This window comes from Coregonus clupeaformis, chromosome 9 (genome assembly GCF_020615455.1).
Source record: "Coregonus clupeaformis isolate EN_2021a chromosome 9, ASM2061545v1, whole genome shotgun sequence".
Classification (NCBI taxonomy): domain Eukaryota; kingdom Metazoa; phylum Chordata; class Actinopteri; order Salmoniformes; family Salmonidae; genus Coregonus; species Coregonus clupeaformis.
In genome coordinates, this window is record NC_059200.1 from 29119907 (window position 1) to 29239637 (window position 119731).

The 119731-nt window shown below is 44.8% G+C and overlaps 3 protein-coding genes across 6 annotated transcripts; 2 read left to right on the plus strand and 1 right to left on the minus strand.

Annotated features, from left to right (window-relative positions):
- Nucleotides 1-2459: 2459 nt before the first annotated feature.
- On the minus strand, nt 2460-33442 carry LOC121573790 (glutathione hydrolase 1 proenzyme). The gene is made up of 13 exons (XM_041886082.1): nt 33362-33442; nt 14250-14420; nt 13499-13629; nt 13244-13333; nt 10922-11114; nt 10573-10733; nt 10294-10443; nt 4258-4394; nt 3675-3862; nt 3449-3576; nt 3211-3326; nt 2984-3097; nt 2460-2849 (listed from the first exon to the last, which is right to left on the minus strand). Exons 2-13 carry the CDS (start codon nt 14414-14416, stop codon nt 2703-2705), a joined length of 1722 nt encoding a protein of 573 aa, XP_041742016.1. The 5' UTR covers nt 14417-14420; nt 33362-33442; the 3' UTR covers nt 2460-2702.
- Nucleotides 33443-35052: 1610 nt separating this feature from the next.
- On the plus strand, nt 35053-77404 carry LOC121574385 (leucine-rich repeat-containing protein 75B-like; the record flags this gene model as incomplete). The annotated part of the gene is made up of 4 exons (XM_041887004.2): nt 35053-35616; nt 43806-43934; nt 45622-45734; nt 76912-77404. Coding segments are annotated over exons 1-4 (1020 nt in total), but the record flags the coding sequence as incomplete, so codon positions are not given.
- Nucleotides 77405-95778: 18374 nt separating this feature from the next.
- On the plus strand, nt 95779-117463 carry LOC121573791 (E3 ubiquitin-protein ligase RNF34). Of its 4 annotated transcripts, none has more exons than XM_041886085.2 (9): nt 95779-95906; nt 96108-96143; nt 106254-106502; nt 109189-109701; nt 113447-113512; nt 113714-113915; nt 114131-114166; nt 114412-114453; nt 115165-117463. In XM_041886085.2, exons 3-9 carry the CDS (start codon nt 106299-106301, stop codon nt 115347-115349), a joined length of 1248 nt encoding a protein of 415 aa, XP_041742019.1. In that variant the 5' UTR covers nt 95779-95906; nt 96108-96143; nt 106254-106298; the 3' UTR covers nt 115350-117463. The 4 variants fall into 4 exon arrangements, with proteins under 4 accessions (XP_041742019.1, XP_041742017.1, XP_041742021.1 ...); XM_041886083.2 differs by having other exon boundaries at nt 106284-106502; XM_041886087.2 differs by lacking the exon at nt 114412-114453 and having other exon boundaries at nt 106284-106502.
- Nucleotides 117464-119731: the final 2268 nt, after the last annotated feature.

The following is a 119731-nucleotide window of genomic DNA, read 5'->3' on the forward strand; positions in this document are numbered from 1 at the left end:
TTGCTGGAGGGTCATGTCAGGATGAGCCTGCAGGAAGGGTACCACATGAGGGAGGAGGATGTCTTCCCTGTAACGCACAGCGTTGAGATTGCCTGCAATGACAACAAGCTCAGTCCGATGATGCTGTGACACACCGCCCCAGACCATGACGGACCCTCCACCTCCAAATCGATCCCGCTCCAGAGTACAGGCCTCAGTGTAACGCTCATTCTTTCGATGATAAACGCGAAACCGACCATCACCCCTGGTGAGACAAAACCGTGACTCGTCAGTGAAGAGCACTTTTTGCCAGTCCTGTCTGGTCCAGCGACGGTGGGTTTGTGCCCATAGGCGACGTTGTTGCCGGTGATGTCTGGTGAGGACATCCCCAAACCATCACACCACCACCACCATGCTTGACCTTTGGTATGATGTTCTTACTGTGGAATGCAGTGTTTGGTTTTCACCAGGCACAATGAGACCCATCTCGTCCAAAAAGTTGACTCAAGTTTGCCAAAAAGCACCTGGATGATCATCAAGACTCTTGGAAGAACGTTCTATGGACAGATGATTCAAAAGTATAACTTTTTGGACGACATGGTTCCAGTAATGCCTGGTGAAAACCAAACACTGCATTCCACAGTAAGAACATCATACCAAAGGTCAAGCATGGTGGTGGTGGTGTGATGGTTTGGGGATGCTTTGCTGCCTGAGGACCTGGACGACTTGCCTTAATAGAAGGAACCATGAATTCTGCTCTGTATCAGAGAATTCTACAGGAGAATGTCAGACCATCCGTCTGTGAGCTGAAGCTGAAGCGCAGCTGGGTCATGCAGCAAGACAATGATCCGAAACACACAATCAAGTTTTGGAATGGCCTAGTCAAAGTCCAGACCTAATTACAATTGAGATGTTGTGGCAGGACTTGAAACGAGCAGTTCATGCTTGAAAACCCACACGTCACTGAGTTAAAGCAGTTCTGCATGGAAGAGTGGGCCAAAATTCCTCCACAGCGACGTGAGAGACTGATCAACAACTACAGGAAGCATTTGGTTGGAGTCATTGCAGCTAAAGGTGGCACAACCAGTTATTGAGTGTAAGGGGGCAATTACTTTTTCACACAGGGGAATTGGGTGTTGCATAACTTTGTTTATGAAATAAATATGTAATTGTTGTGTTATTTGTTCACGTATGTTCCCTTTCTCTAATATTAGGTTTTGGTTGAAGATCTGATAACATTCAGTATCACAAATATGAAAAAGTAGAGAAAATTAGAAAGGGGGCAAATACTTTTTCGTAGCACTGTAGCTCTGCAGCACATGCTTTTCCTGCTGTGACATTTTGCCTTTTACAGTAGGTTCATTCATCCCCACACACAAGTTGCCCATTGACCACCATGTACTATGTCCAAAACCTGATGCCAAAGACAAGACACAGGTTAAATATTTTCTAACAGACATTGTCCCTTTTTGCTATATTTGGTCAAAGAGTATATGCTCTATGTTACGCATTCACTATACCCCTGAGTGGCACTGAGAATAGTTAGAATTTTGCTTTACATATGTTTTCATGTTATCCTCTATGCTGTTATGACATAATTTCCTAACATATTTTGTGGAATATAAATTAAGTTTTCATGTTTACTGTCCAAAAAACATGGATCAAGTAAATACATTTTTGTGGAATTTTTTTTATGGAACACTCAGCCTTACATGATACAAGATTATCATCAATGGTATTTTTGACAAACATAAATTAACAAATGGCAAAACAAACAATTCCTATTCTGACCGACAATCCATGAAAGATTGCAATGAAAGAAAAACATTAATATAGAGATGGCACTGTTACTTTGAATATTAAATATTGAGATGGTACAGACAGTACCGAATAATAATCAAATTAAAGCGTAGTGGAGGAGAACTGTGGAGAATGAATAGCTCTATCTCAGTATCTGGATATCAGACTGAGGTACTTGGTCATCAAAGACAGGATAAGAGAGTAGTTTCTCTCCACTTTGTTATGACACCAATGAGGGGAGAAAGGTGGACCTGGTTTACCAGAGAGGATTAAGGTCATAGGTTGTAGGTCATTGCCGAGATGAGGAGAGGAATGTGTGTGTGTTTCTGTTGGTTTGTAATATAGTCTGTAGAGGTGGCTTTCATCTGAATTGGAAGCCTAATCAGCCAGCCTGTCTGTGGAAGCAGGGGTGTGTTTATGGGTCTCAGTATGTAATAAACTGGGGTGTCTGTATGGGTCTCAGTTTGAGGGAGCAGGTAGTGATGGGGGAAAAAATCAATGCAGTTACATATCGCAATATTATTTTGGACGATATTATATTGATACTTTGACTCCAAGTATTGATATGTACAAAATTAGGTAGCTTTAGCTAGCGCTAGTCGGCTGTACCTGCGCCAAAACTCTGGTATTTTTCATCCTATAGCCTGTTCTCCATCTTCTTTTTAAATAGTGAGCCAACATGTTTTCAGTACTTTTATTTTCATGACTGATTTAAACAAATTTTCTCATGCTCTCTTTTGTCTCTGCAGCAGACATAGTGAGCAATATGTTTGGAACATCAAATCGCAATAAAATCACAGTATCGAATTGCAATAAATATAGAATTGTGAGAATCGTAATACATATCATAAGTATCGTGATATATCGTTATTGTGAGGTCCCTGGCAATTCCCAGCCATAGTAGCAGGGTAGTGTGGTTGGTCTCAGTACCCAGCGGCATAGCCCCATTTCCTGGGGTCAGATTCAGCATGGAGCCGGTCCCCCTGGCGCACCACCGCCTGAACCACAGCCCCTGTGGCTTTCAGGAACTCTGTCTCATGGTTCTTCAAGGCCAGACCAGCCATCACCCTCTGTAAGGAAAGCATATAGAACACTGTGAAACTCCTGTCCAAATAGGCATTCCGCTTCACTAGCATGATAACCAGCCATGATCTTGATACACTGTAGGGCATGTGTATTGACTATCGTCAGTCATCTATCCCACCTCGTCAAACCCGGGCTCTCCCAGTGTGGTGTTGGGACTCAGCTGGTTGTGGATTCTGGGATCTGCCACAGCTTTCTTCAGGTCGTAGTTAAAGAACAGTGCATTGAGAATCACCTGCAGAACGAACCGACAACAATTCAGTCACAGACGACTACTTGGTAAAATGCAAAGAAAGTATTAAAGAGTATTTGCACACAGCAATGAAAGGGCATGGTAACCTGGCTCACCGTGGCAATTGCAGTGGTGATCTTTGTTCCTCCTGAGCCCCCCACCACCATCTTGACTTCCTTGCTCCCCTTGTCAAAGAGAATGGCTGGACACATAGAGGACAAGGGCCTCTTACCTGGAGGGAGACAATTAGGGAGTTAGGTCCATCCATATCCACCATCAAGTACCAATTTCTGGTTAACCGAGCCGGCTGATGCACTGAAAACTTTGGTGTCTATAGTCAGATGAACCCTTTACCTGGTCTGATGAAGTTGTTTGGTGAAGGAGGCACTCCAAAGCCATTAGTGATGAGGGGGGAGCTGAAGTCATCCATCTCATTGTTGAGGAGGATTCCTGTAGAACGCGACATGACTTTGGAGCCAAAACTAGGCAGGAAAAAGAATAGAAAGATAATGACGACAGGTGAATAATGAGGACTACCTCCAGTTAATTTTTGTAATCAAAACTGGGACTTGATTCTTACAAATGGTTGATGGTGCTGGTGGCTGCCACTGCACTCCCGTCCTCTGCCATCACAGACAGATGTGCTGTCCCGTGGTTCTCGGGGACAAAGTACTCCGGCTCATAGTAGTTCATGTGATGGGTGGTATCGTCTGTAATCTTCTGACGGAGTGCATCGGCAAAGTAATCTGAGGTCATGTTGTGGATGAACTGAAGAGGAGTGGGGACAGGAGAATGAGGCTCTGCCATTCAAATGATTGCCCATTCATGGAAACAACCATACAGAACAGTGTAGAATGATGAAGATGGACTGGTTTGCATTTACTGAAATTTCAACATAGCAGCTTTACAAATACTGTCTCTGGGCTGACTGAAGTCCATTTCAATCAATAGTCTAATCAACTCTCTTATATGAGCATATCCATATTTACTCTGTCTCCAATGAACATGAACATGATGTTCCAACACATACTAGGACCATTGATTGAATATGATTAGTAAGTGACTGATTGGAGTAAATTCTTGAAAGAGTAAACATCCAGTAGAGACATCCTATTAGAGAACTATTCAATATTAGCTCTGGGAAAGACGGGGATGAGACTTACATCAGAGATGGAGAGGAATTGTGGATCACCCAGCATGCTTCGCTTGGCATAGGCGAATCGGAAGGCCTCGACCATGCGGTGGTACGTGAGGATCTTCTTCTCAGTGCTGGAGACACTGTCTGAGGTGAAGTTGTATCCTGCATGGGAGAAAACATGGTAATCAGTTCAACCATAACCATTGCTGCTGCCATGTTGTGTTGCTACCATGTTGTTGTCATGAGTTGCTCCCATGCTATGTTGTTGTCTTAGGTCTCTCTTTATGTAGTGTTGTGGTGTCTCTCTTTTCGTGATGTGTGTTTTCTCCTGTATTGTTATTTTTAATCCCAGCCCCCGTCCCCGCAGGAGGCATTTTGCCTTTTGGTAGGCCGTCATTGTAAATAATCGAGTCCGAGATGCAAGGAGATATGAATAATCTGCCAATCGACTGTTTTAGTTCCCAGTGGGTGGGTGGGGTGGACCAGAACACAGATATGCTCCACTACAGTGGATAGTGGAGAGGTTCCGAGTCCGGAACTCATGCAAGTGGGGCGGCACGGGTTAATTCAAGGAGGAGCGTAACATAGACGTAAGACCAACTGCTGCCTCTACTGTGGTGAGCTGGGAATGACATTCCACTTGTCTAGCGTCGCACTGCCCGGCTCTGGGTGTGGGAGGACTTTAGCGAGCCAGTCAACTTAGTACTGCAGACCCCGGCCACTCCTGAATTAGGAATCAGAGCTTTAGGTATAACGCTTGATAGTGCGGCAGTGTTGGTAGTTGGTGGAACAGCTGGGGCTTCCGTGATCAATTGTCGGAAGCCATTAAGCGACCACTCTGAACGGCAGTAGTCTGCACGTATCACGATGAGGACTGAACCGGTTAAGATACGGTTGTCAGGGAATCATTCTGAGATGATTTCATTTTTCATTCTGCCGTCTTCCCATGTTCCTCTGGTCCTTGGATACCCTGGTTGAAGGGAACACAATCCCACGTCGATTGGGGACGGGCAAGGTAACGGCTGGAGCCTGGATTGTCATGCTAACTGTTCAAGACTGCCTGCCCCATTCGGTTCCCAGTCAGGTGATTGAGGCTAAACCTCCAGATTTGTCCCTGGTTTCCGAGAGATATCACGATTTGGGGAGGTTTTCAGTAAGCAGAAGGCTCTGTCACTCCCTCCCCACCCGACCATAAGGATTGTGCCATCAACCTGGTCCCTGGAGCTGTCTACCCCAAGGAAGGTACAGTAGTCTCCCGACCTGAACGTGAGGCGTTGTTGAGACCTACATCAAGGAGTCCCTAGCTGCTGGTCTCGTTCGTCCCTCGTCATCACCCCTGGGGCAGGATTCTTCTTTGTGGGTAAGAAGGATGGCTCTCTTCGACCATGTATTGACTATCGGGGGTTGAATGACATCACGGTCGAAGAACGAAGTATCCCCTGCCCTTGATGAGTTCTGCCTTCGACTCCTTACAGGGTGCTACGGTGTTCACCAAGTTAGACTCCACGCACGTCGTATCACCTGGTCCGGATCAGAGAGGGGACGAGTAGTTGACGGGTTTCAATACACCGATGGGGCACTTCCGAGTATCAGGTGATGCCGTTTGGACTGACCAATGCTCCAGCGGTATTCCAGAGTATGGTGAACCACGCCCTGAGAGATATGATCGGGTCTCTTCGGTGGTTTGTTTACCTGGATGACATTCTGATCTTCTCGAAGGAACCTCACCGACCACGTCCAGCATGTCCCGCAGGTTCTGCAGCGATTGTTGGAGAATCGCCTGTTCGTGAAGGCCGAGTAAGGAGTTTCACGCCACACAACATCCTTTCTCGGGTACATCATCTCCAGGGAGAGATTATGTGACCAGGAGAAGGTTAGAGGGTTCTGGAATGGGTCCAGCCTGCGAGATTGCAGCTCCAGAGATTTTTGGGGTTTAATTTCTACACGCAGATTCATCCGGGATTACAGCCGTGTGGCCGCTCCATTAACTGCCTTGACTTCCAGCATCAGGACCTTCAAGTGAACTGAGGCGGATCGAAGCTTTCTGGATTTGAAGAGGCGATTCACCAACGCACGATTCTCTCAACCGGACACGCCCGCCGTTCTTGTTGAAGTGACGCGCCTGATGTGGGAGTTGGCGCCATCCTGTCGAGCGATGCTCCACGGACAGCAAACTCCATCCCTCGCGCCTACTACTCGTCGCCTTCACTCTGCGGAGAGGATACGATGGGTAATCGGAGCTCGTGGAAACTTACCTTGGAGGAGTGCCACTGGTTGGAGGCGGAGCAAACGTTGGTATTGTCTGGACTGACCACAAGAATCTTGCTTACGCGGTAATCGGGTAAACGCCTTAACTCCCGTGAGGCCAGGTGGGCGTTGTTCTTGGACGTCATTTGTCCTGGTTGCCGACTTGGTCTAAGAACGGACACGGACGCCTTGTCCCGATGTTCTCCAAGACGGAGGAGAGTGGGTCCAAGACCGAGACTATTCTCCCCGGAACTGCGTCGTGGGAGCAGTCATGTGGAAGATTGAGGAGGAGGTGCTGGCGGCCTTCGGACTCAGCCCGGTCCCGGTAACGGTCCACCCGGTCGGTTGTTTGTGCCTGAGCCGGTTCGTCCTGCTGTTCTCAAGTGGTCCGACGCCACGTAAGATGGCTTGTCGCCCCGAGCGTGGCTCGGACTATGGCGTTTCTTCGCAGACGTCTTGGTGGCTCGCCGAGATACTCGGGGTTTGGTTGCTGCCTGTCAGTGTTGTGCGCAGAATAAGAGTACCAATCGGCCCAGCTCTGGACTACTTCACCCCCTTCCCTATTCCCGGCGTCCATGGTCGATCTGGCCCTGGACTTACGGGTTGCCCGCTGAGGGGGAACACGGTCGTTCTGACTATCGTGGATGATTCAGCAAGTTCGCCCCACTTTGTGCCGATTGCCAAGCTTCCTCTGCCTCGGAGACGTCCGAGATCCTGGTTAGGAGGTTTTCAGGGTCCACGGTTTGCCCAGTGATATCGTTCCGACCGTGGCCCCTCAGTTTACCTCTGCTGTCTGGAAGTCCTTCTGTTCGGCCATTGGAGCTACAGTCAGTCTCAATCTGGGTTTCACCCCCAATCCAATGGTCAGGCGGAGAGCCAACCAGAAGATGGAATCCGCTACGCTGTCTGGTCTCTTCCAACCCCACCTCCTGGGCCTCTCAGTTGCCTTGGGGTTGAGTATGCGCCACAATACTCTCCCTACATCTGCCACTGACAGTCCCTCCAGTGCCTGTATGGCTACCAACCTCCCTGTTCCCCTTCTCAGGGAGAAGGAGCTCTCTCAGTGCCTTCTGTTCAGGCCCATATCGTGTTGCCACCGGACCTGGCATCGGGCCAGAAAGGCAACTCCTTAGAGGTTCGGACCGGTATCAGCCCAGGCGAATCTGCCGGATCCCCCTCCCACCTATACATCGGAGATAGGGGTTTGGGTTGGGCTGGGCCACGGGATCTTCCGAGGACTGAGTCTAGGGAAGTTGTTACCGAGGTTCATTGGTCCGTTTGTGGTGGAGAAGGTGATCATACCAGTGGCAGACGACTCAAACTACCGAGACGCTCAGAGTCCATCCCAACTCTCATGTCTCCTGCCTCAAGCCTGTCCTCCTCAGTCCTCTGTTGCCTCCTCCGCCTCCTCCTCCTCCTCTCGGATGATCGGAGGTGGTCCTGCCTACACGGTGCGGCGGATCATGGATTCCCGACAGGGCCGGGTCAGGTATCTCGTGGACTGGGAGGGGTATGGTCCTGAGGAGAGGAGTTGGATCTGCGGCACAGGTCCTAGATCCGGATCTCTCAGGGACTCTACCGCCTCCATCCTGGCGCCCGGGAGTCCGCCCGGTGGCGTTCGTCGGAGTGGGGTACTGTAACGATCCCGGGGTCTGAGTCGGGTCCTGTCTGGTGACGAGTGTTTCTGGTCGTAGCTTCTGTTTCCGAGGGTTCGGGAACGCTTCCGGGAGCGCGCTTGTTTCTCGCACCTGCTTCCCATCAGCAATCGGCACACCTGGGCCTAATCATCACCCCTTCTTGGGGTCTGGCCCAACATCCAGTTCCTGCCGGATCGTTAGCCATGAACAGTATGTTTTGCCGGCGTATCAGCCTCAGTACTAGAGTTAGTTTTGTTGTTTTGTTGCACCCTGTTGACCTGCCTGGTACTTCACCTCCGCGTTGTGTTCTCCCCACAGTCACTCGTCCGGAACCTCTACCCAACCTCTGCCTGGTTCGGCGGCTGCTCGAGCCATCACCGGGTCAACCACACTCCTACTACTCCTCCACGCCGCTCCCTGTTCCCCTGATTATTTCCTTCACCCTTGGTTCAGTAAATAAACACTCACCTTTTTGACACCACTTACCTTGTCCTGGTCTGCTTCTGGGTTCTGGCTTCAACTGAGACAAAGAATTTGTTCTTAACTGACTTGCCTAGTTAAATAAAGGTTAAATAAAACATAAATAAATGAATAGCCTGCATCCCTACATTTATTAAACAATAATACAGTACATTTAATTTGATCACGTCAATATACACTTTGATTCGGTGAAGTGGACATTGAAAAGGTTTTACCCAGATAAAAGCTCAATATAACATTTCTGTTCATTCTGTATCCCTGTCCCAGTCTATCAGTGTTATAACTGTTTTAGTTCACAGCCATAGAGGAGGAGAAGACGGGAGAAAGGAAAGGAAACTAAAACCAAATGGAAAAATGTGATGAATTTCAGCTGACAGGCAGTAGCAGAAGTCATGGTGAACCGTCAGGATGAAGGGCATGAGCGGGCCCTGGCATGCCAGTAGCAGAAGTCATGGTGAACCGTCAGGATGAAGGGCTTGAGCGGGCCCTGGCATGCCAGTAGCAGAAGTCATGGTGAACCGTCAGGATGAAGGGCTTGAGCGGGCCCTGGCATGCCAGTAGCAGAAGTCATGCTGAACCGTCAGGATGAAGGGCTTGAGCGGGCCCTGGCATGCCAGTAGCAGAAGTCATGCTGAACCGTCAGGATGAAGGGCTTGAGCGGGCCCTGGCCTGCCAGTAGCAGAAGTCATGGTGAACCGTCAGGATGAAGGGCTTGAGCGGGCCCTGGCATGCCAGTAGCAGAAGTCATGATGAAGCGCTTGAGCGGGCCCTGGCATGCCAGTAGCAGAAGTCATGGTGAACCGTCAGGATGAAGGGCGTGAGCGGGCCCTGGCATGCCAGTAGCAGAAGTCATGGTGAACCGTCAGGATGAAGGGCTTGAGCGGGCCCTGGCATGCCAGTAGCAGAAGTCATGCTGAACCGTCAGGATGAAGGGCTTGAGCGGGCCCTGGCATGCCAGTGTTAAGTGATTCCCCCGCCACTCATCTGTGTCCAATTAGAGGTAAATTGGTCAGATTAGAGTTTGCGGTAGAGACAGGGGGCCACAGGAAGAGTAGGTTCAGGCAGTTTAATTACTCTGGAATAAGGTTTTCTTATATAGCCACTGTACTGGGCACCAGCAGAGAGAGGACATCTATGGACTATATATCCAATAGACCCTGCATGAATGTGGAGCTGAAACAGAGCTGGGGGATGATTGGCCCTCCTGTAGCTCAGTTGGTAGAGCATGGCGCTTGCAACGCAAGGGTTGTGGGTTCATTTCCCACGGGGGGCCAGTATGAAAAATGTATGCGCTCACTAATTGTAAGCCGCTCTGAATAAGAGCATCTGCTAAATGACTAAAATGTCAATTGGATCACTAATGAGAAGAGGAGATTTATTTCTACACCCCAATTACTGATCAGTCAGCAGCACCACCACAAACATAAGGTGGTTATCTATCTTAATTTGCATGGTCAAGAGGTCTATATGTGTATGGTGCATACAGGATGAGATAGACCAGGGCTGCTACAATGTAAATGAACAGCATCATTTTCCTACGTGAACAGTGCTTACGGAGCATCAGGCCTGCAGAGCAGAGCGCCACGGAAAACAATTATCTTTGGTCCTTATACACTTATAATGTAGCACAGGCTGTCCAAATGTGACCCACAGTTTGATCTTGAATACAACTCTGTGTCATCAGGCTGAAGGCTTACCATCCAGGATGTTGAGTATGAGGGACAGGACAGGGCCACTGGCAGGGGCGTTGGGTACAAACATGGTGTACTCCCCCACACTAGCATTAAGAGGATTCTCATCCAAAAAAGGCTTGTATTTCTTTAGGTCATCCAGTGTGATGATACCATCTGAAACACATACCGGTAAACAGACAATAAGATACTGTTTCTGTAACACGTACAGTCAGCAGACCCTGAATGAAATTCTATCAAAATTGCAGTTTGTTGATATTTGGTAGATATAAGGGAGAAACCAACCTGCAGCCTGAATGTCCCTCACAAGGTTCTCTGCCAGCGGGCCTTCGTAAAAAGCATTAGGCCCCTCATTTGCTATTATTTCATAGGTGTCAGCGAGTTTAGTAAAGGTGATGGTGTCGTTTTCCTTCAGGATGGCACCGTTTTTGTCACAAAACACCTCACTGAAAGAAAGACCAAAAACAGAGATGTAATGTCAGAGACAACATATGAGACACTGAGCTCTCATGTTTGGGTATAAGGGCATAAATCATAAAGGCATAAATCATCAACAGGGGAGGTACAGTATCTTCTTATTTGAAAACTTGACCCTCTGTACAGTAACTCAGATCGCCATTGTGGTCATTCTCACCATAAAGCCATGTCACGGGTGATGGTTTGCCTGTTCTTGGAGATAGCGGTGGCCAATGCCCTGCCCAAAGGAAAGCCTTTCCGTGCCAACTGAATTGCAGGCTGGAATAGCTCTCTCCATGGCAATTTTCCATGGCGTTTGTATGCCATCTCATACCCACGGATCTCCCCTGGTATGGCGATGGACAACCCTCCTGCCAAACGTTACACGTAATGTAATGTAACAGATTGTGAAAGGGTATATTGGAAGATGATAGGTTTGAGTGCAGCTTTTGATCTTCTCTAATGTACTACTCCTAATGTACTACTCTTCATTCCTGTTCCCAAGAACTCTAAGGCTACCTGCCACAATGACTACCGCCCTGTAGCACTCACATCTGTAATCATGAAGTGCTTTGAAAGGCTGGTTATGGCACACATCAACTCCATCATCCCAGACACCCTAGACCCACTCCAATTTCCATACCACCCCAACAGATCCATAGGCGATGCAATCTCAATTGCACTCCACACTGCCCTCACCCACCTACAGTAGACAAAAGGAATACCTATGTGAGAATGCTGTTCATTGACTACAGCTCAGCGTTCAACACAATAGTCCCCTCCAAGCTCGTCACCAAGCTCGGGACCCCGGAACCCTGGGACTGAACACCTCCCACTGCAACTGGATCCTGGACTTTCTGACGGGCCAACCCCAGGTGGTGAGGGTAGGCAACACCTTGCCACACTGACCCTCAACAGGGGGGCCCCACAGGGGTGTGTGCTTAGACCCCTCCTATACTCCCTGTTCACCCACGACTGCGTGGCCACCCACGACTCCAACACAATCATCAAGTTTGCTGACAACACGACAGTGGTAGGCCTGATCACTGGCGACGATGAGACAGCCTACAGGGAGGAGGTCAGTGACCTGGCAGCGTGGTGCCAAGACAACAACCTCAACATCAGCAAGACCAAGGAGTTTATCGTGGACTACAGGAAAGGGGGGGCGAGCATGCCCCCATCCACATCGACGGGGCTGCAGTGGAGCGGGTCGAGACCTTCAAGTTCCTTGGTGTCCAAAACACTAAGAACTTAAAATGGTCCACACACACGCACACAGTCATGAAGAATGCACGACAGCGCCTCCTTCCCCTCAGGAGGTTGAAAAGATTTGGCATAGGACCTCAAATCCTCAGAAAGTTCTACAAAACGTTCTACAGCGTTACCATTGAGAGCATCTTGACTGCATTACTGCCTGGTATGGACTCTATGCACTCTCACAGGACTCTACACACTCACACTCACACTAACACTCCAACACACACACACTTCATTGGCTCACACACACATAACACACACATTCATACTAACACTACACTCACGCACGCACACACACTCACATACAATCATCATATAAGCTGCTACTACTCCGTTTATCATATCCTGATGTCTAGTCACCTTACCCCTATACATACAGTATCTACCCCTGCCACTCCAGTATCCCTGCACATTGTAAATATGGTATTGGAACTGAACCTGTATAAAGCTTCTTACTTTCTCATGTTCTTCTTATTTCTATTTCTCATGTGTTTTTGTTCTACACTGAACAGAAATATAAACGCAACATGTAAAGTGTTGGTCCCATGTTTCATGAGCTGAAATAAAACATCCTAGAAATGTTTCTTAGGCACAAAAAGCTTAATTCTCTCAAATGTTGTACACAAACTTGTTTATATCCGTGAGTGAGCATTTCTCGTTTGCCAAGATAATCCATCCACCTGACAGGTGTGGCATATCAAGCTGCTGTTTAAACAGCATGATCATTATACCGTTGCACCTTGTGCTTGGGACAATAAAAGGTCCCTTTAAAATGTGCAGTTTTGTCACACAACACAATGTCTCAAGTTTTGAGGGAGCATGCAATTTGCATGCGGACTGCCCACCAGAGCTGTTGCCAGAAAATGTAATGTTCATTTCTCTACCATAAGCCTCCAACGTCATTTTAAAATAATTTGTCATTACATCTATCCGGCCTCACAACTGCAGACCACGTGTAACCACGCCAGCCCAGGACCTCCACATCCGGCTTCTTCAGCTGTGGAATCGTCTGAGGGGGGAGGGGTGCTGAGGAGTATTTCTGTCTGTAATAAAGCCCTTTTGTAGGGAAAAACTCATTCTGATTGGCTGGTCCTGGCTCCCCAGTGGGCCATTTCACCGTACTAGTGCATGTGACAATAAAACTTGAAACTCTTATCGCAGTATCTTTTGACTATTGCAAGGCCATCTGTCATTGTAAACATACATCTTTCAACCTTTTGTTAGGTAACTGGTAAAACATTACCATTCTTGGCTAACTCTGTGCTATTCCCAAACATGTCCTCTGTTGCGTTGGCGGGAGCCGTCTCTCTGGAATCAATGGTCTCTACCTTTCCTGTGAAGGAAGACAGAATCATCATTACATCACACCAAGTTACAATGGAGTGAGCTATTACATTTCCTGTTTTTAGTTCAGTTATGCCAGTCAATGTTGGATTTGTTGACATCATTAAAGATACACGGTATAGGTTTAAGTCAAGGATTAGGGCTCAGACTCTACCAGTTGTGGCATTATAGATGGTGAAGAAGAGACCTCCTCCAATGCCCATGCTGTGGGCGTTCACCAGCCCCACACACAGCAAGGCAGCAATAGATGCATCCACTGCAGAGCCCCCTTTCTGCAACATGTCTCTGAGATTTATAGTGGACACACAAACACACGCTCTGTAAGGACATACGCTGGGAGATGAGAAGCAAGTACAGGGAGTGAACATTTAATATAAACAGACATGAAACAAAACACGGACAGCGTCTGGACAGGGGAAACATAACGACATTAATGCTGACACGGGGATCACAACTGAGGAACAGACAGATATAGGGGAGGTAATCAAACAGTGATGAAGTCCAGGTGAGTCCAATGAAGCGCAGATGCGCGTAACGATGGTGACAGGTGTGCGTAACGATGGGCAGCCTGGCGCCCTCGAGCACCAGGGAGGGGGAGCTGGAGCAGGTGTGACGCGCAGACAAAAGTTTGTATTCAGTGGCCCTGATTTGCATAAACAAGCGCTAGTTTGTGAAGAAACAGCAGGCAGTTTACACAGACAGAATTAATTTGAAATGGTGGATGAACATACATAAACTCAGAAGCAGGAGCATATTTGTATGTTCAGACAGGGATCTTTGTATTGTATATGAATGTCTCCAACAACATTTCAATGAGTAATTTCATTGGTGTGCAAACGTTTGAGACTAGTACTGTATGTACATGCACAGTATGTTTGTGTTTGTGTGTGAGAGAGAATTCTAACCTGCCGATTTCTGAGCATGGGCCAGCATCGGCTGCCACGGCAGCCCTTGAGTAGGAATGGTCATTCGAGGACGCCCTGCTCCCCAAACCAAAGAACACTCCCACAAAAGTGCTCACCGCTGCCACCAGCAGCACCACCAGACCCACCACTATGGATTTATGGACCATCTTTCTGTCAGGGAAACACAGGACATCATATTAGATTCAATTTCAATTGAAGGGAGTTAGACAAGTATAAACACACAGAAACACATGAGCAAAGACGAAAGAAAGAGAGAGGAATCATTTTGCAAACATGTGCATCATAATTATGAAATGTGAGTTGTCACTAAGTTCTCTAACATTCTGTTCAGATATAAAACCATGCCATTACAACTCACCTCACTTAACAGTGTGTCCTCCTAACCTTATATAGAGAGTAAACTCGATAGTAATCCTTTCAGTATATCAACCCAACAAGATACACTTTCCTCCTAACTAGTTTATTTTGTTGAAATCTGAGACTGGTTTTATACAGGCATCCCAACTCTGATTCCTGTACCCAATTATTGGCAAAAGAGCTGCTCTGGGTCAGAATACCAATTATTGGTGAAAGATCAGAATTTGGCTGCCTGTGTAAACGCACCCTTAGAGGTCAACCTACTAAAACATGTAACAACAACATGCCTATTGATTACTAATACCAGTCAGCAAAACATTTCCTAATAACACTTTGATTCTTACCTTGGAGTAACGCAAATAGCAAGCTTTGACATGCTGCGATAAGAAAGTGAAATATGTATACTGTACAGTCACACAGATGTGCCATTGATGAGAGGGTAGTGTCCGCATTTTGAAAAGGGGATCTGCATGCTGTTGTTGTTTTTTATCTAATCTAGCTGGTTGAATATTTAAATTCAGATAAGAGCCTTTTGATATCCCTAATGAGAATGTTCCACTGCTTGCACCGTACACGCTTAGAAAAAAAGGTTCCAAAAGGGTTCTTTGACTGTCCCTTTTTGGTTCCAGGTAGAACACTTTTGGGTTCCATGTAGAACCCCTCTGTGGAAAGAGTTCTACATGGAACCCAAAAGGATTCTACCTGGAACCAAAAGGGTTCTACCTTGAAGCAAAAAGGGTTCTTCAAAGGGTTTTCCTATGGAGACAGCCGAAGAACTCTTTAGGTTCTAGATAGCACCCTGTTTCTCTAAAAGTGTATTGTACAGATATTGGACATACAGTACTGTAACTACAATTGTATAGAGCAGCAATTACTTACTTTATTTTAGCAATCTTTACTTAAGTATCTGAAACCATCTCCAAATAAATTTCCTGATATTCCATAAGTCAAAATCTACGAGAGGCCAGCTCTGTGAGAGTGTGATTTGAATGAGTCAGGCGCAGGAGGGTAAATCACCGAATACAGAGTTTATTCCGTGGGAAACAGTTATGCTGGATAGCGTCAACAAGATACGCTATCCAGGCACACAGGGAACAATAGCCCCGGAAATATCGCGCGCCAAAACCAGTCATCTACCGCAGGAGCCTCGGTCTGGCTCTGGTGCCACGGTGCCAGAACCGGTTGGTAACCTAAAACACATTGGAATGGCGTTAGGTTAGTAGAGGAGTGGCGGAGAGAGTTCTGGGCATATTCTGCCCATGGCAAGAACACCGAACACTCCCCTGGCCGGTCCTGGCAGTAGGACCGCAGGAACCTACCCACATCCTGATTTACCCGTTCCACCTGCCCATTAAACTCGGGGTGGAACCCAGAGGTCAGGCTGACCGAGACCCCCAGACGTTCCATGAACGCCCTCCAGACTTTGGATGTGAACTGGAGACCTCGGTCAGACACTATATCCTCTGGTACCTAGTATTGCCGGAAGACGTGTGTAAACAGGGCCTCCACAGTTTGCAGGGCCGTTGGGAGACCGGGCACAGGAAGGAGGCGGCAGGCCTTTGAAACGCGGTCCACAACGACCAGGACGGTGGTGTTACCTTGGGAGAGGGGAAGATCAGTCAGGAAATCAGCACTTAGATGAGACCATTGCCGTTGTGGAATTGGTAAAGGTTGTAACTTACCCGCTAGGATGTGCCTTACTCTGGGCGCACACCGAGCAGGAGGAGACATATACCCTCACGTCCTTAGCCAAGGTAGGCCAACAGTACTTTCCGGTCAGGCAGCGCACTGTACGACCGATACCTGGGTGACCAGAGGAGGGTGACGTGTGTGCCCAGTAGATCAGACGATCACGGATAAGAGCAGGCACGTACCGCAGCCCAGCTGGACACTGAGGTGGAGATGGATTTGTGCGTAATGCCTGCTCTATATCCACGTCCATCGCCCATACTACCGGCGCCACAATGCAGGAAGCCGGGAGTATGGGGGTGTTGTCTCTGGGCCTCTCCTCTGTGTAATACAGCCGTGACAATGCATCTGCCTTCACGTTCTTCGTACCCGGGATGTATGACAGTGAAAAATCGAACCGGGTGACGAATAGGGCCCACCTGGCCTGGCAAGGATTCAGCCTCCTCGCTGCCCAGATGTACTCCAGGTTACGGTGGTCCGTCCAGACGAGGAAAGGGTGTTTCGCCCCTTCGAGCCAATGCCTCCACACGGTTAAAGCTCGGACAACAGCCAACAGCTCCCGATCACCAACGTCGTAGTTCTGCTCCGCCGGGCTGAGCTTCTTAGAGAAGAAGGCACAGGGGCGGAGCTTGGGTGGCGTGCCCGAGCGTTGAGATAGGACAACGCCTATCCCTACCTCGGACGCATCCACCTCCACTACGAACGGTAGTTATGTCAGCCTCAGCAGACCAGCGGAGCCGGCACGGCCCACCCTTCAACAGAGATGTAATGGGAGCTGCGACCTTGCCAAAGCCCCGGAAAAACCTCTGATAGTAGTTGGCGAAGCCCAGAATGCGCTGCACCTCCTTGACCGTGGTGGGAGTCGGCCAATTACGTACGGCTGAAATGAGATCCCCCTCCATCTCCAAAACCTGAGGTGGTAATGTGGTATCCGAGGAAGGAGACGGACTGCTGGGAAAACATACACTTCTCCGCCTTGGCATAAAGGTCATTTTCCAACAGTCGGGCTAGCACTTTGCGAACCAGAGACACATGCTCAGCGCGCGTAGCGAAATACAACAGAATGTAATCGATGTAGACCACTACACCGTGACCAAGCATGTCACGAAACACCTCGTTCAGAAAGGACTGGAAGACAGATGGAGCATTCATCAAACCGTAGGGCATCACCAGGTATTCATAATGCCCCGTGGTTGTGCTGAATGCTGTCTTCCACTCAACCCCCTCTCGAACACGCACCAGGTTGTACGCACTCCTGAGATCTAATTTGGTGAAGAAGCGCGCCCCATGCATTGACTCGATCACTGACAGAATGAGCGGGAGAGGATAACAAAATCTTACCGTCTCCTTGTTCAGTGGTCGATAATCCATGCAAGGGCGCAGACCACCGACTTTCTTCTTCACAAAGAAGAAACTCAAGGAGGCAGGTGAAGTGGAGGGATGTATATAGCCCTGGTGCAGGGACTCGGCGACGTATGTTTCCATAGCCGCCGTTTCAGCCTGCGACAGGGGGTACACATGACTCCTGGGAGCTACAGCATCTACCCGGAGGTTTATGGCGCAATCCCCCACCCAATGAGGTGGTAACTTGGTAGCCTGCGTTTTAGAGAATGCCTGCGCCAAATCGAGGTATCCGGGGGGAATGCACACGGTGGAGGTACTGTCTGGACTTCCCACCGTGGTTGCACCAACGGAAACACTTAGACACCTACCCTGACACTCTTGCGACCACCCCGTGAGAACCCTCTGTGGCCATGAGAAGGTGGGGTTGTGGAGTGCTAACCAAGGGAGACCTAATACCACAGGGAAAGCAGGAGACTCAATAATATAAAAAGTGACCTGCTCACAATGAGTCTCCTGGGTAGTCATGGTGACTGGTGCAGTAACCTCCTTAACAAACCCTGACCCTAATGGTCGACTATCAAGTGCTCTGATGGGGAGTGGAATGGATAGGGGAACCAATTAAATGCCTAGCCGGTGTGAGAATGCCCTGTCCATAAAGTTCCCAGCTGCGCCTGAATCGACTAGCGCCTTACACTGGGGAACTACCATGTGATCGGGAAAGTAGATGGGTAGGGTTCAGTGCGCAGCAGAGGGCTCTGAACGAGTGTGGGTGTTCGATACCTGGGGTGATGCGAGAGTGCCCTGCCTGCCGCCTCCAGACCCAAAAGATCGCTGATGACAACGTGTGGTGTACTGTCCCTTTGTGCCACCAGTGTGACACTGTCGCTGTCGTCCTCCACTCTCTCGGATGGCGGTTCCACCCAGCTCCATCGGCTCGGGATCCGAGTCGGCCCGGGGTGGGAATGGGCAGACCCCTTCCAGGACGTCCTCTGGCTGCCAGCAGGTTGTCCAAACGAATGGCCATGTCCACCAGTTGCGCGAAGGACAACATGGTGTCCCGGCAGGCTAGCTCCCGTTGGACGTCCTCCCACAGATGGCACCGGAAATGGTCGATAAGGGCCCGCTCATTCCACCCGGACCCCGCTGCCAGAGTCCGAAACTCCAAAGCAAAGTCCTGCGCGGTCCTCGTCCCCAGCCTCAGGTGGACCAGCCACTCGCCCGCCTCTCGACCTTCGGGCGGGTGATCGAAGACCGCCCGAAAGAGGCCAGCGAACTCCCCGTAGTTCTCCAACGCGGCTCCTCCTTCGTTCCACACCGCGTTGGCCCACTCCAGGGCTTTCCCCGAGAGGCAGGAGACGAGGGCGGACACCTTCTCCCACTCCGGCCTGATGCTGGAGAAATAGAGCTCCAGTTGGAGGAGGAATCCTTGGCAGAGCGCCGCCGTCCCATCAAACTCCTGTGGTCGGGATATCTGGATCCCTCCGGGTGCTGGGGTGTGGGTAGCTGGATCCGGTTGACCAGCTGGTCTCGACAGATCGGGTCCTCTCCAGGCGTTGGCTGTTCTTAACATGATGTAGTTGTAGATATTCCATATGAGGTCCAGATGTACATAAACTATAAGGTGAAATATAAATAAGGGACAGTTCGAAATTTACTGGGGGTTGTCATTTTTTTTGCTTTGGGGAGGGTTGTGTGTTTTTTTATTGGGCACAGGGAAGGGTAATGTTTTTTTTCCCTGGTTTACATTTGCCCTTCTGACAGGTTTTACTATAGAATTTGTTCCATCCTAGCCATATTTCCTCATCTGGAAGCATGTGCCACCCCTATATCAAGGTGTTTTTGTACTTCCCTTATGAACTACACTTCCACACGCTAACTACACCACAGGTCAATATACACTGAGTGTACAAAACATTAAGAACACCTGCTCTTTCAAGGACATAGACTGACCAGGTAAATCCAGGTGAAAGCTATCATCCCTTATTGATGTCACTTGTTAAATCCACATCAATCAGTGTATATGAAGGGGAGGAGACAGGTTAAAGAAGGATTTCTAAGCCTTGAGACAACTGAGACATGGATTGTGTGTGTGCCATTCAGAGGGTGAATAGGCAAAACGAAATATTTAAGTGCCTTTGAACGGGGTATGGTAGTAGGTGCCAGGCGCATCGGTTTGTGTCAAGAACTGCAACGCTGCTGGGTTTTTCACAATCAACAGTTTCCTGTGTGTATCAAGAATGGTCCACCACCCAAAGGACATCCAGCCAACTTGAGACAACTGTGAGAAGCATTTGAGTCAACATGGGCCAGCATCCCTGTGGAAAGCTTTCGACATCTTGTAGAGTCCATGCCTCGACGAATTGAGGCTGTTCTGAGGGCTCCTGTAAGTTGCTCTGGATAAGAGGTCCTCTGTAGCTCAGCTGGTAGAGCATGGCGCTTGTAACGCCAGGGTAGTGGGTTCGATCCCCGGGACCACCCATACACAAAAATGTATGCACGTATGACTTTGGATAAAAGCGTCTGCTAAATGGCATATTATTATTATTATTGCTAAATTACAAAATGTAGTGGTAGGTGGATCGTTTGTCCAGCTCTGCAATAGACTAAATAGCATCATACCACACATAAAATCTTTGGTATCACTTTACTTGACACCCAGCGTCATAACACGTTATGACACGGTCATAACCATGTTATAATATGTCATAACAGCTGACATTACTTGTCATAACCTGTCATAATATGGTCATAACACTGTCATGACACATATATTTAGACCTGTGACATATATTGCATTATTTTATGGATGGTTATGACACCTACATAAGAGTGTCAAACCCACAAAACCTACCATGGTAGTTATTTTAGAGCTCGTTATGACACCTACAACTGAACAAAAGTGTTGGTTCCTTGTTTCATGAGCTGAAATAAAAGATCCCAGAAATGTTCCATACGCACAAAAAGCTTATTTCTCTCAAATGTTGTGCACAAATCTGTTTACATCCCTGTTAGTGAGCATTTCTCCTTTGCCAAGATAATCCATCCACCTGACAGGTGTGGCATATCAAGAAGCTGATTAAACAGCATGATCATTACACAGGTGCACCTTGTGCTGGGGACAATAAAAGGCCACTCTAAAATGTGCAGTTTTGTCACAAAACACAATGCCACAGATGTCTCAAGTTTTGAGGGAGCATGCAATTGGCATGCTGACTACAGGAATGTCCACCAGAGCTGTTGCCAGAGAATTTAATGTTCATTTCTCTACAATAAGCTGCCTCCTACGTTGTTTTAGAGAATTTGGCAGTACGTTCAACAGGCCTCACAACCGCAGACCACGTGTATGGCGTCATGTGGGTGAGCGGTTTGTTGATGTCAACATTGTGAACAGAGTGCCCCATGGTGGCGGTGGGGTTATGGTATGGGCAGGCATAAGCTACGAACAACGAACCCAATTGCATTTTATCGATGGCAATTTGAATGCACAGAGATACCGTGACGAGATCCTGAGGCCCATTGTTGTGCCATTCAACCGCCGCCATCACTTCATGTTTCAGCATGATAATGCACGGCCCCATGTCACAAGGATCTGTACACAATTCCTGGAAGCTGAAAATGTCCCAGTTCTTCCATGACCTGCATACTCACCAGACATGTTTGGGATGCTCTGGATCGATGTGTACGACAGCGTGTTCCAGTTTCCACCAATATCCAGCAACTTGGCACAGCCATTGAAGAGGAGTGGGACAACATTCCACAGGCCACAATCAACAGCCTGATCAACTCTATGCGAAGGACATGTGTCGCGGTGCTTGAGGCAGATGGTGGTCACACCAGATACTGACCGGTTTTCTGATCCACGCCCCTACCTTTTTAAGGTATCTGTGACCACTAGTTGCATATCTGTATTCCCAGTCATGTGAAATCCATAGATTAGGGCCTAAATAATTTATTTAAATCGACAGATTTCCTTATATGATCTGTAACTCAGTAAAATCTTTGAAATTGTTGTATGTTGTGTTCATATTTGTGTTCGGTAAGAGTGCCAAAACCCACAAAACCTACCACACAAGGCAAAACATTCCATTACACCATAGCCTACTTGTCAAAAGTATGTTTATGGTTGTAGTCAAAGCTCATCACTAAGCTAAGGACCCTGGGACTAAACACCTCCCTCTGCAACTGGATCCTGGACTTCCTGATGGGCCGCCCCCAGTTGGTAAGGGTAGGTAACAACACATCCGCCACACTGATCCTCAACACGGGGGCCCCTCAGTGGTGCGTGCTTAGTCCCCTCCTGTACTCCCTGTTCTCTCATGACTGCATGGCCAAGCACGAATCCAACACCATCATTAAGTTTGCCGATGACACAACAGTGGTAGGCCTGATCACCAACAACAACGAGACAGCCTGTAGGGAGGAGGTCAGAGACCTGGCCGTGTGGTGCCAGGACAACAAGCTCTCCCTCAACGTGCTCAAGACAAAGGAGATGATTGTGGACTACAGGAAAAAGAAGAGGACCGAGCACGCCCCCATTCTCATCGACGGGCTGTAGTGGAGCAGGTTGAGAGCTTCAAGTTCCTTGGTGTCCACATCACCAACAAACTAACATGGTCCAAGCACACCAAGACAGTCGTGAAGAGGGCATGACAAAACCCATTCCCCCTCAGGAGACTGAAAAGATTTGGCATGGGTCCTCAGATCCTCAAAAGGCTCTACAGCTGCACAATCGAGAGCGTCCTGACTGGTTGCATCACTGCCTGGTATGGCAACTGCTTGGCCTCCGACCGCAAGTCACTACAGAGGGTAGTGCGTACGGCCCAGTACATCAATGGGGCCAAGCTTCCTGCCATCCAGGACCTCTATACCAGGCGGCGTCAGAGGAATGCCCTAAAAATTGTCAAAGACTCCAGCCACCCTAGTCATAGACTGTTCTCTCTGCTACCGCATGGCAAGCGGTACCGGAGCGCCAAGTCTAGGTCCAAGAGGCTTCTAAACAGCTTCTGCCCCCAAGCCATAAGACTCCTGAACATCTCATCAAATGGCTACCCAGACTATTTGCATCCCCCCCGTTGCTGCTACTCTCTGTTTATTATCTATGCATAGTCACTTTAATAACTCTGCCTACATATACATATTACCTAAATTACCTCGACTAACCGGTGCCCCAGCACATTGACTCGTATTCTGATCTACAATGAACAAAAATATAAACGCAACACGTAAATTATGCACAAAAAGCTTATTTCTCTCAATTTATTTGCACAAATTTGTCTTGGGAATGGGCAAATTTGTGTAAAAAATTGAGAGAAATAAGCTTTTTGTGCGTATGGAAATATTCTGGGAACTTTTATTTCAGCTGATGAAACATGGGACCAACAATTTACGTGTTGCGTTTATATTTTTGTTCATTGTAGATCAAAAACAAATAATCGTGTTTGAAGAACATTGGTCAGCAGCACTTTTGAATTGAGAATGAAAACTTCTCTATTGATTTATATACACTACCGGTCAAAAGTTTTAGAACACCTACTCATTCAAGGGTTTTTCTTTATTTTTACTATTTTGATGAAGACATCAAAACTATGAAATAACACATATTGAATCATGTAGTAACCAAAAAAGTGTTAAACATATCATAATATATTTTATATTTGAGATTCTTCATATAGCTACCCTTTGCCTTGATGACAGCTTGGCATTCTCTCAACCAGCTTCACCTGAAATGCTTTTCCAACAGTCTTGAAGGAGTTCCCACATATGCTGAGCTTTTCCTTCACTCTGCGGTCCAACTCATCCCAAATCATCTCAATTTGGTTGAGGTCTGGGGATTGTGGAGGCCAGGTCATTTGATGCAGCACTCCATCACTCTCCTTTTTTGGTAAAATAGCCTGGAGATGTGTTGGGTCATTTTCCTGTTGAAAAACAAATGATAGTCCCACTAAGCCCTAAACAGATGGGATGGTGTATCGCTGCAGAATGCTGTGGTAGCCATGCTAGTTAAGTGTGCCTCGAATTCTAAATATATCACAAACAGTGTCACCAGCAAAGCACCCCCACACCATAACACCTCCTCCTCCATGCTTTACGGTGGGAAATACACATGCAGAGATAATCCGTTCACCCACACCGTGTCGAACAAAGACACAGCGGTTGGAACCCAAAATCTCCAATTTGGACTCCGGACCAAAGGACTCTTTTCCACGGTCTAATGTCCATTGCTCGTGTTTCTTTGCCCAGGCAAGTCTCTTCTTCTTATTGGTGTCCTTTAGTAGTGGTTTCTTTGCGACAATTCGACCATGAAGGTCTGATTCACACGGTCTCCTCTGAACAGTTGATGTTGAGATGTGTCTGTTACTTGAACTCTGTAAAGCATTTATTTGGGCTGCAATTTCTGAGGCTGGTAACTCTAATGAACTTATCCTCTGCAGCAGAGGTAACTCTGGGTCTTCCATTGCTGTGGCGGTCCTCATGAGAGTCAGTTTCATCATAGCGCTTGATGGTTTTTGCGACTGAACTTGAAGAAACTTTAAAAGTTCTTGAAATGTTCTGTATTGACTGACCTTCATGTTTTAAAGTAATGATGGACTGTCGTTTCTCTTTGCTTATTTGAGCTGTTCTTGCCATAATATGGACTTCTTCTTTTACCAAATAGGGCTATCTTCTGTATACCCCCCTACCTTGTCACAACTGATTGGCTGAAACGCTTTAAGAAGGAAATCAATTCCACAAATTAACTTTTAAGAAGGCACCTGTTAATTGAAATGCATTCCAGGTGACTACCTCATGAAGCTGGTTGAGAGAATGCCAAGAGTGTGCAAAGCTGTCATCAAGACAAAGGGTGGCTATTTGAAGAATCTCAAATATAAAATATATTTTGATTTGTTTAACACTTTTTTGGTTACTACATGATTCCATATGTGTTATTTACATGTAGCTCAGTTGGTAGAGCATGGCGCTTGCAACGCCAGGGTTGTGGGTTCGTTTTCCCATGGGGGGCCAGTATGAAAATGTATGCACTCACTAACTGTAAGTCGCTCTGGATAAGAGCGTCTACTAAAATGTAAATTTCATAGTTTTGATGTCTTCACTATTATTCTACAATGTAGAAAATAGTAAAAATAAAGGAAAACCCTTGAATGAGTAGGTGTTCTAAAACTTTTGACCGGTAGTGTATATCTTTTTCTTTTTCTATCCTTTAAATCAGGAGCATTTGATAAGCAACATGCGATAAGCATTTTTCTTAATTTTTAATTTTTAGAAGCAACATGTGATAAGCAACCTTTATGGCTCATGTCTGTGATGAACACAGAGCAGATTTTATACTTTAACAACAACAGTCTATCAAAATGATATGCTCTTTATCACTGAATTAACACCCCATTGTGTTAACACCCCCGGTGTGTCACATTCATCAGTAGATCCCAGCACCAGGTATAGGTGAGTTAGTGTTACAGGAGGGGGGCGCAGTTCCAGAGCGACCCACTAGGTGTCATCCTCCGACAACCTTAGGCACGTTATTTTGTATCCTGGCTTCGGGACCATCAGTAAAGTTCCTTGTTTCACCATCTCTGCCTACTGCCTACTGTCTAACCTGCACCACACCTGGGTCACACCTCACACAACCCTTACAGAAAACTGAGCCACTATGGACCCAGCGGAGGCAGCAGAGTATCATAGCGCATTGACAATGCAGGGAGCCATGCTGAACCAGCATGACCGCAGCCTGCAGCAGATCACCGAGAATCTCCGCCAGCTGACGATCGCCGTGCAGAGCCGGGTGGACACCCAACCAGCACCGGCAGCCGGCATAGCGGAAGCCACGGCAGCAGTGTCTCCAGTCTCACCTGCGACATTGCGGGAACCCGCCTACCACCTCCAGAGAGGTACGATGGACGTCCAGAGGACTGCAGGGAATTCCTCACCCAGTGTTTCCTAATATTCAGCCTACAACCCTCCTCCTTCCCGACGGAGCAGGGCCGGGTGGCCTACATTATCACTCTGTTGACGGGTCGAGCCCTTTCCTGGGCTACCATGGAGTGGGAGAGCCAAACTCCGGCGTGCTCCAATTCCTACCTATTCACCCGGGAGCTACGCAAGGTGTTCGACACCTCTCGGGTGGTGTTGGGGCACGAGGCCGGGAGTGTGACCGTTTGGTGGCGGACAACTCTGTGGAGTTCCGGACCCGGGCTCGAGAGGCAGGATAGGAGGAGGCCGCCATGGTCGTCCTTTACGCTCAGGGGCTATCGGAGGGGATGAAGGACGAACTCTCCTTCAGGGAGCTACCTGAGCGACTGGACGGCCTCGTCGACCTCTCGGTGCGGGTAGTCAATCAGCGACGTGAGAGAGCGTACGAGAGAGGCATGACGCCGGAGAAGCCGGGAAACAGGAGGGATTGCTAGTACCGGGAGGGGTGCTAGCGAGCCGGAACCGAAACCCCAACTCCAGAGACTCCCAGACTTTTCTCGCCATCAGGGTTCAGTGGGCCCGCGCTGCGTGTCGGGCGCATATACTGGTGGATTCTGGGGCCACAAGAAACCTGATGGATGCGGGGCTGGCCCAAGGGTGGAGTGTTCCGTTACTCTCCCTCTCCGAGCCGGTTCCGGTCATGGGCCTGGACGGCCGGCCGTTGGGGTCGGAATTTCATCACCCGGCGCACTGTTCCCGTGCATGTCCGGGTGGTGGGGGGGGCTATGGGAGGATATCCAGTTTTTCATTGTGGACTCTCCGAAGTGTCCCCTCGTCCTCGGGCACCCCTGGCTGGTCGCCCACAAACCCCGGATAGACTGGTCCACAGGGCTGCTCATCCTGGAGGGAGGCGCCGCCCCTGTCCTGTTCCGGTCTCCACCGACCACTCATCAGTCCAAACCACCATCCCAGACCATCTACCAGTCCTCACCTCTTTCCCAGGTCCTCAAAACCTCCTACCACCCTAGCGGCGGTTGCCACCGGGAGGACGGCGGCTACAGACTCCATCACCGGCCCAGACCTGGCAGGCGTTCTCCGGGAGTATTGGGATCTGGGGGAGGTGTTTAATAAGAGGCGTGCCAAGGGTCTACCTCCTCATAGGCCATACGACTGTGCTATCGATCTCCTGCCGGGCACCATGCCCACACGTGGGCGATTGTTTTCCTTGTCCCGGCCGGAGACGCTGGCCATGAGGGAGTATATCGACGAGGCACTCGTCGAGGGTCACATCCGTCCCTCTACCTCGCCCGTGGGTGTGGGCTTCTTCTTCGTGGGGAAAAAGGACAGTGGGCGCTCAACGACATCACGGTTAAGAACCGCTACCCACTCCCGGGTCTTCACCAAGCTGGACTTACGTAATGCCTACAACCTGGTGAGGATTCGGGAGGGAGACGAGTGGAAGATGGCATTTAACACACCCAGTGGGCATTACGAGTACCAAGTCATGCCGTTTGGTCTAGCCAACGCGTCTGCCGTGTTCCAGGCGTTGGTCAATGACGTGCTCCGGGACCTCCTTGACTACAGCATCTTCGTGCATTTGGATGATATCCTCATATTTTCGAAGGACATGAGTGAACACCAGCAGCACGTTCGGCAGGTCCTCCAACGCCTTCTCCATCACCAGCTCTACGTCAAGGCGGAGAAGTGTGTGTTCCACACTGAGACAGTCTCCTTCCTGGGGTTCATTGTCACCCAGGTGGACCTACGGATGGACCCAGCCAAGGTCAGCGCGGTACTGGATTGGCTCCAGCCCTCATCCTTCAAGCAACTACAATGGTTTTTAGGGTTCGCTAATTTTTATAGGCGATTCCTTTTCAATTTTAGCTCTCTAGCCGCTGCCCTGACAGCCCTCACCCAGACGAGCGTACGCTCCTTCGCCTGGACCCCGGAAGCGGGGAACGCATTTGATATGTTGAAGCAGCGCTTTACATCGGCCCCGGTCCTCGGGCATCCTGATCCGTCCCTGCCTTTCATTGTGGAGGTGGATGCTTCAGACGTTGCGGTGGGAGAAATCCTGTCCCAGCAGTTCCTCACGGACGGTAAGACTCACCCCTGCGTGTTTTTCTCCTGTCGGCTGTCCCCGGTGGAGTGGAATTACGACGTGGGGAACCGTGTATTGCTAGTGGTCAAGCTCAGCCTGGGGGAGTCGAGACATTGGCTAGAGGGGGCCGCCCATCCATTTGTCGTATGGACTGACCACAAGAACTTAGCCTACATTCAGCGGGCCAAGAGGCTCAACTCATGCCAGGCCAGGTGGGCGTTGTTCTTCACCAGGTTCCCGTTCACCATCTCATACTGTCCTGGGTCGAAGAACACCAAGCCTGACGCGCTCTCCCGGCAGTTCGACCCCGTGGACCTGGTCTAGAAGGACGACCCCATTGTCCCCAACGCCCTGATTGCTGCCCCAGTTTCGTGGGGAATCGATAGGCTGGTCAGAGCAGCGCTACGGCGGGAGCCCGATCCGGGCGGAGGTCCATCGGGGAGAATGTACGTACCCAAGGCTGCGCGCTCGCGACTGCTTCAGTGGGCGCATGCGTCCGACCTCACCAGCCATCCGGGGAGCGCCAGGATGTGGGAGTTCCTGCGTAAGAGGTTCTGGTGGCCATCTGCTGAGGGGGATACGCGCACCTTCGTGGCTGCTTGCCCGGTGTGCACGCGCATGAAGAGCTCACGTCAGCCCACGGCAGGGCTGCTCTGACCCCTGCCTATCCCCATTTCCGCCCTACCCCCCTCTGATGGATACACAGTCATCCTGGTCGTTGTGGACCGGTTCTCGAAGGTTGCCCACTTCATTCCCCTTCCCAAACTCCCGTCGGCCAGGGAGACAGCGAAGTTGGTGGTGCAGTACGTTTTCTGGGTCCATGGCCTTCTCCAAGATGTGGTGTCAGATCGGGGCCCTTAGTTCACCTCCAGGTTCTGGGAGGCGTTCGCCACCTGCCTCGGCGCCTCCGTCAGATTGTCTTCCGGCTTCCATCCCCAGTCGAACAGGCAGATGGAGCGCATCAACCAGGATCTGGAGGGGGTGCTGAGGTGCTACGCCTCCAGCAACCCAGCTACGTGGAGTCAGCCACTGGCGTGGGTGGAGTACGCCCACAACACCCTTCTCTGCTCTGCTCGTCCACCAGCCTGTCCCCCTTCCAGTGCCAATACGGGTACCCCCCCCCCTATTCCCCAAGCAAGAGGAGGAGGCGGTGGTCCCGTCAGTCCAGGCCCACATCAGTCGCTGTCGCCGCACCTGGAGGCAGGTACGGGCGGCACTTAAGCGGGCCTCGTCAGGTCTCAACATCAGACCAACCGCAGGCGTCGCCCAGCCCCGGTCTTTCACTCGGGACAGAGGGTGTGGCTATCCGCGCGGGATCTTCCCCTCCGAGTTCAGGAAGCTGTCCCCCCGGTTCGTCGGGCCATTCAGAGTGGTCCGGCGAGTCAACCCAGTGGCCTACCACCTGCAACTTCCCACCATCATGTGGGTGCATCCCACATTCCATGTGTCCCTCCTCAAGCCCGTCGCCACCTGTCCCCTGGCTCCCCTTCCTCATCCTGTTCCCCCGCTGTGCCTCGTAGGAGGGCAGCTGGCTTTTACTGTGGACCGGATCCTGGACTGCCGGTGGGTGGGGAGGGGTCTCCAATTTCTGGTGGACTGGGAGGGTTATGGGCCGGAGGTCCTGGATGACATTCTGGACCCAGGGCTGATAACAACATTCCGTCGCATCCACCCGGAGGCCCCGAGGTGAACGGCTGGGGTCGTTCGTTGGTGGGGGGGGGGACACTTTTACAGGAGGGGGTTGCAGTTCCGGAGCGACCCACTAGGTGTCATCCTCCAACAACCTTAGGCACCTCCTCACTCACAGTCGGGACTAATCATCTTCCTATTGGTGTCACCTGTGTCTATCTGATTCACCTGTGTATTTATGCCCTCACTTCCCTGTGTTCCCTTGCTCAGTTTTCTCTGCTAGTTTCACTATGCCAAGCAGTACTAATCAGTGTCTGATCGCGGGACGTATGGACAGGTACGTGAGAAGTGTTCTCCCTGTTTATTTATTATTTCAGTCATAGTTAGTATTTCATATTTTTGGCTGTCTTTTTGAGACTTATTTGCTCCGCCTTTCTTTTTTGTGTAAAGTCCGTTATTTTGTATTCTGGCTTCGGGACCATCAGTAAAGTTCCTTGTTTCACCATCTCTGCCTACTGCAACTGGGTCACACCTCACACCAACCCTTACAAGTTAGTGTTAAATGTTGAATGATAAATTCACATACAGACACATCTCACTTATGGTCCTACTAGCCAATTTAGGAAGGCAGCTACCCGTTCTGGCTGACTATAACTGTCTCACCATTGCACATGCTCACAACTCACATGCACAACCCCTGTAGTTAAAGATTGCCATCTACAATGCCTTACATAACGTAGTAACGCATTACGTTTTCACACATCTTTTTTTACAAATGGCATATCATAAGCTACTAATTATCCATCATTACAAGGAGATGATGATGATGAACCATCATCCACCTTGATATGCAGAATTTTGGCAAGCACTGACTGGCACTATTAAATATTCTGTTAACTAAGGGGCCTAGCCTGAACCATGAAAAACCGCCCCAGACCATTGTTCCTCCTCCACCAAACTTTACAGTTGGCACTATGCATTCGGGCAGGTAGTGTTCTCCTGTCATCAACCAAACCCAGATCATTTGAAGGGGTGTCCACATACTTTTGTGTGTATACAGTGGGGAGAACAAGTATTTGATACACTTCCGATTTTGCAGGTTTTCCTACTTACAAAGCATGTAGAGGTCTGTAATTTTTATCATAGGTACACTTCAACTGTGAGAGACGGAATCTAAAACAAAATTCCAGAAAATCACATTTTATGATTTTTAAGTAATTAATTTGCATTTTATTGCATGAAATAAGTATTTGATACATCAGAAAAGCAGAACTTAATATTTGGTACAGAAACCTTTGTTTGCAATTACAGAGATCATACGTTTCCTGTAGGTCTTGACCAGGTTTGCACACACTGCAGCAGGGATTTTGGCCCACTCCTCCATACAGACCTTCTCCAGATCCTTCAGGTTTCGGGGCTGTCGCTGGGCAATACGGACATTCAGCTCCCTCCAAAGATTTTCTATTGGGTTCAGGTCTGGAGACTGGCTAGGCCACTCCAGGACCTTACATTTACATTTACATTTAAGTCATTTAGTAGACGCTCTTATCCAGAGCGACTTACAAATTGGTGCATTCACCCTATAGCCAGTGGGATAACCACTTTACAAGAATAGTTTTTTTTTAAGTTTTTTTATTTTTATTTTTTTGGGGGGGGGGTTGGGGGGGTAGAAGGATTACTTCATCCTATCCCAGGTATTCCTTAAAGAGGTGGGGTTTCAAATGTCTCCGGAAGGTGGTGAGTGACTCTGCTGTCCTGGCGTCGTGAGGGAGCTTGTTCCACCATTGGGGTGCCAGAGCAGCGAACAGTTTTGACTGGGCTGAGCGGGAACTATGCTTCCGCAGAGGAAGGGGAGCCAGCAGGCCAGAGGTGGATGAACGCAATGCCCTCGTTTGGGTGTAGGGACTGATCAGAGCCTGAAGGTACGGAGGTGCCGTTCCCCTCACTGCTCCATAGGCAAGCACCATGGTCTTGTAACGGATGCGAGCTTCAACTGGAAGCCAGTGGAGTGTGCGGAGGAGGGGGGTGACGTGAAGATGACCTTGAGATGCTTCTTACGGAGCCACTCCTTAGTTGCCCTGGCTATGTGTTTCGGGTCGTTGTCATGCTGGAAGACCCAGCCACGACCCATCTTCAATGCTCTTACTGAGGGAAGGAGGTTGTTAGCCAAGATCTCGCGATACATGGCCCCATCCATCCTCCCCTCAATACGGTGCAGTCGTCCTGTCCCCTTTGTAGAAAAGCATCCCCAAAGAATTATGTTTCCTCCTCCATGCTTCACGGTTGGGATGGTGTTCTTGGGGTTGTACTCATCCTTCTTCTTCCTCCAAACATGGCGAGTGGAGTTTAGACCAAAAAGCTCTATTTTTGTCTCATCAGACCACATGACCTTCTCCCATTCCTCCTCTGGATCATCCAGATGGTCATTGGCAAACTTCAGACGGGCCTGGACATGCGCTGGCTTGAGCAGGGGGACCTTGCATGCGCTGCAGGATTTTAATCCATGACGGCGTAGTGTGTTACTAATGGTTTTCTTTGAGACTGTGGTCCCAGCTCTCTTCAGGTCATTGACCAGGTCCTGCCGTGTAGTTCTGGGCTGATCCCTCACCTTCCTCATGATCATTGATGCCCCACGAGGTGAGATCTTGCATGGAGCCCCAGACCGAGGGTGATTGACCGTCATCTTGAACTTCTTCCATTTTCTAATAATTGCGCCAACAGTTGTTGCCTTCTCACCAAGCTGCTTGCCTATTGTCCTGTAGCCCATCCCAGCCTTGTGCAGGTCTACAATTTTATCCCTGATGTCCTTACACAGCTCTCTGGTCTTGGCCATTGTGGAGAGGTTGGAGTCTGTTTGTTTGAGTGTGTGGACAGGTGTCTTTTATACAGGTAACGAGTTCAAACAGGTGCAGTTAATACAGGTAATGAGTGGAGAACAGGAGGGCTTCTTAAAGAAAAACTAACAGCTCTGTGAGAGCCAGAATTCTTACTGGTTGGTAGGTGATCAAATACTTATGTCATGCAATAAAATGCAAATTAATTACTTAAAAATCATACAATGTGATTTTCTGGATTTTTGTTTTAGATTCCGTCTCTCACAGTTGAAGTGTACCTATGATAAAAATTACAGACCTCTACATGATTTGTAAGTAGGGAAACCTGCAAAATCGGCAGTGTATCAAATACTTGTTCTCCCCACTGTATATAGTGTATATTGACACTGAATACTTTGACTTGACTGTTCCCCAATAGCAGAGATACCGCTTCTTTGTTACAAAGCATTTTTGTTTTGCCTGCATCAAACCCTACCTCACTGCAGAACTGTAGCTACAGTATATGTGAGCCCACTGTACTCAGAATCACCTCTATTCGGCAAGTACATTTACACATAACCATAATTTGCCGTAGTGAGAACGTGCTGCCAGCAATAGACAACATACAAACAGAATACAGACACAAGTTCACATAGACATCATACAGAATGTATAATATCAGAACAGTAAGCATAAAACATAAAACTCTGATGCAGCACATCCCTCTCTGTGAAGCAGGTTGATCTCCCATCCCCTTTTTGGTCTTAATTTAAGGTTAGCGTTAGGCATTAGGGTTAGCAGTGTGGTTAAAGTTAGAGTTAAGGTAAGGGTTAGGTTTAAATTCAGATTTTATGACTTTGTGGCTGTGCCAGCTAGTGACCACTGCAGAGCTGCCTCCAGAACAAGATTCATGACAAAAAACGCTAACCTTCCACTGTGAAGCTTGTCCTGCCTGCGGCCAACAAAATTAAACCAGCAACACAAAAGACTGGAATTTCTCAGCAAGATAATACCTCCTCCCTTCAGTGCTATGTATTTACTGCCATGCAAATTCCTCAGCCTGTCAAAGCAACAGCCTTCAATGCATGTAACATCTCTGAACACTTCATTTTGCTTACGCAGCACAGGTGCAGTTCATGAAAATACACAAACCATTCAGACTGAATTATTCCCTGTCCTCACACTTTATAGCATAATTTTCTTTTAGCTATCCATCACCTAACTAGTAAAAGATCACATCCTCCTCTTACCTTGGTGTCTCTCAGGCCTCTGGAACAGACTGGTTGACAGTGGGTTTGTCACAGTCCTCTGAGTAAGTTGAGCAGTACATTGCACCATGTAGGTAATTGCTCTCAATGTGTAACTATTACAAGGACGTTCAACTTTAACCTACACCTCCATAAAAGCACCTGATTGGTGTTATTCTGGAAACAGGAACAGAAGTAGGTAGCCTAGCAGTTAAGAGCGTTGGGCAGGTAACTGAAAAGTAGCTGGTTTGAATCCCGAGTCGACTAGGTGAAAAATCTGTCGCTGTGCCCTTCATCAAGGCACTTAATTAACCCTAACTGCTCCTGTAAGTCGCTCTGGATAAGAGCGTCTACAAAAATGTATGAACAGAGGAGCACATTCAGAAAACATTAACATAAAACCCACCTCTCTTAGAGGGAAATAATTGACAAATTAACACCAACAGAAAACCATCTATGATGTTCTTTTGTTGCACCAGAGACTGGATGTCTAAACAATGGAATAAATTATATCTTTATTAACAAATAGACTGCTATTGTAGTATTAACTGCATTAAACAATGAACTGGCATGACTCCAGGGTAGAAAAACGTGATTTTAAGTGGCACATTTTTTGGAGCAGGGCTGGGGTCAATTCGAAGTGAAGGCAGTCAATTCAGGAAGTAGACTTAAATAAGAATAAGAATAAATACAAAAATTCATCGATTTTCAATGAGGAGTAGAAGCTATATATTTCAAAAGTTTTTCCATTTTTTATTTTTTATAAAATCACTTCCTGAATTGACCACCTTCGATTGAATTGACCCCAGCCATGAAGTGTAGTAGATCTATATTCTCTGCTAGGAACATCACAGATGGATTAGTTTGACTTTTTTCAAATGTAATGTTTAACTTCAAAGAGTGCAACAATGGTTAAAATTGTATAAATGTTTAACACACCTATATTGCTGAGTTTTTTCATTATAGAATGACAAAACATCACCTCATTTCACACCAGACTTTCAGTAGGCTCTTTCTTGACATGTAGAAAATAAAATACAGCAACTCCATCATGTATTTTATGAGTTGGTTTATAATTCCTTTTACATTTAATTACCAGTGGTCAGTTCCATTCTTTTATTTTTTTACATACTTTTTACATACTTGCAGGTAGTCTCGTTCCCAGCCTGATTCATAGTTCATAATACACATGCATTTATATTATTTAAGTATAGAATACTCTGCAATACTCTGATGGCTAAAGGTGAGAGAGAGAGCGAGAGAGAGAGTCAGAAAAATACATTTAAAAAATGAAAACCTGAATGAATCCATATTTTCTACATAGATTGTGATATGTGATATGATAATTACTATGATAATTGACAAACTGTGTACAAAATGTATTAGCATTAAATCAGCCCTCTCAAATAGAAAGTTAAACCGTCACGAGCTGCTAAACAACATAACTGGCCTTGGACGGTCACCTATATCAAGAGAAAGTATGAAAAAAATAAAATAAATGTATGCACTCACTAACTGTAAATCGCCCTGGATAAGAGCGTCTGCTAAATGACGTAAATTTAAATGTAAAGTATTCGCACGACCATGATCTATGCAGCGCGGATTCTTATTGGACGCAAAGACCACGAGCTCCACGTGATGTTGTAGTAGGCTACACTGACTGCACGAGCTCTGTTGGGCAGTGCATGGTTATAACGGCAAGACGCTGGAAATTATTTGAATACGAATAGAAAGCTATGCAATACTGCTGGTGTAATCCTCAAAATTTAATCTAATAGAGAATATAGTAATTTATCAATCTCTGCTCATATTTTCTCCCTTTGTTTTCATACTGTTAAGAGAAAAAATAGATGCGTGCGTTACTCAATATCCAAGTTTAGGCTACTGTGTAACTGTTATGGCTACATTCTGTCAGGTACATGTACATAGTGTCAAGGAGCCGTTGTTCAACTGAAACATAATTCTGTGAAGTAATGGGTTCTAAATTGACCAGGCAAAGTAGTCTGGACCAAATAGAAACCACATTTTCCAAGAAGAGACGCCAGCGGCATGACAGCTCCGGAGAAGCTGAGCGAAGTGGAGGCGGGGAATTCTTGTTTACATCCCTGATGCTGAAGTCAGACAAGCTCCCAGGGATGCTGCGGAAAAGCAACCACAGCCCCTATGTGAGACGGGTGGCATGGATCAGGGAAATACAGAAGCTTCTTCGAGAACAGAAACAAGAACAGGCAGTCGAGGTGCTCAAATTGCTAAGAAAGGTAAGAGAGCATGTTTAACATTGAATAATAGTTTACTTCTCCTCAACTTCATAAGATGTGTCCGTCCGTAAGTTACCTGGTGCACCTGCAGAATTTGATGCTGTTTGATCAGCAGTAGCCACAGGTTGTCACTCAAGTCAGCCTGATCAATCACTAGAAATGTACTGGTAAAAATGCTGCATCTACTATTCGTATTAGATTATTATGTATGTGTACGCTACTGTAGGTTTGTTTGTAATTTAGGCTGGGTTTCTTCATATTTTGGGGTTTCCCCTTTAAAATGATTTACTGTATGTCACAGTCTCTTTAAATGTTTTTGTTCATTTAATTGTCAACCTTCATTTAGGGTCTTAGCTATATACACTACATGACCAAAAGTATGCCTAGGCCTAGCCCGAACCATGAAAAACAGCCCCAGACCATTATTCCTCCTCCACAAAACTTTACATTTGGAACTATGCATTGGGGCAGGTAGCATTCTCATGGCATCCGCCAAACCCAGATTTGTCCGTCGGACTGCCAGATTGGTGAAGCACAACTCATCACTCCGGAGAACGCGTTTCCACTGCTCCAGAGTCCAATGGCGGCGAGCTTTACACCATTCCAGCCGACGCTTGGCATTGCGCATGGTGATTTTAGGCTTGTGTGCGGCTTCTCGGCCATGGAAACCCATTTCATGAAGCTCACGGCGAACAGTTCTTGTGCTGACGTTGCTTTCAGAGACAGTTTGGAACTCGGTAGTGAGTGTTGCAACCGAGGACAGACGATTTTTACGCGCTACGAGCTTCAGCACTTGTGTGGCCTACCACTTCGCAGCTGAGCCGTTGTTGCTCCTAGACGTTTCCACTTCACAATAACAACACTTACAGTTGACCGGGGCAGCTCTAGCAGGGTAGAAATTTGACTAACTGACTTGTTGGAAAGGTGGCATCCTATGACGGTGCCACGTTGGAAGTCACAGAGCTCTTCAGTAAGGCCATTCTACTGGCAATGTTTGTCTATGGAGATTGCATGGCTGTGTCCTCGATTTTATACACCTGTCAGCAACGGGTGTGGCTGAAATAGCCGAATCCACTAATTTGAAGGGGTGTCCACATACTTTTGTATCTATAGTGTAGTTTAGTTCATGGTACAATTATTCAGTGGCTTGCCCCTTACATAATCACAGATCAAAAGTGTCTGCTGTGTCAGATTGTCTGCCTTGTCTGGCTCAGGTATGTATGGTAACACCATCACTGCTGTAGAGATGTAGGTCCTCAGGCTCTTCCTGGAATATCACAGATCAGACAGGTGACAAAAGTAGACTGAAATAGAGTATATAGAGTGCACTTCCCTACAGGCAACCACTGAGTATGTTAAACGAAAGGCCAATTTTCTATTCCTTCGATGTCATTCCCGTGGACACAGAAATGCAATGTTTTCCTACATTCCACAGTTCTACATAGTGTACATGAAATGTGTCCACATATTTATCCTGCCATGCTGGATGGTGCTTGTGAATTGCACACAAATTAGTGAACTATCTGAGCCACGTGCCACTCATCAAATTTAAGCAGCAGCAAAAGGCATAACCTTGCACTGCTCTGCTTCCCTGTGGTGAAGAAGGCGCAACAGCTCAGGAGGCTGAAGAAATTCAGCTCAGCCCATAAGACCCTCACAAACTTTTACAGATGCACTATTGAGAGCATCCTGTCGGACTGTATCACCGCATGATACGGTAACTGCACCGTCCGCTACCGCAGGGCTCTCCAGAGGGTGATGCGGTATGCCCATCGCATCACCGGGGGGCACACTGCCTGCCTTCTATGACATCTACAGCACCCAGTGTCACAGGAAGGCCAAGAAGATCATCAAGGACCTCAGCCACCTGAGCCACGGCCTGCTCACCCCGCTATCATCCAGAAGGCAAGGTCAGTACAGGTGCATCAAAGCTGGGACCGAGAGACTGAAAAACTGCTTCTATCTCAAGGCCATCAGACTGTTAAATAGCCATCACTAGCCGGCCTCCACCCAGTACCCTGCCCTGAACTTAGTCACTGTCACTAGCCGGCTACCACCCGGTTGCTCAACCCTGCACCTTAGAGGCTGCTGCCCTATGTACATAGACATGGAACACTGGTCACTTTATTAAACTGACCAGTGTTCCATTATTAATGTTTACATACTACTTTGACCCATTTCATATGTATATACTGTATTCTAGTCAAGGCCATCCTATTCAACTATTGCTGTACATAAACAATTATATCCTACGTTTTCTTCAGATATACTATACTGAACAAAAATATAAACGCAACATGCAACAATTTAACGATTTTACTGAGTTACAGTTCATATAAGGCAGCCAGGCCAACTCCATGGGGAGCCAGGCCCAGTCAATCAGAATGAGTTTTTCCCCACAAAAGGGCTTTATTACAGACAGAAATACTCCTCATGCTGTTTAATCAGCTTCTTGATATGCCACACCTGTCAGGTGGATGGATTATCTTGGCAAAGGAGAATGCTCACTAACAGGGATGTAAACAAATTTGTGCACAACATTTGAGAGAAATAAGCTTTTTGTGCGTATGGAACATTTCAGGAATTTTTTTTTTCAGCTCATGAAACAAGGGACCAACACTTTACATGTTGCGTTTATATTATTGTTCAGTGTACAGTGAGGGGAAAAAGGTATTTGATCCCCTGCTGATTTTGTACATTTTCCCACTGACAAAGAAATGATCCGTCTATAATTTTAATGGTAGGTTTATTTGAACAGTGAGAGACAGAATAACAACAAAAAAATCCAGAAAAACGCATGTCAAAGTTGTTATAAATTGATTTGCATTTTAATCAGAAAGATTTCTGGCTCCCATGTGTCGTTTATACAGGTAATGAGCTGAGATTAGGAGCACACTCTTAAAGGAAGTGCTCCTAATCTCAGTTTGTTACCTGTATAAAAGACACCTGTCCACAGAAGCAATCAATCAATCATATTCCAAACTCTCCACCATGGCCAAGACCAAAGAGCTCTCCAAGGATGTCAGGGACAAGATTATAGACCTACACAAGGCTGGAATGGGCTACAAGACCATCGCCAAGCAGCTTGGTGAGAAGGTGACAACAGTTGGTGCGATTATTCGCAAATGGAAGAAACACAAAATAACTGTCAAACTCCCTCGGCCTGGGGCTCCATGCAAGATCTCACCTCGTGGAGTTGCAATGATCATGAGAACGGTCAGGAATCAGCCCAGAACTACACGGGAGGATCTTGTCAATGATCTCAAGGCAGCTGGGACCATAGTCACCAGGAAAACAATTGGTAACACACTACGCCGTGAAGGACTGAAATCCTGCAGCGCCCGCAAGGTCCCCCTGCTCAAGAAAGCACATATACAGTGGGGAGAACAAGTATTTGATACACTGCCGATTTTGCAGGTTTTCCTACTAACAAAGCATGTAGAGGTCTGTAATTTTTATCATAGGTACACTTCAACTGTGAGAGACGGAATCTAAAACAAAAATCCAGAAAATCACATTGTATGATTTTTAAGTAATTAATTTGCATTTTATTGCATGACATAAGTATTTGATCACCTACCAACCAGTAAGAATTCTGGCTCTCACAGACCTGTTAGTTTTTCTTTAAGAAGCCCTCCTGTTCTCCACTCATTACCTGTATTAACTGCATCTGTTTGAACTCGTTACCTGTATAAAAGACACCTGTCCACACACTCAATCAAACAGACTCCAACCTCTCCACAATGGCCAAGACCAGAGAGCTGTGTAAGGACATCAGGGATAAAATTGTAGACCTGCACAAGGCTGGGATGGGCTACATGACAATAGGCAAACAGCTTGGTAAGAAGGCAACAACTGTTGGCGCAATTATTAGAAAATGGAAGAAGTTCAAGATGACGGTCAATCAACCTCGGTCTGGGGCTCCATGCAAGATCTCACCTCATGGGGCATCAATGATCATGAGGAAGGTGAGGGATCAGCCCAGAACTACACGGCAGGACCTGGTCAATGACCTGAAGAGAGCTGGGACCACAGTCTCAAAGAAAACCATTAGTAACACACTACGCCGTCATGGATTCAAATCCTGCAGCGCATGCAAGGTCCCCCTGCTCAAGCCAGCGCATGTCCAGGCCCGTCTGAAGTTTGCCAATGACCATCTGGATGATCCAGAGGAGGAATGGGAGAAGGTCATGTGGTCTGATGAGACAAAAATAGAGCTTTTTGGTCTAAACTCCACTCGCCGTGTTTGGAGGAAGAAGAAGGATGAGTACAACCCCAAGAACACCATCCCAACCGTGAAGCATGGAGGTGGAAACATCATTCTTTGGGGATGCTTTTCTGCAAAGGGGACAGGACGACTGCACCGTATTGAGGGGAGGATGGATGGGGCATGTATCGCGAGATCTTGGCCAACAACCTCCTTCCCTCAGTAAGAGCATTGAAGATGGGTCGTGGCTGGCTCTTCCAGCATGACAACGACCCGAAACACACAGCCAGGGCAACTAAGGAGTGGCTCTGTAAAAAGCATCTCAAGGTCCTGGAGTGGCCTAGCCAGTCTCCAGACCTGAAATTAATAGAAAATCTTTGGAGGGAGCTGAAAGTCCGTAATGCCCAGCGACAGCCCCGAAACCTGAAGGATCTGGAGAAGGTCTGAATGGAGGAGTGGGACAAAATCCCTGCTGCAGTGTGTGCAAACCTGGTCAAGACCTACAGGAAATGTATGATCTCTGTAATTGCAAACAAAGGTTTCTGTACCAAATATTATGTTCTGCTTTTCTGATGTATCAAATACTTATGTCATGCAAATGAATTACTTAAAAATCATACAATGTGATTTTCTGGAATTTTGTTTTAGATTTCGTCTCTCACAGTTGAAGTGTACCTATGATAAAAATTACAGACCTCTACATGCTTTGTAAGTAGGAAAACCTGCAAAATTGGCAGTGTATCAAATACTTGTTCTCCCCACTGTACATGCCCGTCTGAAGTTTGCCAATTAATATCTGAATGATTCAGAGGAGAACTGGGTGAAAGTGTTGTGGTCAGATGAGACCAAAATTGAGCTCTTTGGCATCAACTCAACTCGCCGTGTTTGGAGGAGGAGGAATGCTGCCTATGACCCCAAGAACACCATCCCCACCGTCAAACATGAAGGTGGGAACATTATGCTTTGGGGGTGTTTTTCTGCTAAGGTGACAGGACAACTTCACTGCATCAAAGGGACGATGGACGGGGCCATGTACCGTCAAATCTTGGGTGAGAACCTCCTTCCCTCAGCCAGGGCATTGAAAATGGGTCGTGGATGGGTATTCCAGCATGACAATGACCCAAAACACACGGCCAAGGTAACAAAGCATATTAAGGTCCTGGAGTGGCCTAGCCAGTCTCCAGACCTTAATCCCATAGAAAATCTGTGGAGGGAGCTGAAGATTCGAGTTGCCAAACGTCAGCCTCGAAACCTTAATGACTTGGAGAAGATCTGCCAAGAGGAGTGGGACAAAATCCCTCCTGAGATGTGTGCAAACCTGGTGGTCAACTACAAGAAACGTCTGACCTCTGTAATTGCCAACAAGGGTTTTGCCACCAAGTACTAAGTCATGTTTTGCAGAGGGGTCAAATACTTATTTCCCTCATTAAAATGCAAATCAATTTTTTACCATTTTTGACATACGTTTTTCTGGATTTTTGTGTGGTTATTCTGTCTCTCACTGTTCAAATAAACCTACCATTAAAATTATAGACTGATCATGTCGTTGTCAGTGGGCAAACGTACAAAATCAGCAGGGGATCTAATACTTTTTTCCCTCACTATATATCGACTCACACACTCTTAGAAAAGAAGGCGCTATCTAGAACCTAAAAGGGTACTTCGGCTGTCCCCATAGGAGAACCCTTTGAATAACTATTTTTGGTTCTGAGTAGAACCCTTTTGGTTCCAGGTAGAACCCTTTACACAAAGGGTTCTACATGAACCCAAAATAGTTCTACCTTGAACCAAAAAGGGTTATCCTATGGGGACAGCCGAAGAACCCTTTTGGAATCCTTTTTTCTAAGGGTGCACCGTTCCACTGAGCCGCTTTAACAACAGAGGTGGTACTTGTAGCTCTCCTGTTTTTCCTCAGTGTGTGGAAAAGCTGCTTTTTCTTTCGGGGAAGGCTGGATTTGGAGTTAATCTCCTTGAGCTGTTGGATGGTGGTGGGGCATGCCTGATGCCTCCTTCACAGCACAGCACACAGGAAGTTATTACACAGAGGAGATGCACAGAGGAAGCAATGAGACCAATCTCCCTTCTGGGCTATTAACGTTAATTACTTTGGATTCTTCTCTATGTTCGTCAGTAAACAAGGAATCAGCAAGCAAGCATTAAGCTTAAAAGCATAAACACTGAATATGTTTAGTGATGTGTGAAAGCAAATACTAAAGTGTCTTGGAGGTTATAATAGGCTAACATTACCTTTGTAATGAGACTTTCCAAAAACTACTTTTGGTATTTGTTTCATTAGTTCATTGTTGATATAGTCCCTAAATGTTTTGCATGTCAGCAATCAAGTTTTCAAGATATATAACTTTCAAAATACGGAAATACAGCAGGTATGCAATATTATACAAAATTGGTCATAGTTAAACTACTTGATGATTTACCACATTTTTTACATACTAATCATAAAATGATCCACAATCTAGGCCTATCTCTATGCTGTTGTTTGAGACTTGTTTACTGTATTCTGTTGTGGTATATTTCCCTGTCATAAAGGGAGAGCTGGAGAATGGCCCGGAGTCAGGGAATCCCAGAGAGCTCTAGTGTAATACATAAGCCAGAAAGCTGGAGGAGAAAGTGCTGATGGTAGTTTTTCTCAGAGCTTTCACTGTAGGCGTCAGTGCTTAGCCTTTCAGACTGTAGGGTCTGCTTAACATAGGAGTCCTCAGCCTCCTCCTATACAGCATCTTTACACCAGCTTACATGTATAGCCCTAGCCTGCTACTACCTTCACATTGCATGGAGTCCAGCAAGTATACAGACCTACAGCAGCTTTGCTCATACCTTGATATCATATAACCCCATATGTGACTTAGAACACATTTAGTAAACCAAGTCCTGAAACAAATTAGTTATAAGAGGAGGAGAATGTTGTTTTGTCCTCCTCTGCTCTACTCCGCCTTAACCTTTCATTGTGGTGGATGTTTTGTTTTTGAGCCTTTCCGTCACGTCTTGCCTGCGGTTTCAGCTCATTTGTTTCAGGGATTGCTGTGTGTGTTTGGTTGATGTCATCCTCCTCGATATGGGAGGTTGGTGAGGGCTGCGTCGAAGGCCTTTTGATGTGTGTCAAAGTGTTAGGTTTCAAACTCGGGCTCACGATGACATCAATCCCTCCTCACCAGCAGCAGCCCTCAGAGCATTACCGGAAGTTGCAGCTTCCTTTGCCTCAATCTATTTACACTGCTGGTGTCACTGCAAATAGCAGCAGCCCTGCAGATGATACTAGAAAGAACAACCTCTGGGGGTGTTTTCTCATTCCTCGTTTTTATTAAACCCGTCTACACATCACACACGCCTGCCATTTTAATTCCAGAGAAGATGGTAGGGAGCGGAAGTGCTGTAGACTTGAACCATTTCTCTCTAAGTGCCTGCGTGGTGTTTTTAGACGTCTTTCTTGGATAGCTCTGGAGTGTGTTCAGTGTGGTGTGTGTAAAGACCCAGGGCTTTTAGGGATGGAAGTGTCCTAAGGCACATTACTGCTGCGTTGGGTCTGCAAAGTCACTGTCCCTAGAATGCATGTAATGCAATAGAACGTAATTTTACTGTTAGGGGTGAATGAGGGCACAGCACATCACTTTAGTTGTTGTGTGTCTGTTAAAATGTCATTTTGGGAGAAATTGTCCTGCTTTAACCCCCCATACCCCTCATCCCACACCCCAGCCTATCCTGTGCCTTGTCCCATGTGGCACTCTTACTGTAAAATCCTCTCAGCTTGATAAATGAACATCATGAGGAAAGTGGATGATGAAAGGATTATGCAAATACATTGACAATCTGTTACCATTAAGCAGTCCACATCATGTCACTTGAATACTTAATGACGCATGACTTGCACTTAAATAATATAGAAATTCACCCCTTGTTGGACCTTGGAATGATTGAAAAGAAACACCAATGATATATTATTCTCTCCTGCTCTGTATTCCTACAGGACTTGGGACTCCAGGGAACATCCCTCAATGATATCCTCTATAAGAATACAGCCTTTCTCAACCTGGTGGATCCAATCTCCCATGAGCTCTTGCTCAGCCTGGCCAAAGACATGCAGTGTCCAAAGAGGGTAAGCCCATCGTAATGTCTGACTGTTGATCTGTCTGTTTGTCCATCTGTCTGTTTGTCTCAACCACCTCAGCCGTGCTGTTGTCAGGGAACATTAAATGAGATCAGGCACAGAAAATAGAACGTTTAGGAATCCACGGCTGCAAGGGTCAATTCAAGAGCAAATAGATGATGGTCGGTCTCTTAGAAATATGACTGCTAGGCCATTTGGTTTGTTTCCAGCCTTCTAACTGCTGCCATCAATCATACAGTTGTTATGATTAGGCGTGTGTGTGTGCATACGTGTTCAATCCTGGGGTGCTGGAGACATGGGGCACCTATTTATAACTAATGACCAGAAGTAGGTAAGTCACAGTGTGGTGTCATTACTACAACCGTCAAAGTACAATCCAATGTCTGGGACTGTCATTCCAATGTCAACAACAACTCATCACAATGTGAAGAACCAGTCTCAGTGCTTCAAAATGCATCACAACACAATACTTTTATTGTGCGTTCAACCATAGTACTGTGTTTTTAGATCTCAAGAGCCCTGTGGTGGCTACAGCCTATGCATATTCTGAATCGTGTTTGAATTTGATTCCATGTTGACAATGCCCCAATTCACATCAACGAGAAAAACATGTTATTTCCAGATTATAGTCAAGGCCTTTTCTAAGAATACTTCCATTCAGTGAACCCTTTTCCCACAAAGATGAAACATAACAAAGACTGTAATAGTGTTCTTACTGACATCCCATTGCCTGATAAGAAACGCTGGAAGGTTTGAAGTGTATGAGGCATGTTTGTGCCACACAGAGTGGGAGGAGTGGGAATGGTTAATAGCCTGAGGTAAATTGCCCCTGTCTTTTTTCTATTTCGCTGCATTGCTTCTTTCTTGTTGTTGTGTTGTACAATTAATTAGATTTACCCTGCTCTGCTTAACCCAATCCTTTTAAAGTCTTTGGGGAAGGGGGGGTGGAGAGGGAGAAAGAGCAATGGAGCAAGAGCTGGAGCGAGACCAAGGAGAGAGGGACTGACAGAGATGCTAAAGCATATTTTTATGTATAACCATGTTGGATGGACAAGGGAGAAGACCCTTGAGATAATGTGGTGAAAGCAGCCAAATGGTTGGATTGTTTGTAGTGGGATAAGTGAAGGGGATCAGACAATTATTATTATATATTATTATAAATAACCTTCACCTTTTAAACCATCACTACACAGCTCAATGTGACATAATAGGGGTTGCAAGGCCATAAGTGAAACAGTGGTCCATTGAAATATGTTTATCCAAGATGTTCTGCCTTGGGCTTCTAAAATGTATCAATTAATTCTTAGGTGTCACAAGGTTGCCTGTTGTGCTAATTGTGGTTAAAGGTAAATTCCACCCAAAAACTATATTTTGATATTTGTTTCATTAGTGCATTGTTGACATAGTCCCAAAATGTTTTGCTTGTCAGCAGTCAAGTTTTCAAGATATGTAACTTTCAAAATACAGAAATGATCCCGTATGATGCATGTTGCATCATATGATGCAAAACGCAGGGGTCAAATTCCATTGTTCATGATGTCAGAAAGGAAAATAGGCCTATTTTCATTACATTTATTCAGTTCAGAAAGTCAACTAGAGCAGTCTCTTTGATTGTTCCTCTATTTGAAAGCCAGACACTTTAAGCCCTTAGTGTTTGTGTATGTGTATATTACAGGAGACAGACACCCTGAAGTCGTCCGACAAGATCTGCAGACAGCTGATATTCCACCTGACCCCTCACTCCAAGTGGATGAGACAGAGCCTGCCCAGGAGGAAGTCGCAGGCCTGGTGAGTCCGTCCGTCTGTCCATCTGTCGCTGACACATCCACCAACTGGGACAGCTACTGCCATAACACCACCGCAAACAAATAAACAGCTAACAGCAAACTGACATCAGAGCAGTGATACAGTACGCACGGCCCCAAAACCTACTTAAGCCCACTAACATCTCTGAAACAGGACAGTCTCGTGTTTAGTGAGTGTGTGTTAGAGATTAGTCACTCCTGATGTTGGGCACTTTACTGTACAATACCAGCAAGGATTTAATGTGTTAGATAATTACACAGCAGCACCAGCTTCCACCAAGTGTACTTCGTTATTGTCTTGGGTAGGGTTGCGAAGCTACCGGTAATTTACCAAAGTTACTGCAATCTTCAGTAATTATGGTAATTAGCAGAAAATCTATGGCAATCTATCGTAATTTTGGTAATTTATACTTGAATAACTTAAAACATATATATTAATATATAGTATTCATTCATTATATCTGTGTCCATATTGTCCATGAGTTTCTAGTAGATAGACCACATGGTTCAAGAGAAAATAGCCTAATTAATGAAAAAATCATTAATCAACAATGCCATTATTTTCAATTAACTCTGCAACTCTTCCAACTATTGACTGTGTTTAAAACTGCCACTAGTTTGACGCCAAAACTTTGACAACAAATACATACTGACATAGTAAAATACGTGTTTAAAAAAATATTTATAAAGGATCATTCATGCTGAAACTCTCATATTAAACATCAACGGTATTCACTAAGTTGATGGTTTATATTTAGGATAATGTTTTTTAATTTTTTTTGTCATTTAGCAGACGCTCTTATCCAGAGCGACTTACAGGAGCAATTAGGGTTAAGTGCCTTGCTCAAGGGCACATCGACAGATTTTTCACCTAGTCGGCTCGGGGATTAGAACCAGCAACATTTCAGTTACTGGCACAACGCTCTTAACCACTAAGCTACCTGCCGCCCAGCTTTGTCATTCAATTTGTTCTTTTAAAATCATCTTATTTAATTATTTCATACATTTTACATGTGATAAGGCCACACAGAGGGCCAGCGATTATTACAGACACCTGTGATAATCTGAAGTACCCAAAAGGGCCACAAGATGTATTGTGATAGATTACATAAAATCCTTGAAATTCTGGTAGTTTACTGGTAAACTTAGAAAGTGTCCAGTAATATACCCTCCCTTTGCAACCCTAGTCTTGGGGTCCTATAATATAGGCCTGTGTAGTAGCCTATTGTGTAGGGCAGTATATCATGTTTACTTGGTGCAGAATACGTTTCTATGGGAGTGTACTGTAGTGTAGTTGTTCCACGCCCCACTGCACAGCTTGACAACGGTCATGGTACTGTAGATCTATCTAACCGATGAATAAATGAACAGATCAATCCTAATAAATAACAGAAAGAGATCGGTTTTAATGAGAAAAACATCAGACAGATCCAGCTCGGGTGCTAAAATGGTGCCGACAGAGGGCGCCTCAAGCTCTGATAAAACATTGCAGGTTTCAGTTTTTTTTCTTAATAATTTTGTTTTGTGCATTACTGCATACACCCGGGTAGAACTATTGGAATACAAATCGCTGAGTACTCACCATCCACCCAACCTCCCCGAATTCCCTGAGACTGCAAAACAATGGACTAGCATCTTCGGCGAGGCGCCGAGCGGCTTGGGAGTCCTACCGGAGAGTAGGAAGCGAAAATACAGACGGAGAGGCAGACGTGGCGGGGTCTTAGTGAGATTAAGACGTCCTCCATTACCGAACATACTACTCGCCAATGTTCAATCATTAATGAACAAACAAAATGAGCGAGGATCTCCTTCCAGAGGGACATCAAATCCTGCAACATTCGGATTATATGCAACCAGCGGGTTTTACAGTTTTCCGAGCGGATCGGAAGCGGGCTCGCTCTGTCAAGAGTAAAGGTGGTGGGCTCTGCTTTATGACAAACAACACATGGCGATGGGGGAAACATACAGGAACTTGCAAGCTTCTGCTCCCCCAACTTGGAATACTTGGTCATCAAATGTTGCCCTTTTACCTTCCGAGAGAGTTCTCAGGGATTATCGCCATGGCTGTGTACATCCCGCCCCAAGCCGACACCAAAAAGGCTCTCAAAGATCTTCATTGGACCCTGAACAAACTGGAGATCGCATTCCCGGAGCAGCATTCGTTGTTGCAGGGACTTTAACTAAAGGAATTTGAGAACCGTGCTCCCAAATTATTACTAACACATCGACTGTCTAAATCGCGGAAATTCTACTCTTGACCACTGCTACATGCCTTTTCGGCACGGGTATAAGGCCCTCTCCCATCCTCTTTTCGGATGACTCCATCTCCATCTTACTTCTCCCTGCCTACAAACAAAGACTTGAGGGAAGTTCCGGTGGTCAGGTCTGTACAGCATTGGTCCGACCAATCAGAATTCCGCTCCAAGACTGTTTTATCACGTGAACTGGAATATGTTCCCGGGTCGCCTCTGGAGATGACGTCAATGAATATGCGGCTCAGTCACCGGATTCATAAAAAAATGCATAGATGACGTGATACTGATAGTACCTTTCAAAACGAACCCACTTCAAAAACCGTGGATTGATAGCAGCCTTGTAGGAAAACTGAAAGAGAGAGAAGCTGCTTTTAAATAGTACAAATATGACGTACGCAGATAGATCAATATGGTGAAACACAAGTATAGGAACAAAGTGGAGGAGCAATTCAGCGGGTCGGACACAAGGCATATGTGTCAGAGGCTCCTAACATTCACGGATTACAAAAAGAAAGCCAGCCACATCACAATCACCAACACCACCCTACCGGGCGAGCTAAACACCTTTTTCTCAAGATTCGAGCACAAGGACCCTGAGCTGCCGAGGAGAGCCCCTGATGACAACGTGGGCTACACACTCACAGTCTCCACTGAGGACGTATGTAAGTCATTCAAACGTGGTAACCCTCGCAAGGCTGCCGGCCCAGACGGCATCCCTAGCTGTGCCCTCAGAGCATGTGCAGAACAGCTGGCTGTTGTGTTCTCTGACATTTTTAATCTCTCCTTAGCTCAGGCCGCTATACCCATCTGCTTCAAGATCAAATCAAATCAAATGTTATTGTCCACTATCATCCCCGTGCCCAAGAAAAGGAGAGTAACTGAACTGAATGACTACCGACCAGTAGCACTCACTTGCGTCATCATGAAGTGCTTTGAGAGGCTAGTCAAAGACCATATCACCTCCTCCCTCCCTAACACACTAGACCCTCTCCAATTAACCTGCCCTGACAGATCCTCGGATGACCCAATTGCCATTGCGCTGCACATTGCCCTTACCCACCTGGACAAAAGGAATGCATATGTGAGGATACTGTTCATCGACTACAGCTTGGCCTTCAATTCCATAGTGCCCTATAAGCTCATTACAAAGCTCACGGCCTAGGGTCTCCTCCCTATGCAATTGGGTCCTGGACTTCCTAACGGGCCGCTCCCAGGTGGTGAAGGTAGGCAACATTACCTCCTCGACACTGATTCTCAACACAGGGGCCCACAAGGATGCGTCATCAGTCCCCTCCTGTATTCCCTGTATACCCACGACTGCGTGGCCTCACACAGTTCCAACTTCATCATGAAGTTCGCTGACGACATGACAGTCGTAGGCCTGATTACCAACAACGACGAGACAGCCTACAGGGAGAAGGTAGGCACTCTGACAGCGTGGTGCCAAGTAAACAACCTCTCCCTCAACGTTAGCAAAACAAAGGAGCCGAATGTGGACTTCAGGAGGAACCAGGCTGGACACGCCCCCATCCTCATCAACGGGGCCACGGTGGAGACGGTCAATAACTTCAAATTCCTCGGCGTACACATCTCAGAGAAGCTGAAAGGGTCTAACCACACAGACACCGTAGAGAAGAAGGCACGACAGCAACTCTTCGACCTCAGGATGCTGAAAAAATGTGTCCTGTCCCCGAGGCCCTCAGTGTTCTACAGGAGCAACATCGAGAGCATACTGTCGGGCTGCATCACAGCCTGGTACGGCAACTCCACTGCCGCGGACCGTAAGGCGCTACAGAGGGTGATAAGTGCAGCCGAACGCACCATTGGGGGCACACTGCCTGCCCTACAGGACACCTACAACACCAGGTGTCGCAGCCATGCCATGCCCTGTTCTCCCCGCTTCAATCACTCAGACGCGGGCAGTACAGGAGCATCATGGCAAAAACTGAAAGACTGGCCAATAGTTTCTACCCTCAGACCATCAGGCTGCTGAATAGCCACCACTAGTCAGCTACCTACTCCACCCTCCCCCATGCTACTCCCCCTATGGACATGTATTTATTAATCACTGCTACAGTTATGATGTGTATATATAGTGCTATTTCTATTGTTGTTTTTTATTACCATTTTCATTATTTTATTTCACTTAGTGCTGCATGTTGGAGCTCGAAGCATAAGATTTTCACTGTACCCTGCAATCACACCTGCAACCCTGTACAGTGGCACCCCCCTTGGCATTTTTCCTATTTTGTTGCCTTACAACCTGGCATTTATTTTTTGGGAGGGTTTTATCATTTGATTTACACAACATGCCTACCACTTTATATTTATTATTGTGAAACAAACAAGAAATAAGACAAAAAAACTGAAAACTTGAGCGTGCATAGCTATTCACCCCCTCAAAGTCAATACTTTGTAGAGCCACCTTTTGCAGCAATTACAGCTGCAAGTCTCTTTGGGTATGTCTCTATAAGCTTGGCACATCTAGCCACTGGGATTTCTGCCCATTCTTCAAGGCAAAACTGCTCCAACTCCTTCAAGTTGGATGGATTCTGCTGGTGTACAGCAATCTTTAAGTCATACCACAGATTCTCAATTGGATTGAGGTCTGGGATTTGAGTAGGCTTTAGCAGTATGCTTAGGGTCATTGTCCTGCTGGAAGGTGAACCTTCATCCCAGTCTCAAATCTCTGGAAGACTGAAACAGGTTTCCCTCAAGAATTTCCCTGTATTTAGCGCCATCCATCATTACTTCAATTCTGACCAGTTTCTCAGTCCCTGCCGATGGAAAAACATTCCCACAGCATGATGCTGCCACCACCATGCTTCACTGTGGGGATGGTGTTCTCGGGGTGATGAGAGGTGTTGGGTTTGCGCCAGACATAGCGTTTTCCTTGATGGCAAAAAAGCTCAATTTTAGTCTAATCTGACCAGAGTACCTTCTTCCATATGTTTGGGGAGTCTCCCACATGCCTTTTGGCAAACACCAAACGTGTTTGCTTATTTTTTTCTTGAAGCAATGTCTTTTTTCTGGCCACTCTTCCGTAAAGCCCTGCTCTGTGGAGTGTACGGCTTAAAGTGGTCCTATGGACAGATACTGCAATCTCCGCTGTGGAGCTTTGCAGCTCCTTCAGGGTTATCTTTGGTATCTTTGTTGCCTCTCTGATTAATGCCCTCCTTGCCTGGTCCGTGAGTTTTGGGAGGCGGCCCTCTCTTTGCAGGTTTGTTGTGGTGCCATATTCTTTCCATTTTTTTAAATAATGGATTTAATGGTGCTCCGTGGGATGTTCAAAGTTTCGGATATTTTTTTATAACCCAACCCTGATCTGTACTTCTCCACAACTTTGTCCCTGACCTGTTTGGAGAGCTCCTTGGTCTTCAGGATGCCGCTTGCTTGGTGGTGCCCCTTGCTTAGTGGTGTTGCAGACTCTGGGGCCTTTCAGAACAGGTGTGTATATATACTGAGATCATGTGACAGATCAGGTGACACTTAGATTGCACACAGGTGGACTTTATTTAAATAATTATGTGACTTCTGAAGGTAATTGGTTGCACCAGATCTTATTTAGGGGCTTCATAGCAAAGGGGGTGAATACATATGCATCCACCACTTTTCCGTTATTTATTTTTTTGAATTCTTTTAAGCAAGTTATTTTTTTCATTCCACTTCACCAATTTGGACTATTTTGTGTATGTCCATTACATGAAATGCAAATACAAATCCATTTAAATTACAGGTTGTAATGCAACAAAATAGGAAAAACGCCTGTACGTGTGACTATTAAACACTTGGAATCTGAATCTGAAACGCTGTGTAAACAATAGACAGAACCGCATATGCTCTCCAGCTGTAATTGCCAAGCAGGTGCATTTGAGGGGAAGAAAACACTGCATATTACGGAGAAAACATTCTAATTATCATCATGTTTCCTTCTCCCTGAGCAATTAACCTAGTTTGTGAGATATTTGACCGCCTCAGTCGAACCGTCAAGCCTCTCTCCTTGTTGCAATGTCTCTCAGAATAAGACTCAATAATAACAAGGCTGGCTCTCCCACTGTGTTCATTAGCAGACTGCTCTGGCAGCAGGCTCCTCGCTGTAAATCGTCCATCTTCTCACAGCCTTCACCCTAACTACCCAGGCAGACTCACTTCCCATAGCCTCCATCCTAACTACCCAGGCAGACTCACTTCTCATAGCCTCCACACTAACTACCCAGCCAGGCAGCCTCAGCCATACTGCGCTGGAACCCTGTCAACATCATTTGTATTGAAATAAATTTCACGGCTTACTGAAAAAGTACAGAAGATTTTGGAAGAGGTTATGCTGTGAATACTGGTAGCATTTAGGGCACAATTCAGAGAGAGAGAGAGAGAGAGAGAGAGAGAGAGAGACAGAGACAGAGAGAGACTCCCATATCTACTTGCTCAAATACCACAGTGTGCCATCACAGCAGAAACATTTGTGACCTCTTGCCACAAGAAAATAACAAACACCACTGTATTATACAACCCATATTTATGTTAATTTTTCCCCCATTTCTACTTTAACTATTTGCACATTGTTAAGAAACATCAAGTGTAATATATTATAAAAAATAAAGCAAACAAAAATGCACCAAATTCTTTATTAATCTTCAACATAGAAATGCTACCAAAAACAATTTACTGAAACTGGTTACATATCACGGAGTCACCCATGATTCACCAAATGTGGTCCTCTGTAGCTCAGCTGATAGAGCACGGTGCTTGTAACGCCAAGGTAGTGGGTTCGATCCCCGGGATCACCCATACACAAAAAATTAAAATAAAATGTAAGTCGCTTTGGATAAAAGCGTCTGCTAAATGGCATATTATTATTATTAAATGATATTTTGAAGGAGGAAACAAAGTACTTTACTTTAAGTTCGTGTTTTTGTTTCAGTCGCCTCCATCTCCTCTAACTGAAGCTAATTGTAGAGATTTTTTTTCTATTGATAATGTAAAATTAACAGCCATACAGAAAGACTCATGTGAAGGTGAAATTACAGAGGAGGAACTTCTGGATGCAATTAAAGACTTTAAGTCCGGGAAAAATCCAGGGTTGGATGGCATACCAGTCGAGGTATACCAAACCTTTTTTGATATACTCAGAGGACCATTACTAGCATGTTTTAACCACTCCTATATAAATGGTAGATTATCACACACTCAAGAAGGTCTAATTTCATTATTACTGAAACAGGATACAAGTGGAAAATATAAAGATCCAGTCCATTAAAAAAAATTGGAGGCCCCTTACACTTTAGTGTTGTGATGTAAAATTCTAGCAAAATGTATAGTGCATAGAATTAAAAAGGTATTGTCGGACATTTTTTATTCTAATCAGACAGGTTTTTTACATGGACGATACATTGGAGATAATATAAGGCAAGTACTGGAAACAATAGAACACTATGAAAAATCTGGGAAACCAGGCATGCTATTCATAGCAGACTTTGAAAAGGCATTTGATAAAGTACGACTGAGGTTTATATATAAATGCCTGGAGCATTTCAATTTTGTAGAATCTCTTTATAAAATGGGTTAAAATCATGTATAGTAACCCTAGGTGTAAAATAGTATATAATGGCTATTTCTCAGAAAGTTTTAAACTGTCAAGAGGAGTGAAACAAGGTTGTCCACTATCGGCATATCTATTTATTATGGCCATCGAAATGCTAGCTATTAAAATCAGATCCAACAATAATAATATCAAGGGATTAGAAATCCAGGGCTTAAAAACAAAGGTGTCATTCATTTTCTAACCTCTCTGGATTACAACCAAATTATGATAAATGTACTATATTACATATTGGATCACTAAAAAATACAATTTTTACATTACCAAGTAGTTCACCAATAAAATGGTCTGATGGTGATGTTGATATACTCGGAATACATATCCCAAATGAAATAAATGATCTCACTCCAATACATTTTAATGGAAAGTCAGCAAAAATAGATAACATCTTGCTACCATGCACCTGGGGCGGCAGGTAGCTTAGTGGGTAAGAGCGTTGTGCCAGTAACCGAAAGGTCGCTGGTTCTAATCCCCGAGCCGACTAGGTGAAAAGTCTGTCGATGTGCCCTTAAGCAAGGCACTTAACCCTAAATGCTCCTGTAAGTCGCTCTGGATAAGAGCATCTGCTAAATGACTAAAATGTAAATGTAAATACCTGTCAATTTGTGGAAAAATCACCCTGATTAACTCTTTAGTATTATCCCAGTTTACCTATTTGCTTATGGTCTTGCCTATGCCTAGCGAACAGTTTTTTAAAGTAAATGAGAAAAAAATATTCCATTTTATTTGGAACGGCAAGCCAGACAAAATTAAACGGGCCTATTTACAGTGGGGGAAAAAAAGTATTTAGTCAGCCACCAATTGTGCAAGTTCTCCCACTTAAAAAGATGAGAGAGGCCTGTAATTTTCATCATAGGTACACGTCAACTATGACAGACAAATTGAGGAAGGAAAAATCCAGAAAATCACATTGTAGGATTTTTAATGAATTTATTTGCAAATTATGGTGGAAAATAAGTATTTGGTCACCTACAAACAAGCAAGATTTCTGGCTCTCACAGACCTGTAACTTATTCTTTAAGAGGCTCCTCTGTCCTCCACTCGTTACCTGTATTAATGGCACCTGTTTGAACTTGTATCAGTATAAAAGACACCTGTCCACAACCTCAAACAGTCACACTCCAAACTCCACTATGGCCAAGACCAAAGAGCTGTCAAAGGACACCAGAAACAAAATTGTAGACCTGCACCAGGCTGGGAAGACTGAATCTGCAATAGGTAAGCAGCTTGGTTTGAAGAAATCAACTGTGGGAGCAATTATTAGGAAATGGAAGACATACAAGACCACTGATAATCTCCCTCGATCTGGGGCTCCACGCAAGATCTCACACGTGGGGTCAAAATGATCACAAGAACGGTGAGCAAAAATCCCCGAACCACAAGGGGGGACCTAGTGAATGACCTGCAGAGAGCTGGGACCAAAGTAACAAAGCCTACCATCAGTAACACACTACGCCGCCAGGGACTCAAATCCTGCAGTGTCAGACGTGTCCCCCTGCTTAAGCCAGTATATGTCCAGGCCCGTCTGAAGTTTGCTAGAGTGCATTTGGATGATCCAGAAGAGGATTGGGAGAATGTCATATGGTCAGATGAAACCAAAATAGAACTTTTTTGGTAAAAACTCAACTCGTCGTGTTTGGAGGACAAAGAATGCTGAGTTGCATCCAAAGAACACCATACCTACTGTGAAGCATGGGGGGTGGAAACATCATGCTTTGGGGCTGTTTTTCTGCAAAGGGACCAGGACGACTGATCCGTGTAAAGGAAAGAATGAATGGGGCCATGTATCGTGAGATTTTGAGTGAAAACCTCCTTCCATCAGCAAGGGCATTGAAGATGAAACGTGGCTGGGTCTTTCAGCATGACAATGATCCCAAACATACCGCCCGGGCAACGAAGGAGTGGCTTCGTAAGAAGCATTTCAAGGTCCTGGAGTGGCCTAGAAAGTCTGTGTTGCCCAGCGACAGCCCCAAAACATCACTGCTCTAGAGGAGATCTGCATGGAGGAATGGGCCAAAATACCAGCAACAGTGTGTGAAAACCTTGTGAAGACTTACAGAAAACTTTGACCTGTGTCATTGCCAACAAAGGGTATATAACAAAGTATTGAGAAACTTTTGTTATTGACCAAATACTTATTTTCCACCATAATTTGCAAATAAATTCATTAAAAATCCTACAATGTGATTTTCTGGATTTTATTTCCTCAATTTGTCTGTCATAGTTGACGTGTACCTATGATGAAAATTACAGGCTTCTCTCATCTTTTTAAGAGGGAGAACTTGCACAATTGGTGGCTGACTAAATACTTTTTTCCCCCACTGTATATAATGAATATTAATTAGGAGGACAGAAATTATTAAATATTAAAGCATTAGACCTATTACTAAAAGCTTCAGTCATACAAAAATTATACTTAAATCCGAACTGGTTCTCTAGCAAATTAGTAAGATTGTCTCAACCAATGTTCAAGAATAGCCTTTTTCCCTTTATTCAGATTACAACCTCTCACTTTCAGTTATTTGAAAAAGAAATAATCTCCCAAATATCACTATTTCTAAAACAAGCCATACAAAGTTGGTTGCAATTTCAATTTAATCTTCCGGAAACGACAGAACAAATATTGCATCAAATATTGTGGTTAAATTCAATTATACTAATTGATTAAAAAAAACATTATTAAAAAATAAAAAATTATGTAAAGGTATAATCTTCGTAAACGATATCGTCGGTAGGACTGGTGCAGCTAACAAAAACATATGGAAATGTCTGCTCTACCCAAAATTACAACCAAATAATTGCAGCATTACCGCAAAAATGGACGAGGAAATTGGAAGGGGGGAAAAGTAAGGAACTTGTCTGTCGGCCCTGCATTAAAGAACATAATTGGTTAAAGAAAATTGTGATAAATAAAAAAGTATACCAGTTTCATTGAAGGACCAAAGGATTGACAGCCTTCCCATATAGATAGCAAAATAGTTGTGAAGAGATTTTTGACGTACCGATTCCATGGCATAGTGTTTATGAACTGATACGCAAAACGACGCCGGATTCAAAACTTACAGTTTTTCTATTTAAATTATTATACAAAATTCTTGCTACCAATATAATGTTATTTATATTTGGGATACAATCTTCCCAGCTCTGCAGATTTTGCTGCGAAGAGACAGAATCATTAAATCATTTGTTTTGGTACTGTCCATTTGTAGCTATATTTGCGAGGGGAAAAAAACATATGGGGGATTGGAAGTGATGCAGACAATTACATTGATGGAAGTTACAATCTCTCTGCAATATTAAAGCTGATCTACCCCTAAATATATATATATATATATATATATATATATATATATATATATATATATATATATATATATATATATATATATAATATATATATTTAAAAATAAAAAATAAATATTTAAAAATAAACAAAATATTTGCACATTGTTACAACACTGTATATATACATAATATGACATTTGAAATGTCTTTATTCTTTTGGAACTTCTGAGTGTAATGTTTACTGTTAATTTGTATTGTTTATTTCACTTTTGTGTACTATCTACTTCACTTGCTTTGGCAATGTTAACATATGTTTCCCATGCCAATAAAGCCCTTAAATTGAAATTGAATTGAGAGAGAAGGAGAACGAGAAAGAGGGAGAGAGGGAGGGAGCGAAGAGAGAGGGAGGGAAAGAAAGAGAGAGGGAGGGAGAGTGGGGGGGCGCACTGCAGGGCTACCCATTAGAAGCCCTGTGTTTCATTAATTCCTCCCGCCTAGTCTTACAGTAAGTAGGTTACAGCTATAGGCCGGTTCTCTCATTTATAGGAAAGAAAATGTGTATTACTTGTACAATAGCATGCTTTCCAGTGACAGAAAGTGTAATTATTATCAAGGAAGAGATGGAATGTAATCCATTGTATTCATTTCAGAACTCATGTATAAATGAAACCCATACCTTGCTTTATTACTTGTCAGCTCAGTCCTAGAACAGTGTGTAAGGTGCAGAGCCATTTTGTCCTGAATTGTTCGGAATCGTGTCCCAGTAGAGATCAAAGTCTATTTAATTTGTGTCTACAATAGCATGTTATCTAGCTCAATAATATCTAGCTCAATAAAAACAGGAAGAAGCGCTGACTGCAGCCAATCAAGGGCCATATTCAGTGCCTAGCGTAAGACAACATTCCCCAGGTATAATAAAATCCACTCATGCATTGCACAGTACTTAATTTGATCACTCTTTTGTTGCTGATCATTTTCCTGCACAGCAGGAAATGTAAACTTGTAGTGTATTTGAGTTTTGAAAAGGCTTCTAAAGTTTGTACTTTCCAATTTGACATTTTAGACTTGATTTGCCCTAACGAAAAATGTATCAACCCCTACAAAAATGTCCATTAATTATAATCCACATAAAAATTCACATTTCCTGTTGCTGCAGGATTATTTCCCTTCTGTAGCAAACTGGCTCAAATTAAGATCCTACCTCTGTAGCTGATGAGGGTTTGAAAGTTAGAAATTAATTATGTCAATGGATGTGAGTTAAATTCTCTTTACTGTTCAGGGCAGCCCAATAGAAAGCATTATCAACTTGAGGTGTATGGTGAAAAGAGTAAGATACTGGCTTTGTGTGCTTTATGGCTGTTGGGCTGTTAGCACAGGTCTTATCAGCTGTAGGTTTGGGTGTGGGTGTGCATTGTTGGGAAGGGCCCGTAAGTAAGCATTTCACAGTTAGTTTCACCTGTTGTTTGCGAAGCATGTGACAAATAAAATGTGATTTGATTGAATATAATATACCCACTCTGACTCCATCTGTCTGCTACACGTGAAGCTGTCCACCTGGGGCACTGATATCTGACCCAGACCAGATGCAGGCTAGCGGGCTACAGGCAGTGGCGTACCACATTGTCCAAAACATGGTTGACCAACTCCCTGACCAAAATGGCTGACCTTTATCCCATCATAAGAAGGTTCATGTACATTCTAGTATTCTAATGTGGCTACAGGGTCAGATGATTAGGTTACATATAGTACTAATCATTTGACAGGCTGTTTATCACTGGCACACTTTCAGTACACACACATCTATGGACACACACTCCTACACATCTACACACTGGCTGTGACATGGTAAAAGGTTTATCCAAGGCAGATGGAGCAGGTAGGCTTTCAGTCAACTCAGCACGTGTCAGGCCCCGTTTAATTGACTGGCAATGTCACACTGATCCAAAGGTGTGAAACAGATACCGCCAAGGTTATTAGGGTGGCAGGTAGCCTAGCGGTTAGAGCGTTGGGCCAGTAACCAAAAAGGCACCGGTTGGTATAACCGAGCCGACAAGGTGAAAAATCTGTTGATGTGTCCTTGAGCAAGGCACTAACCCTAATTTGCTCCAGGAGCGCCGTACTAGTATGGCTGACCCTATAGAACAACACATTTTGCTGCACCTATCCATTGAACGTGGCAATAAAACATATTATTTTTCATCAAGCATGCAGTATTGTATACAACTTGACATTGGTTTACTCAGGCAGTTCAGGTTAATTAGCTACCCTGCTCCAGAGCACAACAGTGTTCTGTCATGTTATCACTACCATTACCTGTTGTATCACTACCATAGTTCAGTGACTCTACACCAAAGTGGTTCATGATACTGAAGCACTTCTCACTCATTCATTTATTGACATCGCTCCTATGCCTGTTGCTCCAGTGTCAGCTGTTTGTGTCACGCCCTGGCTCTGGGGACACTTGTATGTTGAGCCAGGGTGTGCATTTCATTTGTTTATCTAGTATGTGTATTTCTATGTTGGCCTGAGTGGCTCCCAATCAGAGGCAACGAGTGTCAGCTGTCGTTGGTTGTCTCTGATTGGGAGCCATATTTAAACTGTCTGTTTCCCATTTGTGTTTGTGGGATCTTGTTTCAAGTCTGTTTATGTTAGACCGTGAACTGTCACGTATCGTTTGTTGTTTTGATTGTGTCTCTAATTAAAGAGTATGTTTGCCTGCAACGCTGCGCCTTGGTCCTCTGTTCCCGACGATCGTGACAGAAGATCCCACCAAGACTGGACCAAGCAGCAAGTCCAGGAGCCAGCGCCTGAGAGATCTCTAGCGGATCTCCTTCGCCTCCTCGACTGGGTCAAGCCATGTGAGGAAGAGAGGGGCTTGACGTGGAGGCAGAAGGGCGAAAGGCTGGCGAGGAGCATGGAGACCTGGTCCATGGGTAGGAGTGAAGCCCATACATTTTTTAGGGGGGGGCTAACGCCGTGGACGACGGGGCAGCAGGAGGCCGCCAGGTTACGGGAGTCACTGGTCACCAGGGGGAAGGAGGATGTAGAGGCACGGCGAGAGGTACTGGCGTGTGTTGCCAGTCCGGTCCGGCCTGTTCCTGATCCCCACGTAGGGCCAGTGGTGTGTGTTCCCAGTACGGTCCGGCCTGTTCCTGCCACTCGCACCAAGTCAGTGGTGCGCTCGTCAGCCCGGCACGGCCCGTTCCTGCTCCCCGCACCAAGTCAGTGGTGCGTCAGCCGGCCGCCCGCTCTGCTCCCGCACGCCGCTCGTTCCTGCTCCCCGCACCAAGTCAGTGGTGCGCGTTCGTCACCCGGTCCGGCCCATTCCTGCTCCCCGCACCAAGTCAGTGGTGCGTTTCGTCAGCCCAGCTCGGCCCGTTCCTGCTCCCCGCACCAAGTCAGTGGTGCGCTTCGTCAGCCCGGCACGGCCCGTTCCTGCTCCCCGCACCAAGTCAGTGGTGCGCTTCGTCAGCCCGGTCCGGCCCGCTCCTGCTCCCCGCACCAAGTCAGTGGTGCGTTTCGCCAGCCCGGCGCGGCCCGCTCCTGCTCCCCACACCAAGCCAGTGGTGTGCGTCGTCAGTCCGGCACGGCCCGTGCCTGTTCCACCGGTGGCTGGTCCGGCACCGGTCAGATGCTTCACGCCGGAGCTAGAGCAATCCGCTCCACCAGTGTGCAGTCCAGCTCCGGCCAGCGGGGCCAGACCGGACCAGGGGTACTTTGGGGGTTGGAGAGGGAGCGGGGATCAGGCCCGGAGCCGGATCCGCCGCCTAAGCGGAGTGCCCACCCGGTCCCTCCCCTGTGGTGGTTGGTGGGCGCGGTCGGAGTCCGCGCCTTTAGGGGGGGGTACTGTCACGCCCTGGCTCTGGGGACACTTGTATGTTGAGCCAGGGTGTGCATTTCATTTGTTTATCTAGTATGTGTATTTCTATGTTGGCCTGAGTGGCTCCCAATCAGAGGCAACGAGTGTCAGCTGTCGTTGGTTGTCTCTGATTGGGAGCCATATTTAAACTGTCTGTTTCCCATTTGTGTTTGTGGGATCTTGTTTCAAGTCTGTTTATGTTAGACCGTGAACTGTCACGTATCGTTTGTTGTTTTGATCGTGTCTCTAATTAAAGAGTATGTTTGCCTGCAACGCTGCGCCTTGGTCCTCTGTTCCCGACGATCGTGACAGTTTGAATGTGTTTGACCTATTTCCAGAGAGACTCGGCAGGCATCCCTTGATGTCGTTATACAGAAAGGTCACGACAGCTCTGACTCAGCTCTCCTGACCCTTTAATAACCTGAGAGACATGCTCAAGGTGAGGGAAAGGAGCTGAAATACGGAAACAACACGTGGGAGGAAGATAGAAATCTAAATAGAGTTCCTTTTTGCACTGAATTTTTAGAGCAGAGTGAAATGCTTACTCAGAATACAGTAGAATACGAACATGAAATTAAAGAGTTGAGCTGATTTGAAGGAAATCTCAAAAGAAGTCAGAGTGATATGTCATTGTAAGTACCTTATCTGTGAACATTGCCTCACATTGTCTATCCCCTAACCATTTTATTGAGTATAATTTCCTCTCATATATTAAGTACAAGTAGTTTTGGCTTTTTGTGTACTTTACTAAGGGTTACAGAGGGAGGGTATATTACTGGAAACGTTTAAAGTGTACCAGTAAACTACGATCATTTTGGTATCTTTCAATGATTTTATGTAATCTATCACAAGACATCTAGTGGCCCTTTTGAGTACTCCAGATTATCACAGGTGTCTGTAATCATCTCTGGCCTTCTGTGTGGCCTTATCACAGGTAGAAAATATGAAATAATGAAATAAGATGATTTTAAAATAAAACATAGAATGACAAAGCTGTAAGACATTATCCTAAATATAACCCATCAATTTAGTGAATACCATTGGTGTTTAATATGAGGGTTTCAGCATAAATTATCCTCTCTTTTTTTTTACACACTTTAATTTATTTTACTATGTATGTATTTATTTGTTGTCAATGTTTTGGTGTCAAACTGATGGCAGTTGTGAACACCGTCAATAGTTGGAATAGTTGCAGAGTTAATTGAAAATGATGCCATTGTTGATTAGATGCTTTTTTCATTAATTAGGCTATTTTCTCTTGAACCATATGGTCAATCTACTAGAAACTCATGGACACAGATATAATAAATTAATCCTGTATATCCCTCAAACACAACTCTGGACCTCGAAGCCAGCGCCACTGCATTATTTCATTGTTGCCCTCTAATCAGGGACTGATTCAGACCTGGGACAACAGGTGGGTGCAATTCATTATCAGGTAGAACAGAGAACCAGCAGGCTCTGGACCTCGTAGGGTAAGAGTTGAATATCCCTGCATATGAATACATTTTTTAAAAAAGTTATTAAAGTATAAATTAGCAAAATTACGATAGATTGCCATATATTTTCTGTTATCAAAATTACTGATGATTCTGGTAACTTTGGTAAATTACCGGTAGTTTTTTAACCCTAACTTTACTTAATCCAGTCCATCGCTCTTCTTTCTGACCTCCACCTTGTAAAGAGATTTAAGGACACATCCAGGATCCTTATCCATAATTCATCAAAGAGCATTTCTGTTACTGCCTGATCTGACACTGTCTCCCTTTGGAATGCTATATTTTAATGTTGGTTTCATAACCGTGCCTTGACATACCATTGCAGATGGGGCGCAGTCTTCCATGATACAAACCCTTTTCCATGCATTCTGCAGCACAATTATTTTCTCTTAAGAATCCAGTTTGTGGTATTGAATAAAATCATTGCATGCAGATACACACACACACACACACACACTGTTGTATACATACACCATATATCACAGGAGGTTGGTGGCACCTTAATTGGGGAGGACAGGCTCGTGGTATTGACTGGAGCGGAATCAGTGGAATGGTATCAAATACATCAAACACATGATTTCCAGGTGTTTGATGCCATTCCATTTGCTCCGTTCCGGCCATTATTATGAGCTGTTCTCCCCTCAGCAACCTCCTGTGATATACAGTGCATTCGGAAAGTATTCAGACCCCTTGACTTTTTCCACATTTTGTTACGTTACAGCCTTATTCCAAAATGGATTAAATTGTTTTTTTTCCTCGTCAATCTACACACAATACCCCATAATGACAAAGCAAAAACAGTTTTTTTTTTTTTTATGTTTGCAAATCTATTAAAAATAAAAAACTGAAGTGTCACATTTACATAAGTATTCAGACCCTTTACTCAGTACTTTGTTGAAGCAACTTTAGCAGCGATTACAGACTCGAGTCTTCATAGGTATGACGCTACAAGCTTGGCACACCTGTATTTGGGGAGTTTCTCCCATTCTTCTCAGCAGATCCTCTCAAGCTCTGTCAGGTTGGATGGGGAACGTCGCTGCACAGCTATTTTCAGGTCTCTCCAGAGATGTTCGATCGGGTTCAAGTCCGGGCTCTGGCTGGGCCACTCAAGGACATTCAGAGAGTTTTCCCGAAGCCACTCCTGCGTTGTCTTGGCTGTGTGCTTATGGTCGTTGTCCTGTTGGAAGGTGAATCTTTGCCCCAGTCTGAGGTCCTGAGCACTCTGTAGCAAGTTTTCGTCAAGGATCACTCTGTACTTTGCTCCGTTCATCTTTCCCTCGATCCTAACTAGTCTCCCAGTCCCTGCCGCTGAAAAACATCCCCACAGCATGATGCTGCCACCACCATGCTTCACTGTAGGGATGGTGCCAGGTTTCCTCCAGACGTGTCGCTTGGCATTCAGGCCAGAGTTCAATCTTAGTTTCATCAGACCATAGAATCTTGTTTCTCATGGTCTGAGAGTCCTTTAGGTGCCTTTTGGCAAACTCCAAGCAGGCTGTCATGTGCCTTTTACTGAGGATGGGCTTCCGTCTGGCCACTCTACCATTAAGGCCTGATTGGTGGAGTGCTGCAGAGATGGTTGTCCTTCAGGAAGGTTCTCCCATCTCCATAGAGGAACTCTGGAGCTCTGTCAGAGTGACCATCGGGTTCTTGGTCACCTCCCTGACCGAGGCCCTTCTCCCCCTATTGCTCAGTTTGCCTGGGCGACCAGCTCTAGGAAGAGTCTTAGTGGTTCCAAACTTTTTCCATTTAAGAATGATGGAGGCCACTGTGTTCTTGGGGACCTTCAATGCTGCAGAAAGGTTTTGGTGCCCTTCCCCAGATCTGTGCCTCGACACAATCCTGTCTCTGAGCTCTACGGACAATTCCTTTGACCTCATGGCTTGGTTTTTGCTCTGACATGCACTGTCAACTGTGGGACCTTATATAGACAGGTGTGTACCTTTTTTTAGAAATCATGTCCAATCAATTGAATTTACCACAGGTGGACTCCAATCAAGTTGTAGTAACTTCTCAAGGATGATCAATGGAAACAGGGTTCACCTGTGCACAATTTTGAGTCTCATAGCAAAGGGTCTGAATACTTATGTAAATAAGTTATTTCAGTTTTTTATTTATAATACATTTGCAAAAATGTCTAAAAACCTGCTTTCACTTTGTCATTATGGGGTATTGTGTGTAGATTGATGAGGAACATGTTTTATTTAATCAATTTTAGAATAAGGCTGTAACGTAACAAAATGGGGAAAAGGGGAAGGGGTCTGAATACTTTCCGAATGCACTGCAGCTTTCGTTGGAAACATGACAATTAATGAACATTATCTATCCTGTTGCCTAGTCACTTTACCCCTACCTAGCTATATGTACATAATGTAGCTACCTCAATTACCTTGTACCCCTGCACATCGACTTGTTACTGGTGCTCCCTGTATTTAACCATGTTATTTTTACTCATTATTGTTATTCGTTTTTCACTGTGTATATATTCCTTGTGTTTCTGCGTTGTTGGAAAAGCACCCGTAAGTAAGCATTTCACTGTTAGTCTACACCTGTTGTTTACGAAGCGTGTGACAAATACATTTGATTAGATTTTTTATTTGATTTGGCATTAATTTTAGGAACAGAATTGTGTTTTTTCAGAGAGTACTGTACATGTACACACCCAAATATATTTCTCAACTAATGTAGCTGCAAATGCTGAGTGAGAAACTTAAGAAGTGTTAATGATTTAACTTTATTAGATAAAAATTCCCCATTGTGAACTTAGTACAAATACAGTAGGTGCTATGAGGCAGGAGATAGAGAGGGAAACAGAGAGCGTTGTCTTGGTCTCTCACGTTGTTGTGTTGCTGTGTGTGTCACTGCACTGAGCTGCCACTTCAGCCTGTGTTAGGGGAACCCCTGTGGCCAGCTGGTGTCAGGAGGGACCATGAGGAGTGGCTGATTGGTGGATCAGAAGAGGGAAGGAGGTGTTAGCTGGCACTGTTATGGTCTGCTCCTCCCCTCTCCTCTCTCCTCCTCTCCTCCACTCAGTCTTCATCTCTCCTTCCCTTCCCCCTCTCCTCTCTCCTCCTCTCCTCCACTCAGTCTTCCTCTCTCCTCCCCTCCCTCCGTCCTCTCCACCCCTCCCTCCTCTCCTCTCCTCTCCACTCCTCTACTTCCCTTCTTTCCCCTCCCCTCTCCTCTCCCACAGTGCCCTTCTATGGGCTAATTAAAGCACCCTGGTATTCACCTCTGGAGAAGCCTGGAGGGGTCCCATAGAGCTGGACCAGGAGGGGTTGGTGGGAGAAGAAGGCTCCTTCAGAGGCTGTTAGATGAGGCTTACTTAGTAGTGGGTGGGTAGGTTTAGGGGTGAAAGCCAGTGTGTGTGTGCTTATGCGTGCCCACATCGGAATGGTAGCTTAGCTCGAATCAAACTTGTTGTTGGATGTTAGCTTCCCAGGCCCTGTGGCAAAGTATGAATCATAGCATGCACATCCATTTGTGCAGCAGGCCCAGCAGCAGTACTAAAATGTTGTACAATATTTTTACTCTGAAAAGCTTCTCTGTGGTGTCCCCTTTTAAAACCACCCAGGCCAATGAATCTGTGCCCTATATCGCCAGTGCCCCCCGGGCTAGCCAATGGACATGACCCAGACTGAAAGAAATAACAAAATACAGCACAATGAGAGAATTCCACTCCTGGTTTGGTGTTGAAAGAATAGAATAGTTAGCAGAACCCCCTGGTTCTCACAACGCTCAGCCAACCCAGACCATCCATCATGTATAATACAGATGCCCAGAAGCAAAACAGCCTGGATCGATATCGTGAATAAACAAATCAAGACCAAAGCGTTGATGAAGCAGACATTAATCCAGCCGGATCCCCTGGGCCTCTTAGATCACATCCAATGTTTCTCAAGTGCCTTTATTTCATTCGGCTGAAATGAGTCAAGTGTGTCTTTGCGTGCTCAGCTGAAGTGTAGCGAACTGGAGAACATTTACATTTGTATTACCTAGCTTGGCCCTCTTCCCAGTTCCTGAGAGACTCACATATTGCATATTATTTATGCCCGAGCACCTTTTCGAGCGTATTGCTGAAGTGTCCTACTACTGTGTAGTAAATGACTATGGCTAAGCATGCATTTTTGTAAGTCCACATCCCTCATTGCAACTCCTTACATTTATCATAATGAGACTGGGTCATCCCACCATTTAGAGTAGATTTTGATATTTAAGTGCACGAAAAACGGGTCAGTAGAAATCAGTGTATATCCACTGAAACACTAAAACAATTTAGTCCAATGAACGTAAGCTAAATATGGTGACTCACCCTACTTGTAGAGAAACGCCAATGCCATCCTCCTCTTTTTTATGTTGCCGAAACGGTCTATGACTCTGTCATACAGTACACGCTAGCTTTTGTTGTCCTAGGCTACCTGGATAAAATGCTTGCTCGCTAGCCTAACTTCCTTTCATGGGCAACAATGAGCCAACTAGTTAACATTAGCCTACTACATCAAGCTACATATTGAACTTCCATCCTCTTAGGCACAATGTATGAATTTATGGTTGGATCAGAATCGCCGTTATAATCATTGGCCAGTACGGAGAATTAAGTAAAACCACAAGTCCAAATCCCTATCTCCACCCATGGCTAATTTAGGAAAGGGCCAATTTTAGCTAGCTAGCCACCGGAGGACAACAACACAACGAGATGCAACAATTAAAACATTTTCTGTAAATGACGTTTGGCTTTTGGTGTGATGTGATTGGTGTGAAGCCAAATCCCAACTGGCTGCCCTTGACAAAAACATTTTGGTGTGACAACCATTAACAGTTGAGCTCACTCAGTTTAGCTCAACACTGATTGGCTATTATTATTTCCATTTTTTATCAAGGGAGGCCAAATGCTCACTGGCTTCCCTTGTATTCAATGCTACGGGCGGCAACAATATCATAATATTTTTGACCAGAGCAATCAGATAGATGGGCTACACATACAGATACAGAGGGGCGCTGTTTCGCTCGCTCGGATGCTTTCTCCGGTGAGATACTGTACATTCAGCCTCTTTCGAATTGAAAGAAAATTATGAAGCACAGAGAGACTAAATATATATATATTATATTTTTTGTCAATTCTTAGGGGAAGCCTGGCTTCCCTTGGCATCCATGAATGCACGCCACTCTAACTAACCTGATTCAGCTGATCAACCAGCTAATTATTAGCATCAGGTGTGCTAGATTAGGGTTGGAGCGAAAATTTACAGGACAGTAGCTCTCCAGGAACAGGGTTGGACAGCCCTGCTCTATGTATTACTGAATCGTGAGGTTAAATGAAGGGGAATGTGTATTCTATGTGGGTGGACAGATTACAAGATTCTCCCGCCACTTTTATCACTCACCACCCACCCCCAGACGCTTTTATGTGAAAAGTGTCTTGAAAAAGTTATTTTGTGGGGACAGAAATGTTCATCCCCCACTTTCCCATTTCTAGATAGATTGCGTACCTTGAGAGACTTAAGTCGTGCCAGAGTTTTCCTGAGGAGACTGAGGGGAAAGAATAGGGACGGATGAAGGAGGCCAATGCTGATGACCACTTACCTTCTGTCCACCAGGAGAGAGGCTAGACTGAGCATAGCCATTAGCCTCAATGGGTCTACAATTACCCTGACGGACAGTAGTAGAGTGGTAGAGATTAAAGGAGAGGAAGAGAAGGGGTGAAGGGAAATAAATCAATCAATGGGTCTGCTAAGGACTTAACTAGACTTGCCTAGAATTACTAGATTTAACCTTAAAGGGAAAAAAAACAATGTTTCTTAATCTCCAGCACCACCCCAACAGCAACATACTGTATGTGAAAATGGAATGTTTCTATGTTTTGTAGAAAAAAAGATAGAGGAAGATAAGTGTTTCATCTGTGTGCATCATGTGATTTTAACCAATGATGAGTAGGCATTGCCTACTAATTGGTTGATGATGTCATTGGAAACAGTTATCTTCCTCTATCTTTTTGACTACAAAACATAGCAACGTTCCATTTTCACATACAGTATGTTGCTGTTGGGGTGGTGCTGGAGATTATGAAGTTGAACAATTTTGAAATGTCCCTTTAATAGAGTTTAAAATAAACATTTACACAAATTACACATGTTAACCAACATCCTGAATACAAATTCACATTAATGCTGATGTGCGCTGATATAGGGAATAGGGGATGCCGTATATTCTTAATCCTCTGTGAGGTTGCATGAACAGAGCTCCTCTGGCTGAGACGTGAGTTGACACATGAGTTTATCTGTGCTGTCGTGACTGTAGAGACAGAGGCTGTCTCGCCCTGTAAATCTCTGAATTTGTGGCAGGTCTTGAAATGGATGTTACCATAACATAGCCTGTATAATCTCAACCAGTGGAGGCTGCTGAGGGGAGAACGGCTCAGAATAATGGCTGGAATGGTATCAAAAACATGGTTTTCATATGTTTGATACCATTCCATTCCCTCCATTCTACTCCATTCCAGACATTATTATGAGCCGTCCTCTCCTCAGCAGCCTCCACTGCTCTCAAATCAAATCAAATCAAATTTGCCATATGTGCCGAATACAACAGGTGTATTACAGTGAAATGCTTACTTACAAGCCCTTAACCAACAATGCAGTTTTAAGGAAAATAAGTGTTAAGTAAAAAATAGCTCAGTTGGTAGAGCATGGCGCTTGCAACGCCAGGGTTGTGGGTTCGTTTCCCACGGGGGGCCAGTATGAAAAATGTATGCACTCACTAACTGTAAGTCGCTCTGGATAAGAGCGTCTGCTAAATGACTAAAATGTAAAAAATAAAATAATTAAAGAGCAGCAGTAAAACAAAATAACAGTAGGGAGGCTATGTACAGGGGGTACCGGTACAGAGTCAATGTGCGGAGGCACCGGTTAGTCGAGGTAATTGAGGTAATATGTACATGTGGGTAGAGTAGAGCTATCAACCCAGAACTGTTTTAAACTGACACTAAATCATAGGTGCTGGCCTCGCCCTATTTCACTTAATGGATTGTTTGTTGAGAGCTTTAGAAGCTGAAATCTTTAGTTGTGTCTTTAGTTCTGACCTGCAGTACCATCTCAGTTTTACACTCCAGTGTTTGATTTTGAGGATGTCTTACCACATACTTTACAGCCCATTCCTCAATAGATAACAGAGAACGAGGGTCCATAGTCAACCATATTAAACAACCTTTTACTGCAGTGGGCTAAATCAGGGTGTTTCTTGGTAGTCTTAAACAAATCTACTTTGAAACAAAAGAATACGCCTCACACTTGTACCATGTCAGATATATAGTTAAAATGTATTCAATTTTGAGTTTGCATTTTCATTGTAAAAAAAAAAAAGTTATGTTTATTATTTATGACATTATGAAAAATATGTATAACATTCCACCCATGAGACCACTAGAGGGCTAGAGTTGGTCATTCGACTGCAGGAAAGGGCTACAAAGCAGACTATTTCCCATAGGAAACGCTGGCTATGAAAATCAATCAGCCTGAGCAGCTAACCCTACATTAAACCAGCCATTAGCTTTACACGGGGGAGTCCATTCTCATTTGGTTCCTGTGCTGCTGTATCAATTCCCTCCTGATGGAGTCGATAGATGGATATCCCTCTTGTTTGCTGTTAAATGAGACCTAATACAGGAGAAGCTCAGTGTTCTTGAGATGCATCTTGATTATTATGCAGACAGAATCTGGCTGCCTTAGAAGGTCTTTGCTTTGTTTGTGTTGTAGAAACTGCCAGTTCTTTGTTTTGTTTGTGTTGTAGAAACTGCCGGTCCAAGTAGAATGATACTGCTGGCTACAAGCAAAGCGGACACATTAAATTAGAACAAGGCAGAATACTTTTTGTTGTTTCTGTTATTTTATTTTTTGATGGTAACGGGCAGTGGCAGACGCTGTGGTGTGAGAAAGGTTGGTTGTGCCCGTGAGTCTGAACCAACCAGACCCGTAGGCCTGTGGGTGGCATTCTGCCCAACTTTCTGGGAGGCAGTGGATTTGGACGGCGGCCCGAGACAGTTTCTGCTGCTCAGCCTCATTAAAACAACATTACAGAGAATATCCCCCTACGCCACCCACATGCCCCGTCTCGGTCTAACTGGAACAGCCTCCTTCCTTATTTTTCTTTCTTTATCTCTCTCCCGCTTTCGCCCTCTCACTCTCTCGCTTTTTCTCTTCTCTGTACTCTCTCTTTCTCTCACTTGCTATACCCCTTCTCTCTCTACTCCCCTCTCTCTCTCCCTCTCTCTCTCTCCGCCCACACAGTGAGGTGAGAAAGCAGCCTGCTCCAGCAGGAACTGGGAAATACTCACATCCTCTGAGCCCTCTAGCTGCCAAAAGACAGAGCAACACAAAACAAAAGTTGATGCATGGCTCTGTTGGCTCAGGAGGTGTAGCCTACATCTTGCAGATCTTGCACAAAACAAAAGCCCCAGAGCCACTCTGCTGAGGAGAGCTAAGGAGAGACACATGGCGCTCCATGGCGTTTAGACGGGAGAGTGAATGAGAGACGTGCCAATGAGGTGTATTACAATATAGAGGAGTGGCGGAGTACACCTTATATTTCTATGGGGAAATCAGCTTGCCATTCTAATCCTTAGGGGTTATTAGAGATAAAGGGTAGCAAGATAAAAACAGACCGTACGACATGCAGAGCAAAATAACAAGAGAGCAGTACAGGCTGAATGCAGAGGAAGGGAGAGTGGGATGGATGGTGAGCGAGGGAAGGCGGGGAATCGAGAGTAGGAAGTAGAGAGAAGGAGTTGATTTATAGTCCACTCGATGAATCAATAAACTCACAAATCTGAGATCCAGTTAGCTGCTGCTGCAGGTTTTTCCCTGGCTGCTCCGGAGCAGAGAGGCCGACAGTTGTGAGGACCAGAGAAAGCCCATTTATTCTATGAGGGGAGAGGAGAGGGGATTCAAACCCCCAGGCAAACAGGACCGTGATTAAGAGGAGAGGGAGGGAGCTCTGGCCAATGTGTGTGTAGTCTAGTACATCCTCCCAGCAGTGCTGTATAAACTGTATATGTAAATCTCTCCATGCCCACTTTGTCATTATCTATTGTTTTACAGACTTCCTCCTACTGTAATGTCCAGCTGGAGGCTAGAGGAGGGAGCTCAACCTACGCCACAAAACCATAACATATACTTCCATGACATATCTAGCTAGAGTCCTGCCTCAGAGCTTTCAAACGAATATTTAATCAGACTGTGGCAGGGAGCAGGTTTTTGTTTTGAGCCTCTATTCTGCTTAGTCTCAGAGCCAGTGAGGTGTGTGATGATACACACTGACAGTGTCAGAGGTCCAGTAGCACCACTCTTCTGTTTGAACTCTCTATACACTTGTTTTATGTTTTATTTCACTAGTCCAGTCATCTGAAGATTGATATGATCATTAAATGCCATATCCTTTATTTGCCATTACCACAGATTCCATCCTCTTTTAAAAGAGATGGATCTTGTACGCTGAGATAGGGTTAAGTAAAACACATTGACGGGAGTGCCAGTTAGATGCCTTTTTTTTCACCTTTATTTAACCAGGTAAGCCAGTTGAGAACAAGTTCTCATTTACAACTGCGACCTGGCCAAGATAAAGCAAAGCAGTGCGATTTAAAAACAACAACAACACAGACTTACATATGGAATAAACAAAAACGTACAGTCAATAACACAATAGAAAATAGAAAATCTATATACAGTGTGTGCAAATGTAGTAAGTTATGGAGGAAGGCAATAAATAGGCCATAGTGCAAAATAATTACAATTTAGTATTAACACTGGAGTGATAGATGTGCAGAAGATGATGTGCAAATAGAGATACTGGGGTGCAAATGAGCAAAATGAATAACAATGTGAATAACAATATGGGGATGAGGTAGTTGGGTGGGCTAATTACAGATGGGCTGAGTACAGGTAAAGTGATCGGTAAGCTGCTCTGACAACTGATGCTTAAAGTTAATGAGGGAGATAAGTGTCTCCAGCTTCAGAGATTTATGTAGTTTGTTCCAGTCATTTGCAGCAGAGAACTGGAAGGAATGGCGGCCAAAGGAGGTGTTGGCTTTGGGGATGACCAGTGAGATATACCTGCTGGAGCGCATACTACGGGTGGGTGTTGCTATGGTGACCAATGAGCTAAGATAAGGCGGGGATTTGCCAAGAAGTGATTTATAGATGACCTGGAGTCAGTGGGTTTGGCGACGAATATGTAGCCAGCCAACGAGAGCGTACAGGTCACAATGGTGGGTAGTATATGGGGCTTTGGTGACAAAACGGATGGCACTGTGATAGACTACATCCAATTTGCTGAGTTGAGTGTTGGAAGCTATTTTGTAAATGACATAGCCGAAGTCAAGGATCGGTAGGATAGTCCGTTTTACGAGGGCATGTTAAGCAGCATGAGTGAAGGAGGCTTTGTTGCAACACAGGAAGCCGATTCTAGATCTAACTTTGGATTGGAGATGCTTAATGTGAGTCTGGAAGGAGAGTTTACGGTCTAACCAGACACCTAGGTATTTGTAGTTGTCCACATATTCTAAGTCGGACCCGCCGAGAGTAGTGATTCTAGTCGGGCGGACGGGTGCAAGCGGCGTTCGATTGAAGAGCATGCATTTAGTTTTACTAGCGTTTAAGAGCAGTTGGAGGCCACAGAAGGAGTGTTGTATGGCATTGAAGCTCATTTGGAGGTTTGTTAACACAATGTCCAATGAAGAGCCAGATGTGTCGTCTGCGTAGAGGTGGATCTGAGAGTCACCAGCAGCAAGAGCAACATCATTGATATACACAGAGAATAGAGTCGGCCGGAGAATTGAACCCTGTGGCACCCCCATAGAGACTGCCAGAGGTCCAGACAACAGGCCCTCCGATTTGACACATTGAACTCTATCTGAAAAGTAGTTGGTGAACCAGGCGAGGCAGTCAGTTGAGAAACCAAGGCTATTTAGTCTGCCAATAAGAATGCAGTGATTGACAGAGTCAAAAGCCTTGGCCAGGTCAATGAAGACGGCTGCACAGTACTGTCTTTTATCAATCGCGGTTATTATATCATTTAGGACCTTGAGCGTGGCTGAGGTGCACCCATGACCAGCTCGGAAACCAGATTGCATAGCGGAGAAGGTACGGTGGGATTCAAAGTGGTCGGTGATCTGTTTGTTAACTTGGCTTTCAAATACTTTCGAAAGGCAGGGTAGGATATAGGTCTGTAACAGTTTGGATCTAGAGTGTTTGGATCTAGAGTGTCACCCCCTTTGAAGAGGGGGATGACCGCAGCAGCTTTCCAATCGCTGGGGATCTCAGACGATACGAAAGAGAGGTTGAACAGGCTAGTAATAGGGGTTGCGACAATTTCGGCGGCTAATTTTAGAAAGAAAGGGTCCAGATTGTCTAGCCCAGCTGATTTGTAGGGGACCAGATTTTGCAGCTCTTTCAGGACATCAGCTATCTGTGGATGAAGGAGAAGCGGGGGGGGGCATGGGCAAGTTGCAGCAGAGGGTGCGGAGCTGGTGGCCGAGGTAGGGGTAGCCAGGTGGAAAGCATGGACAGCCGTAGCAAAATGCTACTTAAAATTCTCGATTATTGTAGATTTATCGGTGGTGATAGTGTTTCCTAGCCTCAGTGCAGTGGGTAGCTGGGAGGAGGTGCTTTTATTCTCCATGGACTTTACAGTGTCCCAAACCTTTTTGGAGTTAGTGCTACAGGATGCAAATTTCTGTTTGGAAAACCTAGACTTTGCTTTCCTAACTGATTGTGTATATTGGTTCCTGAATTCCCAGAAAAGTTGCATATCGCGGGGGCTGTTCGATGCTAATGCAGTACGATATAGGATGTTTTTGTGCTGGTCAAGGGCAGTCAAGTCTGGGGTGAACCAGGGGCTATATCTGTTCTTAGTTCTGAATTTTTTGAATGGGGCATGCTTATTTAAGACGGAGAGGAAAGCACTTTTGAAGAACATCCAGGCATCCTCTACTGACGGAATGAGGTCAATATCCATCCAGGATACCCGGGCCAGGTCAATTAGAAAGGCCTGCTCGCGGAAGTGTTTTAAGGAGCGTTTGACAGTGATGAGGGGTGGTCGTTTGACCGCAGACCCATTACAGACGCAGGCAATGAGGCAGTGATCGCTGAGATCCTGGTTGAAGACAGCGGAGGTGTATTTAGAGGGTGAGTTAGTCAGGATGATATCTATGAGGGTGCCCATGTTTACGGATTTAGGGTTGTACCTGGTAGGTTCCTTGATAATTTGTGTGAGATTGAGGGCATCTAGTTTAGATTGTAGGACGGCCGGGGTGTTAAGCATATCCCAGTTTAGGTCACCAAGCAGTATGAACTCTGAGGATAGATGGGGGGCAAGCAATTCACATATGGTGTCCAGGGCACAATTGGGGGCTGAGGGGGGTCTGTAGCAAGCGGCAACAGTGAGAGACTTATTTCTGGAAAGGTGAATTTTTAGTAGAAGTAGAAGCTCAAACTCTTTGGGCACAGACCTGGATAGTATGATAGAGCTCTGCAGGCTATCTCTACAGTAGATTGCAACTCCGCCCCCTTTGGCAGTTCTATCTAGACGGAAAATGTTGTAGTTCGGGATGGACATTTCTGAATTTTTGGTGGCCTTCCTAAGCCAGGATTCAGACACTGCTAGAACATCAGGGTTGGCGGAGTGTGCTAATGCAGTGAATAACTCAAACTTGGGGAGGAGGCTTCTGATGTTAACATGCAAGAAACCAAGGCTTTTACAGTTACAGAAGTCAACAAATGATAGCGCCTGGGGAGTAGGAGTGATACTGGGGGCTACAGGGCCTGGGTTAACCTCTACATCACCAGAGGAACAGAGGAGGAATAGAATAAGTATACAGCTAAAGGCTTTAAGAACTGGTCTTCTAGTGCGTTGGGTACAGAGAATAAACGGGGCAGATTTCCGGGCGTTGTAGAATAGATTCAGGGCATTATGTACAGACAAGGATATGGAAGGATATGAGTACAGTGGAGGTACACCTAAGCATTGGGTAACGATGAAAGAGATAGCATCACTGGAGGTACCGATTGAGCCGGTCTCCGCGTGTATTGGGGGTGGGACAAAGAAGCTATCTGAGGCAGGTTGAGCGGGACTGGGGGCTTTACAGTGACAACTAACCCAAACAGCAATAGGCTAGGCATATTGACATGGGAGAGAGGCATAACGCAATCACAGGTGTTATTCGAGAGGGCTAAGACAACAGCTGGTAATGGCAATAAAAGTTTGGGCTGAGGCTAAACAGATAAACAGGATGGGGTACCGTTGTGTAGCTGAGTGATCATAAGGTCCAGTGAACAGCAATAGGTCACTGATAGTCGGAACTAGGAAACTCTGACATTTCCGACTTGCTAACTGGTTGTTATATACGTGAAGCGTTCAACAAGTTCGCAAGTCGGATATTTCAGTTTCCTAGCACGTGAACGCAGCATAACATCTCATTTCATAATGCTTTTAAAACAATTACCTGCACTCCAGATTGCCATATAAGCCAATAGATGGTATGGGCATACATGTCTAGAACATATCAATCTGTCTATAGCTTCATGACAAAGTATATATTTTGTTCAAATTTCCTCAAAGTGCACCATCAGATGAATAACCTTCCTTCAACTACCATAGCGCAAAGCAGTTTTCTGCTCTCGTCTCCCTTCTTGGGGGCTCGCAGGGCTCTTGCACGTTGCCATAGCAACCTGACACACAACTTTGAGCTAGATACGCGAAGTCTACCAGGTTGAACATGGTGAGATTAACAGGAGGTTGGTGGCACCTTAATTGGGAGAACGGGCTCGTTCTAATGACTGGAGCGGAATACGTGGAAAGGTATCAAACACATGGTTTCCAGGTGTTTGATGCCATTCCAGCCAATATTATGAGCCTCCTGTGGTGAGATTGTAACTCCTAAATTGATAGTGCAGTTTTACAACTAGCAAACTACTTCACATGCTGATATTGACTTTGGTATTGTGTGTAGCTACCAGTGGAGGCTGCTGAGGGGAGGACAGCTCATACTAATGGCTGGAACGGCGTAAATGGAATGGCATCAAACACATGGAAACCATTCCACTCATTCCGCTCCAACCACTACCACGAGCCCGTCCTCCCCAATTAAGGTGCCACCAACCTCCTGTGGTAGCTACGTTTTCTAGCTAGCTAACTAGCCAGCCAGCCTTTCTAGAGAGAGCTTTGTATTGTGGGTTTTGTAGTCATCTTGAGCTCTGCAGATTTCCACATCAATTTTTACGTTGCTTCCTAATTTATTATAACAACGAAATGCCCCAAAAAATCACAACATATATTGTTCTCACATATTTGCGTTATTTAACAATGTAAATCAAAGGAATTTGTGTTTTTGTGTGGATTATTCCTTTAAGTTAAGATCATTTCTCTTCACACGCTAGCTGCAGGGGTATTCAAGGTCCGGCGCCTGCTGGTTTTCTGTTCTACATAATAATTAATTGCACCCACCTGGTATCCCAGGTCTAAATCAGTCCCTGATTAGAGGGCACTAATCTACACTAAATGGCTATTCTGTGCTCTAGAGTCTAGAGAACCAAAACAAAACTTGCAAAGAAGATTGTCTTTTCAATTCTATTCTCTGTGTAGATTTTAACAGTCTCTGGTCTTTCCTTTCACAGTCTTAAAACCACACTGAAGAAGAAGCTGACCAACGACGTGGTCAGCCTGTCTGGCATCCCTCTGTCTGGCCGAGACGTCCACCGGGTGGCCTACTACCTCCAGAGTAACGGCGACTCCGTGTCGGCCGTGGACCTCAGCTTCACCGAGCTGCAGGACGAGAGCCTCCGTCTACTGCTGCCCTACCTGGGCTCCATGCCCAAACTCACCACCCTGGCCATCAACGGCAACCGTCTGACGGTGGGCGTGCTGAAGGACCTGACGGAGGTGGTGAAGAACCCCCTGCAGTTCGCCAGCCTGGCATGGGTAGACCTGGGCAACAACGTGGACATCTTCACCGTGCCGCAGCCCCTCCTAGTGGCCCTGCGCAGACGTTTTGGCCTCCGGAGCAGCCTGCCCACCATCTACGAGTACAGCGAGGTGCAGGTCTATAGTAGTTATACCCTGGAGACCTCTATTGAAGAACCCAGCCGGTATGAGGAGGAGGAGGAGGAGGAGGAGGAGGAGGGGAGGGAGAGGGGGAGGAGGAGGAGGATAAGCTGGAGCTAGAGGCATGGGGCGTTGGGGAGAAACTTGGGGAGAAGTGTGTATCCACGAATGTGGCTCTGCACTACTGTGAGAGGTGATAAGTCAGAGCCAGCGTTGTGATTTGACAACCCTTTGTACCCTACTGTACCCTCACCTTGGCCTGAGCCTGCCTCCCGTTTCAGCATGCGTCATCATCGCAGGAGAAGCTTGGGGTCACCAAATTCATAAACTACCCACTAAGAGAAAACACTGTTTTGTTTTGTCCCTTTATATGTTCCGATTGCAGAGAGAGCTCAAGCAAGTTTAGACAGAAAACGTACAGTTGAGAAAAAAACAGACTGTTCTTGTGTTGGTAAAGAAATTGGTATTCTAGGCACTGCAGTGATATTGTTACTGTGTCCTTCTGCGGATGTCATTCTTTATGAGCAAAGCAATCCTACACAACAGGAACAAGACAGATTAGATTTCACCTGACTGTTTTACCTTTCTAATGTGAAGTGCTTTTTTTCTAATGTAATGAGGTTTCCATGTAGCACATGCAGACTGGATGACACAGTGGGAGGGTTTGTTTCTATAAATATGCTGCTGTGTTTTATTGCACAACACCCAACATTTACTAAACGCTGATTTAAGAACAGATGGTTTTAATTATACATCCACCAGATTCCCATTTATCCAAGAAGAGTTTTTATTTTCCAAGTAGAGCAGCCCCGACTAGGCTGTGAACCTCAGAGTGAGCCTCAGCCGGCGGGTTCTGGGTCAGGCTGCCCTGGGCTGTCTGTCTGGGAGGGAGCTGGGGAGAGGTCTGTCTGTCTGTCTGTCTGGGCTGGGAGCTGGGGAGAGGACACCCAGTCTGTTTGTCTGTCTGGGAGGGAGTGTGTGTGTGGGCAGCTGATGAACTGATTGCTGCCTCTGTCAGGTTGTTGTAAGAGGTGATCAGGCGGACACAGATGGTGGGGAGAGGGGAAAAAAAATATCATAGCAAAACAGAATTATCTCTCGACTGCATCTTCCACAATGGGTTATATGAAAGAATATGTTTGTGAATCGAACCATAAAGAAACAAAATGTACCCCGGTCTTTCAAATCAAAGGCAAAAATATTGAGATGATGGATGAGGAATGAAATTTTAAAAAATAATAATCCTCTGTGCTGCTGTTTGCACATAATATGAAACTGAATTGTGAATGAGAGGGTCAAAGGGAGCATGTTACAGGTGTCTTTTTAGATGTTTTGTTCGGTGTTCAACTTGAGCATTATTTTGTATTGTTTTTTAAAGTGAAATGACTGTTAACTGCAGCTCAACAATAGTCTGCAGAGATAACATTTTAAAGGAATTATTTATGATGAAATATGTTTTTGTGTGTGTACTTGTTTGTGCACTCGTGGTTGTGTATGCGTTTATGTGTGCCCAGGTGTGTGGCTGTGTGTGTTTGTAAGTGCTCTGGACATACCTGGTGTCCTCTAGAAACGAATTGTTTACTCATTTGCACTTTAAATGCAAGAACAAGTCAATGCCTGTCTAGGCCGGCTCTATCCAGTCACCAATCTCTCATTGAATATCCACTAGAATGGATAAATCTTCATCCAAACCACCAGTCATTACAATATGACTTCCAGCGTACCGTATCTCTATCTGTTTCCCACCTCTGTTTACTCTACAGTAACAACCATGTTTTTCTCTGAAAATTATAGAATACTGTTAATATGACTGTTCTTGCTTACTGTAACAAAATAAATACACGTTACAATTCTGTGGCCATTTTTGTTGTTTGTTTTTTAACAGTATAAACTGATGTCATATCCCCAAGACAAGGCCATAGGAGCTACACACTCATATTCTGTCCATCGAGGATATCCCCTTCTATACTTTTATAGCTTTCCATTACATCAGCTGGATTTTCTGCCAAGGTTTGTGTTGTGGGTGAATGAAATGGCCATGAGGCCCAGCCCTGTATGAACCTGCCAGTGAGAGTAATATCACCCTGGTGCTTGACTGTGACTGCTCTGCTTGGTAGTCACTTTCCCTGTTCATAGGGGTAGTACCGTTATGTAGGCCATCCATCTTATGCTCTTATTAGGCCTGTAGAAGGTCATGTTGGAGCTCAGTGTTAGGTAACATGGGATCCTGGGCCAATATGTAGCTGGCGTTGACACCGGCAGACTAGTGTCAAGTAAACCACACGGTTGGCATTCCATCTAATAGCATCTCCAAGGCAAAGAGCTCATTCCCAGGTTCATGTGATATGTTCTTAGACAAAAGCTCTGCTGCAGGGTATAGTAGCTTACCACTTTCCCATGGCCAACGTGGGTCTGCTGACATAAAACTAAGATGTTTTCATTTTTCACAGAATTCAGCCCAATGTCTGTTTTAAAATGTCGTATGCAAGCCTTTATAATGATTCTGAGAGGACACCACTTGCATTGTTTGTGGCCAGTCAAGCTTCCACAGACCAGTTCATTAATTAATCCCCATTCAAATCAAATTGTATTTGTCACATACACGTGTTTAGCAGATGTTATTGCGGGTGTAGCGAAATGCTTGTGCTTCTAGCTCCGACAGTGCAGTAATATCTAACAATTTCACAACATATACCCTACAGTCGTGGTCAAAAGTTGAGAATGAAACGAGTATTGGTCTTCACAAAGTTTGCTGCTTCAGTGTTATGAGATATTTTTGTCAGATGTTACTATGGTATACTGAAGTATAATTACAAGCATTCCATAAGTGTCAAAGGCTTTTATTGACAATTACATTAAGTTTATGCAAAGAGTCAATATTTGCAGTGTTGACCCTTCTTTTTCAAGACCTCTGCAATCCGCCCTGGCATGCTGTCAATTAGCTTCTGGGCCACATCCTGACTGATGGCAGCCCATTCTTGCATAATCAATGCTTGGAGTTTGTCAGAATTTGTGGGTTTTTGTTTGTCCACCCGCCTCTTGAGGATCGACCACAAGTTCTCAATGGGATTAAGGTCTGGGGAGTTTCCTGGCCATGGACCCAAAATGTCGATGTTTTGTTCCCCGAGCCACTTAGTTATCACTTTTGCCTTATGGCAAGGTGCTCCATCATGCTGGAAAAGGCATTGGTGATCACCAAACTGTTCTTGGATGGTTGGGAGAAGTTGCTCTCGGAGGATGTGTTGGTGCCATTATTTATTCATGGCTGTGTTCTTAGGCAAAATTGTGAGTGAGCCCACTCCCTTGGCTGTGAAGCAACCCCACACATGAATGGTCTCAGGATGCTTTACTGTTGGCATGACACAGGACTGATGGTAGCGCTCAACTTGTCTTCTCCGGACAAGGTGTTTTCCGGATGCCCCAAACAATCGGAAAGGGAATTCATCAGAGAAAATGACTTTACCCCAGTCCTCAGCAGTCCAATCCCTGTACCTTTTGCAGAATATCAGTCTGTCCCTGATGTTTTTCCTGAAGAGAAGTGGCTTCTTTGCTGCCCTTCTTGACACCAGGCCATCCTCCAAAAGTCTTCGCCTGACTGTGCGTGCAGATGCAGTCACACCTGCCTGCTGCCAATCCTGAGCAAGCTCTGCAATGGTGGTGCCCCGATCCTGCAGCTGAATCAACTTTAGGAGACGGTCCTGGCGCTTGCTGGACTTTCTTGGGCCCTGAAGCCTTCTTCACAACAATTGAACCTCTCTCCTTGAAGTTCTAAATGGTTGATTTAGGTGCAATCTTACTAGCAGCAATATCCTTGCCTGTGAAGCCCTTTTTGTGCAAAGCAATGATGACGGCACATGTTTCCTTGCAGGTAACCATGGTTAACAGAGGAAGAACAATGATTTCAAGCACCACCCTCTTTTTAAAGCTTCCAGTCTGTTATTCTAACTCAATCAGCATGACAGAGTGATCTCCAGCCTTGTCCTCGTCAACACTCTCACCTGTGTTAACGAGAGAATCACTGGCACCTGGTCCTTTTGTGGCAGGGCTGAAATGCAGTGGAAATGTTTTTTTGGGGATTAAGTTCATTTTCATGGCAAAGAGGGACTGTGAGTCGCTCTGGATAAGAGCGTCTGCTAAATGACTCAAATGTAAAAATGTAAAATCTGATCACTCTTCATGACATTCTGGAGTATATGCAAATTGCCATCATCAAAACTGAGGCAGAAGACTTTGTTAAAATTAGTATTTGTGTCATTCTTAAAACTTTTGACCACGACTGTATACACACAAATCTAGTAAGGAATGGAATTTAAGAATATATACAGTGGGGAGAACAAGTATTATTATCATAGGTACACTTCAAATGTGAGAGACGGAATCTAAAACAAAAAATCCAGAAAATCACATTGTATGATTTTAAAGTAATGAATTTGCATTTTATTGCATGACATAAGTATTTGATCACCTACCAACCAGTAAGAATTCCGGCTCTCACAGACCTGTTAGTTTTTCTTTAAGAAGCCCTCCTGTTCTCCACTCATTACCTGTATTAACTGCACCTGTTTGAACTCGTTACCTGTATAAAAGACACCTGTCCACACACTCAATCAAACAGACTCCAACCTCTCCACAATGGCCAAGACCAGAGAGCTGTGTAAGGACATCAGGGATAAAATTGTAGACCTGCACAAGGCTGGGATTGGCTACAGGACAATAGGCAAGCAGCTTAGTGAGAAGGCAACAACTGTTGCCGCAATTATTAGAAAATGGAAGAAGTTCAAGATGACGGTCAATCACCCTCGGTCTGGGGGCTCCATGCAAGATCTCACCTCGTGGGGGCATCAATGATCATGAGGAAGGTGAGGGATCAGCCCAGAACTACACAGCAGGACCTGGTCAATGACCTGAAGAGAGCTGGGAACACAGTCTCAAAGAAAACCATTAGTAACACACTACGCCGTCATGGATTAAAATCCTGCAACGCACGCAAGGTCCCCCTGCTCAAGCCAGCGCATGTCCAGGCCCGTCTGAAGTTTGCCAGTGACCATCTGGATGATCCAGAGGAGGAATGGGAGAAGGTCATGTGGTCTGATTAGACAAAAATAGAGCTTTTTGGTCTAAACTCCACTCGCCGTGTTTGGAGGAAGAAGAAGGATGAGTACAACCCCAAGAACACCATCCCAACCGTGAAGCATGGAGGTGGAAACATCATTCTTTGGGGATGATTTTCTGCAAAGGGGACAGGACGACTGCACCGTATTGAGGGGAGGATGGATGGGGCCATGTATCGCGAGATCTTGGCCAACAACCTCCTTCCCTCAGTACGAGCATTGAAGATGGGTCGTGGCTGGGTCTTCCAGCATGACAACGACCCGAAAACACACAGCCAGGACAACTAAGGAGTGGCTCCGTAAGAAGCATCTCAAGGTCCTGGAGTGGCCTAGCCGGTCTCCAGACCTGAACCCAATAGAACATCTTTGGAGGGAGCTGAAAGTCCGTATTGCCCAGCGACAGCCTCGAAACCTGAAGGATCTCGAGAAGGTCTGTATGGAGGAGTGGGCCAAAATCCCTGCTGCAGTGTGTGCAAACCTGGTCAAGACCTACAGGAAATGTATGATCTCTGTAATTGCAAACAAAGGTTTCTGTACCAAATATTAAGTTCTGCTTTTCTGATGTATCAAATACTTATGTCATGCAATAAAATGCAAATTAATTACTAAAAAATCATACAATGTGATTTTCAGGATTTTTGTTTTAGATTCCATCTCTCACAGTTGAAGTGTACCTATGATAAAAATTACAGACGTCTACATGCTTTGTAAGTAGGAAAACCTGCAAAATCGGCAGTGTATCAAATACTTGTTCTCCCCACTGTACATATATGGACAAGCAATGACAGAGCGGCATGGACTAAGATACAGTAGAATATTATAGAATAGAATACAGTATATACATATGAGACGAGTAGTGCAAGATATGTAAACATTATTAAAGTGACTGGTGTTCCATTTCTTAAAGTGGCCAGTGTGGGAAATTATTCTCTTATATTTCAGATGTGCTGTTAGCTTAGAAAGAATACATTAATGATTAAACATAATAGGTTTGTGCTGTACTGATATAGACTGTTTAATATAACAAGCTGTGATCAATGTGAGGAATGTTAGGGAGTAGGGGGAGATAAGGCTTATGACTCACACTGCCTCTTTGTTGAACCGTCCAAGGACATAGGTACAAAGAGTATAGTTAGGGTGGGAAAGTACAGGGAAACTGTGTCTATGGGTGCTGACTCTCGGGACAAGTTGTGATGATAACAACTTATGCCTGGCAACAGTGAAGCGCCAAGGGTCTGGGACCAGCCTGTGCGCCAATGATAGGCTGAGTAAGTCTAAACCACGCTCAGTCTCTACTCTGATAGGCCAGCAGGGAGCGGGAACTATCTCTGTCAGAGTATTTAGGGAAGAACTTATAACAATGGACCAGTTCTCTGACTGCCCTGTGTGGTATTTCAGTGGACCCGTATATACGAACATCATATTTACCATTGAAGTGTTTTGCATTAATTAAAATACTAGTCTATTTTAGAAGACGTGTATTGACCTCTTTTTGTTCCAATACCAGATTTGAATTGACGCAACTTATCACCAGTGATTTCAATAGGCAGCAGCAGCCTCTAATGTGCTAGTGATGGCTATTTAACAGTCTGATGGCCTTGAGATAGAAGCTGTTTTTCATTCTCTCGGTCCCAGCTTTGATGCACCTGTACTGACCTCGCCTTCTGGATGATAGCGGGGTGAACAGCCAGTGGCTCGGGTGGCTGATGTCCTTGTTGATCTTTTTGGCCTTCCTGTGACATCGGTTTCTGTAGGTGTCTTGGAGGGCGGGTAGTTTTCCCCCGGTAATGCGTTCTCCAGTCCTGGGATGTGTACAGATGCTGCTTTTCGACTGTGACACCAGTGTTACACTAGTGTATACACCCTTATGTTATACTTGGGAAATTGTGTTTCCATAGCTAGGGCTGGCAGTGAGGACTTGTGAAGAGCAGAATTAACAACCTCATCGTTATCAAAACAGTTGCTTTGTGAGAAGATGTTAAAGTTCACAGCTAACCATTGTTATGTATTGGCTCATTCATCCCCCCTCCTCTCCCCTGTAATTTTTTTTTTTTTTTTTTTTACCTTTATTTAACCAGGTAAGCCAGTTGAGAACAAGTTCTCATTTACAACTGCGACCTGGCCAAGATAAAGCAAAGCAGTGCGATAAAAACAACAACACAGAGTAACATATGGGGTAAAACAAAACATAAAGTCAATAATACAACAGAAAATATATATACAGTGTGTGCAAATGTAGCAAGTTATGGAGGTAAGGTAATAAATAGGCTATAGTGCAAAATAATTACAATTAGTATTAACACTGGAATGATAGATGTGCAAGAGATGGTGTGCAAATAGAGATACTGGGGTGCAAATGAGCAAAATAAATAACAATATGGGGATGAGGTAGTTGGGTGGGCTAATTTCAGATGGGCAGTGATCGGTAAGGTGCTCTGACAACTGATGCTTAAAGTTAGTGAGGGAGATAAGAGTCTCCAGCTTCAGAGATTTTTGCAATTCGTTCCAGTCATTGGCAGCAGAGAACTGGAAGGAATGGCGGCCAAAGGAGGTGTTGGCTTTGGGGATGACCAGTGAGATATACCTGCTGGAGCGCATACTACGGGTGAGTGTTGCTATGGTGACCAATGAGCTAAGATAAGACGGGGATTTGCCTAGCAGTGATTTATAGATGGCCTGGAGCCAGTGGATTTGGCGACGAATATGTAGTGAGGACCAGCCAACAAGAGTGTACAGGTCACAGTGGTGGGTAGTACATGAGGCTTTGGTGACAAAACGGATGGCACTGTGATAGACTACATCCAATTTGCTGAGTAGAGTGTTGGAGGCTATTTTGTAAATGACATCGCCGAAGTCAAGGATCGGTAGGATAGTCAGTTTTACGAGGGCATGTTTGGCAGCATGAGTGAAGGAGGCTTTGTTACGAAATAGGAAGCCGATTCTAGATTTAACTTTGGATTGGAGATTCTTAATGTGAGTCTGGAAGGAGAGTTTACAGTCTAATCAGACACCTAGGTATTTGTAGTTGTCCACATACTCTAGGTCAGACCCATCGAGAGTAGTGATTCTAGTCGGGTGGGCGGGTGCCAGCAGCGTTCGATTGAAGAGCATGCATTTAGTTTTACTAGTGTTTAAGAGCAGTTGGAGGCTACTGAAGGAGTGTTGTATGGCATTGAAGCTCGTTTGGAGGTTTGTTAACACAGTGTCCAATGAAGGGCCAGATGTATACAAAATTGTGTCGTCTGCGTAGAGGTGGATCTGACAGTGGAACTATTCCCCAGGTTGTTGCTGTAAATGAGAATGTGTTCTCAGTCAACTGACCTGGTAAAAAAATACAATGTAAATTCCAGCTGTAAAGTACAAGTGGCCTGGCTTTGGTCCCAAGTGAGAGCCGGTCCGCCGGAGCCATAGCCCAGTGAGACACAGGTGCCGGCCCACGTACAGTGGGGGAAAAAAGTATTTGTCAGCCACCAATTGTGCAAGTTCTCCCACTTAAAAAGTTGAGAGAGGCCTGTAATTTTCATCATAGGTACACGTCAACTATGGCAGACAAATTGAGGGAAAAAAATCCAGAAAATCACATTGTAGGATTTTTTATGAATTTATTTGCAAATTATGGTGGAAAATAAGTATTTGGTCACCTACAAACAAGCAAGATTTCTGGCTCTCACAGACCTGTAACTTCTTCTTTAAGAGGCCTCTGTCCTCCACTCGTTTTCTGTATTAATGGCACCTATTTGAACTTGTTATCAGTATAAAAGACACCTGTCCACAACCTCAAACAGTCACACTCCAAACTCCACTATGGCCAAGACCAAAGAGCTGTCAAAGGACACCAGAAACAAAATTGTAGACCTGCACCAGGCTGGGAAGACTGAATCTGCAATAGGTAAGCAGCTTGGTTTGAAGAAATCAACTGTGGGAGCAATTATTAGGAAATGGAAGACATACAAGACCAATGATAATCTCCCTCGATCTGGGGCTCCACGCAAGATCTCACCCCGTGGGGTCAAAATGATCACAAGAACGGTGAGCAAAAATCCCAGAACCACACAGGGGGACCTAGTGAATGACCTGCAGAGAGTTGGGACCAAAGTAACAAAGCCTTCCATCAGTAACACACTACGCCGCCAGGGACTCAAATCCTGCAGTGCCAGACGTGTCCCCCTGCTTAAGCCAGTACATGTCCAGGCCCGTCTGAAGTTTGCTAGAGTGCATTTGGATGATCCAGAAGAGGATTGGGAGAATGTCATATGGTCAGATGAAACCAAAATAGAACTTTTTGGTAAAAACTCAACTCGTCGTGTTTGGAGGACAAAGAATGCTGAGTTGAATCCAAAGAACACCATACCTACTGTGAAGCATGGGGGTGGAAACATCATGCTTTGGGGCTGTTTTTCTGCAAAGGGACCAGGACGACTGATCTGTGTAAAGAAAAGAATGAATGGGGCCATGTATCGTGAGATTTTGAGTGAAAACCTCCTTCCATCAGCAAGGGCATTGAAGATGAAACGTGGCTGGGTCTTGCAGCATGACAATGATCCCACACACACCGCCCGGGCAACGAAGGAGTGGCTTCGTAAGAAGCATTTCAAGGTCCTGGAGTGGCCTAGCCAGTCTCCAGATCTCAAGCCCATAGAAAATCTTTGGAGGGAGTTGAAAGTCCGTGTTGCCCAGCGACAGCCCCAAAACATCACTGCTCTAGAGGAGATCTGCATGGAGGAATGGGCCAAAATACCAGCAACAGTGTGTGAAAACATTGTGAAGACTTACAGAAAACGTTTGACCTGTGTCATTGCCAACAAAGGGTATATAACAAAGTATTGAGAAACTTTTGTTATTGACCAAATACTTATTTTCCACCATAATTTGCAAATAAATTCATTAAAAATCCTACAATGTGATTTTCTGGATTTTTTTTTCTCATTTTGTCTGTCATAGTTGACGTGTACCTATGATGAAAATGACATGCCTCTCTCATCTTTTTAAGTGGGAGAACTTGCACAATTGGTGGCTGACTAAATACTTTTTTTCCCCACTGTAGATGGAAACAGAAAAGTCTGAGCTTTTGGGTAAAACAGCGGGGTAAATCCTATTTAAAAAATGTGCCATTAGAGATCAGAGGTTAGTGAACAGAATAGGCTGTGCAGGACAGAGTGTACCAGCTTTTGACAGGTCAACCTCACACTGATTGTACCCATACTCCCTCAATTACCAGTGGACATAGTATGACAGGGGTATTCTCCCTGTCAAGGAAGACTTACTGGAACTAGCAGTTCATGGAATTCTAGGCCGGCAGTCTAAGAAGCCCTTCAATACAATGCAATTACACTCAGCTTTAACTGTGGATATGCAAAGGGTACTAGCTTGTAATGTCAAGAGGTAATCTCAATGTAATTAGCACTTTATCCATGTCTGGTGGTATAAATAAAACATTGTATTGTCTCACATTATTCCTGTGTGTTTGTGTTATATTTGGTCTGATGTTGCAATGTAATGTCATCATTGTGACTCTTGTTTCGTTTTCTGGGGAATTTCTTTCTTTTTCTTATTCTCATGTATTCAAAAATGATCAAGCGCTATTACTGTAGCTTTTTCACAGAATCTATACTCCACCTAGTGGTGGTATTGGTCCCATGGCAGCTCATATGGACCACGGCCAGAAACCATCGCTACAGTGTGACTCCTCACAGACCTGGTTCACTATTAACAGTACAGGATATGTCTGTTGAGCTCAATCTGTTTTTCGAATCTCACAAACACAAACGGCTCCACAGTATTTCATGAGCCATGACACAGTGACAAGGTAAACATTACCAGTAAAATAAGTTAGAGACAAACACAGTTATTTATGGGATGTACGCATAATATACACATTTGAGTGCCTGCAAGTGTATGTATTTATGTGTATTTATGTCTGTGTATGTGAGAGTGTAATGTTAGTTACACCTCTTTACTCAATCCCAGTTTTCCCATGGCTCCAGTTTAACAATGCTGACAGGAACAATAGAGAGAGATGATGGGGTTGTTCCCCAGGGTCTCCCTCCACAGCTTCTAAATAGAGCCCTGCACAGGCATGAATTTTAAGCCCAAGCCCGAGCCCACCCATGCCCGCGACGTTCAGGCCCTACGCTATCCAGGCCCGATTTTCTCTGCCAAATTTAAGGCCCGGCCCTGCCCGAAACCCAAAATCAGAAATAACTTCCTCCGTTAGTAAATCCATTAGCTGCTCCTCTCTGTCTGTCACTCACTCCCTGTGCGCAGCTCACTCTGCATGCACTCTGATCATGATGCCTCTGAGTCTGTGAGTATCCATAGCAACGGCTCCACTTGGGCGGCTCTGCTCAATGAAGAGACATGAGAGAGCAGTTAGCTGGTTGATACTTTTTGTCACCCTAAACTCCAACAAGGAACATTTTAATTTTTCCTGTCTTATATTTGACGAGGTTGAAGCACTTCTGACACCATGTTATGATCTTAGTCAGATATGACTGTACTGCGCAGCAGAGCACGAGCAAATGGCTCAGCTTCAAAATGTTAGTGATTAATTTAGTGATACCCAAGCCCTGCCTGTACCCTAGTTATTGATGAAAAACAAGCCCTACCCGGCCCTAACCTGATGTATAATGTCGGGGCCGTCGGGCTCAGGTCAGGTAGCAGAGCTTTACTTCAGAATGCTGTTTGATTGAAGCCGATCTGGTTCAAATTGGGGAAGAAGAAAGTCCCTAATCTGGAACCCATCAAGGGATAAAACACAGCCAAAAAGGCTTGAACAAGGTGAAATTCCAAGATCCTATAAAATTCATTCATCTCTGTTTTGATTTTGTTTTCCCTTCAAGGATTTCAAAACTTTGGAAAGTTTTAGTGATAACCCCTGTATCATTTCCTGGTAACAGTGTTTTTCCAGTAAACTCTGTGACATAGCGGTGTCCTGCCCTTGATATGTGTGTGCAGGGTTCTGGTTCAAATGTGAGGTGGTCCTACTCAGCAGACTTCTTTCCCATCTTCAAAATATTCAAATCCAAGAGTTTTCCATATTGGGGAAGGATAATAACACAGAAACATCCCAATGACATCTTAAAGGGACAATCTGCAGTTGCTACATACATTTTTGGACTTATAAATTAATGATATGTACCCATTGATTCAATGTTTGTAAACAAAGTAATGTAGCCCCAAAACATGGTTAAAACTATCATTTTTATATCATGGATGGTCAGTCCTTGCATCCATAGCTCTGTCTATGAATTTGAGAGTGCTTACATTTTCCATCCCATCCCTTCGAACAGAAAAAACACACTCAAATTTGATTTGTGTTTGCTAGCAGACATTTTGGCCTACTACAGTGTCGCTATACTCTGGACTTGGGAGACGGTGGACTTGGGAGGCAGTGAGGGATAGTAGTAGAGTATTTATTTGCAGGGGGTCTGACCTTTGGCTGAGATTTGAACGTTTTGGTCCAAAACAGCCCCAAAGGAACCAACACTCAACAAACACTCAACAAATTGCTACTAACACACTACTGATACGAGTGCCAAAGGTATTCTCACAACATTATGGCTGTTGGAGTGTATTGTATTGTGAGCATTACTTTACATGGCTCTTTTCCTCAGGATTCCCATTCACTGAGTGTAATATCTGAGTTTAGGATTAGGGTTAGGGTGCAATGTATTACCAATCTATGTTTAAGGTTAGGATTAGGGTTTCTGCTGTAATTGCAATGTATTAAATAAAATTAAATAAATTGTCACATGCGCCGAATACAACCTTACCATGAAATGATTTTATTTTTACTTTTTATTTAACCTTTATTTAACTAGGCAAGTCAGTTAAGAACAAATTCTTATTTACAATGACGGCCTACCAAAAGGCCTCCTGTGGGGACGGGGGATTAAAAAATATAGGACCAAACACACATCACAACAAGAGAGACACCACAACACTACATAAAGAGAGACAACACAACACTACATAAAGAGAGACAACACAACACTACATAAAGAGAGACAACACAACACTACATAAAGAGAGACAACACAACACTACAACAAGAGAGACAACACAACACTACATAAAGAGAGACAACACAACACTACATAAAGAGAGACAACACAACACTACATAAAGAGAGACACCACAACACTACATAAAGAGAGACAACACAACACTACATAAAGAGAGACCTAAGACAACAACATAGCATGGCAGCAACACATGACAACACAGCATGGTAGAAACACCACATGACAACAACATGGTAGCAACACAACATGGCAGCAGCACAACATGGTAGCAGCACAAAACATGGTACAAACATTATTGGGCACAGACAACAGAACAAAGGGCAAGAAGGTAGAACCAATAATACATCACACGAAGCAGCCACAACTGTCAGTAAGAGTGTCCATGATTGAGTCTTTGAATGAAGAGTTGGAGATAAAACTGTCCAGTTTGAGTCTTTTTTGCAGCTCGTTCCAGTCGCTAGCTGCAGCGAACTGGAAAGAGGAGCGACCCAGGGATGTGTGTGCTTTGGGGACCTTTAACAGAGTGTGACTGGCAGAACGGGTATTGTATGTGGAGGATGAGGGCTGCAGTAGGTATCTCAGATAGGAGGGAGTGAGGCCTAAGAGGGTTTTATAAATAAGCATCAACCAGTGGGTCTTGCGATGGGTATACAAAGATGACCAGTTTATAGAGGAGTATTGAGTGCAGTGATGTGTCCTATAAGGAGCATTGGTGGCAAATCTGATGGCCGAATGGTAAATAACATCTAGCCGCTCGAGAGCACCCTTACCTGCCAATCTATAAATGATGTCTCTGTATTCTAGCATGGTTAGGATGGTCATCTGAATCAGGGTTAGTTTGGCAGCTGGGGTGACCTTAGCCTGCAGCTTTGATATGTGCTGAGAGAAGGACAGTGTACTGTCTGGCCATACTCCCAAGTACTTGTATGAGGTGACTACTTCAAGCTCTAAACCCTCAGAGGTAGTAATCACACCGGTGGGGAGAGGGGCATTCTTCTTACCAAACCACATTACCTTTGTTTTGGAGGTTTTCAGTACAAGGTTAAGGGCAGAGAAAGCTTGTTGGACACTAAAAAAGTTTTGTTGTAGAGCGTTTAACACAAAATCCGGGGAGGGGCCAGAGTATAAGACTGTCTCATCTGCATATAAATGGATGAGAGATCTTCCTACTGCCGGAGCTATATTGTTGATGTAAATTGAGAAGAGCGTAGGGCATAGGATCAAGCCTTGGGGTACTCCCTTGGTGACAGGCAGTGGCTGAGATAGCAGATATTCTAACTTTATACACTGCTCTCTTTGAGAGAGGTAGTTAGCAAACCAGGCCAAAGACCCCTCAGAGACACCAGTACTCCTTAGCCGGCCGACAAGGATGGAATGGTCTACCGTATCAAAAGCTTTGGCCAAGTCAATAGAAATAGCAGCACAACATTGCTTAGAATCAAGGGCAATGGTGACATCAAATGCTTACTTACAAGCCCTTAACCAACAATGCAGTTCTAAGAAAATAGAGTTTAGAAAATATTTACTAAATAAACTAACGTTTAAAAATAACAATAAAATAACAAGAACGAGGCTATATACAAGGGGTACCGGTACCGAGTCAATGTGCAGGGGTACAGGTTAGTCGAGGTAATTGAGGTAATATGTACATGTAGGTAGGGGTAAAGTGACTATGCATAGATAATAAACAGTGAGTAGCAGCAGTGTAAAAACAAAGGGGGTGGGGGGGTCAATGCAAATTGTCCGGATGGCCATTTGATTAATTGTTGAGCAGTCTTATGGCTTGGGGGTAGAAGCTGTTAAGGTGCCAATTAAGGGTAAGGGTTGGGATTGGGGTTTCTGATGTAAGTGCAATGTATTACCAATTAAGGGTAAGACTTGGTTTTGGGGTTTCTGCTGTAAATGCAACAATATATTACCAATCTGGGGTTAGGGTTGTGGTTGTGGATAACGGTTAAGGATAGGGATAAACCGGGATGTGGATATGAAGCTAGGGTTAGTGTTCTATGTCCGCGCCCGCATGGAAATCTAATTAGAAAATCAGTTAATTTAAGATAGAGATTTCCGGGTTCTTGCAAGAGAGATGGATGATGGGTTTGTTCCCCAGGGTCTCCCTCCACAGCTTCAGAATGCTGTTTGATTAAAGACGATCTGACTCACATTGGGGGAGAAGAAAGTCCCTCATCTGGACCCCATCAAGGGGTCCCATGCTGTTAAACCAACAGGCTATAAAACACAGCTGAAAGGGATTGAACGAGGGGAAATTCCAAGACCTAACAAATCCATCCATCAATTTAATTAGTCTCTGCAATGATTTCATTTTCCCTTCCAGCTTAAAGGATTTCAAAACTTCTGAGATGTTTGAGTGATAAACACTATCATTTCCTGTCAACAGTGTTTTTCCAGTAAACTCTGTGAAACCCTTGATATGTGTGTGGGGGGTTCTGGTTCAGACATGAGGTGGTGATCCTACTCAGCATACTTCTGTCCCATCTTCAAGATGTTCAAATCCAAGAGTTTTCCATATTGGGGAAGGATAATAACACAGAAACATCCCAATTACATCTTAAAGGGACAATCTGTGGTTGCTACATCCATGTTGTTATACTCAGCATGGATAGCAGGATCCGCTTTCCCAGAAACTGTAGTGGGATTTGTTTCTCGCTTCTCGGTAAACCTCAAAGAGGGTCAGGACCTAAAAAAACATACTCAAGTTTGATTTGTGTTTGCTAGCAGACGTTTTGGCCTACTACAGTGTTGCTTTATTCTTTACAGACCCATCAGGAGGTCAGAGCGGTGGACTTGGAAGACAGTGAGGGAGAGTAGTAATTTATTTACCAGGGGTCGGACCTTTGGCCCATAGGAACCCACACTCAACAAACACTCAACAAACTACTACTCACACGTGTTTTCAGTATACTTTATTAGAGCCAAAGGCATTCTCACAACATTTACCATGCATACAGTGCCACCTTATGGCCATTAGAGTGTATTGTATTGTGAGACATCCTTAATCTTACATGGCTCTTTTCCTCAACATTCCCATTCACTGAGTGTAGGGTTAGGGTTGTGTTTGAGGCTAGGGTTAGGGTTACGGTTAAACCAGGATGTGGATATGAAGCTAGGGTTAGGGTTAGGGTTAGAGTAAGGGGTTAAGGTTGAGGGTTGGGGTTGAACCAGGATGTGGACATGAAGCTACTAAAAACACGGCTGATGGTTCGGGGCTGTGTGTGTGTGTGTGTGTGTGTGTGTGTGTGTGTGTGTGTGTGTGTGTGTGTGTGTGTGTGTGTGTGTGTGTGTGTGTGTGTGTGTGTGTGTGTGTGTGTGTGTGTGTGTGTGTGTGTGTGTGTGTGTGTGTGTGTGTGTGAGGGGGAATGTTGGGGCCTTACCTATTCTAGTTATTTGTCCACCTCCAACCATTGGAAACACTGCAGTATTGAATGTCATTTGATCCCACTCACCTCATCATCTACAAGCCTGTAATCAAATGTCTGCCGCTCCGAAGCGGATTCTGCAACATTTACAGGCCACGTTGTTCACCTCGACTGCCATCACTTAATGTGATTAGGTGGGAATAAATGTATCTGGAAGCACTGATAAGCAGGAGGCAATAGACTGCAGGCAATGCTGCGCTGATGGTGGCTGTGTGATGTACTGTAGGCCTATTATTATGTAATACTGTGATGGTAATGTATACAAACTAGAAATAGCTTTTTTTTGTACGGACATTTATGGTACAAATGTCCCTAGCATTTGGAGCAGGCTAGAGATTGATTTGGAAAGACTAACTATTTACCCTTGAGGCTAACTATTTAGCCTCTACTGAAGTATATGAAAAACATAGATTTTTTGCAGGTTGTGGGTTATACTGTACATATGCACTGTTCTGTGTATGTAGTATTATTTGTATGGTTAGTGCTGTCACCATAGTCTGTTATACACTGAGTGTACAAAACATTAGGAACACCTGCTCTTTCCATGACATAGACTGACCAGGTGAATCCAGGTGAAAGCTATGATCCCTTATTGATGTCACTTGTTAAATCCACTTCAATCAGTGTAGATGAAGGGGAGGAGACAAGTTAAAGAAGGATCTTTAAGCCTTGAGACAATTGAGACATGAATTGTGTATGTGTGCCATTCAGAGGGTGAATGGGCAAAACAAAATATTTAAGTGCCTTTGAACGGGGTATGGTAGTAGGTGCCAGGCGTACCGGTTTGAGTATGTCAAGAACTGCAACGCTGCTGGGTTTTTCACACTCAACAGTTTCCCGTGTGTATCAAGAATGATCCACCACCCAAAGGACATCCAGCTAACTTGACACAACTGGGAAGCATTGGAGTCAACATGGGCCAGCATCCCTGTGGAACACTTTCGACACCTTGTAGAGTCCATGCCCCGACGAATTGAGGCTGTTCTGAGGGCAAAAGGGGGTGCATCTCAATATTAGAAAGGTGTTTGTGCACTCAGTGTATCTTCTTGTTCTCTTTTGTGTAGGCCTATCTCAATGTTTTGCATTGGTCACTGTGATGCTGAGTGGGACAGTGTGGCAGAGTGGGTCCTGGTGGTGTGAACTCCTGTAATCTCTCCCTAGCTCGCTCTCTCTCTCTCTCTCTCTCAGCATCTGCAGGCCTAGGGGCCATTTGCAGTTCTGACCACTCTGACACACACACACACACTTGTTTCCCTCACGCTTTGAAGTTTGTAGAGCCAGATGGATAGCCTCTTATTGATCTCAGAGATTAGGTGTTCTGATTCTGTATTTTGTGAAATTATTATTATTCAAGCCATCAGATGAAAATCATGCGAAATATAGTAGATACTGTATTTGTTTCCATAAGAAGTATGTTTTTTGTGCATTACTGATAATCATAGGCTAATCAAATGAACATTCAGAGGTAGCTAGGCTCTATAATTAGTTATAGTGCAGTGAAGTGATGGATGGGCAGATATGAAGCCACAGGTGTGTTCGGTGGCTTGCTCGACTAAGATTACATCATAGTCTACAAGGCTACAACTCACCTGTGCACTATGCAGTGATTTAACTTTCACCCCAAAACATGCGGCAACAAAATCAAGTCAACATCTTAATAAAAAGGTTGCAGCAGCAGTATTTCATAAATATACAATATCTAAATGAAATATCGATAGTGCACGGCGGGTTGTCCGTATCAAGACATGCGCGTGCCTACGCATAGCTCAGAACGCCCACTATGCGGCAATTGAAAAGGCGATTGGCTGCTAAAGATAACGGTACCTCCGGTTATTTCGTGATTGGTCGAGGGTGACTTGAACATTACGTTATGCCTATTCTACGAATACACTGGGAGCTTCTGAAAAGGAAGACGTAATGGTGTGATTCCTTGTGTCCTTGCAATGGTCATCATTCTAATATTACACGACAAATTCCACAACCGGGAGTCAGAATGAAGGTATGGTAGGCCTATTGCAATGTCAATGTATCTATGTTGTGAAATTTTGTACAGCCGGCTTGCATTCGATCTATATTACAACTTTGAAATCCGGTGCGTCGACAAATAGTAACAAAATGTCAATTTGGCATCCAGTCAAACCTATTAATTGTTATGCAATTACAATACATTCATTATGTTGTTTGTCTGTTTGCTTTAAAGGGTTTCAAACTCTGATTTTACGGATACATGTATAAGGTGAGTGACAGTAGTGTTTTTGCCGGTTGGAATATCTTCTCAGGGCTGAAATGTTTATATTGCGTTGTATTTACAATGGCATGGATACAGTAAATGTTGATGGTCACGAGCTCTTTCTGACCCTCAGTCTGACACTAGTTTGCATCTCCCTCGCAGTGAACTGTATACCACAGTGCAATGTCCATTCATTTCCCCATCGTTAATCTGCCGAATGAGAACAGTATACTGCAGTCAATGAGTGATGGAATATTTTGAGATGTCTGGTCTATTGATAATCACCATCCCTAGTATTTGGACTCACTAATCACTGACCAGGAGTGCTAGAACAGGCGAGAACAACAACAATGGTGGAGGTGATGGTGATGATGATGAAGAGGAGGGTGAGGATGGATGATTATGATAAATTACCCCCTTGCATTTTTTTCAGTGTGAGTATCCAAAGTATGGGAAAGTTGTTTACCTAATTTTAATTAACAAAGCCTAACCCTTTAAGTCCTGTTTCTTGCAACACTGTAGTAATGAGTATCAGAGTGTAGAATTGTGTTTATAGTAGGTGATAGATAAGATCTTCTAAATTGAGCAATTATTTCCACTGGCAATGTTTGGCTCCGATCCAGCATATCAGTGTTATGTTGTACAGCAGGCAGTAGTCTTTCAAATTGCTATAGTATCACAAGGTGCCATGCAAAGTCAACATAAGGAGTCTCTCCCCACCCCGTGTAGAGAGCTAAATACTTTGCAGTGAAGACATATCTTCCTTGATTTTGCAATGAAGGAACACATTTATATCAGATAATTGTGGATACATACAGTGCATTCAGAAAGTATTCAGATCCCTTCACTTTTTCCAAATGTTATGTTACAGCCTTATTCTAAAATGGATTAAATTAATTTGTTCCTCATCAATCTATATACCGCACCCCATAATGACAAAGCAAAAACAGGTTATTTGAATTTTTTGCAAATGTATTACAAATAAAAAACAGAAATACTGTATTTACATAAGTATTCAAACCCTTTGCGATGAGACTTGATATTGAGCTCAGGTGCATCCTGTTTCTGTTGATCATCCTTGAGATGTTTCTACAACTTGATTGGAGTCCACCTGTGGTAAATTCAATTGATTGGACATAATTTGGAAAGGCACACACATGTCTATATAAGGTCCCACAGTTGACAGTGCATGTCAGAGCAAAAACCAAGCCATGAGGTTGAAGGAATTGTCCGTAGAGCTCCAAGACAGGATTGTTGTCGAGGCACAGATCTGGTGAAGGGTACCAAAAAATGTCTGCAGCATTGAAAGGCCCCAAGAACACAGTGGCCTCCATCATTCTTAAATGGAAGAAGTTTGGAACCACCAAGACTCTTCCTAGAGCTGGCCGCCCGACCAAACTGAGCAATCGGGGGAGAAGGGCCTTGGTCAGGGAGGTGACCAAGAACCCGATGGTCACGCTGACAGAGCTCCAGAGTTCCTCTGTGGAGACGGGAGAACCTTCCAGAAGGACATCCATCTCTGCAGCACTCCACCAATCAGGCCTTAATGGTAGAGTGGCCAGACGGAAGCCACTCCTCAGTAAAAGGCACATGACAGCCTGCTTGGAGTTTGCCAAAAGGCACCTAAAGGACTCTCAGACCATGTCTCAGACCATGTTTCTGGAGGAAACCTGGCACCATCCCTTCAGTGAAGCATGGTGATGGCAGCATCATGCTGTGGGGATGTTTTTCAGTGGCAGGGACTGGGAGACTAGTCAGGATCGAGGGGAAAGATGAACGGAGCAAAGTACAGAGTGATCCTTGTTGAAAACCTGCTTCAGAGCGCTCAAGACCTCAGACTGGGGCGAAGGTTCACCTTCCAACAGGACAATGGCCCTAAGCACACAGCCAAGACACCGCAGGAGTGGCTTCGGGACAAGTCTCTGAATGTCCTTGAATGGCCCAGCTAGAGCCCGGACTTGAACCCGATCGAACATCTCTGGAGAGACCTGAAAATAGCTGTGCAGCGACGCTCCTCATCCAACCTGACAGAGCTTGAGAAGATCTGTAGAAAATAAATGGGAGAAACTCCCCAAATACAGGTGTGCCAAGCTTTTAGCGTCATACCCGAGAAGACTCTAGGCTGTAATCGCTGCCAAAGGTGCTTCAACAAAGTACTGAGTAAAGGGTCTGAATACTTATGTAAATGTAATATTTCAGGGGGGGGGTTTGTATACATTTGCAAAAATGTCTTACAACCTGTTTTTGCTTTGTCATTATGGGGTATTGTGTGTAGATTGATGAGGGGAAAAAAACTATTTAATCAATTTTAGAATAAGGCTGTAACGTATGTTTGTGTAACATCTATATCTTCAAGTTCTCAATATTGTCCTTTATCTGCTTCCCTAGTCTTTGAATAGTGATGTATTTTAGGGGCCTAAATCAGTTTGTTGTCTCAGTGCAGGTGAAAGGTCATCTGGTCTCTGTCTGATCATGACAAACAATCATCTGCCCCAGAGAGATGGCTGTGATGTTTTATTGACTAATCTAGTTTATATTGAAAAGCAGCTTTTCAGCTCATGAGAAATGGAGGATGATAGCTGTAATACATTTAGAAACACACATTAAACATTTTTGTTGCAGTCAGTGTATCATATGTTTTTAATCTAATTCATTGATACTGCATTGTCATAAGGATTCTGTTATTCGACATGACTTCTCTTGAGTTCCACTGATTTGTCAATCATGGGTAGTTGTTAGAGACAGGTCTGTTGCTCATTGGGGCATATTGTTTTGTTGTGCAAGAGAATTCACTCAGGATAGGTTGACTGGCATGACCCAGTTCTGAATTCTAAAATGGATTTGGAACTCTGAGATTAGGAGCTATGGTCTGTTGTAATTAAATGTGATAGAGACTCAGAAAGGTAGCAGTTTCCCTGGCGGTCATTATTAAATATGCCAGTCATATTTTAATCTCAGGATTATCTCCTGAGCAGACACACCATTTTGGTTTTATTGCCTGCAACCCAAAGTCCAAATCACTCTTTTTTATTAGTAGGAGCTGTCCTCTTCCACCCCGAAGGTAAGGCTTTAAAGGTACACATTTATGATGCACAGGAAATTCGCGCCATCAGTTATCATTGACATGTTTGAATGCAGTCTTTTGAATAGCACATATTCATACATTGTGATTAGCTGTGCCTTCCCTGACAAAAGCAGCAAGAGATTGATTGAATCAGCTAGATTTTTCCGTCAGTCTTACTTCCTGATCTCAATGGAGATGAAGTCTAGTGCAGGCTGCCAGCTGACTGCACGCTTCACTATGTGAATGGCATCTCCCCCTGATGGGGACGGGGAAAGAGAAGAGAGAGAGGGAAGAGAGGATAATCAAACTAAATTGATCATCAAATCACACGCAGGTGTAAACTTTACTGTGAAATGCGTATTTACGAGCCCTTTCCCAACGCAGAGTAAAAAATAAATAAATAATAGTAACACAATAAAATAACATTAACAAGGCTATATACAAGGAGCATCGGTACCGAGTCAATGTGCAGGGGTACGAGATAGTTGAGGTAATATGTACATGTCATGTAGGTAGGGGTCAAAGTGACTAGACTATCAGGATAGATAATGAACAGAGTAGCAGCAGTGTATATGAAGAGTGTGAAAGTGTGTCTATGTGTGTGTGTGTGTGTGTGTGTGTGTATATGTGTGGGTAGCCATTTGATTAACTGTTCAGCAGTCTTATGGCTTGGGGGTAGAAGTTGTTCAGGAGCCTTTTGGTCCCAGACCTGGTGCTCCAGTATCGCTTGCCATGCGGTAGCAGAGAGAACAGTCTATGACGGGTGGCTGGAGTCTTTGACAAGTTTTAGGACCTTCCTCTGACACCACCTGGTATAGAGGTCCTGGATGGCAGGGAGCTCGGTCCCAGTGATGTACTGGGCCGTACGCACTATCCTCTGTTGCGCCTTACGGTCGGATGCCAAGCAGTTTCCATACCAAACTGTGATGCAGCCAGTTAAGATGCTCTCAATGGTGCAGCTGTATAACTTTTTGAGGATCTGAGGGCCCATACCAAATCTTTTCCGTTTCCTGAGGGGGAAGAGGCGTTGTCGTGCCCTCTTCACGACCATGATAGGTCCTTAGTGATGTGGAAACCGAGGAACTTGAAGCTCTAGACCCGGTCCACTACAGCCCCGACGATGTGAATTAGGGCGTGCTCGGCCCTCCGTTTCCTGTAGTCCACAATCAGCTCCTTTGTCTTGCTGACGTTGTAGGAAAGGTTGTTGTCCTAGCACCACACTGCCAGGTCTCTGACCTCCTTCCTATAGGCAGTTTCAATGTTGTCGGTGATCAGCCCTAACACCATTGAGACGTGTGATGGTATTGGAGTCGTGTGTGGATAAGTGGCTGGAAGCGTGAAGGCTAGGGACACTGGGACAGGGTCTATTGTTTTGGTGGGGCGGCAGGTAGGCTAGCGGTTAAATGCATTGGGCCCAAGAGTGTTGGGCCAGTAACCAAAGGTCGCTGGTTTGAGTCCCCTAGGTGAAAAATCTGTTGATGTGCCCTCGAGCAAGGCACTTAACCCTAATTGTGCCTGTAATTCCCTCTGGATAAGAGTGTCTGCTAAATGGCAAAATACATTTAATGGTGTGTCAACAGTAATATCTGTAATTATTGTCACAGTTTGTCTACGTTGTCTGGTCTTTGTTCTTTACAAAATGTCTTAAGCCCTATTTATACCTGGTTCTAACATGCATCAATTGTCCTGATCTTGTCCACATTCTGATTGTGCTCACATTTTCAGACAGGTGTTCCGATTAAAAAACGCAGGAGGTAGTCAGGCACGCATTGTGTATGGATATCTTACAAGTGTAGACGGATCTGGACAGTGAAACCATTTAAATCATAATTATCCCGCCTACTTAAATCATTGACAGGTGGCACCATTGACTTATGGCATCAATGTCTTAAAATAAATACATAAATATGATTTTGAAAGTATAGCTGTTAAATAATTGGCATACAGTGAGGGACCAGGAAATCTGGTCACAATGCGGACAAAGTAGATAGATATGAGACATCTTAATACCATGTGTAGACATATTTCTGAAAATGTGGGCACAATTAGAATGTGGACAAGATCAGGACAAAGAACGCATGTTAGTGCCATGTATAAACAAGGCTTTGCACTATAGTCTGCCAAAAATAATGATAGAAGTCAAAGTTCAAAAACTTCTAAAAAAGCACAGCGCTCCTCAGCAGGTCCAGCGCATCAGCAGATTGACTGTTTGCTTCACTGTCAAAATGTCTGATATGACAAGTACAAGTTAGGGGCCCTAATCCCCTTTTCAGATAAAACTGCCTACAACCAGGCGTGTTATAGTAAGACTTAATCTTTAATCTTCATGTAGATGAGATATTAATAAGCGCAAAGAAGTGTATATACTGGTAACAGAGTAGTGCATTTTACTGTAACTCTTGTTTGCAGTTATCGGTTGTATGCTTTGTCGGTCCCTCCCTTCAGAGCTTACTGGGTGCTAATTGAGGTGACAGGGGAAAGCTCTTCCTCTGGCGCTGCGCCAGATACGAGTGATTTCATGACCAGACCACAGTGCCACCTCCTGCTAAATCTAGCAGAAGAGAGTAGGAAGGGTGTAGTAATGGCCCACTGAGTAACTGTCCAAAGGGAGAGGGAGCATCTGAGTCATGGTGGATCTTTTACCACTCTTTCTGTGTGCCTGGTTTATGCCCCATTGCCTGCTTGAAGGTCGGATGTACGAGTAGGACACTCATCTTTTCCCATTGACTGCAATGTATTGAGAAAAACGTCAACCCTGTGACAATCATCTTTTCGCATTGATTACAATGTATTCAGAAAAACATCAGCTCCTGTGACAATTTACCTTCATTCAAAAACATGCCAGGATGACGTTTTCTTATATTATGTTTCACAACCAGCTTATTGCTGTAGTGTATTTCTGGGAAGACCATCTCAGTGCAGTCAGTTCCAGATATAGCATTTAGCTCCTGGATTATGTAACTGCAGGCTGGCTAAGCAGGCAGGCGAAGAGAGGTGAGATGTTGTGGCAGGTCATGGCTGAGCAGAACTTCATTTGTGGACAGCAGCGGCCTCATCTCGTAAAATATAGCCTACACTCACTGTCTCCTCTACTGAACTCAGACAGAGCCACATACTGTATGCTCATGTCAGCTATTGATTCCCCAGACCCTGTAACAGGAGACATATTCTCTCCCTGCCCTCTTCCACTCCTCCCCTCTTCAGTATGCTCCAAGGAGCTGCGCCGGGGAACACGCCATTTCGGGTCTCAGGCTCTGGAGTGGACAGTCTTGCAGTCAGTAAACATTGATCAGGCAAACATGTCACATCCATTGTATGGTCCTTTTATGGACCACATGAATATCGCTAAGTGCACCTACTCTACTAGGTCATAAGGCTGCCATATCTGAGAAATTACCCCACTGCTCCCATATTAACCATTCAAGTTAACATAGAGAGGATGTTTTCAATGAGAACCATAGCATACTCTCATCAGGGGATTTGATGACTATAGCGTTGAGTGGGACCAGGCATTCCTACTTCAGTGTTGTTATTCAATAGGTAATGGACAGAAACTTAAAGTGGCAATCTGCAGTTGTTACATCCATTTTTGGACTTATAAATTAATGATGTGATACTATACGCATTGAGTCTAGAAAAATATAACTTAGAAATGCCCCATGAGCTTAGTTCAACTGTCGAACCCCATCAGAACCGAAAATAAGCTGGTTTTAAACAAAGTAAATGTAAGCAAACACTATATAGTAGGGGTATTCAACTCTTACCCTACGAGGTCCAGAGCCTGCTGGTTCTCTGTTCTACCTGATAATTTATTGCACACACCTGGTGTCCCAGGTCTAAATCAGTCCCTGATTAGAGGGGAACAATGAAAAACTGCAGTGGAACTGGCTTTGAGGTCCAGAGTTGTGTTTGAGGGTTATAAAACCTCAAAACATGGTTAAAACTATAATTTTGATATCATGGATGGGTCAGGCCTTGCATCCATAGCACAAAACTAAAACGGAAGGTCAGATAAAGGATTGTTTGCCTAGAACACAAATGGGGCGCGTCAACTAAAGGTGTTAACCCTCCACATCTCTCAAGACAACTGGAGCACTGGGCCAGCTACTCTTAAATAGCACCTGGGACAGCACAGGTGAAACACCTTCCCACTAACGAGATGACAAACCAGCACAGGTGTAACACATACTGACTAATGAGGTGACACCAATCGGATCACCCCACATGCTAACGTCTAATCTCAAAATATAAATGGAAAAAACTAAGCCTGTAACAGCAGCAGCAACACAGGTAGTCTACTAGACTCTAACTAACCACCATATACTAAAACGTTTCTTGTAGTTGTCCACCAGGTTATCACACATCTAAGGAGGGATTTTGTCCCACTCCTCTTTGCAGATCTTCTCCAAGTCATTAAGGTTTCGAGGCTGAGGTTTGGCAACTCAAACCTTCAGCTCCCTCCACAGATTTTCTATGGGATTAAGGTCTGGAGACTGGCTAGGCCTCTCCAGGACCTTAATGTGCTTCTTCTTGAGCCACTCCTCTGTTGCCTTGGCCGTGTGTTTTGGGTCATTGTCATGCTGGAATACCCATCCACGACCTATTTTCAATGACCTAGCTGAGGGAAGGAGGTTCTCTCCCAAGATTTGACGGTACACGGCCCCGTCCATCGTCCCTTTGATGCGGTGAAGTTGTCCTGTCCCCTTAGCAGAAAAACACCCCCAAAGCATAATGTTTCCACCTCCATGTTTGACGGTGGGGATGGTGTTCTTGGGGTCATAGGCAGCATTCCTCCTCCTCCAAACATGACGAGTTGAGTTGATGCCAAAGAGCTCCATTTTGGTCTCATCTGCCACAACACTTTCACCCAGTTCTCCTCTGAATCATTTAGATGTTCATTGGCAAACTTCAGACGGGCATGTATATGTGCTTTCTTGAGCAGGGGGACCTTGCTGGCGCTGCAGGATTTCAGTCCTTCACGGCGTAGTGTGTTACCAATTGTTTTTTTGGTGACTATGGTCCCAGCTGCCTTGAGATCATTGACAAGATCCTCCCATGTAGTTCTGGGCTGATTCCTCACCGTTCTCATGATCATTGCAACTCCACGACATGAGATCTTGCATGGAGCCCCAGGCCGAGGGAGATTGACAGTTGTTTTGTGTTTCTTCCATTTGCAAATAATGTCACCAACTGTTGTCACCTTCTCACCAAGCTGCTTGGCGATGGTCTTGTAGCCCATTCCAGCCTTGTGTAGGTCTACAATCTTGTCCCTGACATCCTTGGAGAGCTCTTTGGTCTTGGCCATGGTGGAGAGTTTGCAATCTGATTGATTGCTTCTGTGGACAGGTGTCTTTTATACAGGTAACAAGCTGAGATTAGGAGCACTCCCTTTAAGAGTGTCACATCCATTGTATGGTCCTTTTATGGACCACATGAATATCGCTAAGTGCGGGATCAATACTTATTTCCCTCATTAAAATGCAAATCAATTTATACAATTTTTGACATGCGTTTTTCTGGATTTTTTTGTTGTTATTCTGTCTCTCACTGTTCAAATAAACCTACCATTGAAATTATAGACTGATCATTTCTTTGTCAGTGGGCAAATGTACAAAATAAGCAGGGGATCAAATACTTTTTTCCCTCACTGTATATAGAGCTAGCTAACTAGCAGATGGGTGCCCTTTTTTCATTTTGAGCACCTGCACCATGAAAGGTCTGTGCACGGCCCTGATTTGCAGTCCACATTCACTGTCTTTTTTGTGTGTCTTTCACTCTGTTACTTTTGGATTTATTAAGTTCCTTCCTCTGAAGCTCTATAGGCTGTATAACATCCACCTCTGCACCGCCACACATTGTTCACAGGCCTCTGTTCTGAATATGCCAGCTGCCGTCAGGCACTGCTACACATTTTCTTTATGTGCTAGCACCACAGAGACTGTATTATAATACTTCAATGCCTTTTGTAGAGGAACTCAGGAGCTACAAAGGCATGTACAGTCGTGGTCAAAAGTTTAGAGAATGACACAAGTATTGGTCTTCACAAAGTTTGCTGCTTCAGTGTTTTTAGATATTTTTGTCAGATCTTACTATGGTATACTGAAGTATAATTACAAGCATTCCATAAGTGTCAAAGGCTTTTATTGATAATTACATTGACATTAAGAGTCAATATTTGCAGTGTTGACCCTTCTTTTTCAAGACCTCTGCATTCCGCCCTGGCATGCTGTCAATTAACTTCTGGGCCACATCCTGACTGATGGCAGCCCATTCTTGCATAATCAATGCTTGGATTTTGTCCGAATTTGTGGGTCCACCCGCCTCTTGAGGATTGACCAAGTTCTCAATGGGTTTCCTTGCAGGTAACCATGGTTAACAGAGGAAGAACAATGATTTCAAGCACCACCCTCCTTTTAAAGCTTCCAGTCTTTTATTCTAACTCAATCAGCATGACAGAGTGATCTCCAGCCTTGTCCTCGTCAACACTCTCACCTGTGTTAACGAGAGAATCACTGACATGATGTCAGCTGGTGCTTTTGTGGCAGGGCTGAAATGCAGTGGAAATGTTTTGGGGGATTAAGTTCATTTTCATGGCAAATAGGGACTTTGCTATTAATTGCAATTCATCTGATCACTCTTCATAACATTCTGGAGTACATGCAAATTGACATCATAAAAACTGAGGCAGCAGACTTTGTGAAAATAAATATTTGTGTAATTCTCAAAACGTTTGACCACGATTGTAGTTCATCAGAGGGGGGAGGTGGTTGAGCAGCTGAAGATCTCAATGAGGCATTGTGGGATTCCGGGACAAATTACAAATGACATGAGAAGTCTGAGATACCATTCCCTTAGTGATGCGACCTGCAACAAAAGTTGTACTTTTCTCTAGTATAATGTTAGAGGTGAAATTGGGGCACTGCATTGATTGCATTGTAGGCTACTATGATTTCAGTACTGCCAAAGGCATATTGTTTATGAAGCTACTGGGATGGATAATAGGACTCTAAACTATGCATTCAAACTTGGAGAAATTAATTTAAAAAGAACAGACGTGCATGCTGTGTGTGTTTGTGTCGTAGGCAGGAGCATCGTCCATGTGGGCTTCATGCTGCGGGCTGCTGAATGAGGTGATGGGCACAGGGACGGTGCGCGGGCAGCAGCCAGGGTTCGGGGCTGGGGCGGGGCCCTTCCGCTTTGCCCCCAGCGCTGGGTACTCCACATACCCCCCCACCAGCTCAGGGAGTGCAGGTCAGCTCTGCAAGGCCTGTGGACTGGCCTTCTCTGTCTTCAGGCGCAAGGTAGGTGGTGATGAGGATGATGACGATAGCGTGTAAAAAGATGATGGTGATGATGAGGAGTAGGAAGAACACTGTGCCCCTTATAAATAAACTAATACAACTCTAACTTCCATATGAAATACTCAATCATACTGGCCACACCAGGGCACCATCTTAGACTGCAGACAGGTAAATGGCAGAGTGTATCTAGGCTTTGACTGACAGTGTGGCATGCTGGGACAGCGATGAAAGCCCCTGGAAGGTTCAGCGTTCTCCCAGCTTCCAGACTCAGAATGCTCTATCAGCCCGCTCATACCTGTCGCCATGCCGATGGTAGGTTAAATCCCGGGATATATTATACCCACACGTGTGTGTGTGTGTGTGTGTGTGTGTGTGGCTCAGGTCGATATCTGTGTCAAGAAAGGAGAGGTTCTGGGGGACTAGCACAGATGATTGATGAATGGATCTGTCAGAGTGTGAATGTCCTCTTTCTGGTCCGCAGCTCATTTGCAATGCACACCAATGATATGGAAATAATTTCTGGCCATATCCCACCTTTTCTGTCTCCATTCAGACTGCCTGTCAGTCAATTCATCTGAATTTCCTCAGTAAACCGAGATAAGCTTGTAAAGGTCAGGAATAGCTGGACAATATTCCATATAGTATTATTTAGCTTGTCTGTGCCAAATGGGATAAGGTCATCGTCTTTCCTAGGACATAGTGACATCATAGGGAATGAGTCCTTGTTTTGGAAAGCTGTTGTCTGGTAGATTTGGCAGAGCCCTCTCATTAGTTGTAATTAAGAGTTCTAAAACCAGGAGAGTTAAATGACTCCATGATGCCAATAATTAATTAAATCTAGTAAGGAATTGATCAGGAGGAATGGACATGACAGGCTGATGGGATCGCCTCTCTTCTAAATGTGTGTGGTGAGTGTCTCTCTCTACAGTGCCTTGCAAAAGTATTCATCCCCCTTGGCGTTTTTCCTATTTTGTTGCTTTACAACCTGTAATTTAAATGGATTTTTATTTGGATTTCATGTAATGGACATACACAAAATAGTGAAATAAAAAAAAATCTAAAATATTAATCACAGAATAGTGGTGCGTGCATATGTATTCACCCCCTTTGCTATGAAGCCCCTAAATAATATCTGGTGCAACCAATTACCTTCAGAAGTCACATAATTACTTAAATAAAGTCCACCTGTGTGCAATCGAAGTGTCACATGATCTGTCACATGATTATATATACACCTGTTCTGAAAGGCCCCAGAGTCTGCAACACCACTAAGCAAGGGGCACCACCAAGCAAGCTGCACCATGAAGACCAAGGAGCTCTCCAAACAGGTCAGGGACAAAGTTGTGGAGAAGTATAAATCAGGTTTGGGTTATAAAAAAAATATCAGAAACTTTGAACATCCCACGGAGCACCATTAAATCCATTATAATTATTTTTTTAAGAATATGGCACCACAACAAACCTGCCAAGAGAGGGCTGCCCACCAAAACTCACGGACCAGGCAAGGAGGGCATTAATCAGAGAGGCAACAAAGAGACCTCTGTAGCTCAATTGGTAGAGCATGGCGCTTGTAACGCCAGGGTAGTGTGTTCGATCCCAGGGACCACCCATACGTAAAAACGTATGCACACATGACTGTAAGTCGCTTTGGATAAAAGCGTCTGCTAAATGGCATATTATATTATTATTATAACCCTGAAGGAGCTGCAAAGCTCCACAGCGGAGATTGGAGTATCTGTCCATAGGACCACTTTAATACATACACTCCACAGAGCTGGGCTTTACAGAAGAGTGGCCAGAAAAAAGTCATTGCTTAAAGAAAAAAATAAGCAAACACGTTTGGTGTTCGCCAAAAGACATGTGGGAGACTCCCCAAACATATGGAAGAAGGTACTCTGGTCAGATGAGACTAAAATTGAGCTTTTGGGCCATCAAGGAAAACGTTATGTCTGGCACAAACCCAACACCTCTCATCACCCCGAGAACACCATCCCCACAGTGAAGCATGGTGGTGGCAGCATCATGCTGTGGGGATGTTTTTCATCGGCAGGGACTGGGAAACTTGTCAGGAATGATGGCTGGCGCTAAATACAGGGAAATTCTTGAGGGAAACCTGTTTCAGTCTTCCAGAGATTTGAGACTGGGGCGGAGGTTCACCTTCCAGCAGGACAATGACCCTAAGCATACTGCTAATGCAACACTCGAGTGGTTTAAGGGGAAACATTTAAATGCCTTGGAATGGCCTAGTCAAAGCCCAGACCTCAATCCAATTGAGAATCTGTGGTATGACTTAAAGATTGCTGTACACCAGCGGAACCCATCCAACTTGAAGAAGCTAGAGCAGTTTTGCCTTGAACAATGGGCAATAATCCCAGTGGCTAGATGTGCCAAGCTTATGACTTGCAGCTGTAATTGCTGCAAAAGGTGGCTCTACAAAGTATTGACTTTGGGGGGGGGGTGAATAGTTATGCACGCTCAAGTTTTCAGTTTTTTTGTCTTATTTCTTTCACAAGAAAAAAAAAATTGCATCTTCAAAGTGGTTAGGCATGTTGTGTAAATCAAATGATACAAACCCCCCAAAAAAATTGTACGGCAACAAAATAGGAAAAATGCCAAGGGGGGTGAATACTTTCGTAAGCCACTGTATCTCTATATCTCGCTCTGTCTCTCTCTCGCTTTCTCTCAGCACATATGCTCGGACTGTAAGAAAAGTTTCTGCGCCCTGTGCTCGGTGCTGCAAGAGAACCTCCGCTGCTGCACCACCTGCCACCTCCTGCGCAGCACGGCCTTCCAGAGACCACAGCTCATGGCGCTGCGCGTTAAAGACCTGCGCCAGTACCTGCTGCTGCGCAACATCCCTACAGACACCTGCAGGGAGAAGGAGGACCTGGTTGAACTGGTGCTCTGCCACCAGGAAGCTGGGGAAAACACCTTGACGCAAGGAGGTGTAGAGGAAGAGGAGGAGGAAGAGGAGGAGGAGGAGGAGGAGGAGGAGGAAGAAGAGGAGGAGGAGGAGGATGCAGACACGGACAGCCTCCACTCGCTCCCCCACTCCATCCACGCCTCGCCCCCCTCAGCCGCACGACACTCCGTCTCGGAGCAGTCGTCTCTCTCCACCTCGGAACAGTCGGCTCTCTCCGCCTCTCAGGGAGACACTCCTCTCAGCCGGAGTGACAGCTCAGGGACCGCTCAGAGCCTGGTATGACTACACACACACATAACACACACACACGCATGCAAACATTCATGCACACACACACACACACACTCACAAACACAACTTGGTCCCATTCCCCATACCGTTACCATCTTCCCTGCTCTTTTGACATCTGTCCTTCTTGTATCAAAGCTAATTCATGTTAAGCTTGATAAGCACATGGCATGGATGTGGGAAACATATTTGTCAGTGTGAAGTAGAGTTGTCACAGCTAAGCATAACAATCAACAACGAGCAATTGCTACTCTAGTGAATGTAAATGGTTTATGATTGTCGACAGCCCTGCTGAAAGTAACCCCTTCGATAACCATTTAGACTAAATATAGGAGCATAAAAAGCTTACAAGCATTCTAGTAATTGCAGTATAGTTTATTGCAGTCAGGCCCTGTTCTTTGGAGCCAGTCTGATACAGTCTGGTGCTTTGTGTGTTTGACATGAATGAAGGGCTTCACTCACACAGATCATCTGCTACATTCATATTTCATACTGCACAATTTCAGTATTTTCTATGATCTGACATCCACGTGACTGACAGCTGTAAACAGCTGCTCTTACAGTGCAGCCCTGGGAGCTGCAGCCAGTCATCAACAGCCAGGGCTTAAGCCCTTCGCTTTTTTTAGGCCTGTCATGCTGTTGGTTATGTAACAACGCTCAGGCTGACTTTCGATTCCACTCAACAGCACAGCTGTAATTGAAAAGAGAGAGAAAGACAACAATACTGCTCACATCTCTGTCCGTGGGATCATTTTGGCCTAAACATCAAAATCCTCCACTCCTATTGTAATGCTTAAAAGCTAAAGGATCAAATGAGTGGCTTAGCTGGTGCCTGGTGGTAGTGCAGTTGTTCGGTTGTGGTGTTGTCAGTTGTTAGAGCTGGGCTGGGGATGCTAGCACGCCACGAACAGGCCTGCTGATGCATTATTAACACAGGTGCATACTGGCAACCTGCGGCTGATTGGTCCAGTGGAATGAACATCAGCCTCCCCCGACCCCCTATAGACCCAGCCGTCATCGTGATGTCACACCAGAAGAATGGCTTACCCCTGCACCATTAGCTAATTGCTTGTTGTGCGGTGGTCCGGTGGAGGGGAGGAGAGGAGAGAGGAGGGGATGAGTAGGCTACTCTCATGATCATTGCTGTTTTATGTCCTTTCGTCATTGCACATAAAGGGCTGAGTTAATGCAGGGCAATACGCCACAAGGTAAACACATTCTAATCAGACTCACTCTGTGTTTTTGCTGCATCCCTGCCAAGACCATTGGATTCTGGTTGCAGGCAAACTCCTAATATAGTTATCATATTCAAAGGGAATAGTTAACCAATCAGTTAAGATTAGAAGAAGCAAATGGTGCTGAATGCTAAATGTAACATGGTACCTTTAGAGGATACGCCTACAGTGAGGGAAAAAAGTATTTGATCCCCTGCTGATTTTGTACGTTTGCCCACTGACAAATAAATGATCAGTCTATCATTTTAATGGTAGGTTTATTTGAACAGTGAGAGACAGAATAACAACAACAAAATCCAGAAAAATGCATGTCAAAAATGTTATAAATTGATTTGCATTTTAATGAGGGAAATAAGTATTTGACCCCCTCTCAATCAGAAAGATTTCTGGCTCCCAGGTGTCTTTTATACAGGTAACGAGCTGAGATTAGGAGCACACTCTTAAAGGGAGTGCTCCTAATCTCAGCTTGTTACCTGTATAAAAGACACCTGTCCACAGAAGCAATCAATCAATCAGATTCCAAACTCTCCACCATGGCCAAGACCAAAGAGCTCTCCAAGGATGTCAGGGACAAGATTGTAGACCTACTGTCACAAGAATTTCTATCTCTAATTAATCAAACTTAATGCTCTGAATAATTCCCAGAGGGTGTAAGGCTCTGGTTTAATCATGAATTAAACAAAGGTCCACAACCAGCAAGAATGATCTGTATGTTTAATCATGGAGAGCTCTGCCGCCAAAAAACACATATACAGCTTTTATACTTCACACAAAGGCACTTTGCTCCGCCCACCTTTAGGAGGCCTTTAACCAGTTTCTCAGTCCCCTTCATCCTGGAATGTTTGTCTCAGCAGTTTCTAACTCACCCCCTCTGTTAGTGGGTTCATAATGATAACCCTAACACAGTTCACACAGTCATCATCAGTATTGGGGTTAACAATTTTTGTCATAATCATAATTTCTCTATCACCTACACAAGGCTGGAATGCGCTACAAGACCATCGCCAAGCAGCTTGGTGAGAAGGTGACAACAGTTGGTGCGATTATTCGCAAATGGAAGAAACACAAAAGAACTGTCAATCTCCCTTGGCCTGGGGCTCCATGCAAGATCTCACCTCGTGGAGTTGCAATGATCATGAGAACGGTGAGGAATCAGCCCAGAACTACACGGGAGGATCTTGTCAATGATCTCAAGGCAGCTGGGACCATAGTCACCAAGAAAACAATTGGTAACACACTACGCCGTGAAGGACTGAAATCCTGCAGCGCCCGCAAGGTCCCCCTGCTCAAGAAAGCACATATACAGGGCCATCTGAAGTTTGCCAATGAACATCTAAATGATTCAGAGGAGAACTGGGTGAAAGTGTTGTGGTCAGATGAGACCAAAATCGAGCTCTTTGGCATCAACTCAACTCGGCGTGTTTGGAGGAGGAGGAATGCTGCCTATGACCCCAAGAACACCATCCCCACCGTCAAACATGGAGGTGGAAACATTATGTTTTGGGGGTGTTTTTCTGCTAAGGGGACAGGACAACTTCACCGCATCAAAGGGACGATGGACGGGGCCATGTACTGTCAAATCTTGGGTGAGAACCTTCCCTCAGCCAGGGCATTGTAAATTGGTCTTGGATGGGTATTCCAGCATGACAATGACCCAAAACACACAGCCAAGGCAACAAAGGAGTGGCTCAAGAAGAAGCACATTAAGGTCCTGGAGTGGCCTAGCCAGTCTCCAGACCTTAATCCCATAGAAAATCTGTGGAGGGAGCTGAAGGTTCGAGTTGCCAAACGTCAGCCTCGAAACCTTAATGACTTGGAGAAGATCTGCAAAGAGGAGTGGAACAAAATCCCTCCTTAGATGTGTGTAAACCTGGTGGCCAACTACAAGAAATGTCTGACCTCTGTGATTGCCAACAAGGGTTTTGCCACCAAGTACTAAGTCATGTTTTGCAGAGGGGTCAAATACTTATTTCCCTCATTAAAATGCAAATCAATTTATAACATTTCTGACATGCGTTTTTGTGGATGTTTTTGTTGTTATTCTGTCTCTCACTGTTCAAATAAACCTACCATTAAAATTATAGACTGATCATGCCTTTGTCAGTGGGCAAACGTACAAAATCAGCAGGGGATCAAATACTTTTTTCCCTCATACATACATACATACATACAGTGCCTTGCGAAAGTATTCACCCCCCTTGGCGTTTTTCCTTCAGACATTTTAAGAGAGACATCAAATATGAATTAGAGTTTTGAAATTTACAGCAAACTGTACTATTTTTATTTCCCTCTGATGGATGTTTAGTATGACTCAAAAGCACTGCAAGTGCATGTCTAGTGATTACAGCACCTCTGGTGGTGTTTTATAGAAGTTCTGATTTGTGGGAGAAAGGGTGAGGAGCGTCAGACAACACAAGTATTTCAAAACTGTCATATCTGCTCCAGTACTGTTTCTAAAACTGCTGTTGATCCCCTTTTGTGTTGTGTTTTGTTTCCAGGAGCATGGGGAATCTCCGACCATCCCCCTCCTTCACCTGGAACCTGCCAGTGTACCTATCATAGAGGTGAGACGACCAGCCCTTTACCTCAATCTGCCTCTGTCCTTTGTCTCCACCTCATGTATTTAACTGAAGAGAAATCACTGACCCACTCTTGTGAGAGCATTCACTTGGTCAGTTGTATTGCCTCAATGACCATGGTGTGACCAAACCTAGTTATAATTGAACTTTTTGTTTCCTGAAGTGCCTCCTCTTTTATCTCTGTAGGTCAGTCCAGTGACACAGAGGAGGATGCGGGCCTCTCTATCTGACCTGGACAATGAAGGGGACATTGAGAGCCTGTCTGTCCGGCAGCTCAAAGAGATTCTGGCCCGTAACTTTGTCAACTACTCTGGCTGCTGTGAGAAGTGGGAGCTGATAGAGCGGGTCCATCGGCTCTACAGGGAGAACGAGCTGAACAGGAAGTCCAGTAAGCACCACGTTGAATCATTTTAGCCCTCCTATACCAACTAACCTAACCTTAACTAGAACACTACTGATCCTGTTGATAACAACCTTCATAGCTTATCAATCTCCAGTTCAAACCTAGTTTGAACAATAGAGAAACTGTCCAAGTTAAAACATTTTTCTTTGATTTGGTCCAGATACACAATATTAAAGATGTATTTCTGTATTTTCTTCCAGTGGAAAATGTCAGCAACATCAACAGCATGACCGCAGGTGAGGGCATTCAATACTGTTTTGTTGGGTTGTATTGTTTATTACATGATGCACATATATTTGAGTTGTGTACAGGAAATGACTGTACAGGAAATGACTGTGTACAGGAATTGTGTACAGGAAATGACTGTGTACAGGAATTGTTCTTATACTATGTGAGAAGGAAGAATTGGAGTAAGAGCTTGTATCCTATTAGAATCACTAATGGCTGTTTTGTCACTGCCCCTTTCCTTCTGTAAATAAAGTGGTGTCATATCCTCCGCCTATCTGCAATGGTGCAGTGGAAGGTAAAGCACTGTGCATGTGTAAAGGCATGTCTAACTCCACCATTATCCCACCTGCAAAACCATCACTGTCTTGAAATACAACTCTCCATATTGATGCATGCTGAAGTCTTATTTTTCCTGTTCGATCCCGACCAGAACATTTTTCCCTGCATGGTCACATTGCTTTATTTTTTTATGTGCTTCTCATTTCCATCATATCATTGGTCCTGAAGGCTTGTCGTTCATCCTGTCGTTAATGTGATCCCTATTTACGACCCATCATTTTATTTCAGGTTGAATTACATGTATCAGTACAGGTCTTTGAGACACCCTTCATAATAATATAAAGGTCTTAAGGATGGTATAATCCCCTCCTGAGTAATACGCTATGTGCTGTTCTGAGAGAGACCACCTCATCCTGCTGTCTAACTGGCTATTTGGGCACTACATCATCATGTACAGCAGGGTTCTTCAATTCCGGTCCTGGAGGGCCGAAACACCTCTGTTTTTCATCCTCTCCTTCTAATCAGGGGCTAATTCAGACCTGGGACACCAGGTGAGTGCAATTAACTACCAGGTAGAAATAAAAAACAGAAGTGTTTCGGCCCTCCAGGACCGGAATTGAAGAACCCTGATGTACAGTATGTGAATGAGCCTAGAGAAGACAGCCATCCTCAGGCTGTGAGCTCCGTAGAGTAATACTGTTTTCTCAGGCGTTGTTTTTCTCCACAGACGGTGTGAAGGCTCAGCTGGCCTCTGATGACCACCTGTGTCGCATCTGCATGGACGCTGTGATCGACTGTGTGCTGCTGGAGTGCGGTCACATGGTCACCTGTACTAAATGTGGGATGAGGATGAGCGAGTGCCCCATCTGCAGGCAGTACGTGGTGCGGGCCGTGCACGTCTTCAAGTCTTAACTCTGCCGTGAGCGTGCATGTCAGCCAAGGATATTGAAGCTGTTGGGGAAAACCTGAGGTGTGCTTGAAAACCTGAGGTGAATGGTTTTGCAAGTTTCCAAGGACTTAATGCTGCAGCAGACGTGCACATCCTCCAGTCCAAATGACATGCAGAGCAGACAGCTTCAAACGGCCTAACTTCTACTACTGCTACTAGAACTACAAGAGCCGCACAGGAAACTGCTCTGTCTGGTCTGAACCTCCACTGGCTCCAGGTCACTGACTGACCTTCTGTCTTTAGTGTGATACACACTGAACTGTTTCAAAAATAACTCTACAATATCTTATTTTACAGTGCTTCATTTTAATTTGTTTTTTACTTTTAATAAACCATGAAGCGGAATTGGTCCCATCAGGGCCGGTATACCGAACGGGGACACAGGGCTTGTGCCCCGGGGCCCCGACCTTCCCCAACCAAATTTGTATTTATTTGGGGGTTGTGGGTCTCCTGGAGGTTGGTGGGCCCCCCAGATAGCAAAATGTGTATAATTGCAGGAAATTCGCTTTAAAACTGCAAAAGTCTCTCTCAACCTCATTGGAAAATGTGTAGAATAGCAGGAAATTTGCTTTAAAACATACTTTTTTTTGTCACAGCCTCAAGGCAAAATGTGAACAATAGCATGAGATGAGATATAAAACAGCAAATCTTTCTCTCTGACCGATAGCAAAAAGTGTAAAATTGCAGGAAATTAGCTTAAAAACTGCAACATTTCCTCTTAGCCTCATGATGAAATGTGTAGAAGACCATTTTAAAACTTGGGGGGGGGAGTGCCTTGAGGTCGGAGCCCCAGGGCTCCAAATGGAGATCATTATGATATCCCAGGGTTAGAGTCAATATGGTTTACACTCATACCACACCAGGTTATATTGTACGTATCTCCTTCAATGTTCTTTAGTATGTGCAATATTAAAAAAGAGACTTCTATGTGTGAGTGAGAAACTGTCTTTCTGTCTATAAACCAGTCTGAGAAACTCAACCAGGCTGCATGTCTCTGTGATGTTCCATTTCTACACACACACACACACACACACACACGGGGAGGGTGTTTTTGGTGCCAAACTTCATACCACAATTTATTACTGATTTCTTATTGCTGTTTCTATGCTAAGTGTCACTCCTCACTTCAGACCATGCATTGTAGATTTGAGCAGCATCCAACCCAAACTCGAAAGCATCAAACAATGTGTAAACCATCAAGCTCAGTGATTGGTTGGTTGGATTGTAGGGAAGCTCTTGAACCACATGCTATGGGTTAGTAGGGGCTTCAGTTCAAGGCTGTCCGACCCATGTTCTCCTTGCATGTGTTTAATCAGTCACAAGTGATATCACATTATGATCAATGTCTACTATGTTGATGATCTTGTTTGGCTTAGATTAGGCTCCTGTCTACTGTGGTAACATACCATACACTGTGGCTGGGTCATCCCATGCTTTACGTTCCTATGCTCTTTGTCTGCGTATCATTTATTAAAGTCTGGCATGACTGTCAATGTGTCTCTGCTACTTAGCTTAATTAAGCAATAGCATTCCATTACTTTTCCTAGGTCTTTTGTCCGCTTGTGTTGTCCATTGGCTTGGTGTTCACCTCTTGAGAAGAAGGTAACAGGTGCTAATTCCTCTGTTCTGAGCTTGTATTTAAACATGTATTTTATCATCTCATTTCAAGAGAAGAAAAGGATGCATAAACTCAAAGTCTTTTAAGTTTGTTTATACAAATACAACTTCTGTTCTCTTTCATAAAATTATATTTATTCAAATGTCTTTAAAAAAAAGTATCTACTAATGCCTGTAGATAGTTATAGAGGAAAAGCTTATTGCTGTAAAATTAATTGCATATGATATCTAATATTGTTGGTTACTGATATGTAAGCTATTGATAAATATATTTTTCCATTTGCTTTGGATGTCTTAATATACTTTATTAGCATTTATTTATATTTTAAGAGGTTGAATTGAATTCTTTTCAGAATGTAAATGCCCTTCATTTGATCAGATGAATATGACTCTCCACCAATCATAAACAGAGAGCTCACTGATCATGACATTTCACTATTAAAGTTGTTTAATAATTTTATTTTGGTGCATTTCTTGTCCTTACCTGCTAGGGGATTCAAAACCTTGTGAATATTTGTACATCACACACAGTAGCGAACACTGTCACTGTGTTTACATGTATGTTTATTATAATGCTGCCAGATCTCAAAGATGTCACTTGTAGGCAGCTATATGATGTCAGTTATAGCTATGAGCACTCAATGGAATCCTGGATCTTTGTATTTTGGAATGCTGACCTTTTTATTTTGGTAATTACAATAAAATTATTTAGTAGATTTAATAAAATACTGTATCATAAAAGAATAAGCAGAGATCCTGTTTTTTTTTTAACACTGCTGTATCCGACCGGTTCCCTCAATAATAATAATAATAATAATAATATGCCATTTAGCAGACGCTTTTATCCAAAGCGACTTACAGTCATGCGTGCATACATTTTTGTGTATGGGTGGTCCCGGGGATCGAACCCACTACCTTGGCGTTACAAGCGCCGTGCTCTCAATCACTTGTTTATCCCCGGTTAAATGAATGCTATGTTGACAAAATGGCAAACTATTCCAAATGTTGATGTTTAAGGTCTTTATTTCAGAATGTAAAAACCGTTAATAGATATTCCAACGTATGACATACTTTAAACATATTTCACAAATGTTTTGTTTACATATTGCACAGAATGCTTATAAACATGACCAAAAAGATAAATTAAGACGATCGTGGAAACATATGACCAAAAATAGAGAGCTCAGTATTTAGGATGAGTTTTTAGTAACTCAAAAGTCAAACAGTTCTCTATACAGTATATACAGTTGAACCAATGGCATACTAGTACTAAAATATTTCCCAACTGCACAGGGAAGACATGGTTGGTAGTTAGGCCTGTCCTCATACAAAAAAAAGTATATTTATATACGTTAGGACCCCCCAGTAGCCATACTTTTGTCATTTCCTGTAATTAACACGAGTTAAAAACAAACTGGGTAACTGTTAAAAACAAACTGGGTAAAAGTCAGTGTCTCTGACGGGTAACTAACTACATTCCTTATATTACACCGGTAGTAAGTAGTGGCTTTATTTGTGTATGCAGGTTATTATTAGACCATATACATACTGTACTGTTTTTGCTGAATATAATGAAGTGTCTGGTTAAAGATATTCTCCAGTACTTTTGTATACTTTTTAGCCAGTAGTTCTGAAAGTAGCGCTCATGAGCCAAAACTGGTCCCAGAAAATTGCGTACTACATCACGTGAAGATATGTGCACCACGTCATTGCTCTCTCGCTCTACTGTGTGTGCATCTTGCTAGCTGTCACTCAAGTATTTCACGGTTAAGTCTACACCCATTGTATTCGGCGCACGTGACAAATACAATTTGATGGCGAGGGGCTGAAGCTCATTGGCTGAAACTCGAATTGCTAGGGGGCTGGCCCACATGGGGGAAAATGGCGGAGCCTACAGGTTCCAGTAAACAGTTATTTTCAAACGAGCGATTTTGTGGCTAACAGGAATTCTGTTAATACAGTGAGGGAAAAAAGTATTTGATCCCCTGCTGATTTTGTACGTTTGCCCACTGATAAAGAAATGATCAGTCTATCATTTTAATGGTAGGTTTATTTGAACAGTGAGAGACAGAATAACAACAACAAAATCCAGAAAAACGCATGTAAAAAATGTTATAAATTTATTTGCATTTTAATGAGGGAAATAAGTATTTGACCCCCTCTCAATCAGAAAGATTTCTGGCTCCCAGGTGTCTTTTATACAGGTAACGAGCTGAGATTAGGAGCACACTCTTAAAGGAAGTGCTCCTAATCTCAGTTTGTTACCGGTATAAAAGACACCTGTCCACAGAAGCAATCAATCAATCAGATTCCAAACTCTCCACCATGGCCAAGACCAAAGAGCTCTCCAAGGATGTCAGGGACAAGATTGTAGACCTACACAAGGCTGGAATGGGCTACAAGACCATCGCCAAGCAGCTTGGTGAGAAGGTGACAACAGTTGGTGTGATTATTCGCAAATGGAAGAAACACAAAATAACTGTCAATCTCCCTTGGCCTGGGGCTCCATGCAAGATCTCACCTCGTGGAGTTGCAATGATCATGAGAACGGTGAGGAGTCAGCCCAGAACTACACAGGAGGATCTTGTCAATGATCTCAAGGCAGCTAGGACCATAGTCACCAAGAAAACAATTGGTAACACACTACGCCGTGAATGACTGAAATCCTGCAGCAAGGTCCCCCTGCTCAAGAAAGCACATATACAGGGCCATCTGAAGTTTGCCAATG

Excerpts from the sequence above, each read along its gene's own strand:
- LOC121573791 (XM_041886083.2), top strand. Across the intron at positions 106,503-109,188 it reads TCTCTGTCTTCAGGCGCAAG|CACATATGCTCGGACTGTAA; the intron begins GTAGGTGGTGAT and ends GCTTTCTCTCAG. Across the intron at positions 114,167-114,411 it reads CATCAACAGCATGACCGCAG|TGGTGTCATATCCTCCGCCT; the intron begins GTGAGGGCATTC and ends CTGTAAATAAAG.
- LOC121573790 (XM_041886082.1), bottom strand. The coding sequence starts at position 14,416 with ATGGTCCATAAATCCATAGTGGTGGGTCTGGTGGTGCTGCTGGTGGCA. Across the intron at positions 13,630-14,249 it reads CCATGCTCAGAAATCGGCAG|AGACATGTTGCAGAAAGGGG; the intron begins GTTAGAATTCTC and ends TATAAATCTCAG. Across the intron at positions 3,577-3,674 it reads ACCAGCACCATCAACCATTT|TTTTGGCTCCAAAGTCATGT; the intron begins GTAAGAATCAAG and ends TTTCCTGCCTAG.